At 46.1% G+C, this 144,179-nt stretch overlaps 1 protein-coding gene and 1 long non-coding RNA gene across 2 annotated transcripts; both read right to left on the bottom strand.

Moving 5' to 3' along the window:
* Positions 1 to 40,231: 40,231 nt before the first annotated feature.
* LOC116796522 lies at positions 40,232 to 41,036 on the bottom strand. Its single transcript, XR_004360393.1, has 3 exons — positions 40,882 to 41,036; positions 40,557 to 40,628; positions 40,232 to 40,310 (listed from the first exon to the last, which is right to left on the bottom strand). It is a non-coding gene; the product is annotated as an uncharacterized LOC116796522 (long non-coding RNA).
* Positions 41,037 to 48,494: 7,458 nt separating this feature from the next.
* Positions 48,495 to 124,202, bottom strand: AUTS2 (activator of transcription and developmental regulator AUTS2). The gene is made up of 15 exons (XM_032707851.1): positions 123,924 to 124,202; positions 119,743 to 119,791; positions 76,083 to 76,614; positions 74,329 to 74,582; positions 72,988 to 73,208; positions 72,526 to 72,570; positions 68,169 to 68,264; positions 66,819 to 66,890; positions 65,131 to 65,160; positions 63,568 to 63,639; positions 59,678 to 59,819; positions 59,039 to 59,116; positions 57,647 to 57,730; positions 56,540 to 56,762; positions 48,495 to 51,667 (listed from the first exon to the last, which is right to left on the bottom strand). The coding sequence occupies exons 1-15, from the start codon at positions 124,200 to 124,202 to the stop codon at positions 50,428 to 50,430; spliced, it is 3,417 nt and encodes a 1,138-aa protein (XP_032563742.1). The 3' UTR covers positions 48,495 to 50,427.
* Between the last annotated feature and the right edge of the window lie 19,977 nt (positions 124,203 to 144,179).

Genomic DNA, 144,179 nt, shown 5'->3' with positions numbered 1-144,179 from the left:
CCACTGGAGTGTTCCCATGGACACTGCCAGGGGCTGCACCAAGTCCTCCAGGAGCTGATCCCTTTGGAAAGCAACATCGTTCTGCTGCTGCTCCTCAGGGGTCTCACAAACCCCAGAGGAGGTTTATAGCAGGGCCTACAAACCACAGCTGTTCTTTTCACAGGCCTGTCATCTCTCCCAGCAGGATGTAGGGCTTTCAGGATTTATTACTCTCATCCTGAATAACACTAGAACCATTTGCCATAAGCACATACACTATTTACTTCTAATTTATGGCACCGATGCATTCTTTGATGCAATTTATTGCATCTCTTGCCACACCAAAAAAAATAAAAATCAATGTTTCATCCAATTTCAATTCAGTCATTGATCCAAAGAAATGCAAACTTCCTGTATTTATTCCTGCACTTACACTTCAAAACCACCATGACGTTTTCTGGGGTTTTTTTGAAAGGGAGGATTAACCCCCTGTCTGGTCCTCTCTTACGTGATATTGTCGCTTCACTTGCAAGAATCAGATCAGAAAAATATTCTGCATAAGAGGTGAAACAAAGTAGTGGAGGATGACTGAGGAGTAGGAAGAGTTACTGGCAGTGGAGATGAGAGATGAGAGGCAGGGCTGCATTTCAACACCAGAGTGGCAGACAGTGCTTGGGAGGTGAACACCACCTTTAATTAGAGATTTATCAGCCCCCACTGCTGCAGTCTGAAGGCATTATTATTATTATCATTATTAGCTCTCACACTTTCTTCAATCAGCCCTTCACTGGCTGCCTCACTCAAGCCAAGTATCAGTGCCCTGCTCTCCCCGAAGTTACAATTCATTATTTTTAGCATTAAAAAGGGGAATCATGTGGTGCACTTGACAGCTTACTCATTTATGTCAGTTTAAATGATTTACTAGAACCAGCCCCAAAAGCTAAGTTTTGTGGAAAAACGTATTTGTTTCCCTACATCTGCTCAGGAAAGCACTAACACGGGGATTGTTGTTGCTGTCAGCTCCTGGAAGGAATATTTCAGGAGACATGAAAGCAGCTGCCTTTCAGGACCCATCTCCTATTCAGCTGGCTCCTCCTTGGGATCTGTCAGCACCTCACTAAAATTAATTCCAAAGAGTGCACAGAGATCCGTTGCACTAATTGGCAATTAAACAGAGAAATAGGGTAGATTCTGCCAGACTATCAAATCCAGACCCACTCCAAAGCCAAGGCAGGTTAATAATGGCTCTTATTTCCAACTTTTCCTTATGGTCTCCAGTTTGCAAGTTGAACAGGAAAAAACTTCTCCCCACATCTTTACAAGAAAAGAAACAATCCAGTCAATCTTTTATCCTCGCTTCTCCCCTGACTTCCAAAATCCACCAGACAGCTCTGGGATTGTAGGGCAGTGCTCAGCAGCTGATGTCACATACCCAAAATAGCTCAACTCAAATTAAGAAAGCACAGAATGCTTTGAGCTGAAAAAGGCAGGCCATGTATAGCAGTGAGGGCTCTCCAGTGAAACCATGACAAACTGTACCTTTATTTACATTAAAAGGTGCCCCAGTGGTGCTCAGGTGATGCTTATTGGCACTGCTGGAGCTTTTTGAGTAGCAGAGCCCTCCCCAAGGCCGAGGAGGTAAAGAGGTTATTCCTGCAGTGCTGCACCATCTGCTTTGATGTGGGTTTGCACTGGCACTGAGAGCAGAGTTAAAAGTGTTGAACATTTCATAAATGTAACCAATGATGGGCTGCAGTGTCCTGGAGTTGGAGTATCCATGACAACTCTCCACCGTGCCAAGGGACTTTTAGTCAAATCCTGGGAAAGCCACTAAAAGCCTGCTTTTGTAAGATGCAGTAGGATCCTGGGGGGATTTTTCTCTCAGCCCCCTGAGACTTCACTGCCTCCAGATATAGTGGGAGACAACACCCACAGCTCTGGGGTTCCTCAGCCTCAGCTGCCCCCAAGAGTAGCTACAGCTTAAAGAAGATCTACCTGGAAATTTGTTCCCAGAAAGAAACCCAAATAACCCGCTTGGTTTCAAAAACAAACAAACAAACAAAGCCAAAAAAAAAAAAACCAAACCCACTTTGATCTGTTTCCGTTGTAACTAAAGAGTTCAACCAGAACAGAGCCCCAGGGGACATAAAAACTTCTATTATTCCCTGGCACATCCCACCCATCCACACCCCCCCAGTGCCTTTAGAAACCCTTATTGTTCCAGGCAGTGTGAGCCGAGGGGAGTGGCAGAGCTGCTGGGTTTCACTCATCCTCTCCCTGAAGGATTCCTCTTCATTCTGTCTCATTAGACGACGAGCATTTAGAGGCACATTTGAAAGCACTTCCCTTGCAAACCCTCGGTGACACAACCACAGGTCAGATCACAACTTTGATCCATTAATCCATTACTAATTCTGTTTTCCAGAGTGATCTCACAGCACAAGCCTCTGCCCCAGCCAACTCCAGCTGCTGTTGCTGCTTGTTCCTCTCGAAGAATGAACAGAAGTGGCCTCTTCCCCTCCTACTTCCCGAGAGGGAAGATGAAAGTGGAGCACACACAGCCCGATTCTCTTTCTGTGATTAACTGATTTGACCACATACATTATTCATGAGTGTTTCACTTTCTAATTGTAAAAAAACAACCCTTCTGGGGTTTGGGATTGTCAGCTGTCTTGGGGGCTGTCTTGCTGTTCAAGATTCCCACTTTCCAAGCCCCTAACTCATCACTGAAGTTCTAAATCCAACACCCACAAGTGCTGGTGAAGCCTGTGGGTGGAACCAAGTACTCACATCCCTAAATTTAGACATTGCTCAGGTGCTCTGAGATTGGGGCAGGCTATTCAGTGCATTAGAAATTCAGGTTTTCAAGGGTGTTTTTAAAAGGCTCCTGACAGCTCCAGGTGCCACTGGCCCAGTCCTCACTGTGAGCCTTGCACACAAAAGGCCACCCAGCTCTGAAGAGGGGACAGTTGGGAGAGTGTCCAAAGGGCAGGGACTGATCTCCAGGTGATTTATTGCCTCTTTTATGTTTATTTTGCCAGTGAAGTTATCAGATTTGCAGTGTCCATGGCCAGTACAAATCCAACCCAACCAACCCAAACCCATCCAACAAAGAAGTTTCCCAAAAGCTCCACAGTTGCCATTATTTGCAGTCCTGATGTTCTGCAGTTCAGCAGCATCTTTTGACAACAACAGAAATGCATTAGAGAATCTGGTTCACAGCTAGACAGTGGACAAAACCCCCTGTATTCTTACCAGACCTAATTTAATTAGCAGTTATATAAAGAGCTCTCAATATTTTGGACAAAATACTGCAAAAAATAAGTTGATAGGCTTTTCCCTGCCTAAAACCCAAACTATAGGCTTGGGAATGTTTGAAAAGTTCTCTTTATTGAGAAAGAAGCTTTCCACACTTCTCAAGTTACAGATTCATAAAAAAAGCAAACAAAAATTAATGAAAAACAGAAGCAAAAGTACTTTTAAAAACATTAATTCCTTCTATGAAGTTGAAGATTATCTTGGAACAGCTTTTAACTAATAAGCTCTTAGAGCCCAAATGATACTTTTAAATAAACCTCCTAATTTGAAATTGTTACGACTTCAGGGAATTTTCTAACTGGGAGCCAGGTGTTTTTAAACTGAAGTAAAGAGGCAAGGAAAACGATAGCAGAAATTAATTAATGGAATTAAACAGAGTCAATTGATTGCTTTCATGTTCAAAGTAATGCGAGGTCTGTATTCAACAAATGGGAAGGTAAATCAGAAAATTTCCTCTATGTACACTCCTTAAATCTGTACCTAATTCATTTCATGCATTTTGCATCTTTATTAGCTTACAGTTAACAACATGTTAATATAAATAAAAGACATGACTCCAGTAATGGCTTCACTAGAAGTCAAATACAATGAGAGCACTGTGATTCTTTGTTGCTGACAATATTGAATTTATACTAAATCCTGGAGACAGTTCTATAGATCTACTGGGATGTGCTCCTGCTGAGGATTTTGGACAACTGAGAATCATTGTAACATGAAGACATATCACAGAGACATGAGTTTCTCCATTTCATTTTGTGTTGCCTGATTGCACAGAACTAACTCAGAGGAAGTGGCTGAGGGAGGGAAGAGCAGAGATGTGGCTCTCCAGGAGCCTGGCTGGTTGGAGACCTTCCCCACCCAGGAGTGGAGAAGCCTGAAGAGAAGTTCCACACTGCCAGGTAACTGTTGCAGTCCTCCTGGTTTGCAGGTTGAGGTGGTTTGAGTGGCTTTAGAAAGGTGTTTTCCATTAAGTGTGCTGAGCAGTCAGCAAGTGGTTGTCGGTCCTACCCTGAGACCCACGAGCACAGGGTTCCTCCTACAGTGTGGTTTGGGGACTTCTCACACACCTCTGTGGGCAACTGTGAGCAACTGGGACAGTTCTAACACACACTCACAGCTAACACACAATTCCAAATCCATTTTATGTCACAAAAGCACATTCTTTTAATTCAAGATGAAATCAGAAGCTGTACTTTTCCCGAAATCTCAGGATTGGCATTTTCCAGCTGTTCCCTTCCACAGGGTCTAAACTGCTCAACTCTCTTGTTCCCATTTGCACACCCACCTGATGCCTCAACTTCAAAACAGCAGAGCCATGTTATCAGTGCTGCATCCTGCCAGGAATGGCTAAGTCACTCCTCATCTCTTGCCTCCCCACAAAGAGTTGCCTGCTGGAGGTGTCACTCCTTGTCTCCTTGGTTCAGTTTTAAGATGTGCCACTGGCCAGGTGTCCCTCTGAGGTGCTGCACATACAGCCTGAAACATCTCACTGTCAGGAACCTGCCTCCTTCTTGCATTTATTTCATACCTCTCTGTTTTACTTTGCTTCTGTCTTGAGTATTGTTCTTCAAATATTTATAGTGGATTATATTCCATCTCTCCCTCCATCACTCTCTGCACCTTCTAGTGATTTTCCTTATTAATCAAATCCTCCAAGCTCCTGGTAATTTCCTACCTGCCCTTCTCTGACCATCTTCTCAATTACAATAACTTGAAGTGATCAGAATGTAATTTATTTTGAGTGAACTTCTGTAAATACTTTCTAGAGCAGCACAGCCAAGTGGAGCAAGTTGTGTTCAGGTCTGGCACTCAGACACCTCCCACCAGGCCCTAGAGGTTTGCATGTGATTTACCAACCAGCCACAGGGAAGCTTCTCTGGACAGAAGGTGATGGGGGTGGTTATCTGATGAGCTCAACAACACAACCAACTGACCCCTCCAGTTTGTGTCTGAAGCTCCCTCGCTCCCCTCTGGGTAACAAACACCCAGGGCAGGGTTTGCTTTGGCTGTCAGGTGCCATCAGCTGCACGTGCAGGAGCTCCTGGAGACTTCAGGCATCAGGAGAAGAGAAAAGGTGAGTCAACAGGAAAGAAGTGAATTATAGGATCACAGAATATCCTGTGTTGGAAGGGACCCCCAAGGATCAACAAGTCCAGCTCAGGCCCTACACAGGTCCATCCCCAAGAGTCACACCATGTTCCTGAGAGCGTTGTCCAAACCCTCCCCGAGCTCTGGCAGCCTTGGGGCTGTGCCCACTGCCCTGGGGAGCCTGGGCAGTGCCCAACCAGCCTCTGGGGGAAGAACCTATTCTTGAGATCCAACCTGACACAGCTCCAGCTGCTTTCTAAAGTCCTGTCACTGGTCAGAAGAGTGAAGAGATGGGTACCTGCCCCTCTGCTGCAGGATGTTGCAGACCCCAGTGAGGTCTCCCCTCAGTCTCCTCTTCTCCAGCTGAACACACCAAGTGCCCTCAGTGTCCTCACACGGCTTGAAATCAAGGCCCTTCCCCATCCTCGTGGCCTCCTTTGGACACTCTCTAATGGCTCAATCCCTTCCCTACATTGTGTCCCCCCAAACTGCCCCAATGTTGCAGGTGAGGCCGCCCCAGGGCAGAGCAGAGCAGGACAATCCCCTCCCTGGTGCCCCCAGGACAGGGTTGGCCCTCCTGGCTGCCAGGGCACTGCTGACTCAGGGCCAGCTGGCACCACCAGGACCCCCAGGGCCCTTTCCTGGCACTGCTTTCCAGCCCCTCATTCCCAGTCCATAACACAGCCAGGGCTGCCTCAAACCAGGTACAGAATCTGCCCCTTGCCCTTGTTAAACTCACACACTTGGTGATGGCTCATCTCTCTGGTTTGTTGAGGTCTCTGCAGGGCCTCTCTGCCCTCCAGGGAATCAACAGCTCCTCCCAATTCAGTGTTATCAGCAAACTCAGCATTCCTGTGTCCAGGTCCTGGAAGTCATCCTGCCTGTTCTGTCCCCTGCAGCTCCTCTGCAGATAGAAGGGAGCCTGGGATTAAATAATAACAATTACATAACATAATTAAATATAAAATATATTACATATTTTATAATTATATAATTATATGTAATAATTATCTAATAATAACCAATGGAATCCCGTTCCTTTCGCTCTCAGAGTGGATTTGTGACCCTGGGCTCACAGACTCCTCACATTCCATCTGCACTCCAGCTTTCAGCACCTTGTTTACACTTGCAGTGGCTCCAGCCAGGATGTGTTTCAAAGGCAATAAGCTGGAATTCTGCATGCACAATAAAATCCAAATGCACTTACAGATCATGAACAAGAACAAATGAATGAGTCACTGTCAGTAAGGAAGACAAAAATCCAGGTGATAATGGAAGGGAAAAACAGCAGCAAACTCAAACTAAGGGAACTTTATGAATGTTTTTATGTTCAAACTAATGCAAAGCCTAAATTCAATGACTTCATAGGCAAATCTAATTTCATATATGTACATTTCTTTGTTTCACTGTTACCTACACATTGAAGCATCTTGCTTCAAGAAATAAATTCCTTTTAAAAAGAGATATTTCTCAGTGTTACTGTAAAAAGAGTTTTCCTCAAGTTTGTAGTATTTTTGGTAGATGCCTCTTATTCTCAGTAAGACCAATCATGCTTAGAAGAAGATTAGAACAGATAAGAGCCCTGTGTACAAGCTCTCAGATGGGCCCAGACCAGGCTGCCCTGCTGTACCCTCAAAGCCAATGGCTTTGCTTTGGCTTTTCACTGCCTAAATCAGTTCTCTGATTTCTCCCCTCTGTTTTCTCCTCAGTGTCCCTGCACACGTTTGGTTCTCTTGCACTGTGCACAGGACACGTGAAAAGCATCTTGTGGCACTAGGAAAGTATCTCCTCTGTGCAGAAGTTCACCAAGTTCTCCTCTTGACCCACAGATCCTGGAGCTATTTCAATTGCCAGTTCTCATGAGCTGAAATTCTGCATTCTTCTTCATGTACTTTTCTTAAGCTGTTTAAAAAAAATAGCACATCACATGCACCAAAATACTCTCCCTTTCACATACCCATCCCACGACCTCTGGAATGCAGCTTTCTCCAGAACAGATGGGAAGAGCCTGCCAGATTTCTTTTACCATATGAATTCATTCAAAATGTTCTTGCTAAATGATAAAGAAAACAGTTTGACACTTGGAAAGTAAAGGTAAGTGAGAGATGGTGGCAAAAAGCAGGAGTGTGAAAAATCACATTCAGCAGTGTCCTCAGGGGGTTTGGAAAGCAAATTTGGCAACAAGAGCAACACTGAAAGGACTGGCATCACTCAATAGCTGACTGCAATAAATGTTGGTTTCTGCTACTCTGAACCAGCTGGGTTTATCCTTGTCAGGAATATCAGGCCCACGGTGAGTTCCAGAGGGGTAATGATTCAAACCAGGGATCTCAGGAGCCCATGTCATCTCTAAGTGTCATATAGTAAGGGTTGCTCTGCAGATGTGTAGTTAACATGAGAAATTAGTTTTCCAACAAAATGCCACTGTTAAAACTTCTCTGGTTCTTTCTCCTTAAGTAAATAGGGAGTTCTGCTTTCAGGGCAACAGAATGTTCTCCTCCAAAGTCCATCTCCTCCCCTCCCTTCAGAAACAAATAGCTCAGCCCTCAATGTGTCTCCTCCCATCATGATTTCAATTCCTCCTTTCCAGAGATACGAGTGTCGATTCCTTCCAGTTATTATACCGAGATCTCCTGACCAGGGGCCTCCTACAGCCCTTGGCCTTGCCCTCCTTGCAATTGCCTCACAATATTGCCAAGCATAAACCCAACCTGGAAAACCCATTTTCACTGAAACTACCCCCTATGTCCCTGCCCCAGCCTCTCCCAGGTTCATGGTTTGGGCATCACCTCCAATCTGACCCTCCAGAAAGCAACCCCTTGCAATGCTTCCTGAGCCACACCCCAGAACACCACCATGGAGACAGACCAGGGAGGTTAAACTCTGGTCAAGCCACCAACCATCTCCACTACTGCAATTCCCATTTCCCAACTTTGCCTAAGGTTCCTGCACCCTTTCACAAAGCTGCTACAAGGTCAGTCTTGTAGACACTTAACAGGAGTGTCCCCTCACTCCCATGGGAGATTTAACTGAAACAAGCACAAAGAGGAATAAATTCCAGGAACAGAGATGATGTTATACCAACCTGCAACAAAACAACAACCTGGAAACTAGGGTGTAGAAGAAAAGGAAAATTTCAATGCAACCTTCCAAATTCCAAGTTTTTCCTCCCCGAAGTATTGTGGTATTTTGATCTCAACTGTTGTTTTGGATGAACAAATATTTTATTATTGTTATGGTTATTTTGCAATGTTTTCAGTATGGAAAAGTGGTTTCTCTTCCAATTCCTTTTTAAAGCCATGAAGTGCCACCCTTCTGTTTACTGCATTTTTAGTGTTATTTTTTTTAAGTATGGAAGAAGTAACAGCAAAGCAACCAAGACACTTCTAAAATAAACACAGACATACCACGAAGTACCTACAGTCATAAGCACCGTGTCCTCTGCAACATTATTTCCACCTTCACAACACCTACCAGACTTCATTTATTATTGTAGTTTCTTTTCCTCCTGGAAGAACCAAGTTTATACACAGTGAGTTGCCTAAAGTCAAAGAAACAGAAATAGGAAAAAGAAGGATGGCCAGGAGAAGTGAGATCAGCAGCTTTGAGTATTAAAAGGGCAAGAAATATGAAAGCAGAGAAAAAATTGATAGTGCTGACACTCTTTTCCAGATTAAGCATATCTGGTACATCTGACTCTTGTTGTCAACTGGAATAAGAAGATATAAAAGGAAAGCAGATATGACACACATTTGTGTTACTGCACATACCCAGGGTGAGGTTTTATCTGCCTCTTGGGTGAAGACAGAAAACCCACTTCTTCAGATTACTGGGAGGATTTGGAGTTGCCTAAATCCACTGATAATATCAGAACCTGTTTGGGGGACTCAGAAATGCTTTACTTACAGGTGAGTAATTGGATCCAGGAGACAAGAGGAGCTAATCAGCCTGCAGTCCTTGGAACATGAGCTCAGGTATTGAAATCCCTTGTTTTTAACTGGCTTCTGACTGTCACATTCTATTGCTTCAAAAACAACCAGCCCACGCTTCAGACACACAGGAGGAGCTACAAGGGCTCCCTTACAGATCTCCTGAGTAAATTTAGGACCTAGAAGAGGAATTCAACTTATAACAACGGATTTAGGAGGCTAAAAAAAATTAATAAAATAAAGCCACCCTAGATTTTTCCACTCCACACCCTTGCAAAGCAATAACCCTACTGAGACAATCATTTCCAGGCTGCCTGGCTTTCCCAAGGCACTCAGTACAGCTGCAAGAAAGCTAAAGGCTTGTTGTACAAAACCTGCCTTCCTCACTTTTTGGCCAGTTCAAAATAAATAAGGAAACTGGTGAAAAGCTGCAGAGCTGATGTGCTGCCTTGTGTTCCCTGTCAGTGCACGGAGTGAGAACAGCAGGAATGGCACCTGCTGTAGACACACCAGCTCTCCAGTGGTCTGTGATCCCGGGAACAGGCTGAGGTTCCAGCAACACCAGCTCAGTGCCAAACCCACATCCCAGTCAGGAGTTGCCTCTCCCCAGCCTGGCAAAGCCCCTGGCACCAGTGTTTCCCCAGACTGCCAGCCCAGCCCTCCAGTTCAAGCTCTAAGTCAGCTATTAGGTGACGACGGGCTAATTGGGAAAATTTATACCAATTTCTTTCTAAGTGCTTTTAGATTCACAGAGATGTAAAAGGTAAGAAATTACTATCACTAGAAGAGATGGATGATCTTTGAATTGCACTGCTTTCTGCCTCAGTCTGTGTCCTCATAAAACTTCCCATATGCTAAAAGAAAGTCTTGGCATTCCTGAGCTCAGAGAAGGCACAGTTTGCCTGCTCAGATGTCTGTGTCTTACCCTCCTCTTTAATTCTCCTTCCAAACTTGTCACTAAAACACTCCAGCCTTATCTCAGCAAATTTACTTAAGTAACTTCATCCTACATTTAAATTTTTAGCAAATGTTTTATTTTTCCTGTAAAAGAACTGCCATGGAACAGTAGCCTGGAGAGATGCCAGACAGGCTCTGATAACCTCAGCTGCTCCAGCAAAGTAGCCACACTTCAGATTCTTACTTGTAATCACCTTTGAGGAGGTGACTGAAAGATAAACAGGTTATCTTGAGCAGTAAGAAAAATGGTAATTAGATATTCTTGTCCTCCCCTTCTTTAGTTGTATCACCCCCCAAAAAAATAGCAAACAGGTCATGTATGATTCTCTGGGAGACAAATACAGCAAACAGGACATGTGTGTCATTCTTTGGGAGACCTGCTTGAAAACTACAAAGTAACTGAAATCAGGCAGCTCCTCATGCCCACCAAAGGCAGGGAAAGGAGGACACAGCAGGGAACAGAAGCCAGGTTTGTGCAGATCACTGGAACATTCCTGCAGCAGCAGAGGAGAACATTTGGAAAGTCGGTGATACTAAAAGTGTTGGTTGCCATCTGCATCGCATGTGTGGCACAGTGAGCTGGAGGAGGGAGGATTTCTGAGGCACATCCAGTGCTTCATCCTTTCAGTCTTAGTTGGAAAGATCTCTCTTCTTGAGGACATCTAGTACTTTGTGTGAACTCACTCTCAACATTCCTGGAGCTGGATGAAGAACAAGGTTTTGGGTGTAGGAAATTCGAAATCCTCAGTGCACACCCACTGCCTCATCATGCAGACACTGCACAAGGAGCTGGGCAGAGCCTTGTCCCAGCTGCCTCTTCTCAGCACAAACTCTTGCACAGCAGAACCATCTTCGAGGCCTTGAAAAGAGAAATACAAGAAAACAGATTTATGTTACCAACTGCCTGTTGCTGCAGCAGCTGTGACTGGTGTGCTCAGAGAGACCAGAAACAGAGCATCAAAAATGCAGCTGGAAAGGGAGAATCCAATACCCTCATGTGTGTCAAGGAAATGTCATACTCAGGCACAATGCCAAGACTAATTTTTCGACTGTTTATTAATTAGTTAATTAGGGAACCGCAGGAAAAGCAACTCTTGACACAGCCCTGGCCAGCATTGAGGATCCAGTTCTTCATACAGATCCCCCTGGTGTTTAAATTCAAGGTCCATCTTGACTGGAAAAGTGAGAGACTCTTCTTGCAATCAAGAACAACTTGAACTAAGCTCAGAAAAAAACTCTGCACCTCAGAAGTGCGAAGAGCAAGATCCTTGCAGATGGCAGAGGGTGACACAAAGACACTACACTGAGGCTTCAAGAGGGTGAAGTTGTAACCCAAATACAAAGCACCTCGTACCACTCCAGCAGGGTGACTGTACAAACCACATCAAAATACTTCAGAGGAACAGCTTGCAAAAGCTGTAACATCTAATAATAAATCCCTTATAACAAGTGGCCCAGGTAGTAGCCTGCTGGAGAGTCTGCAGGGCCCGTGGATGATCAAGGTAGAAAAGGATCTTTCACAGAAGATCAGGCCACAATGAAAAAGATTATTTTTTATTTCTTTTCAGTTGGAAGGTGTCAGTGCTCGAAGTCTTTTTTCCTCCTCAAGACAGTGGGAGCCAGTGGCCCTGGAAGACCCACCTGAATTTGAAGTGCCAGTGGAAGAGCTTTAGGGAAGGCAGAAAGCACTGAGTGCCAACTCATGAGCAGAATTCGATCAAGAGTTTAAAATTCACTCAAAGGAAAGAGCTGAATTTCTATCTTCTTACTATTTGTTTAATATCTGATTTTGACCCCCTGTTTAATCTTGCAAGAGTGTTTTTAAGCTGACCCTTCTGGTAGGGCATAAATATAACCTCCAAATGACTGTTCACAAGGAAACACCTCTCTAAAGTGTTTTGCTCTGTGCACTAAGGGAAGCAATGCATGAAATGACAGAGGCACAGGACTTTCTCCATGTAATTTGCACAGGTCTTCATTACAGAATAGTTACAGCTACCAGGATTGTCAAAGGAGGCTAAAGAAGTCAGACATGCAAATCCCTCCAAAAAGGTTAATTGGCTATCTGATAACTCTGTGGGCACCTCTGAAAATCTAATGTTCCTTACAAGTGTTTATCAATTCCAAATCTATCGTTTTCTGTAACAAAACTGAAGAGGTTCACAGAGGTGCAGAGCTGGACATGGATACATTGGATTTCTCTCTCTGACTCTCATTCACCCAAATTTTGGCACTTCCTAAAATAGTTTGGGTGAACCATCCCACTATAACTCTCCTCTCCCCACTAAGTACAGACTGGATTTAGTGACCTGGCTTAGAGCAGAGATTTAACTGGAGCTCTGAATGAGTTTGGTTGGGAGTTCTCTATCCATGTCCCTCTCAACACCTTCAATCTCAGCAGAATAGTGTGGCCTTAGAAGATTGTGTGTGAGCTGCTCCTTTGCTCCAATTTTGTTCCTGCCCTCTTCAATTGCAGCCAAATCTTGGACCTGATTCTCTTTGTCAAGTGGTTGTAAAAGCACAAGTAACCATTTAACCAGCAAAAAGTTACAGCTACCAGTGCCAGTGTAACATAAATTAACTACATTATCTCAGGCTGTATTATAAACAGCTACATACTGTGACACTCAGGCTGTATTAATAAGGAGATATTTAATTATCTTACTCAGAGCTGTGAAGATAAATTCCTGCCTGGAATTAACATCACACCACCTGACTGCAAACAGAGCCTGTCCCTCCCAGCACATCCCCCCAGGGAGGCTGAGAGGGGAGAGCAGAGAGGAACCAATTAACAAGGATCAGGATTGCAGTCCAAGGCATCATGGAATAGTTTGGTGGGGAGGGACCTAAAGATGCCCCAGTTCCACCCCTGCCATGGGCAGGGACACCTTCCACTAGCCCAGGTTGCTCCAACCTGGCCTTGGACACTCCCAGGGATCCAGGGGCAGCCACAGCTTCTCTGGGCAACCTGTGCCAGGGCCTCCCCACCCTCCCAGCCAAGAATCCCTTCCCAATATCCCATCCAACCCTGCCCTCTCAGTTTGATGCCACTCTCCTTGCCCCTTTACACCCTTTTTAAAAGTCCCTCTCCAGCTCCCTTAGAGCCCCTTCAGGTACTGAAAGGCCAGAATTAGGTCCCCCCAGAGCCTTCTCTTGTCCAGGAGTCCCTGTTCCCTCAGCCTGTCTCCAGAGCAGAGCTGCTCCAGCCTCTGATCATCTTCGTGGCTCCTCTGGGATCACTCCATCTTGTGCACATTCCTTCTTGTTTTGAACTAAACAAGTTGCTTCTCAGTTCACATGAACTGGATACAAGTGAATTTGCTCTCTCTTACATTTTGATATTAGTGTGTCCTACAACCCTGGACATTTGAAGCAACAAATCTGTATTTTGGGGACTAGACTTCTCTGATAAAACTTCCTTGAGCTACCTGTAACTCAAACCTAAGTTTTCAAATGATTTTCAGATGATACAGCTGAGAGCAAGAAATGTTCATCCCGACCTGGTGTACTTGGAGATTGTCAAACAGAGCAGCACGGACACACTTCCCTTCCACACACAAGGACTCTGCTCACAATTAGAATTCATTTCCCAGTAAAATACATAAAAGCAAAGTTACTTCAATAAAATACTTTCAGATCTCTAAAAGGCTGGAAGGCAGTTGAAATTCTCATGATGCAAGTGCACTTGAACTCAGTCCTTTCCATCTGACTCTGATCTATTTGCCTTTTTGCATTTCCCACAGGACACCACTATGATTTTCCCTTGATGTCTGCCAGTCCTGAAAGCCCAGAGGAAATTATAAGAATAGCCTCATACAGATGAAAAATGAAGCAATCAATAGGCACTAAAATGGAAAATTGCATACATGTATATTACATTAACTACACAGAAATACATCTTCCAGGAGACTTTACAGTAATTGTTGCACAAATAAATCACACCCAAAAAGGGCTTATTAATGTTATGGGAAATAATGTTGCTTTTAATGTAATTTTTACTGATGGGCTGCTAATTTATTTTTGAGTAGGCTATAATTAGTAGCCTCCGCAACAATTTAGGTTAAAAAAAGAAAACTCAGGGGCTATGTAGGTCAACACCAACATTGTTTATGATTTTAAGAAGGAAAACAAATCCTAAGGGATTCTAAAGGCTGCTTTCCCAACAATTGCAGACTCTCAGCTGTGCAAACCCTTAATTATGAGAGGAAGGCAGAACTGGAGATGCTAATTAATATTTCAGTGTGGTATTGGGAAAGAGGGCAGAAAACCCAAGGCAGCCTCAACGTTTACTGAAGGCATTTTGAGCACTTCTTAATTCAGGGGTGACAAATAACAGAGCACAAGACAGAGGTTGTGGCTGTCCCTGTTATTTGGTCATAGACAGAGGCATAAATCTGGGCATTCATCCTAATTTCACATCCTCAGTTTAGAGAAGGGAAAGCTGATGATGATCCACGAAGCCAAGGAGCCCCTCATCCCTCATTAGCAAATGAACAGACACATCCTGCTTTTCCCATCCACGGCCTCAGAGCAGGAGCTGCACCTCAGGATGATTCTCAAAGACAGACAAATTCATACAACAGGCTTTATGAGCAATAGATGCAGCTGCCTTCAGTCAAAACCACAACTGCCTGATTGGTACTTTTAAGCAGGGCCCAAAGTGACAGTTTGAAGCATTGCAGCAAACATGCTCCTGCTCTTCACTAATGAAGTAATAGATTTTTAAGTTTCTATACAGGTATATTATGCTAATGGCAGATAGAAATGTATCATTATGACTAATATTATGCTCTGTTCACTTGATATGCCCTCAAACAGGATATAATAATCTCTCAAGCTTCCCCTCATCTATATATCCTATTAAGAAGGAGATTAATTTTCATGCTCATTCCTAAGCAAGTCACAGAGTCTGTGTAACAAACGTTATCCAAACACAGCCTAAGAACAGCTCGTTTTTAACCCAGGAAACATCCTCTCCAGAGGCCAAGGAATCCCTTGTGAACAAGAAAAAACACGTTTAACTTCCTTAGCTGTGCCTCCTAAAATATTTCTTCATCCAGACTCCAGAATATGGATATGATGTGTTATAGTAAGTTATTATGTGCACTGTGGATACGGGTCATTGATGTTTCTCCCTGGGGACTAAAGAGGAAGCAAAAGAAAGTGATACAAAGTTCTTACTCTTCAGTAGCACATAAACAGCAGTAGAATCATGGAATATCCAGAGCTGGAAGGGACCCACAGGGATCATCCAGTCCAGCCCTCAGCCCTGCACAAACACCCCAACAATCCCACCCTGTCTCTGAGAGTGTTGTGCAAACCCTCCCTGAGCTCTGGCAGCCTTGGGGCTGTGCCCACTGCCCTGGGGAGCCTGGGCAGTGCCCAACCAGCCTCTGGGGGAAGAACCTTTGCCTGAGATCCAACCTGAGCCTGCCCTGACACAGCTCCAGCCATTCCCTGGCTGCTGTCCCTGGTCACAGAGAGCAGAGGTGGGGCTGCCCCTCGGGAGGAAGCTGCAGACCATAAATGGGCTCTGCTGTGTCTCTGTACACTACTGACATTTCAGTAAATTACTGAAGACATCAGGGGGTCATCACACTTGCTCTGCCCCCCTTGCCTGACATAACTGTAGGTATCTCACTACAGAATGTGATGCATTTTAGCACACATTTGTCCTCCTCTCTCTGCCTACCTGTGTATGAGGATCTGGGTTCATGAGAAGCTCTAACACAAAGCACACAGAGCCCTCTGACATTACTCATCACAGTCTACAATGTCCTGGGCAGGGGCAGAGGAGGGGCAGGGACTGAGCTCTGCTCTGGGGGGACCAGGGACAGCAGCCAGGGAATGGCTGGAGCTGTGTCAGGGCAGGCTCAGGTTGGATCTCAGCCAAAGGTTCTTCCCCCAGAGGCTGGTTGGGCACTGCCCAGGCTCCCCAGGGCAGTGGGCACAGCCCCAAGGCTGCCAGAGCTCAGGGAGGGTTTGGCTGATCCTCTGGGGCACAGGGGGTGACTCTTGGGGCTGGGCCTGTGCAGGGCTGAGGGTTGGACTGATGATCCTTGGGGGTCCCCTCCAGCTCAGCACGTTCTAGGATTCTGTGATTCCTCTGAGCTTGTTCTCGGAGGTGCCGCTCAGGTCAGACCCAGATGCTGGTGCAGGCAGACCCACCCCCAGCAGCCCCCCAGCCCTTTCTACTTTCTGAACTCCACAGCCCCCACCCGTTTGCTCTGCCCTTCTCCCCAGGGTGCTGAGAGCAGCCCTATCTAAAGCAAACAGGGAGCTGAAGGCCCTGTGGAGGAGCCCTGAGCTCTATCGCAGGAACTCGATCCACGCCCGCCCTGTGTGTGCCTGGGGACAAAGAGAGCCACTGGTGCAAGCCAGAGGAATTCCCTGTAATCTGAAAGCAGATAAGAGAATACAGATGTTAGCCCCATTATTTAATTTACTACTGGGAACTGTTCAAAGTTACTAAAATCCCATTCAGCAATTAAAGAATCCTATCTCCCTCTCTGCTCACAGTCATTGTGCTCTTTGTTCTATTCATTCCTGAACAGATGTTGGAGCTGGAGGCTCCCAGCCAGTTTCTGAGTTTTAACCAATATATTTTATATGCTTCAGCAAGGACTTCTAAAACCAGAAGCCTCTCTAATCCACTGTGGAAAGCCCTCTTTGATTTTTAACAGAAAAATGAATACTTGGGCTTCCAAATAACAAGATGTCCCATTTAAAAAGGCAAGTGGAATTAGCAAAATGCTCTCTAGCATTTTTCCAATATTCTTTTATGAATACATAAATAAAATTTTTAGGCTTGAAGATATTCTTTAGTTTCCCACATTTAGAAGGTTTTTAACAGGAAATAATTTCATCATCTAGTATTAAAACACTGTACCAGGCAATATGCTCATACCAATTGTCCATTTAAGACCCTGTCTAGAAACTAAAGCAATTTAATTGACTAGTAACACCTCTCTTTCACTATCATGGCGAACTCAGTTTGTCAAGAGAGATTAAACTCATGAATCCTATTAAACTTATCACCCTATTAAACTTATCACCAGCTTGTTTTAATTTCAGAACACACCTCCTTGCTGGAATGCAGACTGCATTGGGTGCATGGCTGAATGGAAAGGGAAAGGTTCTGCTGCCCTGTGAGCACTCACTAGTCCCACTGTGGGTTATGGGTTTGGGGATTCAGCATCTGTATCCCCTTGGGGCAGCCCCACGTGCTCCCAGCCAGCACAGCAGGGACTCTGGGGGCTGCTTTATACAGGGCAGCACCAGCACCTTCTCAAGGCTCTAGGAGAGATCCTGCTACTGAGCACCAAGGTGGAAACCCAGCACAGATATTCAGGGTGTGGGAACAAGGAAAAGAGGGGAACGAGCTGGGTTCAGCAGCTTGAGAGCTGGTTTGGCAGCAGGGCCGGGGCCAAACTTGGAAGAAGAACAGAAAAACTCGAGAGCATTTCCAGTTTGCAGCCTCTCACTCTTCCTTTCTGTTAAGTGCAGCCTCAGGAGATGGGGATTAAAGTGCTCAGCACACCCTTCCCAACCTGCATCCCCTGCTGTCTGCAGAGCAGCACCCTCTCCTTGCACACCAGTGTGCACAAACCAGGTTGGGCCCCTTCATTTTAATCCACATCACCCGCCCTGCAAAGACCGAGGCAGAGCCACGTTCCTTCCGGGTTACTGAGGAATCACTAGTTCAGGATTCTTCAAGCTCTTGGACTGGGTAAAAACCTGCTGCTGTCTGAGGTGCCACTGAGCAGGAATAACGCTCTTGTAAGAAGGGTCACTCACTTCTTTTCTGGTGGAACATCTTTGAAAGGGGGCAATTGCTGCAGATAAAAGCTTTGGAAGCTTTCCCACTACAAAAAGCCAGTCTTCCATGGGTGGTGTTTACTAATAAAACCTGAAGTGAAACTTCTTACAGAAACAAACCTGGAAAACATAATCCATAGAATCAGACCTCCAAGATCTTCAGACTGATCCCCACCTTGTCCCCCAGCCCAGAGCACTGAGTGCTACGTCCAGTCCTTCCTTGGATACCTCCAGGGCTGGGGACTCCACCACCTCCCTGAGCAGCCCCTTCCAGTGCCTGACCACCCTTTCAGTGAAGAAACTCTTCCTGATGTCCAACTTGAACCTCCCCTGGTGCATTTTGGGGCTATTTTCTCTTGTTCTGTCAATTCTGTTGGAAGATCAAAAATAGGAGTAAAGAAATGTCAAGGCAAGGATTTCTGACGTGAAGGAGAAATTGCGAAATGTGACAGCCCTGACAAGAGAATACTTAATAAAACAGTCCTTTCAGAATAACCCTCTAAATAGCACCTTTTTTTGCTGTATCACTCAGCACAGAGTCAGGACTCCTTTCTTGCTGAACAGATACAACCTGAGGCCCTTTGTACCAGGCATGAACAACTCTCCAGGTTCAATTCCCATAGAGCTGCCTTCGTGTTACACTGCACTCAACACTCCTGGAGCACCAGGAGATAAGGAAAGGGAATTACTGCCCTAAACCTTTGTCCAGCACACAGTGGCTATTTCTTTGCCTCTACTCACAAATCTACAGCCAACACCTTTCTTCATTTTATGCTGGAAACATTTAGTTTCTTTTACAACAAAGTCATTTTCTTTGGGCAAGTAACAACAGAACTGGTACCAGTTTTTCCAAACAGTAAAAAGCCATGTTTTGCAGGGATCTTACAAGCCTCTGAAAGGTGCAGGAGGAGGGAACAGTCACTGTTTGAGCAGATAGTTGTTGTCATTTCCCTGCTAGTTCCCCTGCTTACAGCCCTGCAAGAAAATGATCCTGCCATCTGCATTATTACCCTGCACAAACCAGTGAAGACCTCTCCAGTTCTTGATATTATTCTAGCTCACAACTCCAATGTACTGGATGCCTCTTTCAGGCAGAGTTAGGAGAAGAGTGAACACAGGTTTTACACTGGTAGCAGTAATTACAATACAGAATCTGTGCTTTGACATTATGACACAGCACCTGTATCTCAGAACCAAACCCAAGCCAAGGCAAAGGCTGGCAGTGCCAATTCTGGAAAACCAAAAGCTGAACCATTCACTACAATTACAACCTATCAGCATTCCTACATATCCCAGAGTTTCACAGAACATCCTTTCACTTCCCCCCCCCTCCCAGTGTCTGCGTTTCAGAAGAGACACCAACATTTGGCTGTAACTGTGATTAGAAAAACCTTGAAAATGTTATCAGGTTCCTGCTCAGGAATTCAAATACAATTTGCAAACAGAATTCTGTTTCCATAATTTCCTCAGGCTCTGCATCTGAGCAGAGATGTGAGGTCGTTTCCTTCTACAGAGAGAGGGAAATTAAAGGCCCAGGGTAGTGAAACCATGTGCTCAGAAACAACACGGAGCAGGGATGAGTCGTTTGCAGCTTGTTTTGGTTTTGGGGCCCTGATCAGTGAAATGTGACACTTTCTGAACCACAAGGTAAAGGGAGGCTAAGGAGAGAGAGAGGAGGAGGAGGAAGGAACCCATTTCTCTACCATGTATCTTCCCATAGTTTCCTTGTAGAAAAATATTAACAATTCATGTTTATCAACTTCCAATTTCCTCCTCCACTTGTCATACTAAGTGACAACTCGCTGTTTTGCTTCAAATGTATGTTAATTGTTATGCATTATCAGTTGCCTTGATTCCATTCTCTCCTCCTCCTAAAGAAAAGGAAGGAATGCTGCAGGGAGACAGAGCACTGTGTGTTCTGGGTGAGGGAAGAGGTGAGAAATTGCTACCTTTTAAATAACAATCTCAAACAAGCAAGTCAGAACCTCTCAGCAAACAGCCCTGCAGATGCTGAGCAGCTCTGTTGAAAATCATCTCTGTTGGTGAAGTTCTGGGCAGGCACCAAGTTTTCATTTTTCCACAGAACTGGGAACACCTGCAGTTCTCATGAGTCATTTTGCAAAACGATCCCAAGGTCAGAGGAGTTGTGTGAGGTTGCAGACAGATCCCTCCTTGAGCCCAAACAACAGGAAGTGAGGGAAGGCTCTCATCAGTCTTCTCACTGCTTGTGGCAACAAACCTGCCCACAAAGCCTGAAGGAGTTAAACAAGAGGCAGCTTTTCCAACACCAGGTGTTCTCCTTTGATGTGCAAGTCTCCCTCTCTCCTGACTGACCTGTACAAACTGACAGGACCCACATGAGGCACCAGAGTTTGAACCTTAACCCCAGTCCTGTCTTCTTCAAACAGGATGACCCAGAGCTTTGCCCAGGTCAAAGATGCATCTGTAGAGCTTCTCATCTTTCCACGCAGGGAAGAGAAGCCACGAGATGAGAGAGACACGTTTCTTACTTGCTCTGTAGAATTTCTCACGTAGAAACTTCACCCTCCAGGGGTCTTTCAACATCAGATGCTCCCACTTCCAAAAAGCTCTCAGCTTTGAGAGCAGAGCCTCAGCTCACAGGGTTGTTTTTCTCCTTACTCCTGTAGCCAGGCTCACTCTCTCTAAGTGGTAAATTATTCATTCTATGTGTTCTCAATCTTAGGCCCTGATATCCCATATAGTGTTTAATGTGGCAAAATCAATATATTCTGAAAGCTGTGGTAGTCTGTGGCAAGCTGGAGAATTTTGAATGCTTTCTCCAGTTATGTACCTTAGCCAGTTTTGTTCCATTTCAATTAGAAGTAATTTCTGAACAACACCCACAAGTGTTCAGTAAATTCTGAACACCACCACAATAGAACCTCCTGCACTAGATAGTAAGTGCCCTGCAGGAAGGACTGAAGGTATCTTGTAGTAAGTCTACTTAACACTGTAAAGCCAAATACAAATTACTGTTTTATTTGCTAATGTTGTCTAGGTTTTATAGGGGTACACAAACCAAAACATCAAATCAACCGTGTTTCCATCGTTTTGAAAACAATTGGAAATGCTCAATAAAATGTTTAGCAACTGACTGGCATTAAACACTGGAAAGAGAATGAAAGCCTCTCTCCCTCAGAAATTAAGTTTTAGAAAAGTAAGTTGGCTTGTCCCAGCCATGGTGTGGCAGCAGGACCAGGGCAGGGACTGTCCCCCTGTGCTGGCCCTGCTGGGGCACCTCCAACCCTGGGGACAGTTCTGGGCCCCTCAGGATAAGAAAGACACTGAGGGGCTGGAGCGTGTGCAGGGAAGGGAATGGAGCTGGGAAGGGGCTGGAGCAGCAGGAGCAGCTGAGGGAGCTGGGGGGGCTCAGCCTGGAGAAAAGGAGGCTCAGGGGGGACCTTCTGGCTCTGCAACCCCCTGACAGGAGGGGGGAGCTGGGGGGGGGTCGGGCTCTGCTCCCAGGGAACAAGGGGCAGGAGGAGAGGGAACGGCCTCAAGCTGTGTCAGGTTGGATATGGGGAAAATTTCTTCATGGAAAGGGTTGTCCAGCCCTGGCCCAGCTGCCCAGGGCAGAGGTGGAGTCCCCATCCCTGGAGGGGTTTAACAGACACATGGATGTGGCACTTGGTGACATGGGTTAGTGGTGGCCTTGGCAGTGCTGGGGGAATGGTTGGACTTGATGAGCTTAAAGGTCTTTTCCAACCTAAGTGATTCTATTCTATGATTTCCCCTACTTTGACTGTGACTACACATGTACTGAGAGGTATTTGTGGAATGTGGACTTTGTACAGACAACTGAGCCCTTCAGCTTCTGGAAGGTGCTTTCTCCAAACAAGGGATAAGATAAGAAATGTCCATTTCTATCCATTTCTACATTCACATAGAAGACTTTTTTTTTTTTTGGTAACCAGGTTATTAAACTCTATCAGGTTTTAAAATTTGGCAACAGAATATCCACACAATAGCCTGCCCAAGACCTCTAATACTTCCCTTCTGGAAGTATTCTTTCTCTTAATTTAAAACAACTGGTGTTCCTGAACACTGAGCTAGGAGCAAGGACAAACCCAAATGCTAATAAACCAGCCTCCACCTCATCACCAGGAGAGCCCTGGGTTGCTTCACTGAATGTGAATTCTGTTCCCTTGCACAGGTCACTCACAGCACTGACTCTTCCCTGTGACCCCCAGGAGCAGCTGTTCCCCTTCCAGTCTGCAGCTCTATTATTTAAGGGAAGGAAAGGAATGAAATTATGTGTTAGTCAGTCCTGTGCTGTACTTCTGCCTGAGATTGATTAACACAAAATTCAATTTCATGCTAATCATCCCCAGTCCTTGCTACATGTGTAGGAACAGGTCCTACAGTGCACGGAGAGCTGCAAAAGCCACTCTCTTTTGGAAATTATTGTGGAATTATTCACTGCAAGACTCTACTCATTCTCACCTGCACTGCTCTGCTGCAGCCAGAGGAGAAAGTCAATCCCCTCCCTGTAACAGATGTTGAATAGAGGATGGATAACTCACCACCAGGAACAGCCTGTCATTCAACATACAGACAGACAGGTTGGATGCCTAAATTCTGCAAAAGCAAAATCCAGGGACATCCTCCTGGGTGACAAGCACAGCAGAGGCAGCCAGTGGGAAAACTCTGTCAGCTGAAAGAGCTGGGAACTCCCAGGGGTTAGTTGAGTTTGGGCAGGGGGGATGGCTGGGTTTATTGCCAGACAAGCACTGTGTCAGCTGGGTGGCAGCACACACTGCAAGGAACCGGCTCTGGGGGGAAATGTCTGGGGCAGAAGAGATCTGAAGTTCAACAGGGCTGAAGGAGGTTGTCAAAAAGACTTTAAAAAGTAAGCACAGCACCCTCCAAGCCTGGTTACACTTGGGCCCAGGGACAGTTGTGAGGTTACTGGGAAGTTCAGAGGTGGAGAGGGAGTGTTGCTCTTCACAGGCCTGGCTGGGGGAGGAAAGGAGGGAACAGAACACACAGCACATGGCAGGTTGTGGCTGCTGTGCACTGGCCAAGCAAAACCTGCCTCCCTGCAGCCCCTGGCTGCTCCCTGTTCTCCCTCCTCAGAGGTTCTTGCAGGTGGTTCACACTTTTCCTTGCCTTGACTTCTCTTCTTTCAGCCAAGGGTTTGCAAGAGGGGACAGCACCATCCAGCTCCCAGCACCAAAACAACCTGGTCTGCCCAAGACCCTCCTCCTCCTCTCCCCTTTCAGCAGGAAAGGAACCTCCCACCCATCCCTGAAGGACACCAACCTCTGTCTGGGCATTCTGAGGAGGAGAAGCTGCCCTTCCATATCTGTTCTCTGGTCGGGCTCTGCTCCCAGGGAACAAGGGACAGGATGAGGGGGAACGGCCTCAAGCTGTGCCAGGGGAGGTTTACGTTGGATATCAGGAAAATTTCTTCATGGAAAGGGAAGAAGGACCATAAAAAAAGTTCAGGACTCTTCCATGGCTGGCACTCAACGTTCCCTCAGCAAGCCTTGGAATTGTGGGACTTCAGTCTCAGCCAAGGAAAAACCCAGAATACCTCTAAAGCTTTCTGCAAGTTGTCTTTAACTAGAGGTACTTTTAAATTAGAGTCTGACAGATTATTCTAATTGTTCCTCTAGAAATACAAAATTAAACATGTGACACATTTTTGGACAGGCAAAAGCATTCAAGAAATTATGAGCATGAATTCATTTGAAGATGATAATAAACAAAGAGATTTGCTTCACAGACAGCTGGTGAAAGCAAAATGCTCCTGAGAGGTCCCAGCAGCTGCTTTGTGCTGGGCCACCAGCATTCTTAGGAGAAGGCCTGACCATGGGAGTGTTTAAATCCTGTTTGTCACACTGCACCAAGAGCCATCCCGTGCTCTACTTCTGCCCTGCCCATCCCTGCACCCCAGTGAACAGTGAAGGATGATCCTTCAACGATTTATTCAATAAAGATCACTCAATTAATCAGATAAATCATTCAAGATGTTGTTTGCCAAGTTTTGCTGCTCACATTGCAAGAAAGGAGTCAAGCTGCTGAGAATGTTACAGACAAAAAGGTTGTGCTACAGAACAGCTTTGCCACATCTTAAGCAGACTATTATTTAGCAATTCCCACACCCAAACAGCTCCAACTGCCCAGAGAAAGGCCAGTACCAGAGACAAAATAGAGGTTTGCTCTCCAGCATCAAAATGGGGAGAAAATACATATATTTATCTTAAAGGTCGGTTCAGTCATTGAGTAGTTGCTTAGCAACACTTCCTAGCAACACCACTGCAGGAAAACCACGGAGCACTCTCCTCCAAGTCAATTAGAAATGGTAATTTGGATGGGAAGATCCCACAGCCTTCCAATTACAAACAACAATTCTTTCCTCATCACTATCCTTTTTTATTAGAAGCTTTGTAAATTCACCCCTTGCTCCATTTTGCTCTGCTTTCCTTTCCTTCTCCTTCCCAGGTGACAAAACTTTACATCAGCAGCAGGTCAAGGCTGACAGGATTAGGAGCAACACCTAAAAGGATAATACAATCCATTCATCTCCATCTCCAAATCAACCAGGGGCTTCTTCCCCTCTGCAAAAGAAGCTCAAGAGACACAGCTGGCTCTTCAGTCTCCTCAGATGTGGGGCACTGCCAAAGGAAGAATCCTACAGCAACCTGGAGTTCTGGCACTGGGGGTGTCATTGAGCTTCCCAGTGCAGTAGCTGGGGAACTTCTCTTCATCCCTTGAAGCACAAAACACTCAGGGAATGTGGTATTGCATCAGCAAACTACTCCACTTTCCTCCATAGTCTGTAAGCAATAGCAGTAGATAAGAATGGCTGGGTTAAAAAAAAAAAAAAAAGTAATTAAAGTGCTTGGTAATTTCGGGTAATTTAATGCAATGTGTTCCAAAATGAGATTTGAAAACTAAGAAGCCAGGCAAATCCTTGAGATGGGAATGATCACCTATTGAAAGCCTTTCATACTTGAATCTGTCAATCTCAGCAATGCAATGAAATGAAGAGAAAGAGCAAAGAAGAACGTGATCCTGCGTGGGCTGGTGACTGAGCAAGGCTTAAACAGTCTCATTCACTGATGCCTCCAATATACAGTAATGACAAAAAATAGATTTCCTGCTGTCAAATGACCATAATTTTCTAGTTGTTTACTCTCTCTGGAGCCAAAAAGCCATCTCCTACTGAACTGCTTGCAAAAACTATTACATGCTTTCATTAGGGTTTTTCCTACACACCCCCTCCTTTACATAACTTGCCATTAATTTGAGGGAGGCAGATCATAGAATCCCAGAATGGTTTGGGATGAAAGGGACCTTAAAGCTCATTTCATTCCAACACCCCTGCCTGGGCAGGGACACCTTCCACTAGACCAGGTTGCTCAGGGATGCTTCCTTCAAAGTTTGAGGGAGATAAGGTTCAATACAACACACACAGACTTCCCCCATAAGCAACCTGAAGTCCTAGCAAAGCCACAAACTCACAAGGTAAGGCAAGAGGGCAGGAAGAGAATAAGTTTTCCTAATCTGTGCCCCTGCCTTGGACAGGATCATCTGGAAGCCCCATCATTCCCAAAAGGTGTTTACCCAATGTGCCCTTAGCAGCCACCAGACATGAAGATGCTGCTCCCTCTGAAGATGAATCACTTCAGTGCCTCATTAACAGAAAAGCTTTGTCATATTTTAAGTCATTTGACATTGCTCAAGACTCCCTTAAAAAAGTTAAAACCTAATTCTTTGAAAAGATTTTGCATGGCCCACAGGACACCTGCCAAAACTTAGTTTCATTTCAAAAGGAATGCCTGCTTTTCCCAGTTTCCAAATCCCAGTGCATGTGTGCAATTGTGACCTGTCTCTTCCCCTTGGGGTACACGTTGGGCCAGTGCTCAGGGCTATTTTCTGGCCATCCTCCTCCAAAAGACACCCTCAGTTACCACCAACATGAAGGTAGGGCTGCTTTGCAGGGGCTAATTTAGCTGGGAAAACACGGCAGGCACGTCTGGAAGGATCCCACTTCCAGTTGAGAAATAACATTACAACTCCAGCAGCATCAGCTTTATAGACACCATTAAGGAAAAGCTTATTAGCCTGTGAAGTTGCTGGGGTGGATGTGCAGCCCTCTGGCTGACTACAACTAAACTGCTTATTTCATAAAGCCCACAGCAAAATTCTTAATAGTAACACAAAGGGGGGAGCCACAACTGTGTGGTTTAATGTACAGCTTGTCACAGGTATTTGAATGGTCTCCACAGCCTTTAGCAAGGAAAAGGTTCCCCCCACTTGCCTGAGAGCAATATATTTGGTAATAAGGCAGATAATCAAAAAGCAGACCTGCCTCCATAGCAGACATGTTTGGATGGCTGATTTATGTCACAGTATCCTGGGAGCTGAGAGATGGATCTGCTTCTCCTGCCCTTTCAAGGAAGAATCCCAGGAGCACACTGAACCTCCAGAGCTGGCTTAGGAGAAACCAAACCAGAGCAGGTTAAATTCTGCAACAGCAAAACCAAAAATGCCCCAGGTGTGACAGATCCAAATAAAAGGGTTGGAAACAACTACTGCCATTCCTGGGTGGACACACAAGGAGGGAGGCAGGGATAAAGCAAGGGGCTTCTCTCTCCTTATCCCCCTCTCAGCCTCTCCAGGACTCTGGGGCTGGGCTGTGGGTCTGCTCCCTACTCCTCCCTTGCTGCTCATGGGGGGCTGCCCTGCACCTCAGTGTTTCCAGCTCTCCATGAAGGAAGCAGCCCTTTTCCATAGGATCCATCCAAGGATGAACTGACACAGAGGGTTCCTTGCTCTATTTTACCCAACCAAATATAAAGCAAACCTCACCATGAAGGGTGAACAAGCAAACCATGTCCCTCCAGAACCACCAACACTCCCTGGACATGGATCCCACTTCACCAGAATCCAGCCCAGTTCAGTTACTCCTCAATGCCATGATTTGGGATTATGCAAATTCTGTGTTAGGAGTGAAGGGAGCGATTTACAGCCTTTTAGCAACACACTGCACTACTGAAACTGTCTTTGCTCATCCCTCAAAAGGCCAGAGAAGACTTTTACAAAAGAAATGCAAAGGTAAGATTTGAAAGGTAATTTTAGAATTTAAATAAGAAAGTCGTGATTATGCCTTCAGCCCTTCAGGACCGAGAGAAAAGCTTTAGTATAAAGCTAGGTTGGAACCAGCCTAATTTAACTATCTGAAAAAAATAGAAAGGAAAGAGGAAAAAACCCAAAACAAACAACTTCTCTGCATTAAAAGCATCATCATGTTAACAGCCCAAAAATCCAAGACACCCTCCCTCACTGGAACAGGAGGGCAAGTGAAAAGGTCACTGGAGAGCCTCTTTTAATCCTGAAAAATTTCAAAGCAGCCAGAAAGGATCCTGTAGGGTAAAGCAGTGGCAAGATGAAAGACATCACAGGCTGTGCATCCCAAATTCCTTCATGCTCTTCAGACGCTCTCAGCCATGGCAGGAGCCAACTGCTCCTCTCCTCAGAGGAGTTCCTGCTCCAGCCCGACCCTGCTGCAGTCCCAGAGCAGCTTTATCCATGCTCATTTGACATGGATCAACAAGGAAAATGAGAGGACAGAGCCAGAGGCTCCCTGAAGCCACAGCTCGAGAGGGCTCCCAAAGTCCCCCCGGGCACCGCCTCAGCTCCCTCGGGAGAAAGCACTCGATCCTGTGTTGTTTTAGCGAGGAATCCTCCCTGTGCCCAGCAGGGAGAAGAGGCACAGCATAAAACACCAGCTCAAAGCCTGCCTTTGGTACGAAGGGAAAAAAACCGCGTGGGAAGAACATTGGGGGGGCAATTCTGAACTAAGCCCAGGTCAGTGACAAAATGTGGGAGCCTCCGGGCACAACCCGAGCTCTCCCGGAGACATCGATCCCGAGTATCGCCTCCAGTCTCCTTTGAAGTTCCTTGGCTGAGAACCCCGAGTGCCCGAAGGGGGATTTGTGGAGTAGCAGTGGCCGCAGTCTGCAATGGAAATGAAGCCGCGCTGCAGCACAAACCACGCGGGCGATCCTTGCTGGAAGTCAAGAGGGCACGGATGGGATGCGAGCTGCTAAATGTCAAACGGCAGAGCTGTGGCAACCCCCCAGCATTTTATCTGAGCACACTGCCACTGTGAAAAGGACCTTTGTAAACAACCTACAAATTCCCAGCTAAGCTCCCCAAAGCTCCCTCATTCCACACGAGTTCACTGGTATATCGCTGGTCACATCTTCATTGACAATAGAAATTTAGTATCATCACCTTGACACGGAGTCAAAGGAAAGAGGGGATGGGGAGAGAGGAAAAGAAACATCTTTGAAATCCTTTTTTTTTTTAAATATGTACTACTCAAAGCCCCTGAATCATCCAGTAACCTGGGGATGAAGGGGAGTGGGTGGAATTTGTCCCTTCTGTAGATCAAAGACTTCAGTTTCTAAAAAGTTGCTTTGTTGAAGAGGGCTGCACTTTTGTCAGGTCCCCTCTTGCCAAAGGAACCAAAAGTTCTTGGCAGAAAACAGTCTGCCACGATGGTACATACAGAAAGATGGAAAACAGAGTTGTAAAAGGAACTTGTTCTCTTCAGCAGATGGCTCGTTCACCAGCAGGTATTTTGAGAAGCTGCTGCCTTGACATCTTCCTCGAGAGAGAAGGAACAGTTTAGCACTGGAGAGAGGGAAATCTAAATGCACTTGCAAGTGATTCTCTGACTCTTCAGTAGCTCTCACTAAATGAATGTGACTGTAACTGCTTGGGTTCCCAAACTACAGCAGGATTTTCCTTATGAGTGAAGCGTGTCCCTCTCTCACTTTCCCTGTCCGTTCCTTGTAAAGGATAAAAGAAATAAAAGCAGTGAGTGGGGACCTCCCAGGTCCAGGTGGAGCAATACTTCCACTTGCTCTGAGTCCTTTCTCCAGGCAGCTTCCCTTCACACAAACTTCAGTGACAGAACACGACGTGCCAGGTGATGGCACGTGCGGGGTTTGGGTGGATTCCCTGCCTGTGACACCACTCCCCAGCAAGCCCAGGGAGTTTGGCCTGTCCTGCCCCATTCTCTTGGGGAGGGGAGAAGGAGCAAAACCTTCCCCTGCTCTCAGATTCACCAATTTACACATTTTTCCATAGAGAAAGGAGAACAAAGGGAAGAAGTTTTGCAGAGAACTGTTTTTTGCCTCCTCTGATTGCAGCCTCATTGTCTGTCAGGGTTCAGTGCCGTTCAGTCAGTATCTTCCCAAAATAACTCCTGAGCACAAGGTAAGGTTAAGGCAAGTTAAAGTCTCCTCCAAAATTTTTCAACATTCAACTGCAGCATCATCCACAGGAACACAGCTCAGCTGAAACAGTGGCAAAGAGCCAGGATGTTCAGCAAGCCTGAAGCAGAGGGCACAGCCACCCAAAGATGAAAAGCATCTGGGAGGTGACATCCTGCAGATGGCTCCAGGAAAGCACTGCAGCTCTAAAAGGCAGAGGAGAAACCACATTTCCAAACTGCAAACCTCGAGGTGTTCAAACCTACCCACACCACAACCATCCACTCCTCCCATGGAAGGGCTGGGGGAACACCAAGCTGGTTCACACAGACACAACGTGCTGATTACACTGATCTGCACCACTTTGCACTGGCAGATAGGAGAGGAGACCCACGGTCCAGCAGAGCATCCTGCACCACCAGCTCCCATTCCTGAGTGGAAAGTTCAGTGACTTTTCTTGAATATCTTTCCCTACCTCCTCAAAAACCCCACAAACCCCAGGATTCAGCCTGTAGCACCCTTTCCTCCTGAAACCAGAGGCTTCAGCAGGAGTGGAGGGATTTTGCCACCAGTTATGCAAAACTTTCCCAGGTACTGGATCACCCAAATATTTGCCTAAAAGGCATGGGAAGAAAAAAGGCACATTGAGCTGTGATGTGCTGGCAAATGGTCTTAAGCAATAAAACAAACCACAGGTAGGTGCTTTCCTCACAAGAACCCATTTCCATCTGCCCTACTTTGGATGTGGTAAATGTGCTGAAGGTGACTACAAACCCTTAGGCACCATTGCAATGGGCTGGGGTGCCCCAGCACTGGAACACCAGAGCCTTCACTGACAAGGACAGGGCACCTTATCTGCAGCTCTTGCTGTTGTGCAAGAGAAAAGGGAGTTAGTGACTGTAGGGAATGTATTTCTTCCCTAAAGTATCTCCTTGGAACACCTGAGAGTGGCTTAAAGCACAGGTCAAGAAGTCCAAGTGGTTATTACCTTGAAGGGATGAGCCTTGAAAGGCTCCAAGGATGAGAAATGCCAACTATTGTGATTACCACAAACTGATCTTAAAACAGATACCACGAGAGAGAGAAAAGGATGGGCACAGCCTTCAAAGGACAGTCATTTTTCACTGCCTATCAGCAACAGTTCAATTACAGCACTGTCTCCCTGTGTGCTATAATTACACTTTCAGCTGGGCTCACAGGCAAGTATTGCTCAAAACTAGTTTCCATTGGAGTGGAAGTGAGTGACTCCCACGCTGCCAGTCAGACGTGGCACTGGATGGGGACACCTGGGTCATGCTGTGGGGGCAGGGAACTCCATGATCCTGAAGGTGCCTTCCAACCCAAACCATTCTATGACCTTCTAAATCAAATAAATTAAAACCATAAAATTATACACTTGCATGCACATCTTGAACACTTCTTTTAGTGTCAGCCTTGATGCAAGGCCTGGATCCAGTGGCAATTACTTTACCAATCTGAGCACTCAGGTTGCCCAGATATGAAATTATCCTTCACATTCAGGAATTAATAATGTGCTTCTGAAGAAGCAGCAAGGGAAAGGCCTGGGGCAGAAGGCTGGCCAGCCCACAGAGCACATACGTGGAGGTTGTGAGTCAGTCTGGTAACAAACACGAAGTACCTCAGTGACATTGCAGAGGAAGGACCACAACACCCACCCCAGCACACTTTGTTCTGCTGAACAGAAACAACCACAAACAGCTGCTGTTTCTTACCAAGATGGCCAGCAGATCTGCAGAGCCTTAAAAAGGCAACCCATGCTGATAAACATCCCCTTACCACCCTTCTGGCTGCAGGAGCTCCACAAGTGCCAACCTGCTTCCCAAACAACCCAAACACTCCAGAGAAGGAGACAATTTATTCATGGAAACGGGGCACCTAGGAAATGACAGGACATCTCTTCAACTCTGGTGATTGCACCAAAGTTCAGTGATTTTACCCAAGTCATCCCTAAACTACCATGTTTGCAGCAGAACAAATGCTTGTTTCCCACTGTACTGCTCTCTTCCCACAGACCCTTCCCCACACTGCTCCTCGCTGCCTCCCCATGCAATACTTGGCATTCCCTGACAATTTTGGTGCTCTTTCAAGCTCAGGATTTCACTAATTCATTTCCATGCTTTATTTCTTCTAAGAATTCCTTTGTGAAGTCTGCTCAGCCTTGGGAAGCAACACTGCACTAGTGTGTGACTTTGAAGGGGGAGCTGAAGCGTGAAATGGGAGAAAGGCTGCCCACAGGTGTGGTCACCCCAGAGCAAAAAGGAGCTGGAGAACAGAGCTCAGCGAGAGATGGGGAACAACCTCCTGGCCTAGAAGCTGCTTTCCACTCAGGAAGATGACAACTAATTTCTCCACTCTGGTTCAATTAATCACTATCACACTCCCCATGGGATTAAGTAGAGTTGGTGCTTTAGACCAAGAGGTTTTCTGCCAGGAGCTCAGCAGTAGGTGGGGTGGGGGCTGCAGTGCCACAGCCAGGCTGTGTCCCTGGGCTCCCCATGTCACAGAATCCCAGGATGGGTCAGGCTGGAAGGGACCCCAGTGGGTCACTGGTGCCACCTCCCTGCTCAGGTAGGGCCAGCCCAGAGCACAGGGCACAGGATTGTGTCCAGAGGGTTCTGGAATATCCCCAGGGAGGAGACTCCAGCCCCTCCCTGGGCAGCCTGTTCAGAGCTGGGGCACTGCCCAGGGAAGAAGTTCTTCCTCCTGTCCAGCTGGAGCTTCCTGGGCATCAGTTCCTGCCCGTTCCTGCTGGGCCATTGCTGGGCCCCCCGAGCAGAGCCTGCTCCATCCTCTGCCCCCTCCCTGCAGCCCCTGACACACAGTGGGAGGGCCCCTCTCAGGGTCTCTTCTCTGACATTTTCCTCCATCTTCAAGGAACTCACCAACCCCTTCCACACCCATCTCCCCAGCAAGCCATCCTTCACCCAGGATGTCACATCCCCACGTGCCTGCTGCCCTGCCACCCCCTCTGGGACTCTTTTCCTTGCTGCTCCTAAAACCCAACTGCAAACAGTTTTGAGCCTGGGATATCTTTATTATGCACTGTGACCACCATGCAAGTTCTCCAGAGCATCCTCCTCTAGTCCATGGGAGTCTTCTCTTCTGGGGCAAAGACAACACTTTCTGCAGGTGCTTGGCACGACCTTGGGAACAGGCCAGGCTGGGACTCAGCTCAATCAATCCAATATAAAAATAACATCTGCACCCATCCTCCACAGATTTTGTAACAGAGCTTCCAACCCTTGCATCCCAGACCACATCCCTTTCACATTCTTTAGCCAGGACACACACACACATTTCTGTTACAAGGAGCAGCCTCAGATTCTCAAAGCCAAGTATTCTATTAATTTGAATTGGGACTAGTTGAGTTAAATTGATTTTTTTAATGCGTTTATCCTCTACAGAGACTTTTTTTTCTTCTTAAATGCTGATTTGCTGAAACTGTGCCTATCCAATACTCATTACTGAAATGCATGGAAAGCTGCCAGAAGAAGCAATGCCTTCTGGACTAAACAAGGGATTTATTACTGAGAAACCACAGCACAGGGTAAAAATCCATCACAAACTTATTGATTTAAACTGATTGTAAGTAATCACACACAATTTATATTAAGTGAAACATACTGCCATCTAATTCAGAGTAAGTGAATGGAATGTTACTGCTCTGAATTCTCTTTAAACCCAAACTCTAATTGATATCCAAATAGAAATAATTGAGACTTTCAGAAAACATGAATAAAATATTTTGTTATCTCGGTTTATTATGTATTGATAGGTCATTTTTACCTATTTAAGAACAGTTAGACAGTAATTATAGTATTATATTTCACCAGAGATTTACATGTAAGCCTGAGGGCAAGTTAAATAGAATTGGACAAGTACTGTGCCTACAGTGTGGAGAAAAGGATTGGATGTGTGGGATGCAGTTTAAATATCTTTATCTTGCTCCTAATACAGAAGCCTCAAACTTTGCCTCCCTTCCACCCCACATATGATGAAATAAAGTTGTGCATTTCACTAAAATATGCTTGTCTCACCTCCAGAAGCAGCATTTTAAGATAAAAATTATCACTGTGGCATCAAATCTTCCCTCCAAGATCCCATTCAGAGAATTGTCAGTCTCCTCTGGTATGTCACAGAATGGGATCCCAGCCCTCAGCAGTACCAGTCAGCCCTGTAGCCAATTTTATTTCTAAATAAATGTTTGAAGGTATTTGCTGTTCTTTTAAACTGTCCGTGTGTAAACACTGACAGGAACTGAAAAAGTCAAAAATTCAATCTTGATCAGAATGTTCTCTGCTATACTCAGAAATTCAGCTATTAATATTTAAGGATGTTAAGAACATATTACTTTTTATTAATAAAATCAATTACTTGCAGGAGCACAGAGTGTGCCACCATTTCAGCAGCCCATTGGCTCCTTGAAGCTGTTGGAGAGCAGGAGCCCACCTCAAACCTCTCCCTGTGGAACCTCCTCTCAGGTCATTTTTAGTTACAGACTGACACACCATTTCTCAACAGGAGCATTTCTGAGCCAGATCATAACATGATCAACATCCAGGACCGACTGGGAACATTTCTGGTGCAGGTTGGGTTCAGCCACCCATTTGCAGGAAGGTGCATTTCAAGGTAACGTGATGTTAAAAAGCATAAATAAGGATTATTTATGCTTTATTTATTTATTGCTGATTTTTGTTGCTTTAGTTCTGATGGCCTTCTGATACTGCAATGTTTTAAGCACTGCTCTAATCCACGTTGCACTCATGAGTTTGAATCCAATCATGTAAAGAGCTGGTCTAAGTGAACAGTTGCCCATAACCAGCCTCATTACAACTCAATTAAGTCCATTTGCAGAGTGCATTGCAGAACTGGCCCCTCAGGAATTTCTTATGTTCCTGGAGCTTATTAAATTGCTAGATATCTTCAACAAGGCAACAGCTCTGCATCCAAATCATCATTTATTCCTATTTGCCTGGTTAGCACTAGCCACCTGTTAGCTCTTATTTTTGCACAACTGGACACTTTCATTCCTATAAAACTTTCCCCATTTTAATAATAATCTGGCTTTTAACACCAATCCCCTGACCAAACACTGCAAAACTCTGTTTTTCAGCTGCTCTGACATGAAGTAATAGCCCACTGTCATGGACAATGCTAAGTTGTACCAGAGGACATTCATGCTCCTCAGGTAATTGCCAAGCATGACTTCAGTTCTACAGAAGCTATTATGAGAAATAAAACCTAATTTGCAAGCTCTGTTTTTTAAAACAAATTTATTCACTGCACAGCAACCTGTTTAGCAGAGCCTTTTTCCTGTCCTGTGATGTGGGTGCTGCCAGGCCTGTTTCTACACAATTCAGAAACACCTGCCTGACCTCTCCACCCAAAAGTAGATCCACTGGCTCCAGGTGGCAGAGATGGTCTGATGGGCTTGTTTGTCTTGCAAAGCATTTACATCATAAAGTCAGAAGAATGGTATGTTACTGAATCACAGAATGCCTCCAGTTTTAAGGAACCCACAAGGATCCACAGGTCCAATTCCCCTTTCCTTGCAGGACTACCAAAAACTAAGCCTTGTGACAAACAGTGTCCTTGAGATGCTCCTTGAACTGTCACACTTGGTGCCATGAGCACTGCTCTGGGGAGCCTGTTCCAGGGACCAACCACCCTCCCAGAGAAGAGCCTTGTCCTAATGTCCAACCTGAACTTCCTCTGGCAGCTTCACTCCATTCCCTCATGTCCTGTCCTGGTCAGAGGGAGGAGATCAGCACCTCCCCTCAAGGAAGGTGCAGCTGCCAGGAGACCCCCTCAGCCTCCTCTTGTCCAGGCTGAACAAGACAAGGCACCTCAGCCACTCCTTGTAAGTCTTGCCCTAAATTAACTTACACTCCCATTCCAGGAGCCTTGCTGCTGTTTGGAGACAGAATCCCAGACTGAACACACATTTGCTTGCAGTCCCAGGGCTGGGCCTCCCAGAAACTGCTGTCAGCTACTGCACTGTTCCTTCAGAGAAGTGAGAAGAATTAGCAAGTCAGTGATAAGTAATTCTTTTCTCTGAGGGGGAAATGCATTTCTTTATTAATAAATAGAAGTAAAACTTCAGTCAGAGATAACCTGTCACAACAGAAAGAAGTGAAAAAGGTTTATTTTCTCAAGGAATAGCTAAGGTTGAGCAGGTACTGTGTCAGAAAGATTTTAGGTGTTGGCAAGGTACAACCAGCAATTTTTCTGCTGTGTTTCCCCCTCCCCTCTCAGCAGTGGTTCTGAAGCACATAACCAAATTCTCAGTCAATGTAATGTCAAATAGCTCAAAAAACCCCACTCCCTCACAATCACATCTTCCTTTGGTATCCCTGTGACAGCATTCCCACCCCTCGTGTTTACAGCCCATTACTTCCTGATGGTTGTCCTCTCCTTGCTTTGGATCTCAGAAAAGCGAAATGTTGATACTGAAAGAGAAATTCATCTGTGTGATGAGTAGTTATCTGGCATAGAAGCTGTCAAACCGTGGAAGTGTCTTACAACTGCCATAGAATAATGAAAATATTCTTTAAAACTGTGACAACTGCAAAGTGAGACAGAAAATGAAGCTGCTTACACCTGGAGACTGCTCTCCCCTGTGTGAGCACATCAGCCTCTGCTCTGGACTGCACAGCAGGTTTCATGGAATCACAGAATGGAATCCTCTGAGTTGGAAGGGACCCACGAGGATCATTGAGTCCAACTCTTCCATGCCTGGCCTGGACAGGGATCAAACCCACAGCCTTGGTGTTATTATCACCCTGCTGTAACCAAGGGACAGACAGACCATTTTGCTTCCCATTTCCCCTCTGCCAAAACAAGGCACTGTTGCAGTCCTGTTTTGGAGGAGATGGGAGAACTGCCAGGATCCCAAGGGCAAGCAGCTCCTTGCAAGGATCAGCCTTGGTGTGGGGCAGGATGGCTGATGGAGCCTCACCATGGTCAGGGGCACCCACAGACAAGCAAAGGCAGCTCAGGCTGGAGGAGGTCTCAGCTCACTTGAGGAGAAGCTGAGGAAAAGCCCTGGCCAGTGCAGAGCACAATTCCAGCCTTTCAGAGAATGCAGTCTACATAATGAATGTGGTTTTTCAGGAGTCAAAATAAAGATGGACGTGAAGCTTCAAACCATGCAGAGTCCATAGTACCTGAACCTGCACCCTGACTGTCACACAGCAAAGCACTTGCTTTACACAGAGGATCACAAAGATTCTGTTTGCCACAGTTCCTGAAAAGCTGCTCATTTCAGTGAATCAGACTTTGTCTTATTGAAAACATTTCTTGACTCTATGAAAAGCTGAAGATTTATATGCTTTAGACACTTAGGCAGAGATTTCCACAGGTCACCAGGGAACTGAAATGTTGAGCTCTTGCCAGAAGTCTGAACACTGAAGAGTGAGCACAGGCAAGCAAATATTCGAGGTATTTAACCTCCTCCAAAGGTACCAAGGCTAAGCACCCAGCTGACTAACCACCTGCAGAAACACAAGCCCCAGATTTTGGGAGGTCATTTCTGTCAGCATGGAGCAGCCTTTAGGAGATGTGGGAGATCCAACACCTTTGCCTCAGCCTTCAGTGCTCCTGAAGCCAACAAGGAGCCTGCAGGGCAGAGGCTTCAGGGCTGTTAATCACTGCTGTGGTTTTATATGAAGTCCAAGTGCAAAGGTGGGGCAGGGGGTCATTTAGCAGGGCTGCTTTGAGGGCAGAGAAAATATGAGATTACCGTTAAGAGTGGAAGATTGGTATTATCAAATCAATACCCTACAATAAATATAATGTGTTGATCCAATTAGCTGAGTGGAGCAAGATGAATCTGGGGGCTATTGGTGAAACAGGAAAATTGCAAGAAGCTAAAATTAAATGTACCCAAAAGAGAGGGGTAATGGAAATAATACTCTAAAATAATGAGCTTGGGTGACTCTGTGCAGTTTGAAAACTTAAGCTGAGCACAGAGGTCATCATGGAATTTTTGGAGCTTTTATTCCAGAGGCTGAACAGAGACAAGTTCTTCCACAAGTGAAAACACAACAATGCCAAAATTCTGCAGATGAAGCTTGTTAAACTGTTTGCTAAATACCTTTGCACTGTAACACATTGAAAAGAAAGAGAAGTATCACTGTAATGATGTAGCTGCTTGCAGAGCTCGTTAACTCGTCCCACAGCCCCCTGTCCTCAGTGAACTCAGCAGCCAGATTTAGCAGGAGCTGTGGAAATAACGGGGAGGAGGCAGGAGCTATGGAAATATCAGGGAGGAGGCAGCAGTCAGGCTAAGAAAAGAACTGACAGCCGAGGAAGGAGAGGTATTTCAGACAGTTCCCAACACTTAAAGAACTCAGCTCTCAGTCTGTGGGTGTGTTTGCTCAGCATCTCGACTCAGTGGCCATTCCACACAACAGCAAAGCAATAATTCCAACTAAGCACACCAGGAAAAGGAAAACTTCTCTCTCTGAATGTTTAAGGAGCAGCTAATGAAGACTGACTTATGTATGCATTTATTAAAATTCTCTCAGCACCGAGCAGTTCAGCTTTTAAGTTTCATGTGCAGCTTGAAAGCCAGGCAGAAGCCAAACCGTTTGGAAGAACAGCATCTCTTCAGAGGATTAGGAATTAAGTAAACTGCACATTAGAGATAAAATAGGGGAGTGCTTGTCTTTATTCTTAATAATAAACCACAAGGCATTGAGCTACACAGCATGATTAGCTCCTTTCAACTCCTCACTACTACTGCTGAGACAGCAATGTGGCAGTTTCACTGAAACATTAAAGAATACAGAGCGATTAAGTTAAAATTAAGTGAATTTAGGGCAGGCAGAAATGCTACATTGCAACCCAGAAGGGATAAGTCTTTTGTTTGGGTAAAGAGCAGCTTAAGCCCTAGTAGTGTTAGAATGGATTCCTGGAAAACAGGAGTTATTCATGGTTTGAAGTGACCAGCTCTGGGGCTGGACATGTTACTCTGCATCTCTCCTCTCCTTCCTGAGTTACCTGGGGACTTGGTCTCTAAAACATCAGCCCTGCAGTGGTGCCTGCCAGGCTGGGGAAAAGGATGAACTTGGGGAACCACAGCTGAGGGTTCATCCCCTCCTCCTTCAGCAGCTCCATACAGTCTTGAACTTCAGGTTTCTGTGCCTGGATTCCTCATTTATAAACTGCTCTTACAAACATGACAAAAATACAAAACAACCCCAGACAACTGAAGAACAGTTAAGTCTGTGAGATACAGAGATACTAAACAACCAGGGGCCATAAACAATCAGCTCAACACATACAAGACATCAGCAAAACCCATGACTGAGCAGACTCCTGGGAATGAAAACATTCTCCACAGGATGGACAGAGGTCTGTCTTCACTGTGGACCTGCAAGTATTCAACTCCTCTCTATGGTTTAGTGAGATACTAAATTTATCCTGCTGTACCCTGACCTCGTTTAGGATGGCTGGAGTAAGAGAAGGAACAGATCAAACCTCCCAGCCCTGCTCCCTCCAAACTTCAGCTCTAGCCTATGAACCTGCACACTTTGTCCCTTACTGTCACCTTCCACCTGTGGGAGAAGCTCACCCAAAACCTCTTGGTTTGAGTATCTACCAAATCCCACCCTGAAGTGCTTCTTCACAGTCTGAAAAAACTGGGCAACACATAAACCACTAAAAACACTTTGGCACCAAAGCTCATCCCGTTAAGGCAAAGCTGTTTCCTTGTCTTTGCACAGTCTTGGTTGGGCCATCCCTGGTTAGGGAGCCACCTTTTCCTGCGTTACAGAGCCTGGCACAGGTGACTGGGACCCAAAACTAAGCAAATCTAAACAAGCAAACAGACATGCCTTAGCCCAGTGAGCAGTTGGAGCTCTGTGGTGGCCTTTAGGCACTGCCCAAACCAGGGCTGAGTGCCACGAGCACACATTCAGTGTGCCAGGATGGGCCCTGGGGTGGCTGCCACCACAAGGCAGAATTAGAGCTGCTGAAAGTCTTCCAGGAAAACACTGGAAAAAGGCAATGAATCAAAATGAAAATGCCTCCTGCAATGGACTCTCTTCCAACAACAGGGGCCGGCTCCCCACGGACTCTCTTAAGCTGCAGGGATTTCACAACATCTCAGGCAGAGCAGACACATAAATCACCTGAAAGGGCTTTGGGTTTGACTCTACAGCACCAGCAGTGTTTGGAAACTTGTGTCTACCAAAGTTGGCAGAGCTTCCAGATTTGTGGATTCTGCTCCCCTCAGGGAAATTATGAGAAGGGAGCCTTTGGTCAGATTTCAAAGGAAAATATCTTCAGTCTTTGGGTTCCTCTGGACTGATACGTGTCAGCATTTTGGGAACCTGAAAGTCTGATTACTGCAAAGACCCAGTTATTGGCTTGGCTTGCTCTGGAATATGCCCTGGGATTCACAGAGAGCCTGAACTCTGCTTCCTGAAGCTGGCATGGTCCCAGGTCCCTGTCTGCCCTGTGGCAAACCACCCCAGGCTGTGGCTGTGCTGGGGCATTAGAAACCATTACTTCATCCTGGGTAAACATTTTAAAACAACACTTCCTGTTTTGTCTTTTAAAGTTATCAGGAGAGTTTCATTCTCCACCCAGAAGAATGACTTCTCTTGTTTACTGTTCTCATGGATCTACAGGATGGAGATATAATACAATGGATAATATACACAGAGAAGTTTGGAATATTAGGCTCATTTTGATCTTGGGTAAACTATGTAAACCTGAGAGTCTCTTACTGAGCTGCAGAGGCAACAAGACCCCCACAACCCCAACCTGGTGTCTGTTCACCTTTACTAAACCAACCAAAATAGGTGATTTTGCCCTAACTCTTCCAGTAGCATCTCTAGTAAATGTTTTCATACCTGTGAGAAATTCAGGAACTCTTGGGATTTCTCTGATGCTCAGCAGTGAGAGAGTTTATTACCTTCAACAGGTCTTCAGTTACCTACAGGAAGAAAAGATTCACAAGTATCATCACAAGTATCATCAGCCTCTGTCTTTCCAACACTTGCAGACTCAGAAATGCACAAAAAACCCTGTTTTATTTTGCAACTGAGTTTCCATTAATTTCCATTTAGACCTCCTGTTTATCTCCCAGTTAGACCATCCTCTGTCCCTTGCTCCAAAGCAGAAATATCCCCCCACAACATCCTCCCCCAGGCTAATGTTCAGGCACTGGTTTTATACCCACCAGATATTTCAGAGGTGTTGACTCTGTATTTGCCTTCCAGATAATCCATCTGAACTTCCTGAAGTCAACCACCTGCCAAAAAACCACAAGATAACAGCAAACTAATCTTCCTTTATAGAGCCAAAACTCTAATCTGGTATTCTAGACAAAAGAAAATCCTACTATTTTACTCTTAATCATCACATTTTGTCTTTTGTCCCCCACAATATACATATATTTGTGAGGGTCTTTTGCTGTCTTGATGAGTTAAGTGGGAGATTTCACTGATGGGATGCAATTTCACTGATGGGATGCATTTAAAAAGAAAATCAAAAGCAAGAATCACCAACAGGTGTGGTGTTGCAGAGCTATCTTCTTATTTTTCAGCTGGATTCCCAGGTTTAGGAAAGTGCTGAGTTCACACACCAACATGCAGCAGGTATTTTAGAAGCCAAAGTCAAGGACATTCATGGTTTAGCCCTTCAGTGACGGGCAAATTCAGTCCTGCACATTTGGGGAGAAACTTGTCAAAGGTACAGGCACAAAAACAAGGTCCAGTTTGATCCCACAGTAGTCTAGATTCCAGAATTTCATAGAAACTCATGTAGATTATCAATTAGTCAGAGATCCACCCACTCTATGCTAGATTTGCTGGAAATAGATGTTCTCTGTTTCATCAAACAGTCATGGTGCCATTCAGAGCAAAGTTTGCTCAGCCAAAGCTGTGGAGACAGGGAACAGGTTCATGGAGTTCAGAATTAGCAGTGATATAAAGCTATTGCAGTCATTATAGAACAATTCTTAAAATCCAATGCCCACATCGATTGTAGTCTCTCCAAATTCAAGCCAACCTAAAGATAAAACTAAATAATCTGCCAGAATAGACTTACTGCATTGCTAATGGGTATTAGAAAATGTAACTGCAGGAAAAAAAAAGGAATAAAACAAAAAGACCACGATGAAACCTCTCTTATAGAATTCCTAATAAAAGATATAAAAGTTCTTTACAAGAGACAAGGCAGGAGGGAAGGGCAGGGAGAAAAGCATCACTTATCACAGTGAAAAAACAAAGGCACAGATTCTTAATATTCATTTTAAGACTCCCCAGCAGGCTGGAACAGAAATCAAACCTGAAGCCTCTAGTCCTTTGCTTTGAAATACAATTGTAAAACGTGCAGTCGTCTGAAGAAACATGCAACAGAACAACACACACTTAATTTACCTCCACACAACTGGAGTGAGAGCAAATTTTATGTCTAATTGCACACAGTCTGGCTTCATCCTCACATGACCAGAGCTCAGGAGTCCCCCTGTCACACTAAACCCATACGATGCTGCTGTGAGCACAATTTCCCCTTCAAAATCCTCGAGATCCTCGTTCTCACACCCGAAGTGCAGGACACAGCCCATCCTGAGTGTCCAGCTGTCTGCCCCCACTGTCCTGCTGTCCACCCATCCCAGCCAGGCCGTGCCAGGACGGTGTTCAGGGAAAACAACTTCTCCCACCCAAACTTGTCTAATGAAACTCAACTTTGGCGAAGAAAAGAAACTACTAAAGGGTTTCTCTTGCTCCCCAGCATCCTGCCTTCTTTTGAAGTTCACAGTGAGAAATTACACAGGCTGTTGGGGAAGAAGCAGCAAGGTGAATATGGGTGGCAAAAATCTGAAAAGAGAGGAGTTGTTGGGCGTTTCTTTCCCCTCCCTAAACAGGCTTTTATTTCCCTTTAATTCTTAATTTTAACCGGGTTGATGTGGAGCTGCAGGTCACCACATTGACCTTCCCTGGCATTTCTGCTGCTGCTGCCAGTCTGTCCTCCCGAGGGCTGAGGGCACCAAGGACCACGTTCCGAGGAGCTGGCGGAGAAAGCAAAGCGTTTGCTGCCTGTTTTTATGACAAGTAAATGAACACATGCGAACCGCAGTCTGTCGCACCTGCTCCTTTTCCCACTTCATTTTTCCATCACCTCAGGCGACACATGAACTTACAAACAGTATGGGTTTTTTTCCTCAGCCTTTACTTCCAACTTGCTGCGTTCCTCAAGATGTTTCTCAAGATGCCTTTATCAAAATAACTCCCGACCAGACTCTCCCCCCAGCCCCTCACAGCTCTAAAATAAGTAGCGGGAGCTGCTGAGATCTGTGCAGAGCTCGAGGCGCGGCCGCCCGAGGGGCGCCGGCTGCCGCCTCTCTGCAGCCCGGCACAAGAGCTGCGGGCAGGGAGGGTCCATTTGGGGGTTAAAAACCCAAACAGCCCCCCAAAGTCGTATTTTTGGCTTTGTGAGAGCTGCTCGAGCCGCAGCCCGCCATCTCCCTCTAGTGCCCGAGCGCGCCGGCCCCTCCGCCATCTTGGCCGGGCTTTCCCTCTCCCACACTGCCCTCTGCAGCTCCATCCCCGGCCGTGCCTCCCGCTGAGGAGAGAAAACATAAAAAACCCATAATAAATATAATATAAAAAGTCCTTCCTTATGTTAGAGAGGGGGTCCTTCCAGTCAGGATGATCAGAGAAGAGCCACCCGAGACGTGAACACCTCACAGGCCCGGCCGCCTCAGCGCCAGCGCAGGGTCTCATGCGTCTTGACAAGAATCTCTCATTTTTTCCGCACTAAAATCACCAAATTGAGGCGTCATCAGATGGCACTAAAGATGCTCGATCAGTTTGCAAAAACAGGTCACCATCAGCCGTGTTTCTACCCCTTTCTGGTGCAGGACAGGTGCCCTGGAGAGCTGGGCTGGCCAGCACAGGCGCAGACACACCTGCCCGCCCAGGTTGCATTGTGCTAAAATAGATTCTTCAAAGCAATAGATTAGTACATTGCTGTAGCATTCAGTGATGTATTTACTGCTGCAAAGCTCCAGATGCTCTGTAAGCCACAATAATACAGTTAAGTGGAAAATGAGTCATTTAAAACCATAATGACTCTCATAGCACGACTCCGCTGACAACAAGCCCCGGCGGTAACGCTGCGAGGTGGATGAGACGCGATCGTCAGGGCTGTGAGGCACGTCAGGCTCTGCCTTCAGGGCAGGGCCTGCAGCCCCCCAGCCCTGGTGCTGCCAGGGGAGCCCCCCTGGTTTTGGGGTGGGGATGGCCGGGGTGCTGAGGTGCTCCTGTGAGCCCCCATCTCCTCAGCACCGCGCTCCACCTCACTGCCGGGATCATGAAAACGCTGTTCTGGTTCCCAGGTGAGAAGAGCTGGGCACCTGGTTTTCTGCTGTGAGGAGGCAGAGCTCAGTTCTCCTCACCAGCATTCCCAGGTGCCCTGGGAGCAGGTGGTGAGGGGCTGCCACCCTTCCCAAAGGCTCCTGGTCAGACACCCCAGGCTGTGCCCATGGGGATGGATGTGTTTCCAGGGGCTTGCCATGGCCAGTCTGGGGACAGGCAATATGAGGAGGGACATGAAGGCTCCTCCAGCCCTGCTGTGGTCCTCAGCCAGGCCAGACAGCAGTGGGGCCATGTGGGGCCATGCCTTGCTGCTCCTCAGGCAGCCCCTCGGGAGAGTCAGGAGAGCGAGCGCAGCCTCAGGGAAATCACAGGATCCCAGAACATGCCGAGCTAGGAAGGGACCCACATTGAGTCCAATCCTTAGCCCTGCACAGGCCCCTCTGTGCCCCAGAGGATCATCCAAACACTCCTTGAGCTCTGGCAGCCTTGGTGCTGTGCCCACTGCCCTGGGGAGCCCATTCCACGTTGGCTCTCCGCTGATGTGATAAAGGCAAATAGCGTAGAAAAGGTAAAAGCAGGGCCAAGCTTTCTGCTGGTATTAAGCAGACGGCTCCGGTGATGGTAAATAAACCATTTTAATTTGTCTTCTTAGGAAATTTGGCATAGTTTTTTTCCCCCATCTCCAAAGAAAGAAATTCTCTTGCTTAGACCTTGACTAATTGTTTCAAAAGCCAGGTAATGGAAAAATCAGATGGATGTGCTCACTAAAGGCAGAGACTTTAAGGAGCTCGTAGAATGGAATCATAGTATATCCTGAGGGAAGGGACCCACAAGGATCACTGAGTCCAACACACACTCACACTTACATACAATTTGCTATAGAGAAGCATCTTTTATTCCCTTAACACAAGCAATGTGCTTTGTTGCTGGAGTGTAGCACTGTGCAATTTAAGCCTAACTCTCCAAAATACAATTGCCTTTATCGAGCTGAATGCTCTGGGTATGGACCACTTCCAGTGCCTTGTATTAAATGTGATAAAGCAAGGTCACTCCTTAATCAACCTGACCAGTGCCTGCCACAGCACCGCTGGGATTACTCTCATTTATGCAGGGGACCAGGAGAACTCCTCACAGATCAGACTCTCATAAAAATAATTTACTGCTACATTCACCTTGCCCAAAACAGCAGAGCCATCCCGTCAGCCTGCACACATTTCAGGCTCTCTTGAACTACCCTCTTGTGGTACGGCTGCAGAACGACATCTTCTTCTAACAGCTTAAAATACATCCAGTTCTGCTTCACTTTCTAGGATTATCTGAGACAAAGCTTTCCTTTTGGAGTGCAATAACACCCTTTTTTTTATCAACGAGCTCCAAATGCATCATGTTTCCACCAAATACACCGAGCCCCCAAAAATAGGGATGACTGAAAATCCCAGGAAGTTTATAGTTCCATTTTTAGTTGTCTGTAAAAGAAAAGAAAACAAATTTCCAAGCTTTTAATGCAGTTTCTGCTGCATAAAGCACCCCCCTGCCCCCTCAACAGTGATTCAACAGAAACTAGTTAAGGGCTTTGAAGATGCGAAGCAAAAGATACATTTCATAATCATATTGTATATTTGATAGGTAAAGGCTCTATGTAATGAGCTGATTAAGTTCTTGCTTAACTATGTTCTTGTATTGAAACAAAGATAATTGTACCAGGGGTGGGTGGTTCAGTTCCTAGGGCTAAATGCAAGCTTTTTCAGTAGAGAAACATATAAATTCCACCAAGAAAAATGCTGCACTCGAAGTGAGTTTCAATGTTGAGCAATAATGATGATTAAACAAGCCACATTAAGTGCTAAAATACAGCATATCTGCCCTCAGTAATCAGAATGACCACAGGCCTTATCAGCTTGGGTCAATACTCGAGGTACTTGAATTATCAATAAATAAGTAAACCCATTCTTTCCTGGATAAGTTTAACAAATCTAGGGTGCCAGAAGTTGTTAACATGGGTGAGGGTTGAAAGTGCTTTCTAAAAAAAGAAATTCCTCATCTCCTACCACCACTGACTCTGCAATTCACCTGATCCAGGCTCTTTTTTTTGTTCTCAAGTGGCCGGGACAGTAACCTCGTTGCCCTGGGTGACTCCTGGGCTGTCTCAGGCACCTGGTATTCCACTGGTGACTCTGAGTTTTGTGTTCTCAGCAGCATTTTTCCCATGTATAAAACAGGGATTACCAGCCCAGTAGAAGAAACACCAAATGGCAGCAGAAAGGACGTGGGAGATTGTAGGGTGGCACCGTGATTTCATACCCTGCTCCTTGCTGGATTGAGCTTCATCCCTGATATTGTGCCTGACAGCATGGGAGCATTTTGACAGCTATCAGTACCTGTGTTTCCATATGCAGGCAGTGCAGGAATGAGAAGGGGGATATTCCTTATCATCTGGAAATACCTTTTACTAACATGAGTTCAGTTGCAAGACACCTGTGGAAAAGAGAAGGTGTGTGTCCCCAACACATTGCCAGCTGGGAACTTCCACCTTGCCCACGGCCACAAGCAGTCCCAGCCCCTCCAGCTGGAGACAGGACACTGGGAGAACAGTGTGCCCTCACCTGCAGCTCTGGTTCTCCTCAGCTGGCACAAATCTGGAGTCTTTCGTAGAGGTTACCATGGCTAATTCACTGAGACCTTCAGTTTTAATACTACTGAGGGAGTTTTTTGTACTACAGCAGCACTGGGCAATGCCCCAGCCAGGGCAGCAAGCACAGTGCAATCACAGAGTGAGAGACGGACTGTCCCCCAAAGAGCTTCACTTAAGGAATGGCCAGGATTGGTACTTACAGTGGGAACAAGGAAGCTCTGACAGAGTGTAAACCAGCAGGGGAGGAGGAAGCCCCACCACTCCTTTGCACACACTTCTCTCAACCAGCAAAGTTAGAGGTTTGTCTTCATCCAGAGTAAAGGCAGAGTCACCTTTAAAAGGCAATTCAGCCCGTTTCAGTTGGGATCCTGCTCCAAATCACCTTCTGAAGGTAAGTACAGGTATGCTCAAAGCTGGCAGGTGGAGTCCAAAGAAGGAAGTTGGTTTATCCAGGTGGGACTTAACGGAGTCACTGTGGGAGTAACAAAACCCCGTGTGATCTGAGCCTTTGGCCACTGTTTGAACCACAGCTCACTCTTCTTCCTTGCCAGAACCAGAGCAGCAAGCCAGGGAGCTCCTCTGGAAAACAACATGACCACTGGTGTGTTACCTTATTCCAGGGGGCTTTCAGCAGGGTCACCTGCACATGTGAAGCAGCAATTAAGAGTTCAGAGCAGCAAGAATTGTGCTAAAGAATTACTTAACAAGGCACAGCCACAGCAAACGAAAATTTACTTCCAGTAAAATCCTCCCCTATCTTCCAGTCCAGCAAGGACTACAGTTTTCATGAGCTCATACAGGCAAAGGTAAAAAGGAACAAAAATATGTCTGTGACTTTGGGGAAAATATTCTGCAGTGTCTATTGCTGCCTGTGATAGATTTAGCTGTCATAGGCCATGAGAGAGAAAAGGACTGCAAAGATTGCAGCAGTAAGGTCTGCATAGATGAAAACCAGGCTAGAGCAAGGTATTAGTAAGGAAAAGCAAAGACAATATAGAAAGTTAAAAAAGAAGGGTCAAAGTATGGCATAAAATGAACATTGTATTGGGAAACAAACGTTAGGAGTGCTTTCAAAGATTCCTCTCCTGTACACCATGGTTGGCATCTCAACTGGTGGTAGGAAGATGCTAAGTTAAGTGGAAAAATAGTTGGAGTGTGGGAAGGTGGGACTTTAAAGCCTAAAGCAAAGTCCTGGGTGCTGTAAGCACAGTAGCTGAGGGCTTTCTAGGATCTAAATCTCACACAACCTACAGAATCAATACCTTTACCACTCATTTCATTCCCACAGATGGTACTTGGTGTGGTCTTTAAATGAACTTCATTTCTTAAACACTAGTGAATTCAAAAATAGAAGATTTAAGACAAATGTCCTGAAGAGAAAACCCTGCAAAAAAGATCAAATTGTCTATACCTGCAAGCTAACATCCCTGTATCAAACCTCTGAAAAACAAGGAAGGCACCTGAAAGAGTTTAAAAGCATTAAAAAATCTGGTTTCATCTCTTTCTATACCTCTCAGGCATATTCCTCTGAGTATCACCAGCAGTAGAAGACTTGACACACGGATCTTAAATTGGATTGAAATCAAAGGGAGTGAAAGCCTCAATGCTTCCTGGGACTCTGGGAGTGAGGGCTCATTGGCTTAATTGGGAATTAAGGACCAGCAGCAAGAGTTTGCTCAGCACCTGGGAGGACAAAGATCACAGTCTGGACAATGAAGAGCACGTTTCTTCCCCCTGAAGACACCGACAGAGCTGTCAGGGCTCCTCTGAGCCTGGAAGACGATGCTTTCATCAGAACCTCTCTCGTGGGGACCCTCACACTCGCTCCAGTACTTCCATCCTTCTGTGGCCACCTAGAACTGGTTTCAGTCAGAAACCCAGAAGGCTTTTAATGATGTGCATCCAGAAGACTGAGATTATGGTCTAATTAAAATCTAATCCAAGTAGGGTAGTACTATATTTTAAAGAAGCCAAGGATGTGGTCTCCTTTTTGTTCCTTTTTCTCCGATTACTCTAATAATTTTAATAAGATGGCTTAGAAAAGCTTGCCGTTTCCCTTCCATTTTTAACAGCTATTCCTTCTGAACAAAACCCCACTGTTGGGAAAAAGGATTTCTTCCCCATGGCAACGCTGGGGTACTCCACACAAAGAAGCACCTAGCAGTTTAGTTCACATTTTTTAATAACATGGCACAATTTACATTACACAAGTCTTCGCTGATGAGGAAACATGCTGAAGATTGAGAGCCGCTTCACTTTGCTTTTCACATAGGATCTAGAAAGGACTTTATTACATACAGGATAAACAGCAAAAAGGTTTGTATATAACAATCTCTTTACAATACTGAAAGCTACCACTACGGTTCCAGTGTACATATTCCTCAGGGTTGGGATTTTTTTTGGATTTTTCCTTTTGTTCTTAAAAAAAAAAAAAGAAAAAAAAAGAAAAAAAAAAAAGAAAAAAAAAAGAAAAGAAACCACCGCACAACATCTGGAGTTCACAAAATCTGAAGCTCACAACTAAACCTTCAGTTGACTACTAAAATAGATCTCTGATCATTAGAAACAACTGTCTGTAGTTAACTTTTTTCTTTTTTTTTTTCTTTTTTTTTTGCCAAAACAGGGTAACAACTTCAGATAGCACTTTAATACACTAGAAGACCAATGGAACTAATTTTATTTCATACATATATTTTACAGTCCAGTAGACAAGATATTGAATTCTCTCTGATAAAGTCATATTCTCTCCAAATATTTAGACAAGAAACTTAATGCATTATAAAAAAGTGTGCTATGAAAAGACAAGATTTCAGAAGATTGATGCATATTTGTAAAAAGGACCATGTTCTTCATGTTATTTCATGGCTTCTGTGATTAGGGAACAACAAGGCTGGCCTGTTAACTCTTCACAGACTTTATTACCAACTGAAATACAATAAATTGCATTATGAAATCTGCAATGGAGTTCATTAATTAAACACTGATCCACAGTGAAAACATATCCATCATTTAGAAAAGTATTCCTGTAGGATTTGTTTCAAGGTAGCTAAAAATCCCATAACACAAAAAAAAAAAAAAGCGTGTGTACAGATAAAAATGACAGACTGGCAATAAAACCAGACATGAATGGCTATAAGCAGATGCTCTTCCAGAAAGAAATTTGACATGTTCAGTGACAAAAGTTCTGGAAAAGATCCAGCATTTGATTATTCCTGTTTAACCCAGATGAATGTGACTGAAAACCAACTGGCCATGACTTCAGTACCGGTGCTTACAGAGCACTGACCCTGACGCCGTGGAAGCGACACACGAGCTCCAGTGACCTCAGCAGCCTCATGCAGGGCTTCAGACAGAAAACTGCACCTCTAGTGGGCTGTTTCTTCATCAAAACAAGCAAGAGAAATAGGCTCCTATTAAAAATGAGCTTGTTCAGGGAAAATATGACTTTAATTATGGTGTGTGTTGAAAAGGCTCCTTTGAGTTATAAAGGCTTTTGTGAAAAGCCTTAAATTCATTGCATAGTTGAAGGGGTTTAGCTGTCTATAACAATATATGTAACACAGCATAAGCAGACTGTGTTGATCAATATTAAGTTTGCAAATAGCACAGTTTAAGAAGTATTAATGTTACTTAATTTTATCTATTTACATTTGTACAAAGTAAAGCTTTCATCTTACCCTTTTTGCATATATGAACCATTAACCCATGAAGCAATCTTTTTACATAAATATCTACAATTGACTTCATTTCTGGTCTGAAAGAGCTTTGTAGGGTTGACATTGGTGGTGGCTTGTTTCTAGTCAAATCACTCAGATTGATGTCTTGTTCTTCAGTTCAAATATTGAAATTCTTAAACTAGAAATAAAATAGAGTAGGAGACACGAGAAACGTATGGACTTGGCTAAAAGATCTGGAAAATTTCAACATATAATATACAAAAAAAACCATTTCAAAATCTTTGCACTCGGGTCTATACATATTGTACAGTGGGTCACATCCCCAGTCTGTAGCAATGACTAGTAAGAAGGTCTTTATATTATGTTCATGTACAACGTTTTTGTCCCTCTTTCTGTGGTTTTTATTCAGTCTCACTCTGCTTATCGAGCTTCAATGTCCTTGAGGGTGTGAGAGGGGGGCCTCTCCCTCATCTCCGTGGACAGAGGGGTAGTCCTTCTGGGAGACCCGGGCCGAGGTCCCAGCGTGGAAATAAGAGGCGGGGGGGCACTGAGAGCTGCTGTGGGGGGAGTTTTGTTGAGGATGCCGTTCTGGTGTGCCGTGGGGGGGCTGACTCGGGGGTAGTGCATGCTGGGGAGTCCCGGGGTGATGAGGCTGGGGTGGGGCAGGTGCCCGTCCAGGGCGGCCGGGTGCACCGAGTGCAGGCGCGCGTGCTCGTAGTCCTCCCGCAGCATGTGCAGCCGCTCCCGCTCGTCCAGGTGGGTGCCCCGCTCGTGCTCACGCCGAGGGTCGACAGACAGAGGGTGGTGGTGATGGTGGTGGTGGTTGTAGTCGTGAGGCTCCCGATCCCTGAACGACCTGTCTGCTTCGTACAGTCTTGGCGTGGAAAGACGGTGAAGGGGGTCATTCCTTAGCAAAAAGTCTCTGCCCAGGGGGTCTCTCCGATGAATATCCAGCTCTCTGTACGGATCTCTCAAGGGATCCCTCATCGGGTCCCAGTGGAAAGAAGGATAGGGGAAACGTTCTCCACCAGGAATTGGGCTAATTCCCATAAAAGGCGTCATCATGCGAGTCCTATCCAGGCCACTGATGCTGTTCATGTGATGTATTCCAGTTACACCTACAGTCATGGGCATAGACACTAGAGGACTTGGATGGACGTTGGATGTAGATATAGGCGGTGGTTGATCAGATGACCGATGAGTCTGAGGTCCCTCAGGTTGAACATCATGGTCTTCCTTTCGCTCTTCCTTCACTTTGACTTCGTTGCTTTTCTTGGGATTCTCGTACGCCGGCTCGTTCTTCCTCTCGGCCTCGCGGTTTGAGGTGCTGTTGGGCCTGGTGCTCTCCACAACGGGGGGCCTGGCATAGGGGGAAGGAACCCTGGGCATCTGCTTAGACTCTTCCACAACTCGGTTTTCATGGCTCAGGCCTTCTTTCTCTGAAATATAGTTGTCCTTCACCTTGTGCTCTTCAACATTAATTTCCTTCCGGGATTCGGAGTGATCCCTCTCTCGTTCTTTGGGTTTCTCTTTCTCTCGGACCTCGGGGTTCAGATGGCTCCTGATCTGCTCGTTTGAGCTGCGGTTATGTCCGAGGGAATTTACTGGATGGATTGGTGCTGGCGAAGGATGGCTGGAGTGTCTTTTCTCAATGCTCTCCCTACAAGAAAGAGAAGTGTGCAAATGAAGGCATGAGAAGCTCTGCAGATAAAACAAAGCATCAGGTGTCTGGCTCTCTGCTCGTGGCTTTGCAGAGAGTTGGTAACATGCACCACTAATGCACTGTGCCTTTGGCACACCCAAAACACCAGAAGAACATCCCATCTCTAAACTTGGCCTGTTCTATTATCTCATCCCAGGAGAAGAAGATCCCAAAGCTGCTTTATGAATAATCTGATTGAGATCTCAAACACTGAAGTCCACAGAAGGCTCCCATGGGAATCCAGGTCTAGGACACACATTTCTAAAACAACGGCCTTAAATGTTTGCAAAGAGAGAGAAAAGTAAAAACGTACTAATTTCATCCAAAAAAGTGAGATAATTAAATCCAAATTATGTGTTAGTAGTATTTTACCTGCTTCTTCTATTAGGAATACGTTTGGGAAAACAGATGACTTTCAACTGACTTTTAAGAACATTTCTAGACCTATATATGTTTACTCATTTCTCTCCTCTGTTCTCTACAAATGTGTAGCTTTTCAATTTATTTCTGACAGTTCAATTTACTTCTTCAAACTCAAACCAAAAGCCTCTCAAGAAACCAGTACTGCTGGTGACAACCCACCTCTCTGAACAGGTGGAGACTTCTCTAAGTGTGCAGTGGCCTCAGTGCAAGTGTTTTAACAGAGCTGGCACAGATTGTGTGACCACTTCCTCAGCAGGCAGGGACAGGGTCAATGCTAGGAAGTCTCAAAATACTGTGAATTCATCACTCTTTCAAACCTGTTTATGGTGTCCAAAAGATTAGAGAATTATTGCCTGGCAGTGGACAAAAACCTAAATATGGGAATGGGTTCCGTATCAATTATTTTCAGGAAGCGGTGTTGACCAGGAGTTGTTATGGGCAACACTAAGTGAAAAAGCTTTCCTATTTATAACTAATAAAATTCATAAGGTCAATCTAATCCCTCAGTTCCAATGATTTTAACCTCCTACTAATTTCAGTTGATCTCTAAGTTGGAGTCTCTCCATGAAGACAGCTCCAGATGCTCAGTGTTGGACACATGCTGTTTGCTGAGCATGGAAATTCTGTTCCATGTGAGATGGACAATGAGCTGTTAGAGGCAACAAGTATTATGGCCATAAACTAAACCACAAGAAGTTCCACCTCAACATGAGAGAGACCTTCTCTGCATTGAGGGTGGCAGAGCACTGGAACAGCTGCCCAGGGAGGTCTCTCAGGAGACAAAACCCACCGGGATGTGTTCCTGTGTCACCTGCTCCAGATGTCCCTGCTAAGGGGGTTGGACTGGATGATCTCTAGAGGTCCCTCCCAACCCTAATGATTCTGTGACTCTGGGAAAAGTGAGAGGTAAGCAGTGAGGCCTCTCAAGTCCCCACCAGCTCCAGTTTCCATGGTTGCTCTTTGGATGCTGCTGAACGAGGTGTACCCTGAACAGGCTGGGCTGGGGACACAGGGTGACATCACTCTGGACAAGATCAGCAGTACTGGGATCAGCAGTACTGGCTGCCTGAAGGGCAGCTCAGAAGGAGAAGTGGACACTTGCTCCTTCACCTACACAATTTCTGCTGCCTACTTTTCTTGCTCAGCTGAAGTGCCCAAGATTTCTATCTCTAAGTACTTCTGGATGGTGACACTGCAGCAACTGCAGAAAAACTGTCTTTGAGGAGGAAATTCTCAGTATTATAATCTCATCAGAGGCATTTTTTGCTGTGTCTGGGCTGAATTGTTGAGACTGTCATTGAAACTGGGCCGTGTCTGAGAGACCTCCAAGAGTCCAGAATGTGACTGTTAGAAAACATTTGGAAGATGAAGCATTTGGTACCAGAGCTGCCAAGTCTGCACTGTCCAACAGATAACTCCTTGGTATCAGGTTCTGCCTTGACTGACTGTGACCTAAACAGTCTGGAAATCCCATCCTGGCCTAATTTCCCTCCTCTTGCTTTGAGGTGTTTGATTTAACAGCTGCCAGATCTGGACACACGGAGACCAAGTCAAGGCACTCCAGTGAAGGATTCTCAGGTTGATGACTCAATTCTTTTACTTTGCTGGGAAAGCACTGGCTTGTGGGCTCTGCAACACCTAATCTTTTATTTATTTTGCTCATGGGACTAGTTCAGAGGGCACCCTTAATTGTTTTATTTCACTAGGAAAGCCCATTGAGTCCTTTCACTGATATTTAATCAATTTTCCATGTAATTGATGTATTTTAAATGACACATAAAATTTAGAGAAAATAACAGGCATTTTCTGTAATTAAAGAAAAATATATGTGCAACCAAAATAACATATTCCTTTGCCAGTTGCATCCTACTTAATGATAGTGTTGTATCATCTCAAGAGCCTAATGATTAGACAGCTCATTTAAGTGAACTCCAAGTAATCCAGTGGTCAGAGAAGGAATTTTTATCCTCAGATACATCAAGGGCTCCTTAGGTTAAAAATATGGGAACAGCTCTAAGCCACTGCCTCCACAAAGAAGAAACTTAAAATGGTGTTCTCCAATGAACTTATTAGTACATAAAAGAAGTTCTGAGGCTGCACTGAAAAACACTGAATTTCTTATGCTGAGGACTTTGCCTTATTTTATGTTGATAAAAAGATCAAGAGATTCTTGGTTGGTGGTTTTTTTTTTTAATGCTCTAGGTTTACATGCATTTAAATGCCATTATTAGATTGGAAGTGCTCAGCGACATCTTTTAAAATACCACTGAGAAGGAACAAATCCTTTTTTTCACATTAGCTATTTTTACTGATTGGGTTTTTTTGTTTCCTAATGCTGGGCTGGCATAAGAGTCCTTAAAACAAACAAACAAAAAACCCCTCCACAACTGCAGGCAATCACAGAATATCCCGAGCTGGAAGGGACCCACAATAATTCCTGACACTGATCTCAGGGGCAGAGCCAGGCCCAGAGGTAGCTCTGAGATACCTTTCCACTGAAGGCAGAAGGAATTGAGATCAATGCTTTTGGCTTCATGGCCCATTTCAGGGCTGATAAAGTTAGACCCTTGACAGGATGATTTTGGGATTAAATCATCCCCCTGGGTGTGATTCCCAGTTCTTCCTGTTTGGGCAAATTAGCTTAAAAGAGGTAACAAAGACCAGGACCTCAACTCGACAGCAGAGCTCCACCCCCCCCTGCAGGTGCCACTGAATGTTACAGGGGTAGGAGAGTCTCACAAACTCTCCAGACTTTTTCTACACAGGGAACTCGACTCCAGGAAGGGATTCTCAGCTTTGTCTCAAACAGGCAAAGGTGGAAACATGGTGCAAAGTCCAACTCTCCAACCCCCACCCCAGCAAGGCAGCACTAGATGGGCAAAAACATCACTGCACTGGACTGGAAGCCAGAGTTGTGCACAGGTATGAGGTATGAATGATGCTTGCTGGGAAGCTCTCAAATTATTGCAAAGAAACATGTTCTGGGCTATGATATGGAGTTCAGCAATGTCAAAGCAGCTCGCAAGGAATGTGTTTTGGAAAGGGATTTTCTTCAGCAGGAACACTTCATAAGAAAACAACAAAACAGCAACCAAAATAATCACATAACTCTACAGGTTACCCAAATCAGTAGTAACTAAAATGCTTTGCCATTCAAGCCAGTAAAGTTACTCACATGCTTAAGCATTTTGCAGGGCAGAATCCCCAATTTGTAACAGTAATTTCTTTTGAAGCATTAACACCAGACATGAAAATAATGAAGCTATGCTACCAAACAGAAAATATTCCAAATGGAAAATGTAGGTGAAAAGATCTGTAGTTTGTCTTGCTTTTACAACAACACAGAAAAGCTCTTACATGTATTTTTAGAATATCTAATGTGTTAGCATAACTTCTTTTAGAAAAGGCTACTAATGCTTATATTTGGGTTAGTGACAGAGAAGTCAGAAAAGCACATCTCCTAAATATTCTTTAATGTTAAAAAATTAGAAACAAATAGCCATTATGTATTAAAGTAATGTGCAAACTTAACAGGAAAGCCATCAAGCCACAACTGAAAAAAGCTGAAATCAGCCTCTCTATATTTTTCAAGGAAGGCATGACACTTGCTGAATGGCAAATTCTTATAATTTGGTACTTCATTGTTAAGAGGAATTGTTAACTGTATAATGGGAACAGTCCTGACAAAAAATATATGACCAGGTTTTACTTTCCATTAACCCTTCCCAGCCTGGACATGTTAGTGTGCAAGTCCATGTCAAACACTGAAGAGAAACTGTGCTTGAAGGTGTGTAAAGGCAGTGGATGTGGGGGGCCTTTTGAGGGGGTTAAGGTGCATTTCATGAAGTGCATGCTCTGACCCTTCCTGTGGCACTGGCACATGACATCCCCTGTGCCCTTCAGTGTTAGCATCTCACACCTTTCTCACTGGTCCCTCTGCTCAGGCTGCTTTGGAAGAGGGAGGGAGCGTTACTTGTTTTGCAGACAAGGTCCAATTGACAAAGTTATTGAAGCATTTGAAGGTGCAGATATGTGTCTGATGGACTTCAGAATCCTTTTTTTCCATCCTGTCAGGCACTATCTACACATTAAATCTTCAAGAGGCCTATGACAATGTGACCCACAAGGTGACAGACAGGGTGTGTGAGTCTGGTTCTATTCCCACTTGCCACTGCCTGAGCTCTGCTCCAGCAGGGCTCCTCTGGATGAACTGCAGGGCAGGTGGGAAGAGAAACAGATGAAGTAGGAAACACCTGAGTTAGAAACTTCTTCCATGCTGTCACAGGCAGCTCCAGCTGTGCCTCTAGTGCAGCTCTGGGTTCCCAATGTGCCAGGCTGGGAAGGGTTAAAAGCGGAACGGAGCCCCAAGCTTCGAACTAGACAATTCTTGGAAGTTTTCTTTCGTACCTTTCTTTGTCATCTTTACTAACAGATGAGTCTCGTTTATCTACATCTCTATCTCTGTCATGAGCTGCAGCAGATGAACTGCGCTCCAGCTCTCCTGGCTTCAGCCAGGGCGGAGGGGTCGGGAACGAAGGAGGAGTTCGGTGCAGTCGGTTCCAGGGCTCGTGAGGGTTGCTAAAGCTCTGCATACTGGGGCCATCCTTGTGGCCGAACACTGAGTTGGGTGCTGAAATGGTGAAGTGGAAAACAAAAAGGTTTAAGAAAAAGGTATGCTCTAGTGAAGGTACTTACCAAAACAACTTTTACAGCACTCAGAGTTAAAATGAATACATATTATTGGGAGCTGGAAAAGGAAAGGAGATTAACAGAGATTCATTAGAGGGTCTCGTTCCTAAAAAATGGGCAGGCATCTGACAGCTCTTTTAATTGGAAAGGGGAATGCTGTGGATAAAATTGACTGGGGATGAAGGAGGAAGATAAAAGTGGCAATGATCATTATTCCACATATTTTGGAGACATCAGGAAATGACCATTACACAGACTATAAATAATGGAACTTGTTGCATTTGATCCTGAACCAAAACAAAATAATATGTGACCAAAACCATGTCAGATTTGAAGGATGGAGAAAGGGAGTGATTTTTACAAGGATGATCTTTTGTGACTGCCCAAATCTAGAGAAATGTTGATGATCCTGGACTAATAAATGCAGGTCAGTGATCTTTTCCAGGCACATGGCCTGGATTACTGGTGAGAAAGGGAAAAAATAAAATCTTTCCATCCCCAGCTGGGGATGCTGCACACATTAACTGCTTCTGAACATGCAACAAACCCCTGGGAAATTTCACAACCACTCACAGGTTCTCTATTTTTAAATTTTTTTTTAAATAAACAATGTAATGGTGACATTTAGCACTCCGTTGAACCCAAACCATTAAGTAATTAATGGAAAATGATTTACTGATGAGTGAAAAAGGTCGTTTTGCAAATTCCCACCTCTTAGTGGTACGTGGTCTAATCAACTGGTAAACCAGACAGCAAACAGCCCCCATCACTCCATATTCTCCTGAGTTTCACAGCACAAGAGGATTCAAAGCCAAAGGTACTCACTGACTGTGGGGTTCCCGAGCCCCCCGAAGGCGTTGCTGCCCACGGCGGTGAGGCCGCTGAAGGACGCCGGGCGGTTGAAGGGCTCTGCAAACCAACACAAACAGCTCAGGCTCCCTGCACGTTGGGAATTCTGCAAAGCATTCCTGTGTCATCCCACTGCATCCCAGTGCTGTGCCCAGCAGTGGTGGAACATGGTCCTCCCACAGCACAGCACTGATTGTGAGGGGCTGGCACAGAAACGACGGGGGTTTGTTCCTGTGTTCCTGTCCCCTACTACAAAACCCTCCTCTTCAAAGAAAACCAAGAGGTTATAATATACACAATACTGTATTTAAAACCTGTAAACATCTCCATTTTTACTTCCTTTTATTCCCTTCCAGTTCAATTCCACGGTTTTCTTCAGGAAACCTCCCTGGCTAGTAAGACTATTATTAACTCTGGCAACTGTGCTCCAAACACCCTCAGGCCATGTCTCCTAAACCAGAGCCAGGATATAAATAAAATGTCCCATTACACTGATGTGTTCTGCTGACCTGACAACTGTGGAATTCTCCTGGTATTTATTGCTAATAGTATATGAAAATCTAGTGTGGACTGAAAAATGCTGGAACAATTCTTTTAGTAGTTAACGCACACAGGCTACAGGAAAGTCATATAAGCAAATTCTCACTTTATTTTGGAGTAGTCTGACAATTTTGATGAAGCCACTTCTGATAAATAACAGCACAGAGAGAAGGAAGCCCAAACCCTTTTCTATAAGCAGCAGAGTGCAGAATGATGAAACTGCATTGTGTGTCTGCTTTGTCAATTTGTGATCCTCCCAAATCCTTCCTATGCAAAATAAAATGCCAATTTAGTGTCTTGATCTCAGATATTCCCATAAGGAGCAGAGCACCTTATTAAACAGCAGGGAGTTAGAAGGGAAATAACAACACCTGGTAACTTGGGTGGTTCTGGTTTTAAATGTGTATTAACCAATTTTCACTAACAGACACACCTGAGGCCAGATCACAAGATTTTAAGGATATATTTCCCACTCTAATGGAAAACCAGACATCTAAGTAAGAGATAGGAAAAGAAACACCTCTATGATCCAAAGCCTTGACCCTAAGGCATTTTTTTTGGCTGGTTATAACATAAATCCAGTGAAACCCAAGCAGCCCTGTCACTCTGCATCTCTAAGGTCCAGATGCTTTCAGAAGTATTTCAAAACATGCTGTCAGTGACACTAGGATGTGTATTTTGAACTGCTACCTGGTTAAAGGCTAAAATTAAATGGCTAAAATGTGCAGTTTGTAAAGGTTGAGCAGGATACTCCACAGAGGGAATCTGGAGTGGTCTCAGTGGCCAATGTCTGAGTCGAATTCAGCAGTAGTTACAGAGAGAACCTACCTAAGTGAGCAGCTGGGTTGAGGAAGTTGCTGTGGTGAGGTGGTGGGCCAAAAGGGGTGCCAGCTGGATGCCCCCCACCTGCCAAAACAAAGCAAAAGGGGTGAATTCCCAGCAAAAGCTCAGAAAGGGACTTGCTGTGCTCTGGGTTTGACCTTTATTTCTTAATTCTCTCAGGTGAGCCCATAGTGCTGTGATTGTGGGGGCTCTCAGTCAGGATCTCATGCAGATAGCAGCTGCTTTTCCAAACATAAATTCCCAGTTAAAGGGGTGGGAAGGAATGAATGTTTCAGTAAAGAAAAAAAAAAAAAAAGAAAATACACGTGAAATACAATTTATTTCCAGCATCTCATCTCCAGGATGCACTGAACACCACTCTGTGAAGAAATGTTTCTCCATTTACTACCTGTAAATACCCCTGACATTTCAACAGGTTGGGCCTTTGTTTTAAAGGCATGCAGAATAATTCTGAAATATTTATCAATGGACGAGAATAATTTTAAAATATTTATCAAATAGACTAATAGCCCCTGGCATGTCTCGCAGAGAGTTCATAAGCCAAAGCATATGGGAAATTCCTGGCAAGGATTAGCATTTTAATGAGCACGGAGCAAGGAGGGGATTTCACTGCTCAGGACTCACTGGCTGTGGAGAAGAGAGTCGAGGGCCGGGCCAGGTCATGGGGGTGGTGGATGGCTCCAAAAAGGCTGGGGCCTGGTGGCCTGCTCAGAAATTCTGGTTTCAGGCCAAAGTCCAGCTTGTGTGGATCCGACTGCATCTGTTTCTGAAAGGGAAAAACAGCATTTGCAAGAGACTGTTGGAAAACATAACAGCAAAAGGCACTTTTCTGAATGATGTGGGTGCAGCAGTTCATTCACACTGATGTTTTAACAGGAACATCAGTTTTTGGGACCCTCAGCATGGGTGCACAGCTGTTTTCCTGGAAGGCAGGTCTAAGGCAAAGAGCTCCTGCATATTTCCTGCAAAGTTCACCCGTGTTTTCACATCTGCTCACATCCACCCTCCAGGGTGCTCAGCACAGACCTGCCTTCAACAGGAAACACAAAACTCTCTGAGGAGGCCTCAGACACTTGCTGAGCTGAAAGAATAGGTGAGTCTTATAAAATAAATCAAGATGTTAGTTTGGCCCTGACCCAGGTGGGCAGGAGTGTTAAAAGCTGGGTGATAGCCCAAGCTGTGCCAGGCAGAGCTGCCCCTCTGCCCAGGGGTCACACAGGGATGGCACAGACCAGCCAAGGGACACCAGAACCTTTAATTTAACTGTGAAGCTGCCACCAAGAAACACAGTGTATCCCTCAGTGCCCCTCAGGCTGCAATTAGGGGCTAAAATGACCCAGGTGACAGATGAAGAGCATTTGATCTAAGGAACTGCAGCCCCTTTTGGCTGCTCACACTCCAATTCCAAATGCTGCATGTCCCTGTCTTTATTTCCTTGTATGAGAATCAGCAGCCTCCATTCTGTGAGGAGAATTTGCTGAGGCAGATGGATTGTGAAGGATAAGTGGGTGAAGGATGGGCTCTTCTTTGTGCCACATCCTCATTTCAGTGGTGCCAACTCCAGTAGTTTTATAGAAGGAAGGAAGAGAAAAACTAAATTCCCAATGACCTGTGCTGCCAGAATTCCCTAAACACAGGTTGCTGATTAATTGTACAGGTCAGCTGAAAGGATTTACAAATGGGTAACACTGAACCAGGAGATCTTAACAGTAATTCTGGAACAAGCTATGCTTTATAAATCAGTATTTAATACTGTGCCAGCCCAGAGTATAGACTATTACAATGATATAAATATGCATATTAAAAAGTTATGGTCAAGTTAATGTGCATGCCTAGGAGCTGTTTTTCAAGTGCTACTAACATGTCTATGTAGTTATGAGAACAAAAAAAAAAAAAGAAAGAAGAAAGAGAAACAAAGGCATTATCTATGTTTGGAGATAAGGGCCTGCAAGGACACTGAAATGGCAAAGATGGCCAAATTAAGGTCATTTCTTTTAAGCAAGTACCACTGAAGTGCTTTAATAGTTAAAAGAAGTTCAGCAAATGCCTCAGCTGAAGCCTGCGTGCCAGATTTTTATGCTGTGAACTCTTTTTATTCTTCTTTTTAACAACCGAGTTATAAACCCCTGACAGGCATTACTCAGAATAGCAAAAGCTTTAATTGCAGCCATATGAACGGTGCTGTTCTAAATAATGAACAAATCCCTGTCTGAACAGGAACAGGAGTATCATGGATGTGTTAAAAGATTTTTGAACGTGTTGGGTTACCTTAAAATAGCACCAGAAAAAACAGTCAGGTTTCTTTTATCCCCAGCTGCCGTTCAGGAGAGCACCCCCCTGGCTGCCAATCCTTACAGTGCACTTCAAGGCCAGAGAAGGTGTAACACCTTCACTTGGTGCCCACTAAAATCAATGTAATTGTCTGCCCTGATGTGAGCTCGGGCCATAAGGCCTTTCCTAGAAGAGAGAGGGCCAATTATGGAGCACAAATCCTCTCCTGAGCAGTGGTCAGTCTGAGGAGCAGTGTAAATGTGCCTTGTGCAGCCCTGGCTTTGCCTGTGGAACTCCCCGGGCGTGCACAAAGGTTACCCAGGTCTTGCTGCAGAGGCAAAGGCAGGCAAACAGCATCCACAGCTGCATGCAATTTTTCCTGAGGTCAGGAAGGTTGTGTTTTAAAGTTTCCCATCTTGCCTGCTCCTCCAGTGCCTGCTGCTGCCCTCTGCAAGCAATTACTGGGCCAGGTAGTTAGCGAGCCTTCCACACTTCTCAGCAGTCTGGTGGCACTGCAGCCAACAGGAAATCTCTGAGCAGGTCTGGTTTATTCCCTGCTCTGTGGTCAGGCAGCACCTTCAGCTTGTGCAGGACAAAAGGCACCTTCACAACCATGGGCTGGAAGGAGAAATTGCCCTCTGTGAGCCTTCAGCCAGAGGTTCCCCCCTCGTGGTCACACAGAGGGAGGACGTGGCTCCCCTGTCCCCCAGGAACACAAACCAACCTCCCTCACTTATTCTAGACCAGACCTCATTTTTTTTGACTGAACTGAGATAGTGAAAGACATTTCTCAATTATTCTTGAAATGTTCATCATGCACAGCCTCAAAAAGCCAAGTAACATCCTGTCCTGTGCTTCTGGGCTTTATTCCTGGGTTTTTTTAACATGCAAGGTAGAAAAGGATTAGGCAAAAGAAATGGCTGCATGAAAATGGCATTTACTGTGAGTTATAAATACAGTGGTATGACCTCTCTCTGAATATCAAATCAAGAAAGATTCAAAGGACATAGACAGCATGGGAATAATAATTTCATTTCAAGAAAATACCTTTTCAATAAAATAGAAAAAAAGGACATATAACTCTCTAGGTCTATAATCTTGTCTTTTTTGATAATGGGAAGATGAATGAAGATCACTAGCAGGGGAAACATAAGGAAGCAGAGAAGAGAGATATGTCTACTGCAGCAAATTAACCTGTCAACCTTGTTTAAAAGGGTTATTTTTAAACTCTATTAGCTGCAGGTTTTTGTAGCTGTTCAACATCTTCATATTCTTGTAGCAATACCTTACACACCTCAATTGCACACACAGACTGCAAAGTGCTCTGAGTTCCCTAGTAATTTTAGTTTCTAACACAAGTTATTGACTCCTGAAGCATGAGCAGTGAAGAACAACCTTTCCTTACTTAGTGAAAAACCTCAGGAGCAACACAGGATTTTTCTGTGACAAGTAGAGTGAAAATACTATAAAGGGAAAGAAACTTCACAGAGTCTATGTGCAATGAAAATACAGTTGTAGTAGGAATAGAAATACCCTCACTTATCACATGAATACATTGCTTTTCTCTGACTTTTGTTTCAGGAGAGCCCAAACTGCCCATGGCCCTTACCCTTGAAATCTCAAGGTTGAAAAATAACTAAGGAAATACTTCCTTCCCTTAAGTTTCAGTGCAATGAGAGTGTCTGACAACACATCACCTGAGGGGCTGTGTCTGCCTGAGCAGCCTGGACTCATCCAGGTCCAACCTCCAGCCAGGAGATGGGCTGTGAAGGAAGAGTGATGGGAGCTGTGCAGCCACACTGGGTAAAGCATCCCAGGGACAGGAGAAATCTCCCTGTGCCCCCTGCTGACCAGGAACAGGACTAAGAGGAACGGGATACACATGCTTTGCTTCTCCAGACTTAAAAAAATTCCATCTCACATTTGTGTCCTCAGCCACAAATAAAAGCACTGTTTTAGCTCTCAGGCACACCCATCCATCTCACCCTTCCCAGCTACAAACTGGTGGTTATTGCCCCAGATCTGGTGTCCTGGCTCCGGAGCATCCCAGACATTCGTACTTCAGGTTTTCATTCTGATACAGCAGCTCTCTGAATGGGAGGGTTGTGCTATAATGCTGTGCATGGTGGATTTAACAAAGCATGGGCCATGCCACAGAACTGCTCAAGTGAGAGGCAAACCCTTCCTCTCACAGGTTTGCTCTGTGCCCTTCATCCAAAATTCAGGTGTGCCCCACCACTGACCTTGACTTTCTGTTGGTGGTGGTAGATCTGCCAGGCGATGTGGACGTGCATGGCACACCACTTCCCAGGTTTCTGGAAAAACAAAACACATGAATCAGTAACTTCCAGAAACCTGTGGTGCTTTATCCTAGTTCTAGAACCGTTACCAACCCTTAGCCCAGCCTGGTTTGGTCCAGGGGATCCCCCCCAAAGGGCTCCCTTCAATCCTCTTGGGAACCTAGAAATGAAAAACCTTTGTCCCTTGCTAAGAAGTTTTTCTTGGATATCCAGGAATGCTCCTGTTTTACACACTCCTGTAATCCTCTGATGCCACTGGCTGAGAATGCAGCTTGTGCTGCTGAGATCAGTGAAGCTGTGTCCCAGCCAGCAGCTGCTGCACAGCTGGATTGCTCACAACTGCACACTGAGGTCATTCCCACAAGTGCAGCTATGCCAGGACTGGCATTTCCACAGAAAGATGAAAATTAAAGCAGCTTAAAAGGTCACTCTGGTTTTCAAAATAAATCTGACTCCCTCATATGATTACTGGTCTGCACCTCCAAGACTTGAGCATGTAAATGTACTGAAAACACTGGAGATCAGTCCATTCACTCTGTTTGGGAGGGTCTTTGCATCCCTCCTGTCACCATGGCTTTGAATCCCGGGGAGGAGAGAGGGAGGGAAGAACCAGAGTGTTTATTATGTTTCCTTCTTGATTTTGAACTCCATTTCCAGCACAGCTGGAAACTTTGACTGAAAAAGACTCATCGAGGATACACTTTTCCCAGTTTTGTTACTTCGAGGTCTGTAGTAACTAATGATTCCTGCAGGTTTAAAAATTATCACAGGAATTCAAGAAGCTCCTTGAGCTACTTGTAAATGAAATGTTTCACAAACTATGGCACATGGTCTGCCTTCTATTTTTAGGAGTGTATCAACCAATAATTAAATCACAAAAAAATTAAACCCTCTCTCACACACATGCTCCCCCTAAGCTCAAGCCTTTTGCTAATTCAAAACAACTGGCTGTGCCAGTGATTTCATAAGTTCACTTGGTTGGTTTGATCAAAATCTAAATCTTCTTCTTGACTACACTGAAAAATTAACAAGAAACCCTTTTTGACTGATAGATGGATCTTTAGATCCTTATTTCTAAAATATTTTGTCTTTGAAGCAGACTGTCTGTCCATAATGGACAGACCTGGGTGGGATGTACCATACTGAATAACACTGACAACACCCAATAAATAATAAAATGCAAAATCCTTCAGTGTGCAGTGAAAGACAGGGGATCACTGCCAGGATCTCTAGGATTTGGCTCAGGAAATGATGATAGAGGGATTATCAATATTTAACCTCGAGTGTTCGTGTGAGGGGCTGCATGAGAAGCAGAAAACTTCCAACTTTGAAACTCTGCATTGTCCTTGAGTGATCACAAGCTGAAGGACTGACCATCCTGCTCCCAAATGAGGGGTAAAACACCCCAGATGACACATGGCAGCACTGATTTGCAATTATTCTGCTGCTTCAACCCGGTGGGACCGAGCCAAGCTTGACAAACTGTCGTACAAGAAGATTTCTTACCCTCAACATGGGCCTGAACGGATCTGTCAACTGTGAAGAAGAAATGACAGCTTGGTTACATGCCTGTCACTCAAACAATTGCTCTAATTAACAAATTTGTATTGCTTCATTAAGAGACAAAATTAAAATGTTATCATTTTACTTTCAAATGAAGCCCTTTTGGATAATAATTAGTCCTTGGCCCCCGTCCCCGAGCGTGGCCCTCCCCCCTGGGCTGTTGTACCTGAGTGTTGACAAGCAACTCAACAAGGCTCACAGAGAGCTCTGTCCTCTGGCATCAGCTTTAATTTGTTGATTTAATGCTACAAAAATGGCTGGTTAACTCTGCTGAAGAAAGCACAGATCTCTCCTTTGGGCAAACTTCTGTCGTCTTTCAAAGCTGCTCGGCTCATGACCAGGCTGGAGAGTGGACAAGCCCCTTTTCCACAGGCTTGATCCCACAGATTGGGTGGGAAGGGGCTGGAATGGGGTGTCAGCCCCCGCACAGCAGTGTGTCCATCACCAGCCATGGCATCAGCTCCTTGCCTTGTGCCTCCAAACAGCCACCACTGACAGACTGCCCGAGGTGTTCTCTGCCACAAATGGCCTTTGCCTTAATTATTTTCTCACACTGCAACAGATGTTGGTAAACAGGGGCTGGGTTAAAACCCAGTTTTCTCATTACTACTTTTTATGTGGCCTGTTGGTTTATTTGGTTTGGTTTTTTTTAGCAGGTTATCTTCTTATTCCCCTTTTTTTTGCTCATATTTCATCAGTTAATGCTGGAAAATAAATTCAATTTATTGGGTATTGCTCATTTGTTTTGGATTTTCTGTTTTGAAATGCAATCCTAAAGGAGATTTATAGGTGTAAAAGGTACTTAGCAGACACAGTGATGGCACAATGAATCATCTTGAAATAACCGAAACTCAAGTTGAAAGGGAACATAAAGCTAAATGACTTCAGGATGGGAGGCTCTAGTTATCTCTGCAATTAGATACATAAACAAAAATGTGGCTCTTTTTGGTATAAAGCTCAACTACAGCACCAATTCTGAGCAAACCAACGTACTGGAATTTGGCATAACCCAATGAAAATAGCTCTGCTGCACTTTAAAGTGAAGCCATAGCACAACATGGAATTTTAAGGAGAGCTCCTCATTGCTTTTGTCAGAGAGTTCTGCTGAAAATGTGTCTGTGTGATGTTTCTCATGGCAAACAACGTCCATGAATTCTCACACACAAACAACCCACGGGCAGAGAACAGAAGGAGGCGAAGAGCCCAAGTGCTGAGGCAATAAATGCTGTTCACATCCCCTGGAACGCAGGAACCCAGAGGCACCAAGTGATCAATAAACTGCATCTGTATTTCACTGGTGCAATCAATGCTACAGTAACCCAGGGAATAACTGCCATTACCCACATTAAAAACAATTACAGAGTACAAACACAAATCTTGGAGAGGTTTGTACAATTCTGCGCTGAATTGGGCTTTTATGCCTCGACCCCTGGGGCTGTGGGGGGAGAGCTGAGCGAGGAGAGAGCTCTGCCACTGCACAGGATCTGTTTAACATTCTTCCCATACAACCTCTCCAGCCCTCACTGACTGAAACGGCTCAGACAGCTTTAGTTTTAGGATATTAATTTGGACACTCAAGGTTTTCAGGAGGAATAGCTTTACTTGAGGAAAACAAAACATTTTTTACAGACCCGTGGATCTTTCTGGAGAAGGGTATGTGGGACCGTCCCAGGTCTGGCTGCAACATCAATAGGATTGGAAGTCTAGAAACACCACAGGGAGAGAGCATTAATGAGTGACACAATGCTTGAAAGCAACAGAACGTGAAAAATAATAGTTCTTTATCATTAGCACTGTCTAAGCAGCAGAGATAAACTTCTTAAAGAGGAAAGAAGAACCATTATAATCCACTTAATAGTATCTGTATTATCATCTCAATTTCCAAAGTTCCATTGTCCACCAACTTCCCATTATTTTAATCCAAAACACTGAGGGAACAGTGACTGTTTACACTGGAAAATCTTTCTAATATGGAAAACCTGATTAGGAACACATTTCTGACATGGAATCTAAAGCAGTGTTTGGAGGAGCTCGTGCTGTGCTGCTCATCACCAGTGCACTGAGCACACAGAGCATCTCCTCAGTCACTGCCCAAGGGCCTCAGCTCCTTCCACAGGCACTGGCACCACACAGACACCAGGAAAAGTAACATCCAGTTGAAAAAACATGAAAGCTTTTCCCATGATTTGAATGTAAATAGTCAGTTAATAAAACAAAATGCAGCTTTGTGGAGAAAAAAAACCCCAAAACAAAAAAAAAATCAACCCAGCCCCCCTACATTTAGACAGAGCTTCTTCCTAGGTTAAATGAAGAAAATAGAAATCAGCTACAGCATAACTAACAATTAAGAACCAGAGTTGTTAACAGTCTGATTACCATACAGAGGAAGAATCCCACTAATGAACTGCAATTTACATATTCAGTCATTAGAGTGGATGGGCCAATTTAAGGGAGAAGGTGTCTCCTCTGCAGACATTCCAAACCTGATTTCAGGCTTTAGTTGCAAAGGCCACAGACTGTGGTTTCCTCCCACTGATAAACAAAGAGTGACTCCATGAAAACAAAAGAAATCCCCCCTGAACTCCTCACATTTCTCTCTCCCAGCTACAACACGAGGAGAGACAAATCAGTGTTCTTCACTGTGGTGGAGCTGGGAGCTAATTATGGAAATGAGTAAACAATAATGATCACCATTTCTAAAAATCCTGATTATTACATGACCTTTCATTAATGCACACTATCTCAGAACTAATTATATTGCTTCTAAAGTGAACTATGCCATTATATATATATAATTTTTTTAAAAAATGTTTGTATGTGTCTGAACCTAATGAGAAATAACTTCTCTTCAAAGTAAATTTGGAAAAAGCCTGTTGTCCCCCGTGGAATTAGGCTGTAACTCAGACCTCATTGCTCCAGAATAGGAACACATCCAACCCCTGACCTGCATCACACAGTGTAAGAGGTAATTCCTGTCTTACCTTGGGTTGAAAAGCTCCTTGTAGGGATCCAAAGGGGCCAGTTGGAGGAATCATGGGAGGAATACCTGATACAGCTGGAGGATAGGAGTGAAACAGCTGGAACAGAAAGAGAAAAACATCAATGCCAGCACAGGACAGGCAGAGGAGCAACACAGAGAAAACATTCCTGTGGAACAGCAGGAAAATGGTACATGGAGAAAAACTGAGGAGCATCAAAGTGATCTCGTTGCAACAATGTTAGTTAAAGCATCAATGAGATGTTCACAGATGTCATGATGTTTAGAGCTTAAAAGCAGTTCCAAAATCAGGCAGCCAGAGCCTGTCCCTGCATTAGCCCAGCAGAGCGTGAGACAGACTTTGTTCCTTCAGTTATTCATTATTAAATTGGAGAGAGGTTTTAAATGGTTTCAGTCTGTGAGTCATTTCAAGAGAAAAGGCAGAATCCTGAGTTGAATAAGACTTAGAAATCTACTGTTTAAGTGGAAAAAATCCTTATGAGTTCTACGATATTGTATCATTAAAACTCCATTAGTACCTTGGGATTTTAATGGTATCTGTAGGAAATGAGCAAAATATGCACAATTCTTACTTCATTAGCCTGTCTGAGAGGACATCCTGCCACATCTAATATTAGCAGACAGACAATCTGATTTGTTAAAAATTAGTATTTAAACAAAATGTTAAGGCAGAACCCTCCAAAAATGTAGGGTAATTTTTTATAAGGAGAGTGTGCTAAAAATGTGCACATCTCCACTGACCTCCCTGCCCCCAGTGAGCAGAGAATTTAGGCAAAAAACACAAAAGGCTGCTCTGTAGTAGTGCAGACAAACCCAAGGGAAACAAGCAGGTAAACTAAATAAATAAATTCTTGGCTGTGAGGGTGGGGAGGCCCTGGCACAGGCTGCCCAGAGAAGCTGTGGCTGCCCCAGCCCTGGAAGTGTCCCAGGCCAGGCTGGACAGGGCTTGGAGCAACCTGGGCTAGTGGGAGGTGTCCCTGCCCATGGCAGGGGGTGGGACTAGATGGGCTTTTAGGTCCCTTCCAACCCAAACCATCCTGTGATAAACCACGACATCCCAATGGGATCTTGTCTCCGTGCTCTGGCTGTGACCCTTTGCCTCATTGCTGTAACACAGAACTCGTCCAATTCCATGGAAATGCTGGGATCACCCACCAAATTGCCTTCTGGTGGGAGTCAGGGATTCCAAGCATCACACTCCAAATACATTCTCCCAGTGAAAGCTCTGGATCTAACGGGATGGCTCCCAGCTCCACAGGGACTGGCACCCAAAAACCCACTGGGGTTCTCTGGCTGAGACAAACCCCTCCGAACACACCAGATCAAAGTCAAGCACTGTTTGCTACTTTTAAGATCAAATAAATGAGTTAATGGCCAATTGAACAGAAGCAGGACTGGGCAAAGTAAAAGACTGGACATGAAGGGCAGGAAAACACTGAGAAAATCCCATCCCAGAGTGAATCAGTATCACAAACTTTTGATGGATTTGGTTATGCCAGGCATACACATGTGCTTTGCTTCATCCTTTTTCCTTCCAGTAGCTCATCTTGCAAGGTCATTTATTCATATTATATTCACTGATCACTGAGAAAATATTTCAGTATTTCAGAGGTATCAGAAGATTTTCTCAGTTCAAAAGCATGGTATCAAACTTCTATTCAAGAGTGTTGCTGTTGTTGTTTTTAATTCTATTTAATTTGGACCTGCTCCATGCAGTGGTGCAGCAAACACTTTGAGATTTAGTTGATAGTGAATGGTAGGCATTTGAGAAATCATTAAGAGACACTTGTCCTCATTTACAATAACTTTTAATGAGTAAAATGTGCTTTAAATCCTCAAGTGTCTTCTGCATTTAATTCTCTGTGTAATGGACTAATTCCAAATGATGGGGAAAGACGTAATACTATGTATTCTATTGGCTATGACTGATAATAAGGAATTATTTCCTTAGAGTTTTATAACAACCGGTAAGTTAATTAAATGTGACCTTTCCTCAAGGGCAGAACTATTAATAAAATATAAATATTATAACTCCATGATCTCTTTGCATCAGTTAAATTCCTCCAGCTTTCAGGATCTATCTTTCATAGTCAGTGCTCCCTTTTTCCCCAGTATCCCTTCTCTTTTGAGCAGCATTTCCCCTTTCCACAGCTCTCCTTGGCTGGGTGTGTGCAATGCTAAACTAGACCTGGCTGGAGGTAAAAATGATGCCTCACTGTGCTAAAAGTGACTGTAAAATCAAAGATGCCCAGAAAGAAAACTGATTTCAACCTCAACATGAGTTTCTATGTGAGCTGTATTCCCTGTTCTCCAGGAGATGGATTCTAACCCTCAAACAGACCTTGTTCTCCTGCAAAGTTCACCTGCACTCCCTGCCAGCTTTTTTAAGGTATTCGAATTCCTGATGTGGATCTACAGTGGAAACTCTTGTCTACAGGAAGAAGGTCTGTGCAAGTGCCACAGCTGGACACTATTCCTATTTCTCCTGCCCTATGGGGTGTGCTCTCACACCACTCAGGGGCTGCTTTTTGGAGCTGCAGCTGCTGAGGGAGCCGAGGGAGCAGTTCCTGTCCCATGGGGGGATCACAAGGAGCAGTTCCTGTCCCATGGGGGGATCACAAGGAGCAGTTCCTGTCCCATGGGGGGATCACAAGGAGCAGTTCCTGTCCCATGGGGGATCACAAGGAGCAGTTCCTGTCCCATGGGGGATCACAAGGAGCAGTTCCTGTCCCATGGGGGGATCACAAGGAGCAGTTCCTGTCCCATGGGGGATCACAGGGGTCAGGCCTTGCCGGGGTTACACACAGATCATTCATCCAGTGTAACCTGGAACCACGGGATCTCCTGCTATCAGCTTGCCAAATATCCCACGGTGATCACTGTGCAACCCCTTCCCAAGGACAAACCTTTCCTGAAGGGAAGGCAGGGGAGGCACAAGGGAACAGATCTGGGCCAAGGTCCACAGCACAGCTCTCTGGCTAATGGAGAACAGCCTTTCCTGACATCAGAGGGGGTGATGCCATGACCTTTACAATCCAGGTCGATAAGGTATTATGGCACTGAATTTGAAAAGGAGATACAGCTGGAGACTTCTACAATGTTTCCTGTATTACATGTGGACTTCTGTGCTTTATTTCTAAAATTCTTCTACCTATCTCCCAGGTCCATGTTCCTGCTTGGATCAACACTGACGACAATATATCTTCTGAATCCATGTAAAGCTCAGCAAATCTGAGGGCAATTTTGCAAACAGCAATGCAAATGAGCAGCATCACCCTTTATTAGGACAGGCTTAAATGTTTGCCCAATACTCCTCGAGCTCTGAGCCTGCAAACACTCTCTTACAGTTCAAGTTACTCAGATGAAGTGCCAGAAATTCCAGGACTGTTCAGGTGTAGGCCAGGCTGTGAGCAGGGACTGTGGTTAATCAGGACAGCAGAAAGCACCACATCATGGTCTTAAGTCTTAACCAGTTTTTTTTGCCCAGTTCCACTTCTAAGCAAAACCAACACATAAAGCCAAGTGCTTTGCAGATTTCTGAGTGCTGATGCAGTACTCCTTCTCTCATCAAAATATCACTGTTGGATTTAGAAACTCTTGCCATATTCAATCAGGTACCTGCCTCTGCCAATAGGACGAAGGAAATGCAACCCAGATTTCAGCAGCAAATGAATCAATAGACTCAAACCCTTAGTAGCAGAAGGTTTACACTTAACTGGAATATTAAAAATCGGTTCATCTCAATAAATAACATTTTTGGTAGCTTAGATAAACACATCTAGTGTATAGCTGGATTCATGTTGCTGTCATCAAACAGAGCTTTCAAAACATAACAAGCCCAGTGGATCAGCTGTGCCTTTGAAATCTGAAGAATAAGACAGGTTTTCAGATTTTATCAAACAAAATATGATAGATTAGGAAAACTATTAGATTACCTATCCCTGGAGGGTTTGTATGATAGTTTGTCAGTTCATTTCAAGTTTCTTAGGAAAAATATCAGCCTAAGGGTTTGTGGCACAACTGAAACACCGTGATGGAATCACTGCTCCCTCCTGCTCCATGGAACAGTCAGCTCTTCTGTCTCATCTTTTCACATCAAACCTCTCCAAATGGTGTATGAGCAAGAGATCTTTTGATTGGAAAAGCTGATACTGCATCTTGATCAGAAACAAGCACCACGAGCGCAAGCCTTCAAAAGCCAAAGCAACCAAGGACGATAATGGTAAATCCTGGAGTGATGATTAGGGAGAGATTGGACACTGTGCCGTTGATTGAGTGGTGATCCCAACCCACCACAGAAAAGCAGTGAAGTCAGTTTGAAACAGAGCAATAAAACTCACACTGTGACGGTAGAAGGGGTCAACTTTTGTAGGGTATTTGTCAAACTGCAAAGGGATCAAAGCACAAACTAGTTATTTGATATTTCCTTGCTTTACTTCTGTTGGCAAAATAGAAGACAAACTTCTCTATTGTTTGGCAACCAACAGAGAGGAAAAAATACATAGAAAATTAAGTTTCCAATGAAACTGTTTGGGATTTTTCTTTCTTCAAAGTAAATCAAGAGACAGGAAAAGGGAAGAGGCACCAGAGTGCACACTCCTCGTCCCTCAGCTCCCATCCTTCACCTGAACCTACCGCTCACGGGCCTGTCACGAGGGAGGGACAGCCCTGCCTGTCCTGCCCAGCCACACCTGGGCAGCACAGGCCTCCTGCCCCACACCCTGGCAAATTCTTAACACTTTTTGTAATAAAGAATAGAGTTGTGCTCTACTTATCCTCACATTTCTGCCTGGGGTACGCACCATGGGCGGTGCTGGCGTCGGCATGATGGCAGTGGGTGGGATGGCGTGGGGGAAAGGCGTGAAGGTGTGCTGGTGTGTGTGTTGGTGTGTGTGCTGGTGCTGGTGCTGGTGCTGGTGGAACTCGGTCCTCAGGTAGGGCGGGGGGCCCAGGGAGGCCCCGCGATCCGCGCTCTGCGAGGCCAAAAACCGCGTGTTTAGTTCCTGACGGAGGAGATCTTGTTCTGAAACACAAACAACAAAAGAACCCCCCGTGAGCTCTGGGGCTTTTCCATACTTTGTGCCACTTGTTCTGAAACACAAACAACAAAACAACCCCCCGTGAGCTCTGGGGCTTTTCCATACTTTGTGCCACTTCGCTGTCTGTGGCATCAGTGCTGTACTTAAAACCCCGTACAGGGTGAGAAAGCTCCCTCAGGTCTTCCCCAAAGGCCTGAGACATTTGAAAGTCTCCATTTCCCCTTCCTCACCAAGCCTGCTTTCACATTCCTCTGAGCATTAGCCTGAAGGTTCTCCCTGAATTTGTATGGACATGAACACAGCCCTAAATAGGTGAGGAGGTACGAGTAGGCTGGAGGAGATAACGAGTGGCTGCTGCTCATGTGAGTACCCTGATGTACAAACTGATGTTACTCAAATGTTGATATTCCTCCATTTTCTTCCCCCACATCCTTCTCAGTGACCTGGTGAGGCCCTGGCACAGGTTGCCCAGAGAAGCTGTGGTTGCTCCATCCCTGGAAGTGTCCAAGGTCAGGCTGGACAGGGCTTGGAGCAACCTGGGCTAGTGGAAGGTGTCCCTGCCCATGGCAGGGTGGTGGATCCAGATTAACATCCTTCCAAGCCAAACCATTCTGTGATTCCATGATCTCCCCACAGGCGAGGTATAAAAGAGCACAGTTTTCTCCAGTGATAAGAATCTCTACATCTCACCCTCCCACACCATCTTGCACAAACACAGGCTCAGCACCACTGTGTTCACAGCCACTGCAGACCCTCTCCCCAGCCAGGGAAGCAACTCTGGGCTCAGACCACAACTGCAGTGAAGACCTTCAGCAAAGGGGTCACAGATTCTGTGGGGGCACATGGTGGTTGTACCATGGGTTGAACAAAAGAGAAAGGAAAAAAGCACAGCCTTCCGAAAATAGTCATTCCCAGGGCAGAGGAAAAGTCATTGGGTATGTCTGGGTGTTTTGGGGCTTTGATATCACTTAGAATCATCCAGCGGCAAGTACAGCCTCTCCCCACCCAACAGTGCACCTAAAACAGTTACTGGGACTAAAACCAGAGAACCGGTGTCCTACACCGCACGAGACCCTCTGGGGCCACGACCCCTCTGGCTCTTACCTGAGTAAGTGCTACCAGCGGGGTGTCCTGGAACCTGCAGTGTCCCTGACGTCAGTGGAGGTGGAGGGGGCAGAGCCGTGGGAGGGGCAAACATATTGGGGTGGTGGGGGTGTGCTGGGGGCTGCAGGGTGGGTGTGAAGGTGTGCAGGGGGCTGTGGCTGGGCAGGGACAGCGGGAACGGGGAGGCCGAGGGGTGGTGGGATATGTGGGGAGGAGGGGCCTGAGTCTTGGCAGGAGTGCTGCTTCTGCTGCTGCTGTTAACAAGAAGAAAAGCAATTAGGCTTTGCATGGAGGGGAGGAAAGCTCTGAACACAGACCCCCCCCAACCCACACACAGCTCACATTAAACACAGCACGGATGGAACTCAAGGATTACAGATGCAGGTTACTATTCCCAGCCCCACCACCGTGATACTCCTTCCTCCCACCACCTGCTGGACCTTCTCTGATATCTTTTACTTCTTTTGGTCTCTCCACACCAGCACTTGACACATATTCTCTCTCTCTGTAGGAGGCTGGTATTCTGTCCCCCGACAACACAGGGATGACACACAAAGGAGTAATCAGCCCTGTGCATTCATTACTTAATTATCAGGTCCTTTCTACATGACTGCTTCTGATTCATGTTTTCAGGCAAATGGAGCTCAAAATCAGTGATCACTGCATTAGTAAAAGTTTAATTTTTTTTGCTATGAATTAGTAAAATGAAAGACTGCAGAACATGTGAAATGAAGTCGAGAAGGCAACAAAAGATATGTGTTTATTGTATAGATAATGCCTCTCTCTACCCCCACAATATAAAGAGATAAGACGAGTCAACAAAATAACTATTTGTGATTACACTGGTTGCAATTTCTCAGGTTTCTTGTCCTAGTGATGAGTATTTAAAATATATTCATGTAGGGCTGAATTCTACTTGTCTTTATTTCATGTAACAACATGTTCCTATTGCAGTGACTTTTAAAGACAAGCAATACCAGCTTGGTTAAAAATAAATCCAAGTCTTAAACACCTCCATAGTGAAAACATGAAGCAACCATAGTGCTGGTTCATCAGGTCCTGAAGGTCACCAACTGCCTCAGATTTGGGGAATGACAACCTTGCTTAGAGCAGGGGAAACCTGAGGGTCCTGACTCCGAGAGACATCACGGGTTTCTGTGAATGTGTTGTTTAATCTCACTGCTCATCTTTAGAGGGGGATAACAAAAGGTGAGGCCGATCTCACTGTGGCCAGGTGAGAGAAAAGCACTGCAGACTGCCAGGTGTCAGCAGTGCAGGAAACACGGAGCAGTGCAGTCCCTGGTGTGTGACTGGTGGTGCTGGGCTGTGTGCAGCTGCACCACACTCCCTGCTCTAGGGCACGGCAGTGTCTGGAGAATCAGATGTTTACAGGGATGGCAGGGTTAAAGAGTTACCCTTCAGAGAGCAGCCCAGCCTGCAGGAACTGCCATTTTCTTCCCCTCATATATACTGTGTAAAATCCCCTCCAAAAACCCAAGTATGACAGGCAGGAAAAGGAAAAGCTAATTTAAAAATACCCGGGGTTTTTGGGATCGCCAGGTCAGACACAGAGTGATCCTGGCTCATCTCAGGGTAGGAGCTGAGGTTAAATGCACTAAGTCTCCTTTACTTCCCAGTGATGGGATGGGATGTGCTGCCACTCATCTCCTTTAGTTAATTCCCCTCCACTCCATCCAGGCTCAGCCCAGGTCCCACCCCAGCACGGCTGCAGTGACCCAGACCCATCCTCCTACCTCAAGCTGTTGAGGCTCAAGCTGCTGCTGTTGTAGGCGGAGAGGGGCTGGGAGAGGCTCTGTGCGGCGGGATGGGGCTGCACGGCGGGCAGGGCCGCCTGGGCCGGCGGCAGCGGCGACTGCGGCCGCGGCGGGTGCTGCCCGGGGGGGTGCTGCCCGGGGGGGTGCTGTGCCGAGGGGTGCTGTGCCGAGGGGTGCTGTCCAGGGGGGTGCTGGGGAGCAGGGGCCCGGGAGGGCTCCTCGGGGGCCGGGGGCAGCGGCGCGGGCGGGGGCGGCGGGACGGGCAGCTCCGGGCGCGGGGCGAGCGCGGGGCTGGGGCAGCGGGCCTCGGGCGGCTCGGGGTGAGGCTGGGCCAGCGGCTGCGCCACCTGAGGGCAAGGGTCTTTAGGCACCACGGGCTCAAGGACGGGGTCTTTGCTGCTGTCCTGGCTCTTCTCTTGGCTCCTTTCTAATCCTGATATTTTGGGGACAGCCGGGCCCCGAGCACCAGGGTCGTCATTGTCAGCGGGCGGACCGACTCCTAACTCCTTATCTGCAACAACACAGAGACACAGAGGGTTAAAACCAAGCTAGCAAAACCAGTCACACTCTGGGCAGTTCCATTTTGTTTTCATCAAGAACCACCCATGCCAACGCGAAACCAAATCAAACCCCTCTTCCTGTCCTCTCTCTCCGATAACCCTCCTCAGAACAAACCCCCTGGCAGAGAAGAGAGACCCTGTTTAGTGCTGCTGTTCTCTCTCATTGTCACTCATCATCACTGACCCGCTGAGGGAACCAATGCCACCCGAGCTCTGGGCCTTAGCTCAGAAACATTAGGGTTGGAAAAGACCTATAAGATCATCAACCACCAACCCAGCACCAACACCATGTTCACCACTAACCATGTCCTCAAAGGGCCACATCCACGTGTTTCTTGAACACTTCCAGGGATGACGACTCCACCACTGCCCTGGGCAGCCTGTGCCAGTAATGCCTGACCACTCTTTTAGTGAAGGAATTTTTCCCAATATCCAACCTAAATCTCCCCTGGCACAACTTGAGGCTGTTTCCTCTCTTGTCCATTCTTACCTGGGAGCAGAGCCCGACCCCCACCTGACTCCACCCTCCTGTCAAGGAGTTGGAGAGAGTGAAAAAGTCCCCCCTGAGCCTCCTTTTCTCCAGGCTGAGCCTCCCCAGTTCCCTGAGACACTCAGACCCTTCAACATGACACAAGATCTAAACATTAAAACCCTGGCTCTTTTTGGTTGGCTGGTCATGGAATGACTTACTTCTATTTTCCAACTCTTTAATAATATTAATTAATTAATATTATTATAATTTTAACACTTGCTACAGTGGAGTTTTGCTCACTGGGGCTCTACAGTAATTTCCTACTGGAATCACTCCCCAAACCTTCTGCCAAAGCGTATCCGGTCCATGGCACCCCTTGGAATAAATTGAGGGAATGCTGCTGACCCAAGACTGGAAAAGGTGATGCCTGAAGGAGGGGGGATCAGGAGCACCATTTAGGGCTGTATCTCACAATAATTTGGAACAGCTGAACTTACACCTTCAGCAAAGATGGAAGTGCAGCATATGGAAAACACAGAAGGTTTGAAGGGAGTTGGGACAAACTTATAATTAAAAAAGGATCCAGTGTTCTAAATAACCTTAAGATAGGAAAACTTTACTCCTTCTTCTGCCAGTTTTAAGGGGTAAAACAGCTAAATGTGTAATAAAATAATACATATCCAGAGAAAATTGTTGACAGCTCCATTGTCCAAACCCCGAAGTAAAGGAGTGAAATAAAGAGGGAGGGGAGTGAACTCGCCCAGCCCATAGCCCAGGTACACATGTTCTCCAACCATCACATCACTGGAGACAGCCTGGCAGATATGTGTCACAAACACAGCATCATCTGGGTTTCATTTAGTTAAGACATCAAAACAAACCATGTCAGGCACCGTTACTGGTGCTTTACAGGCCCTGTGCAAAGGTAGCAGCAGAGGTTTTTCATAGTTTGTAGACAGGAGATGGGGAAAAGAGGGTAAAGAGAGGCAAAAGGGAGGTAAAGAGGATAAGAAGGAAGAAGGAAAGGGGAAAAAAGTAAGCAGACTTATTTGATGAGGACCTACTTTAATCACTTCTGGAATATGTAACCTGTAACAGGCACAAATTTGGATCAGAAGACTATGGAGGCAAGAGTGGGACTCCAGAGGGATAAAAATAATTACTGTGCCGTATGCTCAGGGTCTATCTCACTGCAATTAAAGTGCAGGTTCTAAATAAAGGGACTTCCCTTGCATTAATTGTTTGGATCAATCCTGTTTGATCAAACAATTTTAGAAATTAGACAGAGAGTGATCTGCACAGGTGTAAAGGCAGGTCCCCAAGGAGGAAAGAAGTGAGCACGTTTGTTCAGGAATAGGTGGATCTATGTTCTCAGTCCTTACAGGTGTAAAAGTTTTTATTTTGTTTTGTTTTTTTAACACAATGGCATAATAATTAGGGCTTTGAGGGCTTAGCCTTGTCATTAGAAATCCCCCACTAGATGAATGAAGTAGGTGGTCTGGAAACCCTGCACAGGTGATACTTCCAAATCTACAGGGAACACCTTGCACTCAGTGCCTTCATTAAATCCTTCCACTTGGTATTTTTAGCCCCTCTCATGTGTGGAACATTTATTCAGCACAGCTCTGTGCTGAGGATCTGCTCCTCATGCTCCTCCTCCCCAGGAGAAAAGGGTTGGGAATGCCACTGTCTCCTGGGGATCTTTTGCTGCTGCTCACATCTTCATTACACAGCACCCAAGTACCATTCCTGGGAGTCTGCACTTGGGAGATGCTCTTTGTAGTCAGATAATGTTGTTCCAAATGTCTCACACCAAATGTGCCCACGGTTTCTCCCTCTCCCTGTCTAACTCCCCTGCCCCCACACAGTCCCCCAACACAGGGTCAGCTGTCCAGGAGTCTCTCTAACCCCAGTAACCCAGTGTACACGTCCCTGCATGGGTGATAATTATGATGTATAAATCAGAAATTTCTCATGCCACAGTATCTCTTTGGGGAGCTGAAATCTGCCCTCAGTGATGAACATTACCAGTTACAGGTACTTGGACTCCCAGTTCTCCCAGCACTCGCTGATGGAGCACATTTTGTCTAAATGAGTGGCATCCTCAACCTCACCAGGGCTGCCCATGGCACTGATCAGGTTCCCCAGGGCCGTGGGCACAGCCCAAAACCTGCCAGAGCTCCAGGAGTGTTTGGAATGCCCTCTGGAACAGGGTGGGATTGTTGGGGTGTCTGTGCAGGGCCAGGAGCTGGACTGGATGATCCCTGTGGGCCCCTCCCAGCTCAGGATATTCTGTGATTCTGTGTTTCATAAGGAGGGTTTGAGTCTTCATCAACAGCACTTCAGGGTCACACAGACAAGATTAGGCTTTTTCTACCAGTACATGCTGACTGAGAGGCTCAGTGTGAGAACTATGGGGAAAAAAAACCCTTTATGTCACTGTGACACAGACAAGCCAAACTTCTGAGTTTGTTTATCATCACAGGAAAGTTCACAAGTGAATTTTCTTTGCTGGCAGCCTCCACACTCTGTTTTGGATGAAGTGGAATCACTGCATCGTTATTCAGGAGAGCAGGAACTGTGATGTAACTTCCATGGCCTCCCCTTCCCCACTGGGTTGAACCTGCATGCAGCAGCAGTCAGCCTTTTATTGAAAAAGGAATAAAGCCATAATTTGATGCTGAGGACTGAGGAACATGGGCTTAGCTTGTCCCACCCACACAGGAGATGCAGCTTCTATTATCTTCCTTTCCTGTGCCATTTGATGTGTCTTAAATTTCAAATTCCTCTATTTTTCACTTAGCACAGACAAACTGGGGATGTCTCAAGAGGAAGGACTCCCAGCAGCCTCCATGACACCCTGCAGTGTGTGTGATTCTACTGCACTGGCTCCATTACACTTCCCTCCAGAGCCATGGATTTGTATAATAAGCACACATCATATGCAGTTTTCCTCTCTTCCTAATGTGCAAACCAGTAAAATTTGCCCCAAACTCCATGTTCTGGCTCCTTTGGACCAGCTAGGTGGTCCCAAAGAGCCAGAGGAAGGCCAGGGGTGGCCAGTTGAGACCATCACAGCCACAGATGATGCCCAGCTGTGCTTCTGCTGGCAGAAAGGCCCCATCAGAATTCGCCAAATTTGAAAATCCCAGAGATTCACCAATACAGAACACTCTCAGTTTGCCTGGTCAAGTGTTGCTTACAGTGGGTTCACCGTGCCTGGTTGCACAGGAGATGCCAAGAGCCAGCACAGGGCATTCCATGATAAGAGCTGAGGCCCCTGGGCAGCCCCAGTGGCAGCCAAGGACGTGTGACCTGGGCATCCCTGCCCTGCCCTGCCAGGACCTGGGGAATGAAACCTCCTCAGGCAATGATGCTGTCAACTTACAGTGGCCAAGCTTGCTTTCTGAACAGAAAATCATCCAACTTTTCCATGCCCAGGTCTGGAGTGTCATCCAGAAACTAGGCTGTATCATATCCTGTCCCTCCTCCCTCTGCCTGCATCAGGATTCAGCCTCTCCATATCTGGCCTGGGAGCCTTCAGGCATCATCAGAGAGCTTTTCAGAGACAGCACTAAATTTTCACTTTCCCGAGAGGAAAGTTTTGAATTAAGCTCAAAGACCTTATTGCACAAGTAAGAAAATTACAGGAATTTTCAGTGTTTTGCAGCATTATCTCTGGGACTGAGCATTCAGCCTACCAAAGAAAGATTTTATGGCATTATTTAATTTAAAAATAGTATTAATTTTCTTTTTCTACTTTGCTAAGCTGAACTCTTCTCTTGAGAACACTCCCTCTGCCTAACTCAAGTTTTCTGCAAACTTCTTAATGCAAGATTAAAAACACAGATCTTTCAAAAATAGAAAAACTCTTTTTCTCCAGCTTTACCACGGATAAGTGTGGAGTTGGTGCAAACTGTCACAGCAAATACAAGCCCCAAGAAGATCTCTGGAGTCATGGAGTGCAGGAAAGATCTACCCCACAGACCACCAGCCCTAGGAGGTTCACCTCAGCAAGCATTTTACAAGGCTTGAAACAATTAATCAGGTTGAAGATTGATTAGAAGGTTTGATATTGATTAGACATTGGTCAGTGCAACACTGGGATGAACAGGGGCAGGTGGCAGGAGCTGTTGGGTGCACCAGCCAACAGGGACCACATGGGCCCCAGAGGGATTCAGCTGCTCCACTGGATACACATAATTTGCTAAAAACAATTTCTCATTTTTAGCGCACAGTCATCTTTCATCCTAATTTCCAAGGACACTAACAAAGCATTTGATTATGCAAATGAAGAAGATGCCTTGGAAAGCACGGTTACTGCAGCTCTGTCATCTGCTGATAGCAATTACTCCCCAGTAAGCAGGTATTTAGTACAAGAGAACAGCAAGGCTGGTGACACACTTTGCACTTAATTATAAAACAAAGGAAATCATTCAGGACAAAAGATTTTGCTACCTCCTGTTAAATGTTTATCTTCTGTGTTCAAACTGATTTAATTGTCAACAATGAAGTTGCAGATCAGTGAAAAGAAGCACTTAGTGGCATTGCACAAGATGTTGACAATTCTTCAGCCATTGAGCTGCTTCTGGCCTTGATTTGAGAGCGCAGAGTCCTCCAATACTGCACATGAAATAATTTATTTCATCCAGCTCTTAAACAGAACATACTCCATAAATGTAAGTCCTATAGCCCTGTACACTGGGAGTGTAATACTAACAGCCCTTATTTTTAAAAAAGCACTTTTTACTTAGTAAAAAGGAATGAAATAAAGCTTTCCAGAGGAAAGCAAAGAACAGAACATCCCAACACCCCCTGTCTCAGAAATCCTGGCATTTTGGTGAATAGGAAGGAGCTGTAGGCTCAGCATGACAGATCCTGGGAGAGAGAAACACTGGGAGAACTCAATCCTGCTTCAGTGCAGGGACACGATATGCACAGCCAAAGATCTATTTCCAATAGGGAAAATCTCCTGACTTCCTAACCCTTCCAGTTCAGAATCAATAAATTACATCATTAACTACACAACCCTGAAGTATTCCATGGCCAGCTCAGGTGCTGACTGAAGGGGACTTCTCTCAAACGTCAGGAAAACTTCCCACATGGCAACTGCTGCTGACCAAGTCACTGGGGGATATTGTTTGATAATAATGGGTTTGAGCTTAAAGAGTTTTACCTTCCTGTTTCAAGTCTGCATTTTTAATTAAAGAATTCGAGGTCTTGTCTTCACAATATTTCTAAAGCACACCCAGATTCACACAAATGAAGGCAACACCTTGTTAAGCCAGGCTGGTTGTCTGTGCTTCCCACCACCCACTGCACCAGCACGAGGCTTTTCCAAGTCAGGTGTACAGCCCTTGGAGCCAGTGTATGAAAAGCCACCTGCCCAGCCCATGGGTTCTCATGCTGATCTCTGCTCAAAGACTGGCTTATACCCAAAAGCTTGTTATGTACCTAAATCTCAAGAGTCGTAGAATCCCAGAATGGTTTGGGTTGGAAGAGACCTGAAAGCTCATCTCATTCCACCCCCTGCCATGGGCAGGGACACCTTCCACTAGCCCAGGTTGCTCCTAGCTCCGTCCAACCTGGCCTTGGACACTTCCAGGGATGGGGCAGCCACAGCTTCTCTGGGCAACCTGTGCCAGGGCCTCCCCACCCTCACAGGGAAGAATTCCTTCCCATCTAACCCTGCCCTCTGGCAGTGGGAAGCTGTTCCCTCTTGTTCTGTCACTCCAGACCTTCGTCCAAAGTCCTTCTCTGCCTTCTGCAATCCTCTTTGGGCTATTCCAGAAACACCCTGTGACCTACCCAGCGGTGAGAGCATTTCAAACCTGCCCAGAGCAAATAACGTGGCTGTACAAGACAATAATCAATTAAAAAAGAAAGCACAGGAAGGCTTGATAATTTTCTCCAATTATCAACAGGGACATCACCTCAGCACAAGGTTAACCCCATCACAGGGCGAGGGAAGGCAAATATAGTGGGCTTATCCAATGTATTTGCCTTGGCCACGTAGCCACAATATTCCCTCAAATGCCCATGACATCTGCTCAGCCCGCTCAAATGTGACAGGATTACTTGAATGAGCCTGAACAAAACCAGCTTTCAAAAGCAGCTTGAAAAGTATCACTGACTGAATTTAGCCTGACAGCTCAGTTTAATATACCAAGGACAAAAAAGATCTGTGTGATATGTTTATACAGCAAAATAACACATCTATTCCCCGTGAGAGGTGTCATACCCTCAACTCACCAGCCACATACCCCTGCTTCCTTTGGGAATTTGTTCTTTAGAGCCAGGAATTTCTATTCTGATTTTAAAGGCATGATGCCAATATAAGCAGAGAGCTTAAAAACTCTTGCTATGAAGCTCAGCCTGACCAAGACAATTCCTACTTTTAACTACAACCATTTCAGCTCATTGGTGTTTACAGGGAAACTTCGCTGAGCTTACACATCCCAGCTCCCCCAGCAGGGTCACTATTCTCATGCTCAGCACGATTTTGCTCCTGTTTCCAGTGCTGCAGAGAAAAATCTGGGTATTATGGAATCACAGAATCACAGCACCATTAGGGCTGGAAAAGCCCTCTGAGATCCTCGAGTCCAACCGTTCCCCCAGCATCGCCAAGGCCAGACTGACCCACGTCCCCAAGTGCCACATCCACATGTCTGCTGAATCCCTCCAGGGGTGGTGATTCCACCACTGCCCTGGGCAGCTGTGCCAGGGCTTATCCAGCCATCTGCTCTAACACAGCACTGCTGAGGAAGAATTCTTCTGGTCTGGGTCATATCAGTAAATGCAGATTTCACTGCTTCTGGCCAACAAAGTGTCTCATTAAATGTGTCAATTATAAGTGTCCAGTGATGCCCATCTCTCTGTAAATTGAATTTCTGGGCTAAAACACATCTCATGAATTTGGTTTGTTTTAAAAGGGGGGAAAAAAGAAGCTAATTTACTGAATTGGTTAAAATGTGTAACTGAAGATCTACCCATCATTGGTGTTTCATTCCTTTGACAACACAGTCACTAAAAGCTTTTCTTTGTATGTAAACATGACTCTGCACACCAAATTCTTCCTGTAAGGGACAGCAGTATAGGACTTAAATGACTTTATAGAAATTAAAATAGAAAAGAATACAAAACTGAGAAAAAGAAATGGCAACAACAAGGACTCTTTGGCATGTTTTGTTCTTGCATCATTCTACAGCATTTTATACACAGGAGTGGGATATTCCACTGTATGGCAAGTCAGAAATGGAGAACTTTCTAGCTTTGAATGACAGCCATCCCTATGGGACCATTGCTGTCTCCTGGATAATTCACTGTAGGTATTGGGGCCTCTTCTGGTCCAAAGATCTCCTGGTGCCCTCTCTCCCCTCCATCATGGCTACAACAGGTATCCTTGGTCTTGGTAACTTGTGCTCTTGACCATCTCTCCAAACCTGCTCTCCACAGACATCAATCAAACCTACAGAAACAGCTGAAGTCTGACTAATTGCCCAAGTCACACCCATGTTCAGACAGGAGGTGGGGAGCTGTGGAACCTGGCAGGCCACACAGAGATGCTGTTTTCCATGTTCATGGCAACTGGAAAGGCTGTGCTGCCAACCAGCTCTGCTTTCACATGTGTCAGGTCAGCTGGTGGTTCCTGGCAGAGTAAATTTTGGTACAGCAAAGGGTCCTTTTTATCCTAAGTGCTTCACACAACGTGACACGTTTTACTCCAATCAGCTGAACTACTTTCACTACGTTTATCTGTGACCCGAGGGGGTCACAGATTTATTCCTTATAAATACATACAGCAGGACTCTGTGAAATAGGATTTCTGACAGGACTATTGACTCATTGAGCACTGTGCTTGCCCTCCAACAGACCTGGAGGAATAACACATGTCATGCCAACCAGGCACCTCCATGTGACCAAGAAAGTATTTTCCTTAAGCCCTCTGGATGATCACTTACTGTGAACACAGGTTGGGCAGTGCCCATCATCTCAGGGCACCACTTTTACCACTGTTTCATCATTTTGCTGGAAGATTGACTCCAATGTCAGTGAGCACTGGCCATGGCAGTTTGTAGAAAATGCAATTTGGGGCACTGTGGTTTTTTATTACCAACCTGAAAGCAAAATCCAAGTGAAGGTGCAAAGTCAGGGTGAAGGCACTTGTGAACTACCTGTTCACTGCTGAGGCAGATGTTGTCTTCAAGGAAGCTCTGACTCAAATGTTTCTTCCCAGAGGTGTGGATAATCTCTGCACTGTCCATACAGATCACTAAAAAGACACTGAGTTGCTGTGAAAGTGCCTTTGCACATCAGCAGCAGCAGTGCTCACCTTAGTGTTTACTGACTGACCTGGCTGTAACGAAAACAGCAGAGCAGCAGGTCAGCAGCATTCCTGTTATGACAGAGCAGCTGTCTGAGAAGCTGCCACGTGAACACATCCTAAACCACCCCAGCAGGAATGAACACAAACACCCCCAGCTCAGTGTCAGCTCAGCACCACACTCAAAAATCTAAATAAACATCCTCGGTGCCAAAATAAATGGTGAGCAATGAAGGCCAGATTAACATCAGATCTGCCCCAAACAAACCTCCACTGTCACTGTGGTGTGGTTAATGAGCTGGCAGGTCACAGGGCTGACACAACAGTGTCCTACAAGCAGAAAGGACACCAACACTGGGACAGCCCTGCCTGCTGCAGGGTGCTTTTGCAGCCCCAAACACAGGGATTTTCTACACAAACCAGAATCATTAGCCTGTGTATGATTCATAATACCATTTGTGCTCCTCACTTTTATTTTGTTTCATGTTGTGCCTTGCTGCTGAGGCTAATTATTATCCAGCACTGGTACATTCAAAGACTTCAGCCTCACACGCAGGATTTTGTGGTGTTGCCTCCGTGTCACAAGGAACTGTAATTCTAAAAGGATTAAAAGTTTACCAGCACAGTCATGTAAAGTAGAAAATGAATTGTTCACTCTTCTCATCTCTGTTTGGAAATTAGATTACGGGCTCCAAGTGAGCTGAAATACAGAATGAGGCAAATCTATGTGATTAGCTCACAGGTGGCCAGTGAGCCTTTCTGGGCTTCAAAGCCTGGCAGATTCCCATTAGCTGCAATAACAAAAGAATGTGTACTTATCCCTCAGCCCCAGCCCTGCCCTGTGCCAACACGGCTACCTGCTGTGCTAATCCTCAGAGCCAATATCATCATCCCCAATTGTTGGTTCATGAGTTTGCTCAGCTGTCGGTCGGGACACACGGTCTGTGTGGCACAGCAGAGCTCAGTCCTGCTTCCCCAGCACAGCCCACAGCCACTTCCCAGCAGCGGGAGGGAACTGGGGTGCTCACCCCAGCCAGCCCCACGCTGTCAGCAGCTGTTTCCCAGCACTAAGAACAGCGTTGGTACCATTAATCACGAGTGTTTCCTCTAAACAAACAAACACGGCTTCACCTTCATCTTCTCTCTGTGGAAGGCACCCCTGTGAGTGTGTCAGTGCAGCAGAACCCATCACACACCAGGGCAGAAACCAGCACAGACAGCAAATCCAGGGGTGGGCAGAAGGTCACAAGTGATGCAGAACATCAATGGCCCATTTCATGTGGGATTTGCTCCTGACTCATCCCAGGTGCAGATGTGGTGGCACAATGGGAGCCCCACGCTCAGTCACAAGGGAAAACTCTCCAAGTCCTCCTGGCAAGAGGCTGGTTAATACAATGACCCTTGAGGGTTCCTTCCTCTAGCAAACTCACATCCTACCTGGTACCAGTGTGATAACTTTATTATTATTTCTATAAACGTCTAATAATCCTCTGAACCCCCCCCTAAGCTCTTCACTGTAATATTATCTTGCCTCAGGGAGCTCTACAACTCAACTTACAATTTCCTTTTCTTCCTTTCATAGAATCACAAAATCATTAAGGTTGGAAAAGCTCTCCAACATCATCAAGTCCAATGTTCAACCAAATACCCCCATGAGCACTAAACCACATCACAAAGTGCTCCTCTACTAATTTCTGGAACCCTTCCAGGGACAGTGACTCCACCATTGCCCTGGGCAGCCTGTGCCAGTGCTTGTCCACTCTTTCAGTGATGAAATATTTTCCTAACATCCAACCCGAACCTTCCCTGGAATGTGTTAGGCCGGGAAATGAGAAAACGTCTCCCTATTCCCACATCACAAACTCACCAGGATATTTCATACTAACTTTATAATTTATACATCAAAAATTAAAAAATCCTGTTGAACAGTGGTGCTGTGGACAGGGGGCAACTAGTGCTTCAGGTATCCACCCTCCCACCCTGCCCTTCCCTGGCATGTTTTATAAACCAGTCTGGGGAAGCAACTGGAATTCAAAGTAACCTATTCCCTTTTCATTTCCCTTTTACTAAAAGCCTGAACCACCAAAGCTTGCTTCAAACAGCCCTGCTGCTGGAATAAATGCTTGGAAAACTGCCCCTGTCCCTGAGCTGCAGGTCCCTAAAGCACCAAGAGGCTCAGTGCTGGAACTCTCAGCCTCCCCCCAGTTGTGCACACATTTAACTGGACGTGAAGAGAGTCAGTTCCTGATTAAGAACAGCTGATGATTTGATTTGTGGATGAACACCACACACACCTGGGCTCACAGGCACCAGCTGCTGCAGGGCTGGTGACGTGGCACTCGGGCTGTACCTGCTCGGGATCCTCACGTCAGGTAATCAAGGGTGGCACTGAACTCCCCTGCTCGGTGTTACAGCCTCACACAGCCCAGGTTCTCCTTGTGTCACCCCAGTGTCCTAGAGCTGGAAGTCATGGTGACCACCCTCCCCAGGGCAGGATTGCACATGCTGCCAGTTACATCATAGAATCCCAGGGTGGGTCAGGCTGGAAGGGACCCCAGTGGGTCACTGGTGCCACCTCCCTGCTCAGGCAGGGCCAGCCCAGAGCACAGGGCACAGGATTGTGTCCAGAGGGCTCTGGAATATCCCCAGGGAGGAGACTCCAGCCCCTCCCTGGGCAGCCTGTTCAGAGCTGGGGCACTGCCCAGGGAAGAAGTTCTTCCTCCTGTCCAGCTGGAGCTTCCTGGGCATCAGTTCCTGCCCGTTCCTGCTGGGCCATTGCTGGGCCCCCCGAGCAGAGCCTGCTCCATCCTCTGCCCCCTCCCTGCAGCCCCTGACACACAGTGGGAGGGCCCCTCTCAGGGTCTGCTCTGGAGGCTGAACAGCCCCAGCTCCCTCAGCCTTTGCTGCTCAGGGAGATGCTCCAGTGCCCACAGCTCTACAAAGTGCCAGTAGGAGCTCGTGCTCCAAACCTTTCCAGCAAGGAACCAGACAACCTTCAGAAAAATGGCAGCCTGAAGTCTGCAAAACTACACACCAGGAATTCCCACTTTGTCTGACTAACTGCTGTGGAGATAGAAGAAAAAAGCCCATTCCAGAGCCAGCCTGGAATGCAACACCCAAACCTCTTCCACCCAGCACAGGTGGAGCACACTGAGAAAGGAGGTTTCATTGTTCAACTTTCATTTTTATCTCAACAGTTGAACAACTCACATTTTACTTTATTTTATTTTCCCCTCTCTGTTCCTCCTCTCCAAGGCCTTTGATCAGGGAAAACATCCCTCTAAGGGCACACTACAGCACCCACTGAACTCCGAGCACATGCCTGGGACACATTTACCCAGCCATTTACTGACACTGCACCCACGCATCAGGGGCAGAGGGGGGAGGTTGGCAGAGCTGTGGGCAAAGGGGGTTGGTTTCTGTCCTCCCAACACTCCTACTGGCAGCCTGAGTCCTCTCCCAGTGCTCAGCTTTGGGTCATAGAATGATGGAATGGTTTGGGTTGGAAGGGACCTTGTTCCACCCCCTGCCATGGGCAGGGACACCTTCCACTGTCCCAGGTTGCTCCAAGGCCCGTCCAACCTGGCCTTGGACACTTCCAGGGATGGGGCAAACACAGCTTCTCTGGGCAACCTGTGCCAGGGCCTCCCCACCCTCACAGGGAACAATTTCTTCCTAATATCTTATCTAAACCTATTCTCTTCCAGCTTAAAAGCAAGAGAAAAGGCCATTTTCATAACTGGTTTGGTTTCCAAGAAGCAGAGCTTGGCTCCAGAAGCAGCCTGATGGAGACAGGTCTGATCCAACATCCTAAAATCCATGGGGCTGCAGATGGCAGTGTCCAACAGAAATCTCAGTTGCTTATAAATTAAGGATAGGCCCCACCTGTGGCATGAAATATCCATCTTGGAGCAAGAGGAACCTTTACAAATAACATTTACTTATGTTTAAGAAAAATACTTTAAAATAGAAAAAAAACCAACCCAAACCACATTCAGTTTTATAGTATTTTCAATTCTTTTCACAAAGGGAGGTAAAACTGAAACCAAACATTTACTGGGTGCTGGAAGACCAAACCAAGCACATATGATGTTTCAAGAGCAGCCCAGTGAAATAATCAATAACCTCCAATTCAGGTTATTGACTTTTGCACACCCTTGCAGGCATGAGACTCCAGACGAAGGCATCAGAATCACCAGATTGTTCAATTTGCTCTCCTTCAGATATTTCACACTGACATTTTTTATGATGGTGTGTGGAAGCTTGTTCGAGAGAAGCTCTTGAAAGTCAAAGTGGACTTTTAACTCCCCAGATTCCCTCTTTTGCTTCACTTAGGGATCCAGGGCTGCTTTGCGCAAAGACTAAGAGAAATAGGAAATACTCCCTTCTCTGTGTTTTGTCCTCTCTTACAATTTAAGGGGGCTTTAGGAAGAAAACCACCTTCTGCTACTCCCTCTGTTTAATCATATCAGAATTACAAAAGATTACACATCTAGAAATGGCATTAAAATGGGTTGTCTTTGTGTGCCCCACATTTGCTCCCCCAAAACCCCATCTTGTCTTTCCATGAGCCTGTTTGGATAATATAATTCTGCACTCTCTAACAGCCACAATAACAAGTTGTTTGGACCACTGTGAACCAGCAAGAGCTCATTAAGTCCTGGAGAATGTTTGCAGCTATTTTAGCACGGGCGTGATTTGTTGTGACACGGCAGAACTCCATCATTTCGCCAGGTTTAATGGGTAATAGATGTGCCCCAGCACAGGCTTCTTGCAAGGCTACAAGGAGCTTTCAGCAATAACCCTTGAGGATGTATTGGGCAAACTCATCTTGCAACATCTCCAAATCTGCAGAGAAAATGATGTGAACTATGGCAAATCACCGTGATTCAGGGACGGTGCACCAGACTAGAAGATTAAAGTTCTGCTCCAGCTCCCTCAAGACACAGTTGGGTCAGTGCCTGGCCCTGTTCCTTTTCCAAGGATTTAGATGATGAGCTTTCCAGGGCAGGGGCTGATGTAAAACAAGAATAAGCTCTTGCTTAAGTCCTCTCTGTATTCATTTCATGAGAATAATCATAAGGTTTAAAAAAAAAAAAAAAAAAAAGGTCAGACTCAAGCCTGGCAGAATGCCAGCTCTCTTCACCCTGGTTCAACAGATGCATTTGAGTAAGGAAATTTAAGATACAACAATTTATTTCCTTGTACTACTCCTTGTTGTGCATCTGCATGTTTGAGAAGCACCTCGCTGGGGTTTTTCCCCTTTTCAGAGAGGGAAGCCTTGAGCATTTGAAAATCGTGTCCTGAGCTCATGTGCCTGGTTTTCCATGAGGCCCTGACAGCCACCAATACTTATAAACATACAATCAAATATAATCCTTACAGAACATGCAGAAGGCTGAAACTGCACCGATCTCCAGTGCAACACAGAAAATACACAGCAGATCAGCTGGGCCTATTAAGACTGAGAAAGAAACTATTACGAGCTCCATTCAACAGATCAACCCAGTGTGGTACAAATGGGGAGGATTTCTTTTAATTATCATCAAATCAGAGCTGTCAAATTGACTCTGAGGGAAGGAGGGAGAGCAGCACATGCAAATGGTTCTGGCTGCAGGTTGGGACCAACACTTGCTCCTCACCCTCCACGTCTGGAGGGATCCAACCCCTCCTGCTCCCGGGAGATGCCAAGCCTGCCATTTGTGTTGGAAGGTCTCCAGTGCTCACTTTGAGCTTCCTTGGGGTTTGTTTCTGACTAGCAGGGGAAAAAAAAAGGCAGTTTAACGTTTATCAGCTACACCAGTTTTACTGGAAACTGTTGAAAACGTTTAACAACTTGTCCTCGGGAGGAGGGAGGTGGTGCCACATGAGCACATCAAGTGTTTTTTCTAAGTTACTGTTCTTCAGGCAAGGCTGAAAAATGAGCTCTAGATACAAAGTGAGTTTAGAGAGACAGAAGGTTTTAGGAGACACAAAACTCTGTGGCCCAGGAAGTCAGTACAGGAAGAGATGACAGAATCACAGAATGGTTTGGTTTGGTTTGGAAGAGACCTGAAGCCCATCCAGTACCACCCCCTGCCATGGGCAGGGACACCTTCCACTAGCCCAGGTTGATCCAAGTCCTGTCCAACCTGGCCTTGGACACTTCCAGGGATCCAGGGGCAGCCACAGCTTCTCTGGGCAACCTGTGCCAGGGCCTCCCCACCCTCCCAGGGAAGAATTTATTTACAATATCCCATCTAACCCTGCCCTTTGGCAGTGGGAAGCCATTCCCCTTGTCCTGTTACTCCAGGCTCTTGTGAATAGTCTCTCTCCATCTTGTTTGTGGGCTCCCTGTGAGGGAGGACAACACTGACTGGGATTGGGGCTCACACATGACTCCAAAAAAGCCCAGAGTGAGGCAGGGGTAGAGACCTGCCCCTTCCTCTTCCACACAATTCCATCCCTGCTCTCCCTTCTTCCTTAATGAACAGTCACTCAGAACAGACCAATGGTCACATCACAACTCATCCATGGATTCAAAACCTTTCTCCTTCCCTCCTCCAGCTCCACGCTCCACCAGGCTGCAGCTCCCCTCTCTGCAGTGCTCTGTTCATCGGTGCCATCGTGGCACAAACCTGCCAGGCACGTAGAACTTAATGATCTAATCCTCCCACTTTCACAAAGACCAGATTAGCTTTAAGTTAAATACTCTTGTTCCTTAAATTTCCTCCTTGTCAGGATGCCATGGGAAGCTCTTAATCTTACGAAAAAGGGCCTGAGGACATTCTGATGCTTCTGCATGAAGAGAGAAAGCAGTCCACAGTGCCAAGATAAAGCTGAGCTATTAAACTAATCCCCCAGGCCGGGGGTGTGCAGGCAGGAGGGGTGGCTGTGCAGGCAGGAGGAGTAGCTGTGCAGGCAGGAGGGGTGGCTGTGCAGGCAGGAGGGGTAGTTGTGCAGGCAGGAGGGGTGGCTGTGCAGGCAGGAGGGGTGGCTGTGCAGGCAGGAGGGGTGGCTGTGCAGGCAGGAGGGGTAGTTGTGCAGGCAGGAGGGGTAGTTGTGCAGGCAGGAGGGGTGGCTGTGCAGGCAGGAGGGGTGGCTGTGCAGGCAGGAGGGGTGGCTGCTGCTCATCGATCCCGCGGCTGCAACCGGGACCCTGCCGGGAGCATCCCCCGCTCCATGAACAGCACACCCAGCACACCCGGGCTCGGGATACACTTGTGCAACTCCTCAGCTGCAAAGAAATCCAATAAACCTGTGAATTAGCCCCAGAAGCCCAGGGGCTGATGAATCCAGCCAGCCTGCCCACACTTGCCACATCGGGGCCCTTTGCCGGCGCGGCCCAGGGCCAGCGGAGCAGCTCCACTGAGGGGACGCTGTGCAGGGAGAGAGGGAGCATCCCAAACCACCACACTGCTCCATGGCAACCAAGCCTGCAAGTGCTCTCCAGTTGGATGGTTGGAAAGGTGAATTTTCCCTTGCTAGGTGTGACACCAAAGGGTCTCTGGACTGGCAGGGCCCGACCCACTGGGAGCTCCTGCAGCCAAGCTTCCACCTCCTCACCAAGCTGCTTGGATTGAAGCCTGGTCTTAGACAACAGAAAGGAAAAATCTTCCTAAACTTGAAAAAAACCAGCAGAGCCTTTGCCCCCAGGTAAAGACCAGAGCACATTTATGAAGCAACTAATCTTCTTTTCACCCTTCTCATCCACAGGCTTCGAGAGACCACAGGCATTTTACCTAACACCATAAACCCCAGTGTGGCACCTCCAGCTTGGCTCACCACTCCTCACTGCTCCATACAGCCAGCAACACAATGGAAGGGACCTAATTCCTGTACAACTTCCCGTGGGCAGCACAGCCTTCTGGAGACCCATCCCTGGATCACGGGAACCAGTGGGATCTGCTGGAGGAGGGAAGTTCACCTCACTCACTGCCCAGCAAACTGTGTCTGTATCAGCTAAACACAACTCAAAGGCAAGTTTGCAAAAGCAGGCTAAATATCAGTGTATGATATCAAGCACTGGCTTCTACAGTTTCATATTTTTAAGATCAGATAAAAAAGGAAAGAAAGGTTTTTCCCTGCACATCTCTTTATAGACTTTCCAACAGCTTACACACAAAGCATTTAGACACTTTAATTTCCACTCTAATATGAATACTCTAACCCCAAATGAAACCTATTAAAAATTAAATTCTTATATTAAGTTTAGGATGCGTCTCTTTTCTCCCCAGGTCCCATTAAACACTCTCCCTACACACAGTTTAGAAGACAGAAGAGATCCTAGAGAATATTTACAAAGAGAACAAAACCCCCTGAGGGTTTTTATGTTACTACAACATTAATCTATTTTAATCACACAACAGATTAAAACCAAACAACATTAAATGGTTCTGCAAAGTACCCAGTGAAAGTCTATCTTTGTTGTACAAAAAAAACCTCAGGAAAAAATTAAAGTGCTTGGAAATAGGGTTATTATGTTGTTCCACAGAGACGGAGCACAGCAAAATCAAGACTGGGCCACAGAGCCCCTGGTGGGAAGAAGATCACAGAATCATGGAATACCAGCCTGGTTTGGGTTGGAAGGGACCTTAAAAATCATCTTGTTCACCCCCTACCATGGGCAGGGACACCTTCCACTATCCCAGGCTGGTCCAAGCCCCATCCAACCTGGCCTTGGACACTTCCAGGGATGGGGCAGCCACAGCTTCTCTGGACAAACCATTCCAGGATTCTGTGATTACTTCAGCAATCATTTCTACCATAAATCTTGGTAACTCTGACATCTTCTCTATTTCCCTCACACCCTGTCCCAGCCCCTCCAGCCTGTTCTCACACAGTGCCCTTTGCTGTGTGAGCATCTCCTCTGCCCACCTACAACCCCCACCCTCAGCTCTGTTTTGGGGGGATGGAGCCCAATGAGCAGAGCCTGTTCCTCAGAAGTTGCCTTGAGCAGGTGCTGTGAACAACAGCCCTGCTTTCCATCCCAAGCTCTAAGATTTTATTCACCCTTTAATTATTTACATCTTTTTTAACAGTTTCAGTGCAGTGAAATAAAATATCTATTGAGCTGACCACAGGTGATTTCCTTGAATAACCCCAGCTAATTTAGAGGCTGGGGCTGCTTTTGAGTAGTTCATTCTTCCAGTAGCCCCCATCTCAGAGTTGCTAACACAGAATCTCCTCTGCTGCTGCTGCTGCTCAGTGGCCTGGTTATCTCACCCTGATGCTCAAGGTTGTTTTTTCTCATCTTGAATAACCCAAATAATTGTGCTTCTCTAATTGAGTTTGCCATCTCACTGCCCAACAGACTCTTGATGAAGAACTGCAGCATTCTCCAGGATGGGTTTTGCTGCATCCCAGATCAGATCCATACATTGCTGCAAAGCTGAGCCTTTCCAACAGTCACAAGCCAATGTGTTCCACCACAGTTTTATAACCACCTTTGCCCAGCAGACATTGGATGGGAGCAGTTACATTGGAGCTTGAAATTATCTCAAGAAACTACAAAGAAAAATACCTGCTCTTGTTCAAAGCTGTTAGATTTACTGAAATGAGTGGAAGCATTTCACAGGGATGCTTGGATAATATGGGGTGCTCTAGGCAGCCCTTTTATCTCAACATGTACCAACTGAGCTGCCAAAGCAAACCAAAACCTTCAAGGGAATGATTTGTGTGATTACTCCAGATTTACCAGGAGATATAGGTGGGAGTAGCTGTGGTGAACTTGTTTCTGGCAGCATCACTACTGCTGTGGAGGGATAAAATCCAGGGGATTCTGTACAACAGTTGCATTAAAACCTTCCACTTTGTTTACTCAGTGGATTTACTACCAATGTGGTGCAATCCCTGACAGGATTTGACTACTTCATCTCAACATTCTTTCTCCCCAAACCAGCTGCTGCAATGGATAATCCATATTCAACCGTGGAGGACAAAGAGGAGGAATGAACAAACCCTGATCCCCTTCTTCTACTGTTTGGGTCTCTCTTTCTAGGCTAAGAGCCAGTGAAGGAGGGCTGCTGACCTCCTCTGAGGGCAGGACATGCACTGCAATCCCACTTCCCTGCCAGTGATCAGGGAGAGAGATCCACTTCCCTCACTCTCCAGGACTAAGCACTGAAACAGGGATCAAGCAGATTCTACTAATGCAAGTCAGAACAACTCCAGCACACAGAGATGCCTGGAAATGTTTTCATGGCAGAGACATTGTGTCTCTTCTAGCTGGCACAGTGTGCTGCTCCCACAGGGCACCCGGGGTGACACTGGAGAGACAGCCCAGGACCTGCTGGGCTGGAGGAGTTTGGAGGCTTTGGGAGGAGGAACAAACCCATTGTGGCCACAGCAGCAACACACAGGAACAGTCCATAGGACACATGGACAGAACATAAAGGATGCCACCCATGGCACAAGGACTCCACTTACCTAGTGGCAAAAATGCACAAGGTATAAAACTATGCCTAGGTGAGATCACAGAATCATGGAATGGTTTGGGTTGGAAGGGACCTTAAAGCTCCTCTCATTCAAGCCCCTGCCACAAGGCCTCCCCATCCTCACAGGGAAGAATTTCTTCCCATTTAACCCTGCCCTCTGTCAGTTTGAAGCCATTCCCCCTTGTCCTGTCACTCCAGGCCACTGTAAATAGTCTCTCTCCATCTTTCTTGTAGGTTCCCTTCAGGAGGAGGCAATTAGGAGATGTTTCACTGCTCCTCACAGCTTCACAAAACTTTCTAGTATTTCCAGTCTCAAGCAAGAAGCCCCCCACAAGTCAGTGTCCCCCCTCCCAGGAACCTGCTCTAAAAACCATGGCATGTATACCCAGGGCTTTCTTATTTACATTGCAATTTTTAGCCTCATGAAAGAGAATGCCTTTCACATAATGATATTACTTAAGGATCTAAGATAACAACAAAAAAAAGATGATGAGCCCTGTGATAAAATCATGAAAGGCAGTAATGCTGCACCTTATTACCACTCCATGGTAATTCAGCTTCTCTTAGTAGTGGTAAGGGCCTCTCCAAGAGCAGACAAGAGCCTGTTGTTGAGCTCTGCTAATGATGCAGAAGATGTAACTCTAATGCAGCTGAGGTGCCAACTCCTTCCAGGGCCACACACTGGGCAGGTAACATTATCCTCTGCATTTTACAGGTTTTCACAGTAAAAAGTCACTTCTCAAAATCATATGAAATCACATTTTGAATGAACTTTAAGCTGCCTAAGTAACCATAAACTCAGGGAAGGCAGAAATAATGTGCCTATGCCATGGTGAATGGATGGTGTAAATGCACATCAGATGTTGGGGAAGTGCAACCATTCAGTGGGTGAATCACTGCAGGGTTTTTCTGCCTCAGACTGCAGGCACTGTACCCACAGCTGGTTTTGAACCAGCTGCTACACTGAGAAGATATCAGCTTTAAAAGATAACAGCAAATCCTTAAGGACAATAAATGCTCAGCTTCATGCTTATCCAAGCTCCTGGAGTGCCTCCTTTGGATCATTAAGATTGCAAAAGACCTCAAAGATCATTAAAAAATAAAAAGTGACTTTCAAAACATGCCCGGACATCCCTTCCCTCCCACCACAGTGTGAGAACAGGGTCTGCTTCCCATCTGGTCTCAATCATTCAAAATGTCAGACTGTCCACCCAGTGGGTTGTGCAGCTCCAAAGGATCCCCCAACACCACCTGTGAGTGTGCATTAAATACTGACTCCAAAGGAAAAGCACCACTGTCTGCAGCATCAACAGAAGGGTGAGATCCCAGCAGCTCTCACAGCCAAAGGGTTTGAGGCAAAGTGTGAAGAAACTTCTTAATATTTCTACTCCCAAAATAATCCTGGGTATCTGTCCTGGAACTCCAATTTTGGATATTAGGAATGACAACAGAGCAGCTTGTTCAAGTAAAAAGTGTTCATAAAGGAGTATTTCACCTAAATAGGGGTAATGATTTGTTATTATTGGTTGTAAGATCTGATACACAAGAAACACAGCAAAGAAAATTAGAATAAGAAAAGAATGCTTTCTCCATCTGTGCTATTTTCTTGAAATTAAATCTTCCTGATTTAATGTATCCTGATGCCAGCCCTTTCCCATACCAGTTTGCAGTCAGGAATCACTAAGCCTGGGAGTTTGGGTTGGTCTATTATGTCCAGCCTCCTCTTTGCTAAACAGCTCCTGTCCCAGAAAAATTAATAAAATTACTCACTAAATGAATTTTATTTTAAAAGGAAGAACACACTAACTCTTAGACCTTAAATTCCAATACAGCAAACTAAATTAAAACAAAGTATGCACTGCCAAATGTTTTTGTTAATAAGACTAAAAACACTCTAGAAATCGAACATCAGTTAATCTCCCAGCTAAGAATATCACGTAGAGAAGACTAGAGGATCTGCCAGTAATCTTAAAATGAAGCCTGATAAGGCAAAAAAATAATTCACAGCAGCTTGTGATCACTTAATGTTCTCGTTGCTGGTTAATCCATCCAGCATCAAGGGGTGCTCACTGATCCAGGGTCACAGGGCTTTTCCAAAATAATCCCCAGGAAGAAATAGTCCAAAAGGGTTATATTTAACACCGTATCACTTTCAGGCTAAAAAAGTGCTTTCAGCTACTTAATCCCTTTCTGAAAGAGGTGGCCTCGTGTTTGGTAATCAGTGACTGCTTCTGTTGTGTTGTTGCCATAACAGATGAGAGGAGCTTTGAGCGCTGCCCTTTCTCCTCTGCCCTGACACATCTCAGGTTGTTAATCCTGCCCTGGGATCAGACTTGGCCCATCTTTCATCTCCCCCCCTGGGGAGCAGCCAGGGCTCCTCGGGGGACGGGTCACGGAGAGCTCTGCTTTGGGAAGGGGCTGGCACAGGGAAAAGGTGATGGTTGGGCTTGGGATCCCGACAGCTGGTGCATATTCACGGCCACAGGGCTGAAGATGCAGGAGAGAATCCCTTCTCCCAGCTCCTTGGACAGCTCAGCATCTGAGCAACCAGAGCTGCCAGGAGAAAGGCTCCAGGTCAGAGCAGCAGAGACACTGCCATGGAAGGAGAGGGAAATGAGAAAGATCAGGAATGTGAACAGTTATGAGCCTTAACAACATCCTCCTGGAGGAGGAGGAGGAGGAGGATTTAGCTCTATGAGTCAGCAGTGCCCTGGCAGCCAGGAGGGCCAAGCCTGTCCTGGGGGCATCAGGGAGGGGATTGTCCCGCTCTGCTCTGCCCTGGGGCGGCCTCACCTCAACATTGGGGCAGTCTGGGGGGACACAATGTAGGGAAGGGATTGAGCCATTAGAGAGTGTCCAAAGGAGGCCACGAGGATGGGGAAGGGCCTTGATTTGAAGCCGTGTGAGGACACTGAGGGCACTTGGTGTGTTCAGCTGGAGAAGAGGAGACCGAGGGGAGACCTCAGTGCAGTTCCAACTGCCTGGGCAGGGGCAGAGGAGGGGCAGGGACTGAGCTCTGCTCTGGGGGGACCAGGGACAGCAGCCAGGGAATGGCTGGAGCTGTGTCAGGGCAGGCTCAGGTTGGATCTCAGGCAAAGGTTCTTCCCCCAGAGGCTGGTTGGGCACTGCCCAGGCTCCCCAGGGCAGTGGGCACAGCCCCAAGGCTGCCAGAGCTCAGGGAGGGTTTGGCTGATCCTCTGGGGCACAGGGGGTGACTCTTGGGGCTGGGCCTGTGCAGGGCTGAGGGTTGCACTCCATGATCCTTGGGGGTCCCTTCCAGCTCAGCACATCCTGTCACTCTGTGATTCTTGGTCTGCTCCCTCCAGTGAGGCCACCACAGGCCATGGACAACTGATGGGCAGCCCCAGGGATGACAGGAACCTTGGCACAATCCAGCTGCCATGACCAGTCCCCAGGCATTTTCCATAGTGGGCCTCTTATCCCAGAGAAGACACTAATCACTGAACTGTGATGACACTGATTAAATTAAAACATCTCAACCAACCTCACCAATAAGACCAAAACTAAAATGAGTTTCAGCAGCTCTTCCCTTGGGAGTGCAGGGATGTTGTCAGTCAAGCCCAAACATGAACAGGATCTAAAGAAAAGCTGAAAAGCAGGAGGAATTCCAACCCCGCCTCTCGGCTGCCTCTTGGAAATCCATTTCTTAGATAACTGAAAGGCAGATAAATAATAAAAAAGAAAGATCTGCACTAACTAGATCATTTGTTTTCAGAGATGTAAGTGGCAAATGCTGAATTTCTTTTTCATCTCGCCTTGAGTTGCAGCAAACTGTCACTCCTGTATGAGCAGCAAGGGAAAAACATACTTATTATTAGAAAACAATCACTGCCAGATCTGATAACAATCTGACATTAACAACTGTGGGGATTCTGCTGCCAAGGATGTCTTGTGTTATTTAGAAAACAAAAAAAGAAAAAATTCCTGAGGGGGGAAAGGAACAAACAAATAATTGTTTTACATCCTATTAATAAACCTCTACAGCTCGTGTCTCCCTCGGAAAACGCTCACAGTACTGCTATCACCTTCCAGAGCAAGCCACCAAATGACAATTAATATTCCTGAGGTTGAAGAAACAACCACAACTGTCTGAGAACCTGTCACGAACACGGAGGGGGGGTTGCTTTTATCCAACTGTTTTACAGTGGGACACAACCTTATGTCTCCTTTTTGTACTGGCTCCTGCTACTCATAACCCAGCCTGGAAGGATTTACTCCCTCCTTTATTTTCCCAGTCTTAACCCCTCTATCCTGCCTGAGCTCCAATGGCAGCACCATCCACACAACCAACCACATTACAAAAGTCAAGATCAGGTTTTAATAACTCAGGTTGGGTACAAAGCTCTTGGTTTCTCCCTTCCAGCTTCAACTAGTGGAAGATCTGTCAACCTACTGACACCCCATCCAAACCGAGCTAAAGCCTTTGGACAGCAAATATTTAGGATGTACATTTTGAGGAATCACCTAAATGGACCTCAGTGTGCACAGGCAGCAACAGTAGCAAGTGAGCTGGTAAAATACCAGAGTTTTTGGGTTTCACCAAAGGCTATGAGATTGTTTGACTTCTCTGCAAGGGCTTAAATAGTCACTAAAAAAACCTCCGACTTAATCACAGAATTGAAAGGGCCAGGAAACCATGTGCTTAACCAGAAACATCTAAATGGCTGAAGTAACAATGTATATGGTTTAAATTGAAGTAAATAGGATTTTATTTTAGTTTTTACATGGGACTTGAAGAACTCAGTGCCACCAGGCACTGCAGGTGATGCAGTGAGCACCTCACTGAAGTTACATTGTTCATGTTGGCTTCACAGCAGGGAAATTACAACATTTTGAGTTTGTTTGTTTGTTTGTTTTTTCACACAGTTGATACTGTAGTTTCTTACAGAGCTTGTATCTGTTCTTAGATTCTACAGCAAAAGGCTTTTTAGACAAATTCAGCTTCCTTGGGTGCAGACAACATAGGGTTTTGAGTAGGGTCTGTGGGAACAATTTTCACAATACACTCTCCCGTCTGGAAACAAAGTTTAGTTTCTTCACTGGTATTTCTGGAGCTCAAAATAAAGTTTTACGCTCAGCATCATTCAGCATCACTGCCCTCACCCCTCTGGAAGGACCTCCTGCAAGTCAACCCCTCCAGCTGCACCTGTCCCTGAGGCCCAGAGAAGTCACTCCAATACTAAAAATGGGGGAAAAGCAAGTCTGAAACACATGGAAATCTCTCAGTCTTTGCCCAGGTAACCCTCTGCATCCTCATGGCCATTTCTACACAAAAGCAGCCACCTGTGTAACAGGATAGGCATGTCCTGGGCTGCTCCACATTTACACAAGGCATTGGATTATCAAGTAAACCAAGACACAGCCCAGGGACTTTACAGCAGCACAAACAACCATGAACAGCCCCAAACAGCTTCAAGAGCCTGGGCAGGGCTGAACCAAGGGATAGCCCTGGGCTGGGGCACAGCCACAAACAGAATCATAGAGTCATAGAATGGCTTGGGTTGGAAGGGCCCTTAGAGATCACTTTTTTCCACCTCTCCACCATATACTGAACTTCATCCAGTTCCAACTCCTCCATCAAATATCAAACTTCTTGAAGACAGATGCCCAAATCTCACTGATGGGGCCTCCCCTGCCAGCTCCACTGCTTGTAAACTGCCTTTGCAAGACAAACCCTGCAAACAGGAGACTCCCTGGTTGGATTTCCCTCCCCCCTGCTCCGCTTTTTATTGACACTGTTTTGTTCTGGTTGTTTGGTTTGGGGGTTTTTTTTCTGCAGTGGTGGAATACAGGGCTTGCATTGTGCATAACACTGACAGCCCCTGAGCTGCCTCCTGTCCAAGGCCAGCCCTCAGCAGCACTGGGAGCTCTCTGCCTCACACTCACAAGTTAATGCCTTTCGAGGGTGACCTGGGACCGACTCTTCCCTGGTGTGAGTGCAAATCACTTGCCAAGTTTAGTTTCATTCTGACTGTGCCTACCAGGGAAGGGTCACTTACAGACTCCATCATCTCTTCCCTTGTCTCAAAAGATTATAATTTGTCCATTGCAATTCACATCAGGATGCAATTTGGCAGGTAAGTCAGAAGTCTGGAGGCAATTATTTTTCTTCCTTTGGAGAAATGGGTTATATTCATTCTGTTATTTTCAGTTATTTATTTTAGATTGAGCACAAGGGGGGGGGGGGAAGGAAGGAAAAGGAAAACAAGACGGGTTTAGATATTATGATAGGATTGACACTCGATGTTTTGACATCTAAGCAGGGCTGATCATACTGATATATGCAATCCATGCATCTAATTCTACCCAAGAGGAAAGGGCTGGAACACAAATGTCTCAGCTCTTACAGTCAGGTATTCATGTGCCAATGAAAACAACCATTATGACAAATCCTTAGGACTCACCCCCTCCCAAATTCTAGTTACAGCTATTATTAGCCAGTGTATATCACCTCATTTATAACAGCTGAAATTTATTCCTTTGAATCTGATGAGTGATATGCTGCTCTCAGCTTACCAGGAAACACCTTTCTTTATACCACTGTTTTTCCTTAGAAAGACAGCCAAAAACTACATTTAAACTACACCCAGGTTTTTGCAGCAGCACAAGGGACAGAGACCTTTCTGCCCAGTCCCTTCCCTTCACTCCTCCCCACGACCTGACACTGGTCTGACCTCTCTTGCCCAACACAACCCCCATGTTCACACCCTCATCCAGCCTTTCCTGTGCCTACATGTTACCTGGACACAACAAATTAAAGGGATAATGTCCAGATCTAAGGAATAACTTGGACTAAACAGAAAGGATTAAATATGGATGAGTGGCTTTCCCCCACCACAGCCTCCTCCCACAGCTTTAGTGGACTCAAGTGGAGGTCAAGAGAGTTTTCCAGTTGGATTTTTCCAGGTCCTACTGGAATTACCTGCCTTTTCACTATTATCTTTCTACCCCATAAAATATGGTTTCCACACGGCTGAAAGAATAATCACAGGAAGTCATTTGTGTTCATCAGATGTCTTTGGAAAGGCTTTTCACTGAGCCCAGATCTGTCAGCAGGACCCAGCACAGCCCAGCTGGGCTCCCTGTGGAGCTGTTTCACAGAACCATGGAATCATGGAATGGTTTGGGTTGGAAGGGACCTCAAAGATCATCTTGTTCCACCCCCTACCATGGGCCAGGTTGATCCAAGCCCCGTCCAGCCTGGCCTTGGACACTTCCAGGGATCCAGGGGCAGCCACAGCTTCTCTGGGCAACCTGTGCCAGGGCCTCCCCACCTTCACAGAGAAGAATTTATTCCTAATATCCAATCTCACTCTACTCTCTCTCTGTTTCCTTCCTATCAACCACTAAACCCACTCCCAAGCTCATTTCCATTTTAAAAGGCAAATTATTAGAAAAGAGTGGTTCCAAAACCACTCTTTATTGGAGCAAGTGATTACTTATTTCAACAGTTAAAAAGAAGGCACATTAAGTTCTGTTTTAGCTAATTAAAGAAGTTACACGTGAACGCCCTGTCAGCCCCAACTGGGTTCCACGTGAGCCCAAGCACAGCAATGTGCAGCAAAGCTGCCACTGAAACAGCTCAATGAGCCTTAGCCTAGAATAAATTTGCCAGATCAGATCTTTACTTTGAAAACTGAATTTTAGGAAACTGCAGCTTTTTTTTTTTGCAGATCTTTTCAGGCCCTGTGCCTTGTAAAAAACCAGCCAGGGTGATTCCTCCGACATTCCAGTGGAAGACCAAGTTTTACCAGAGACTATAAAGATTTAAAGTCACAATATAATCTCACCTCCAGGTTACTGGGCCCACTTCCCTTATCAATTAACCTGTCAGCCGACAGTCGGCTCTAATTAGTGAAATCCTTTTTTAATGAAAAGAATTTGCCTTGAGCACAGTCTGTCAGCTCCAGGACCATTCTCCACTCGGGAGCATGTCACAGCAAACCCCATTAAATACCTGCAGAGAACCCAAAACCAGCAGCAACTTCAAACTCCCTTTGGCTCCTGCAGACACATCCAATGTTATTTTTCCATGTCTGTATCCTGCTGTCACAAGAGACTATTTCCAATTGTTGTATGAAAACTGCACTTGCATTTGGCCCTGATGCACCTTTGTTCCAGTTGCCTGAAGAAGTTGTGTATCCATAATCCCAGAGCAGAGAGGCTCCCAGAGAAAACCCTGGCACCAGAGGCCTCTGAGAACACCTTTTTTGGGGAATACCCAGCATCCCACATGGGTGTTTCTCAAAATGCACCTTTCATAAACTGAAGGAGTCACCCAGAAAGCTGCCTTCAAGGAGGAGGAGAAGTTCTTAGACTGTTTCTTTTGAAATTATACAGTGATAGACCTCGTGGGCATTCAGCTTCCATGGACATTCAGACTTCACAGACACACCAGAGGCCACACTTCCACCCTCTGGAAAAGCCACAGTTTGGAAAGAACTCCCCACACCCCATCCCTGCTGTGTGCATTCCCCAGGTGGGAGGGGAGGGGCGGGAGGGAGCTTTTCCCAGAGCACCAGGTAAGAGTATTGCATTAGAAAAACACTCACTAATCCCTATGCTAATGATCCCCCTGCTCCCCTCGACTTCAAAGGGCCCCGGATCACACACATCTGTAATCTCCTGCAAGTGTTAGCAAACAAAATTACAAGTTTTAACACTACAGGTTTCAACAAATTCCCCTCGCCCTCAGCGCAGCAATGGACTTAAAAATAGATGTAATGAGCAGCTTTGGATCTGCATAAATCCCCCGTGGAGTTCATTAATGATTTCATTTTTGGCAAGACACCATGTCGAACGACGGAGTGTTATTAAAAACATACATACACATGTACCTGAAACTGCATTCCTGCAAATGCTGAGGGAAAAAAAAAAGGAGGCTGTGTAATTTTGGTTTACCTTTTAAGTAACATGATTGTAACGGTGTGTAACTGTAAACCCTTTTGTTCTCAAAACTAATTACAGCTCTCCAAGGGATGCCTGAATCTACAGTTATTTTTATATTTGAGAAAATGGGACCTGAAATTTCACCACAAAATCCCAGACTGGTTTGAGTAGGAAGGGACCTTCAAGATTATTTAGTTCCAACCCCCTGCCATGGGCAGGGACACCTCCCACTAGCCCAGGTTGCTCCAAGCCCCGTCCAACCTGGCTTTGGACACTTACAGGGATGGGGCAGTCACAGCTTCTCTGGGCAACCTGTGCCAGGGCCTCCCCACCCTCCCAGGGAACAATTCCTTCCCAATATCCCATCTAACCCTGCCCTCTGGCAGTGGGAAGCCATTCCCTCCAGGCCCTTGTCCAAAGTCCCTCTCCATCTCTCTTGGAGCTCCTTTAGGTACTCAACGGCTGCAATAAGGTCATCCTGGAGCCTTCTCTTGTCCAACACCCCAGCTCTCCCAGCCTTTCCTCACAGCACAGCTGCTCCAGCCCTTGGAGTGTCTTCATGGCCTCCTCTGGACTCATTTCAACCTTTAAAGTTCTGCACTTGGACACAAGCAGCTCAGCCCTTGCTGCTGTTTGTTCCTGATCTCCACAGCCCAACATGAGTTATTACTCTGTGAAGCTCCCATTTCACACCACACTTGCTATTGCATGAAATCCCAGGAATGTGCCTGTTGACAAGGCAAGGTTCAGCACGTTGCACCACCAAACCACCCCCAGGAAATTCGCTCCTGGCTGATGTGTTGCTGCAATGAAGGGAAAACTCAAATACAACATGTCAGAAAGTATGTGGTGCCTCCACCTCCCGTTTACTCCTCAGGGGAAAAGGTAAATAGAGTATAAGCAATTTCTTTCTTTTCAAAAAAAAGTCTAACCTGCCTGAGATGTAGGGAAATCAAACCTTCTGCCTGTCAGAGCAAGTTATCTACATGCTTTTTCCATATTAAAACCACAGCCTAAGAGAATGGACTCACTCTGTCTACAAAGGACAAAGTTTAAGTTGCAGAGAGAACATGAAAGCCCAGCAATAAAGTTCAGGTTTTAAGCAGTGCTCATGTTCCATGGTTAGCCAAAGGAAAGCACATAAACCCTAAATATTTAAATGCAGACTGCTAAAGTCTGTTTATCATTTTCTGAAGAATCAGCTCAGAGACAGAATCCTATTTCTTGCCTCCTGCGTGTTTGCTTTTGGAAATTACTTTATCCATAATATGATTACTAAAATAAGTAACATGGACACGTTAACTATAAAGGCAGACCTTTACCTACAAACTAGGCTGATCTTTAAGCTTTGAAGTTTTCCTAACTGCCCAGATTTTTCAGACCACTCCTAGTTCTAACTGCTGGCAGCAGCAGAATCATAAAACACTGCAGAAAAATGCTACAGATTCTTTGCCAAAACAAGTAAAATCCCTCCATAGCATCTTTTTGAACCACTTCTCGTATCACCCTAATGCTGCTTCTCCCTCTGCCTCACAGTCTGCTCCCCAACACGGGCTGTCTGAGCAGCAAGAACAAGCACTTGAGCAGGAACATCCTAATTCCTGGTGGTGTGACCTGGGCACACACACCTGTACTGATGTGGCTGAAAATCCCGACTTGCTACTCATTCACCAGCACAGAGAAGGGAACATCAGTGTTTAAAAAGGAGCAGTTCCAAGAAATGAAGAGTTACAGGGTCTCCCACACACTTGTGAATGCAGCCACTCTGTTTTATCACATCCACCAAGTCACACAGGATTAGTAATATCAGCTACTCATGGAATCATAGAAGGACAGCTGAGAGATCCAAAGGGCTGCAGGAGAGTGACCACGTCCCACTGGGGACACCTCACTTTTGGGGACCCTGGCACAGGCCATCTCAGGTCCTGCCTCCTCAGGACATATTAACAGGCTCCAAAGACAAGCAATTTCATGGCTTTTGTGTAAACTGCCAGAGCAGTAAAAAACATCATTAGAAACAAGTTACTGGCTAATCTAATTTTTAAGTATGCACAGCAATCAACTTTAAATTAATTACAATATCAGATTAAAAGAGGAAGATGGATCATTTGCTGGCACACTCACAAACTCTGTCAGGTGACAGTGTGTGTGTCATTGTTTTTAATTATTATTCTTTTTAATGGTTTTGTTAAGCCTTTATTCCAAGATGCAGGAAAATGACAGTGACTTGTCTTGGGCTGCTGAGGAGACCCCCCACACTGTGTGCATCCCCAGGACACCATGCCTAGGCTGTCACCCCGTGTCCCACTCTCTGCAGACCTGCTGTGACACCAAGGAGGTGGTCTGGGGACTGCTCTAATTAGGGGCTCTGCACACAGTGGTCTGTGGCAGCTTCACCCAATTATTTGTTTGTCATTGAGAGCAGATATTGTCAAGTTATTTTTGGCCCCTGATACAGTGGCAAAACATAATGAGGCCTTGAGGTGAACAACCATCTTGGCAGCAAGGAGCTAAGACGATGTGCTGTTGAAAGGCTGGAGAGCAATTAGGTTATTTGAATAGGAGGAGATGCTGGACAGGGCATGTGAAGACAGAGAAAAACAGCTTAACTATTAAAATGCCACCCCCACCCCCATTCAAGTTGTCAGCTAACTATTTAAGCAAGTGTTAATTTACTATGGGCTGGATTGCAGACAAACTTCATTTTCCTATTAATTCGAAAGATGCACAGGCTTGTCCCACATGCACATATCACCCAGTCCTTTGCAGACAAGTGGAACAGCTTGCCAGATGATTATTATCAGCATTTAATCATATTACAGTGATTCCCACAAGTCCTGGCCATGGGCCTAGTGTGCCCAGAGTGAGGGGCTCTGCAAACAGGGCCAAAGGTGGTCTGTAGAGTGATAACTTCGAAATAAGAGTCAGCATTAGGTACAGAGAGCAGATACAGAAGCAGATGGAAAACCAGCTCAGTCGAGATCCATCACCCCAACAACGCAACTCACACGGTGCCAAAGGCACAGGAGCGACCTGAGGAGAACGAGGGTAGGGCACAAGTCCTCTCTGCAGCTCTGTGGGCTTCACCTGGTGTCCAGGAGACTGGGCAGTGAGTTGGACTCACACCCACAGTGCCACAAACACTTCTAACGTCACACAGGACCGGGCTCTGCAGAGTTGACCTCGAGACACCGTCGTGCTGGTCACCACTGCACCCGCTGTGGGGAGCGGTTCAGACTTGTCTGACTGGTCAAATTGGGTTTTCCCTGCTCAGACTTTACATCCCATCCTGTCTGCACCACAGGAGGAGCACACAGCACCCGAGGGCCCGACAGAGTCTGGCCACCATCTTTTAAAGAATCACAGAATGGTCTGGGTTGGAAGGGACCTTAAAGATCATCTCATTCCAACCCCTCTACACCTCCCACTAGCCCTGGCTGCTCAGAGCCTCATCCAACCTGGCCTTGAACACTTCCAGAGGGTCACTTTAGGAAGATACTTATTTTTGTAAAATATTGATGCAGATGCACATAAAGGAAAACACTCTCCACGACAAGCACTGGTAACTCCACCAGGTTCAGCAGAGCTGGGCACTCCCGTCCCTTCTGCATCCAAGTGCAAATTCACAGGTTGCTAATTTGGGCACAAATTATCTTGAGAAACTACTGGGAAAACACAAGAGCAGGTACAACTGCCCAGTTTTAAGAAGGAAAACTGACCACAGCACAAAGAAAAGCTGTAAGACACGAAAAATGATCTTTGCAACACAGAAACAAATGAGAGTTTTCTAATTCAATCCACAGAGCCAGTTGGGTTTGCTTTAACCTTTCAAGTGTTCAAGTATGAGCTTCTTTACCCAAAGTTATGATTTTTCTTGGAGCTTGGACCAAACATGGTCCTGGGGACCTGTTTCTATGGCCATGGCTGTGGGTCTGGCTGTAGATGATGTGACATCTCTTTATGCACAGGGAGCAGCACAACAGGCACAGTGACATGAGCAGTGCCAGGGTGAGTTAAACCACCTGACCACATCCAAGCAATTCCTGGTGAATTCCAAGGGCTGTTCATCCAAGGGTTGTTCACCCACCTGCAATCAGACACGACTGTTCAAGTATGAACTGGGTTACAATGAGCCAGTCACTGAAGAACCACGGTCTGCAAAGCAATCTGGGTAGAGTGGTCTGCTCTAAATATGTCTGATGGAACCACGGGGTTTCTCTTGGCATGGGGAAGGAGGATGCATTTGGAGTTTCAGGATTGCTGGGATTGTTCCTGAGCAGGCTCTCATCCATGCATGTGTTCAGAGAACATGGTCAGCACGACCCTTCCACACTGCTCTTTCCAAAATCCTGACAACCTTTCCATTTCTCCATCCACATGGTAAATCTTTCCCAGATCCCAAGGACTCTGGAGGCTGTTTATTCACACAGCAGCAATCCTCAGCTTCAAATCAACACCCATTTCATAGGGAGTTAGAAACACAAGACTGAACTTCTGGCAATGAATGAAGACCAGAATGAAGACCAAGATCATTCCTCTGCCTTTTTGATGAAGAAGTGAGAGCCCATGAGTTCACCCTATTTCTCCCATAACTACATGAGACCTGTTTGGACCTCAGGAAGAGTGTCAGGAGCACCTAAAGCACAGTTTAGGTACCTCACCTGGATGCAATCAGATGGGAGAGGAAAAATTCCAGCACTTCTCTCTCAGAAGGGTCAGAAACTCAATATCCTTATCAGACTTTCCATCTGTCACGGCCTGAAGTCTCACTGCCCCCAATAACCAAAAAAACTGAAGATCAGCTGCCTTGGGACAGTAATTCCTTTAATGACAACACTCTCTCTATGCTACCCCAGGGTGCCAAGGAGAGCTGGTACTCCAAGTTCCAAAGCTGACCCACCCTTGAGGTTTTGATCTGCAGCAGGTGCTGTGCTGCCAGCACAGCTTCTCACCCCTCCTCGGGGGCAGCAGGTCCAAAGTCAGATTTTAATAGCCATTTATCTCAGCAACACAAGCAAGGAGAAAAGAAAAAAAAAACCCAACAGTTATTATCCCAGCACAGAACAAACTGGTGCTGAGGTCCCCGAGCAGCTCCCACACCTGCTGAAAGCTGCACAGGCTCCAGGCCTGTAACCCCCAGCAATAAAACCCAGCCAGCAGCAGTAAAACCAAGCCTTTGCTCATCTGCTTCTGATTTTTATAATGCTGTTTCTTTCAACAAATGAAGTTTCAGTGCTTGTGAGACTAACAACCTAGTAAATGAACTAAGTATTTATTTGTGGCTTTATTACTCAGCAGACCTATTTCCACGGAGTCGTTTTTCCTCAGGACTCAGCCTGCTCTGCAGCAGCTGTTTTCTATTACAAGCCACTCAAATTCCTTTGCCTCTAATTTCCAAAAGTGCCCACTAACTTGAAATATTTGGAAACAGCACCAAATGGCTGTGGTAGCTCAGCAGTGCTGCACCTCATCCCACTCCACAGGTTCTTCCTCCAAGGATTCTTCCCCACCTCCCTCGTCATGCACGTGGCCCAAGTCCTACAGATCCCCCTCCCCTCCTGACCCCAGAATGTTTGTGAAAACCCATGAAGGACCCACAGAGCACAGAGGGACCCAGTGCAAGGCTCCCAGGGGGGCTGAGGAAGGAAGTGGTTCAGCCCATGCTCCAAAGACTGTGAATGACTTTTGGATCACGACAGGTAAGTGGGTAAGAGGGGATTTTGGGGAGCTCCTCTGGCTGGGAACAGGAGGCAGGAATAAGCCAGGTGGCTCTGAAGAGGTCAGGACAAGCTGCAAGGATGCCTTAGGCCAGCATTGCAAGTGCCAGAGGAAACCCTGCTGCATAAACACAGACTCCAGCTCTGGTGGGGTTTGAGTCTTGTGCTCCCAGACTTGGAAAGTTCCCCCTGGTCCCACTCTGAACATCCTTTAGTGAGTGTAGGTCTTCAGCTCCAAAAAAAAAAAAAAAAAAAAAAAAAGAAAAGAAAAAGGTGTTTTTACAACAGTATTTTTGGCTTAGAAATTCTTGGCTGTGAGGGTGGGGAGGCCCTGGCACAGGTTGCCCAGAGAAGTTTTGGCTGCCCCATCCCTGGAAGTGTCCAAGGCCAGATTGGACAGGGCTTGGAGCAACCTGGGCTAGTGAAAGGTGTCCCTGCCCATGGCAGGGGGTGGAATGAGATGAGATTTAAGGTCCCATCCAACTCAAACTATTCTGGGATTCTACAATTCCGTGTTAATTATGGAAGGAGCCCTGCTCCCAGTTCCTGCTTTACTCTGCCAGCATATGTAAGTCAAGGCCATTAACTGCTCTAAAAGGCACTTAAATCAGTTTATCTGCTCCTCTGTTTGCCACTTTTTAACTATACATTGACACTGGCTTTTTCAAAGAGCTTGAACACTGTGCTTGAACACTTTCAGACACACACTTGAGGCCTCTCTCAGCCAGTCATACCTAGCTGGGAAAGGAGTTCTTGTTACACTGAATAACTGGATGCCTTGGACAAACTCCAGGAGAAGAGGTGATGGCAGGTGAAGCTGTGCTGTGACTGGGCTGATCCCCCAGCACCAAGGTGGGGGCAGCTCCTCTGCCCTTGCCCAGGCTGTCTCTACCCCCCTCTCCTCCTTTCACTCAAGCAACTCAGCTGAAAAATTATCCCCCCCCTTTTTTTTTTTTTTTGCTGTGTTTGGGTTTCTGGTGAGAAATCACCCACCTCATGCAGCCCAACTTTGCTGCCCAAAGCCAGGACAGCAGCCAGGTGGGGGAACACTGCAGGACCAGGCGGGCACAGGGACCAATAAAGGGGCTCGACCCTCCCTCAGTCACCAGGATCCATTAGGGACAGGAAAAAAGGAATTCTCAGTTATGCCTGGGTGGCTGAGAGTCTCCAGGGTGTCCCAGGACTTACTCCTGGGGCCCTCACCCAGCACAGCACTTCAGTAAATCTCAGTGTTAACAAGTGTTTGAAGTCAGTGGAGCAATGAAGGACAATACTGAGCTGAAGCCAAAACGAGGACAAATCAGGCTGTTTATTCCGCTCCCTGAGACTGGAAATGCCCCTCACAACTCCCTCCCTATCCTGAGAACCTCAGTGTCCCTTTGTGACAAGGCCTTGCCTTTCCTTTTGGATAATCTCCACTGAGCCACAAGAAAGTTAAAAATTCATCAGATTAAAGTATCATCCTTCACAAAGTCTTCTTTGCCACCAGAATGAACGTGGCAGCTCTTACTTGGAGGCTCCATTTCAGTTTTTCTGCCTACTCAGACAAATATTATTGCACTCAGGTCACACACACTGAAGAGTTTCTTCACATGTTCAGACTCTGTTTTTCTAGGAAAAAAAAAAAAAGCTGAGACTTTGGAAAGCAACAGCGAGATCTGCCTGTGGTTCTCTGCTCCTATTCCCACACTTTGGAAAACAACCACTAATTCATATGGACTTTTGTGGGTAGACTGCATGATAAAATAATATCTGACTTTGTGGGATCATTTTATGGAGACAAACACTTAAAATATGTCAGTGCAGTGATGACTCATAGAACAGTTTGGGTTGGAAGGGACCTTAAAGTTCATCTTGTTCCAATCCCTGCCCTGTGTAGGGACACTTTCCACTAGATCAGGTTGCTCCAAGCTCCAACCTCTTTGAAGACAAAAGACATTCTTGTTTGGGGGACAGTTGAGAACTGGAAGAAAAAAAAAAGCCTCTTTGCTTTGGTTTTAAGCAGCCATGAGACTTTATTTAAAAAAAAAGGAAAAAGAGAGCCCACAGTTCCTATAGACATCCCTGCAAAACTCCCACTGACATCCAGAGCGTCAAGACTGTAGGATGTGAGATACTTTGGAGTGCTTTTTTTTTTTTCTTTACATTAGGAGTAGCTGGATGTCTAACACCCCTTGCTCAGGCTGTGCAACTGTGCCAAGTGAGAAGACATCAGATCCTGCAGAAGAAGGGCCTCAGGGGGTGAACTGGTGGGTCAGAGGCACAGCTGGGTACTTGGGAAGCCTGGACACCCCCCGTGCACCGACCCCACACACCGAGCACTCCGTGCACAGCTCCACTGGCTTCAAACAGGCTTGAAAGCCAGCCTGGCAGCACAGCCTGGATGGTGGCTGGGAAAGAACCACTTCTTTCTGAAGGTAAAGTTAATTCATGGCCCATTCCTACTGGTTTTTTTCTAGTTTTTGAGCCCCACGGGCACAAATATCCAATATCCAGTGACCGGGTGCTGCTGCAGGCTCTGCTGCTCCCCGGGGTGGCTGTAGGTAACACTGATGGAAACCTCCCCGTTGAGGCTGCTCCCTCCCTTGAGCTGGGCCAGCCCAGGCCCTGTTTGCTGACACACCCTGGGGAGGAAGCCCTTTTGTCCTCCTACAACCCCAGCAAGGTGCTGTGGAGCCAGAGCCAATCCAGTCTCAACGTTAAAGACACGGATGGATAAACCCCATGGAGGAACCCATTCCCCTGGTTCAGTTTCATCTACAACCACGTCCCCGTTGCGTCAGCACCTTGGTGTCTGCGTGGTCCTTGGCTTAACGTGGGTTAAACCCACTCCCAGGTTAAGCCTGCTCACAGGATTAGCTTTGCTAAGGTGACAGAACTGCTGGTGTAAACCTGATGCAAAGGGCCTTGGCCAATGACACTGCTGTGCTTTTCCAGTGGAAATGAAGTGTATTTGATAAGATAACAAACGCCTGGCAAAGCACATTGAAGTTATGTAAGGGAAAGAATAGGAGGGGGAAAAAAACCCTTGTATAAACAGCAAAACAATACAGCTTTATCTAATCTCAGCAACTTATTGCTGCTTGTCTGCCTGTGTGTGTTTTACTGACAAAATAAAATAAATTGAATCAGCTCACACACGATAACATGCTCTTTCCTACCTCATACTAATTGCTTGGCTAATTGATGTTTGTTGAACTTTCTCCATTTCATTGAGTGATTAGGTACAAAGCTAACAGTTGACATCTGTAGGCGCTTAACTGGCGTCTGTAATTACTGTTAATGTTAAATAATTGTTAGTTAATTGGAGTGGTAACTGACTGAATGGAATCCAGATTGTGAAGCAAAAAGAGACCTAGTTAAATAAACATACATTTTCAGAGAAAATAACATTTTATTACAAGGGAGAGACTAACAGAAGGCCAGATATGGGAGGTCTGCAGGATGCTCTGCGTATGAAATCTCACACCAGCCTCCAGCCTGGACTCCTCTCACTGCAGGTATGGTGAGGCAGGATCTTTGTCACCAAAACACTCCTATCCCAAGAATTTCTCCACATTCTTTTGAACTGATTAACACAATTTTACAGTCCAACACTGATGTCTTTTTTGAGTAAACCAAATGTAGGCTAATCTACAAAACAAACATTCCCTCCAGAACAGATACAATTATGTGCTAGTAAATATTGCCATTTTGCTCCCTAAGACTGGAATAGTTTGACTCTGCTAAAATCAACAGCCTTAAATGAACTCCTGGGGAAATATAATCACCAAGTAATCCCAAAGGGGACTTGATACCAGCCCAAACGGGCAGGGATGCCCAGGACAACACTTCCAACTGCCTCCCTCTGCTATTTTGGTCAAGAAAAGCCAGTGCCTACAGGTGCTTGTACCATGCTGGCTGCTCTCTGCTCTTGTTTCGAGTTACTAACTTTAAAGTTATCAGTGAAGCCTTGAAAGGCTCCTGTTAGTAAGATCACAACTTTTAAGACTTAAGAATCCAAAAGGATGTGGAAGAGGTTATCTTGGACTTTCACCTGTCCCTGTGGGCACATTGGGCACATCACATTATCCAGCAACCTTCTCCTGCAGCTACAGAACAGCTTTGGGATCCCACAGCTCTGGACCTCCCAGCTTTGGGATCCCACACCTCTGGACCTCCCAGCTTTGGGATCCCACACCTCTGGAGTCTCCCAGCACTGGGATCCCAAAGCTCTGGCACCCCACACTCTACCTGACTGCCACAGCCCAGTCAAAAAGCCACTAGCACATAGAGAAGAAGGGGCACAGAAAGAGTAGGGATGGTGAGGAGGGGTTTGTGCTCTGGAGATGCCGCTGTCAGGGATGTTATGGAGCAAATTCCTTCCTCAGATAAAGCCTTCCTGGCACAGGAGTAACTGCCTCACTCCTTTGAGTACCAGAACAAAGCACCATCTCCAGACATTTATCGACCTTTCCGGAGTGAAGTGACACACCAGCTCTTCTGATTTAACTCACGGGTACCAGGAACACGGGCTCTCCAAACCAGAGGCTTTTTCCAGTGCTCAATCCCTCACTAATGAGACATTGAACTTTCACATGGAAAATACTGAAAAGCCATTTGAAACCCATGAAAACACAGGCAAATCAGTGATTCAAAGCCACCACTGGAAAGGCCAGGAGACACCACGGTCAGGGTGTCCCCTGGGGAGGGTGAGCCATCAGATCCACCACAGAGGGGGACAGCTGGTGTGATTCAGCAGTCCCTGAGGTTTGCTGGCCCATACCCGGTTCCCTGCACTGCTGGGATTGCTCCAGGGCTCCCAGAGCAAGTGAGGGAGAAGAGTTTCACTGAGAAGAAGCAGCAAGAAGAGCCAACATATGTGGACAGCAGCCACCCCACAAATCGAAAGCGATGCTGACAACACACCCCAAGTGAGTGAGGCTGTTCTGTGGGTTCCTACAGACCCCTAGAAAGGAGGGAGGCAGCCCTAGCCAGTCCTCAGGCCCACTGACCATGCTAATACTGCACACGTGCTGTTTGTGTAGCACTGGATCCACTTACATTCAGCATGAGATGCCGTGGGGATGGTTTACTTAAGAGTGAGAGCACCTCTCCACAGCCAAGGATCTCCTGTGAATGCATCAGCAGGGAGGAATTGCCAACTTCAGCTCCCTACTTGTTTACAGAAACAGATGTAGAGGATCCTCAAGAAACGCTTCACCACAGACAGACGGGGGAGAAACAACAACATGACTGTTTTTCCAGGGCAGGATATTGCTGTAGAACCACCTAAACAGCCAGAGCTTGATCCGACTGGTATTTCAGCCACCAGTGAAGCCTCCTAACCCAGACGCCTTGATCTACCTCCAGCTGAGAGTATAAATATTTCCCTGACAGCTGGTGGTGCCACACAGCAGAAGGATTCATAAAGTTTACATGAACATCCTGTAAACAATTTGAACATAAAAGGCTCTAACAGCCCAATTGTGTTTCTGATCAAAGGCAAACTTCAATATACGGCACAAACGAAAACTTCACCACTTTGGGACTCGTTTCTCCCTCCAGGAAAAGCTGTTTTCCAAGGGTATGTAGGAGGGAGTTAACATAAATGAACTACACAGTCATAGAATGAGCTGCCTGCTCTGCAGCTTCAGATGTGTCTATTTAAATTATTAAGAGAAAATGGAATTTAATTACACTGAGAAGTCACATTACAAAAATTCCTGAACAAACCCTGTACTCTGGCCGGGATTAGTGGTGCTGAGGTGACACTCCCAGAGGGTAAAGAGCAGTTCTGTTCCTTCAAAGACACACAGAGCACAAGCAGTAATTCCAAACTGGAAGGGCCAACCCGCAGGGAGGGAGGGAGGGAGCTGCAGGCGGGGGATGCACTTCTCTGCCAGCCCTTCTCCAACTCATTTATTCAGATGTTGACAGCTCCTTTGTCAAGCATTACCATGGGCCCAGACCCTTGGGTGCTCACCTCCCAGCACAGCCACCTGGATTCCCATGGGAACCATCTCCCTGGATAATTTCAGCATTTCAAGGTGAAGTGTTCCCTGCAGAGCGAGTGGAGTGCAGGGACAACTCACTTCAGTGGCAGCTGCAGCAATTCCTGCTCTGGGGACCAAACCATATCCCTCCCAAATTCCCAGCCTGCTGTAGACATGGCACAGGGCTGGGACCTCCGGGAGCAGTGGCAGCAGGGAGCTGAGGTGGGAACCCCACAGCCCTTTCCACCCCTCGGCTCTGACACGTGTCCCAGCCCTGAGGGGCCCCAACATCCACTTGCTGCCCCCAAAAACTCACAGGACCTTCCAGATTCAGGGATGCACCTTCCCGTTCAGCTCCAAGGGCACTAACTCCTAAATGGGAGCTGAGAGACTTCTCCTCAAGGGGTTTCACCAGCTCTTCAAGGGAGGTTTTGAGGTGATTTAATTTTGCTCTAGATTTCTTTAATTCTTAGTGTTTCTGAGGAAGGGACTGTCCCTTACACATCCACACCAATCCATCCCTCCTTGAGCTTATCTTCAGCCTTGAAGTCCACAACTAAATGACAGAAAGGGGACAAAATGTGTATACAAGAGCTGAAATGCTTCAGGATTTCTACAGGCTCCATAAATATGTTACTTGTGTAATTTCTGCTACCTCAGTTATAAATAATTCAGGGAGGGGGGGGAAATAAGTGGCAAGATGACAAAAAAACCAAACACTGTGTGAGCCATGAGTGGCTGTGGGACCTCTGAGAGGGCTGGCTGTGGACACTGCCAGCCTGCCCAGCCCTCCCAGCCTGGCAGCTCTGAAGGTTCCATCAGGATTTACCCAATGCAAATCTGACCTTTCTTACGAGTGACTTTTATTGCTTTTGGCAAAAGCGGCCGTGGACAACACACAGTGGGGAAGAACTGGCTTGGAAGCAAAACAGACTGAACTGCAGAAAGGGAACTTGAACTTGGAATATATCAAACTGACAGCCCCCGGGCAGCCACAGCATCCCCAGGGCACACACTTAGAGAAGGCAACAGCCTCCCCAGCATGGTGAGAGCCCTGCACCTGCCTGCCAGCAATTACTGACATTATCTCCAAACAGGGAAGCTTTTCTGAGGCTCTTTTTCCTGATATTTAGTAGTTTGAATGCTAATCCCTTTGACAAAACTGTCCCCTATGCTTTTTCTGTCCTCTTTCCCCTTAATCTCTTTCTCCCAGTGGAAAAAAGAAAAAAAAAGGGGAAAAAAAAAAAAGAAAAAAGAAAATACCAGCCAGCCTAGTTTGGCCGCACCTGGATTTGCATTGATTCCTCCCTTGTCATTCATGTTACCAACAGGAATTAGCATATGGCTTTAAGGGGAAACTCAGGAGGAGAAAAGAAAGATGCCATTTTGATGGAAATAAGGGGCAAAGGAATAATCTACCATCAACTAAAAAGCTTATTTGTGTATGGTTTCCCAAGCAAAGCTTCGAAAAGCCCATGTTGATTTTAGGCTACACAAAGAAACCCTAATCCTTTCAAGGGAACTAAATCACCAAAGAAAAGTACCTCGGAAGAAAAGGCTCCCTGTCAAGCATGGGTATTCACATCCAAAGGGATGCCACGAACCAAGCTCCGTAAGTAAACAGAAATAAGAATGTGGGAAATGTGTTTGAGGCAAAAAAAGAAAACCAAAGGAAGAGGAAGAGGGGCCTACTCTTCATCAGCCACCTCCTGGGGAGGAGAGGAGCCCCTCACCCTGGTTACAGGCCTGTGCCAGGAATGTGGATTCGCCGCCTCCTCGGCTTCTCCTGCCCTGGCCCAACCCCAAGAAAGGGCTGCTCAAATGCCAAAGCTTTCTACAGCAAATTAGCAATATAAAGATGCAGTCACATGTAGTTTGGGGGCCTGGGGTCACTCCAGACACGCAGCTCTTCCCTTCTAATGGCTCTGCCACCTATTCTCTGCCTCCGGAGGGGCCGGGAACCTGCAAATGCCATTAATCACAAAGGATAGATCAGCTTGCCAAGTGAGATAACCTCGTTAGACCTAAGAAATAATCCAGACTGTACTTCCAAAGGATGCTAATACATGAAAAACAGGACTATGGATCCGTAATGCAATTAAATCCAGGTATAATTCAATATGCAGCAGAAGACTTCAGAGGCAGCAGCGGATCAGCGTGGGAATCCCAAAGGTAACGGGGTCATGTTCTGTCCCCAGTTAAACCACTGCAGCTTCGTGGGATTAAAAGACACAGAAAAGCACCAGAATGACCCACTGGAGTAACAAACCAAACCCAGGGAGAAGCACACAGGGCAAATACCGAGCAAATCCACATCTGGCCAACAAAACAGACCCAAATTTCAAACCAGTCAAACCTGCCTCTTCTAATGCAAACGGACTCCGACCTTCCAAACCCCCAGTCAGTCAAAATCCCGGGTTTACAGCTGGAAGCTCAGCCCTTACTGAGTCCATTGAGGGGCAGGACAGTGGGGTAAAAACCTGGTACATTTTCCAGGCTTTGAATTACACTCATTTGCACAACTCCTGCCTGGAGCTGCACCCTCCACCCTCCTTGCAACAACACCAATGAAATCAAAAATAAGAATTAAAACCAAAGGATTCCCAAAGCCTTTCCAATAACGCTGCTCCAGGCCCAGCCCTGCAGGGCAGCTCATTGGTGCTGATTTAGGGCGAGTTTTCCCTTAATGTACTGTTATATCATTAGCCACTCTCTCTTTGGATTGCTGTTTGGAAGAAATTAATGGGATACTGAATATTTAAATGTGGCCCTCTATATCATTTATTAACTCTACAGAAAGCACACAGCACAGTAAGCCATGGTTTATGACTATTATCCTGTGAATACTAAACGTTGGCTGGTTATTACTGTCAGCAGTGCAAATTGGCTATTCATAATTCCACGTCTATCATGGAGCTGATGAGTAACAATCAAGTTAAAACATTTTGAAAACTCTTACAGTTATTTAAATGAGCTTAAATTAAAGCCATTTGTAAAATAAACTATTCCCTAATATTGTTATTTAAATTAATTCTGACCTGGCAGGCAATGCATTATTTAAAGCCTATATTTTATATTAAGCAAAGCAATTACCAAGCATACAGAACACGTCTGAAACCCAGAGAAACATAAAAAGCACTAACAAGCTGATTGCGACATTTCTGCAAGACAAGTTACATTTCATCTCCCATTGAAATTGCCATGAAAAGAAACGTGTGGGGAAAGAAAAAAAAAAAAATCTGTTTGGGATGTGAATTGCAGCCTTACCTTTATTTGTGACAGCGTTGAACAGTTTCTCAGAGCTGGCATCAGATGCCTGAAAGACCAATAAAAACAAAAAAAAAAAAGTTACGTTTTGCAGCAGTGATAGATTTCCAAAGGCACGGCGGTGTATTTATACACAGGCAGAGGAATGTATATTTTAGGGAAACAAATCAGGAGACAAAACCAGGAGCGCTGGAAGCGGCGGCTCCGGGGCCGTGTCCATGAGGTGGTGCTGTTTGGCTGTGCTTCGCCACCCTGCAGTGCAGAGATTTCCTTGGAAAGGTTCTATTTCAGAAAGAAATGGGGTTTTTCTTCCACACTAGCTGCACGGAAACTGGATCTTTGTGCTGCCGTTATCCAACCCGTTCTGACAGCGACACTGCGATGGAGGAGAGTCACGATTTGGAGTCACACAGCCCAGTTCCGGGAATTTCCAGAACTGCAGATTTCTAAATTAATTTTTAAAGTATTTTTGGGATCCCTACTGTGGCAACATTCGATTTTTACCACCTTCAAAACACTGCTGATAACTTAGGTTAGTAATTTCATCAACTGCTGCTACCAACTCTTTCAAAAATAAAGAGCATGTTCGTGTTTAGGATCAGAATTTCCATGCCGGATTCACCTTCCTCTGAACAACTGAATCTTCACACCAAGCTCTGTGTCAACTAATAAACCTTTTCTTTTTCAAGACACCTTTATCCACGGAGGCTTTTCCTCCTAATATTGTGTTAGCACCCCGCCTACTCCTGCTGTTTGTGTGCCAATGCGCCAGCTCAGCTCTTTACCTGCTATAAAAAGCCTGACCTGGGTTTCACAAAAAAACGTTGAAACTCGAACAGCACAAAAGCAGACGGGGAAGGTAACGCTGGAAATGTTCATTTGATGAACACCCTGAGCCCAGAAGCACAAACCCCTAAGTTTCTGCAGCTCTGTTTGGGCACACACACACAATACACGCATATATCCAGCTACAGCCTAAACTTCTCTCTCCTCTGCACCCACAGATGCTCTTTGATTCGGGACTGGAGCTTGGATCCAGCCCCGTGAGAGATAGGCTGCTTTTGGAAAATACATGGAAAATGTGCTCAGTAACAAAACACTGCAAAACCAGGGTTAAAACGCAACACTCAAGAAAAATTTTAGGTTTTTCCTAGAAACTGTTTTCGTGCTGGATTCAGGAAAAATAATTAAAAACACTCTTTGGAAAGCAGGCTGTGGGGGTTTTTTTATTAAAGGGAAGGAATTTCTCAATTCAGAACCAAATAAAAACCATCAGACAAGCAACATAGACGTTCACTATCTCGACTGCACTAAAAACTTCCCTGTGAAACTCCCGATAAATGAGCAGACACGGCTCAGACTGCGTCTTGCAGTGCAGCAATACACTGAAATAATTTGTTTGCCCTCAAGTTAGTGACAGACAAGATTTCTACGATTAATTGTTAAAAATAGCATTATTCTTTTTCAGACTTCTACACAGATTTTACTAGATTACTGCTTGGCTTATTTAAAAGCTGAGCTGGTGCATTTTGTCTTGATTAAATACCTTGTAAACACTGGATTTATTACCCAATGATGGATTTATTATGCAGTGACGACTTTCTCTAAATTAATGAAAATATGTGAATAATGCACAAATTGAAGAGATCAAGAAGGCCATGTGCTTTAAAGAGCAGCCCAGTATTAGTCCAACAAGAGGCTCAATGCTTTCCTACTCTTGCCAATCAGGCTGCTTAAAAATAATCTTTTCCAGTGAATTTCAGCTGTTGTTGTCTTTTCAAATGCAGCTTTTCTCTGAAGTCAAAACTCTCCGAATGAGTCTTTCTTTTCAGAAAGAAAATTCAGTATTATAAACCAAACAAACTTCTTACAGTTTCAGCTATTACTTTATTTTACTGTTTCAAAACAAAACAGCACAGGGAAGCTCTAAGTTGCCTATTTACTTGATTTTTCCAAGCACTACAGAGAGGAAAACATCTTGTTATGAAGTTTGCTAGAACACCAAGTGTAAACCAACAGATTGTCTTTAAGTCATGGTTTTTCAGGTGAAACCTTTTCCTGTGCTATCATATAAACCAGTCACAAACCATGCTGTGACACCGGGAAGTGGCACATCTTGGACATAACACGGTGCACAACACAGCCTGCCCGGGGATGATTATCCATACAATATAGATAAAAAAGGAGCAATTTTACAAAGACAAAGCTTGTCCACGAGCGAATCTCATTTTGCATTACTGACCACACACAACCTAATGGAAGAACAACTTGAAAGAACCCCTTTGCCTGCGTTACCATAAAAATAACCTGAACCCAAACACTGGCTCAAATGGTGAGATGGAACTTTGCCTGCCTGTTCCGTTATTTAAAAATTGGGTTTTAAATACAAAATAGCAATTAGGGCGATGAACCAGTGATACAGAGGCGAATACAATCTCTGCCAGCAGACAGACAGTGTATCAATTTCCGTGCAACTCTTATTTTTCCACAGTCAGGCAGCCACATCACGCAACAACGCTAAAGGAACAAAAAGCCAAATTAATTTAAAAATCCACAACGACTCAGCACTATCTCAGATGGATGAAATTCAGTGCCTATGCAGTGCTGACCTAAACCCTGCTCTGTACTGACAGGGATCTGCGGACACAACAAAGTGCCTTTATGTCCACGGCGGGTGCGATGTGGCCAAACGTGGATGTTTAAGCGGCGGAGGAGCTCGGCTATCCCTTCCCTTACACCGGCCAAGTGCAACTCTCTCTTCGTTCCCCTTTATCCTGATCTTTCCAGGTCTTCCTTGAGCAGCAGATGAGCAGACAGTGTCTGCTGGCACCGTGATATTTGGGGACAGCACCGGGTCGGGCGCCCCGGGCTATCCGGGGTGTTCTTGCCCTCCGAGCCCCCCCGGTTTCGGGGTCCTTCTCCCCGGCTCCTGCACAGACAGAGCCCGAGCTGGTGACACACAGTTCCCTTCCTCGCACTTCGGCCGTTTTCCCTTACAAATCCCCTTGTTACCAAGCGCAGCTTAATCCTTTTCACCGCGAAATGAAACAACTCAGCAATCCCTGGGCTAAAAAAAAAAAAAACAAACCAAAAAACAACCAAACAAAACAACAACCAAAACCCAACAAACCGCACAGAAAAAAAAAATGACCTAAAGAGTATTTTTTGCCTCACCAAGGAATGCGCTGCCATTCAAGGGGACGTATGACTAAAATATTTCCTGTGCAGACGGCGCAGCCTGACTCATTGCTGGCACGGCGCGGCACTTGCACCGGCCCCGCACCTGCCCGCGCAGCCAGCGCGGCCCCTCCGTGCCCCTCAGCCCGGCCGGGGGTGCCCGGGAGAGGCGGCCGCTCCCTCCATCCCTCCCTCCATCCACGGGGGGCCCGCACGGAGCCCCCCGCCCTCCCCCGCGTTACCTGCGCTCCGGGGGCTCCGCGGGGCTGCCGGCCCGCGGCTCATGGCGGTGCGGGAGGGGCGGGCGGTGTGCGGGAACTCCCGATCCCAGCGCGGCTCTCTCAGCGTCCCGCGGCCAAACCCCAACTAATCCTCCGCGGGGGGCGAACTCCGGGGGCCGGCCGGGCGGGCATCCTTCCCGGGCCGCCGACCCCTTCCCCCGCTCCCGCAAGATGGATCCCGGGAGGAGCGGGGCGTGCGGGGGTGTGCGGGGAGCGCGGCGGGCGCGGAGCGGGAGCGCTTAATGGAGCAGCAGCAGGACAAAGAAAACCATGTGCGGCGGCGGCCGGGGCAGCGGCGGCACCTCCGGGTGCGGGGCGGTGCGGGGCGGTGCGGCCGCGGCGCCTCCTCCCTCCCTCCGCGGGTCCAGCGCGTCCCTTCCTTCCTTCGGGCGGCTTTTTCGGTTTTTTGATTCCGCTGTCTTTTTTTTTTTTTTTTTTTTTTTTTTTTTTTTTTCCTAGGGGAGGGGGTGATTGTTTTTGTTTTGGTTAAAAAGTCATGCCCGTCCTCTCTCTCCCGAGCCGAAGCGAGCTCCCTCCGGGCGCCGTCCCTCTCCCGCCGCGGCCGCGCTCAGGTGAATTCCATGGGGGAGACGCAGCGGCCCCGGCTCCTCCGGAACAGCCTCGCAAGCCTGTAATCCCCGCGGGGGCGGCCGCTCCGCCGGGCCGGGATGGGGATGCGGTGCCCCCGGACCCCTCTCCGCCGAGCCCGGGCTCGCTCCGCACTGCGCGGCGCTCCCGGAGCCGCTTCCCAGCGCCCGCCGGCTCCGCCTTCTCCCACCGCCCCGCCCCGCTCTCCGACGGGTCCCCGCGGCGGGGGCGGCCCGGCCCGGGGCGGGGGAGGCTCCGCGGGAGCCGCGATCCCCGTCCGCAGCTTTGCCGGCCCGGAGGAGCCGCCGGGAGACGCAGGGATGCTCCTCGAGGGGTGCGAAGGGACCCGCGGCGGATGCGGAGCCGGACGGTCCCCGCTGCCCCCGGGATGACGGCACACACGCACACGAGCATCAGTCGCTAAAGCTCCGTGAGCATCAGTCGCTAAAGCTCCGCGGGAGGAAACGCTATCGAAAACATCGTATTGAATTTAGCAATTTTTGTTTGTTTGTTTTTAAACGGAATTTTTTTTTTTTTTATTGTAACTGGGAAAAAAAGCAATGTCCCCGGCTGCAGGTAGGGTGGCCTGACGGGGACCCTCAGGCTGCTCCCTGAGTTGTGGTGACTCCCCGAGTCTCCACGTGCAGAGGCTCGCCTGGCTGCTCCCAGTGCTGAACATCGTTGTGGACGGGCAGTGGATTTCCTACTCGCTGTAGGTTTTCCTTAAGCACAGCACAGCATTAGTAAGAGCCACCACGGAGCATAAACACACAGATACACGATGGTATAGATGATTATTCACTGGAGCGCGGCAGTCGGAGCCAAATGGTGTTTCCTGGGAAGACGAGAGGCAGTTATGGCATTGGCACAGTAGCCACATATGGTGAGATGTTTCCTGGGAAAGGGATAAGTGCAAAGAGAGGGCTTATGGGCTCATGAGGCCTTGCCCAGAGGGTGTTTTCAAGGTTTCAAATCTTGAAATGGGTTTCAAACCAATACTGGGCTAGAAGTGCTAATGGAATTAAACTTGTGCGGGTTACACTTGGATTTGAGCTAAATCCTCAGAAACAGGGTTGACAAGCCCAACTCACCCAACCCCTGTGGCAGACTCAGCCTGTAGAAGGTGACTCTCCTAAGGAAAAGACAGGAACTACCTACACCAGCCAGAAAACAAGAGCAGAGCAAGAGCTGTGGCTGCCTGGTCAGCCTCACCTGAGCCAGGAGAAGAGTTACACACCCAAAATCCAGTGGGAGCTTGGAAAGACACGTTTATGTCCTGGCCCACTCCAGGCTCACCTCGGGGACAGGGATGATGGGAGATGATGAGGGACTGCCCTTCTCCTGGCCCTGGGGCACCGAGGTGCGTGTGTGGCTCTGAGCTGTCCCCGAGCAGTGTCACAGTGACCAGGGTACGGCCACGCTGCAGTGGCTCTGGTGGCCCTGCCCACAGCAAACCCCACAGCATGTGAGGGAATGGGGAAAGCATGGTCTGAACTGTCCACACAAGCACAAGTGCCACACTTAAGGAAAAACTCATTAGAACACCTTCTGACCAACTACTGATGTAGAACTACAGGATTTTATGCAAATAATTTCCTATTAGTTCCTCATTCCACCACTGTATGATCCATTTAAGAACAGTTTTCCCTCTCAGCGACTTCTCCAAGGGTCTTTTCTGAGGTACAGTTCCACTGACTGTGGTGGTTTCTGCTGGGGCAGCTGCATGGGAAGATCAAATGACAACAAGAGGCAGAGGCACCCACCACAGCTCCACATTCAGCCTGCGGACACCACAGTGCTTTCCTGACATTGCTGATCCACAGTGGGAATGCTCGGGTAAAACTGTGGCAAATGGTCTCCACTGGAAAATGAAAGAATTGTGGCCAAAATGAAAGAACTGTGGCAAACCTCAGATCCTGGTTATAGCAATGGAAATGAGTTCTCCAGGGCTGTCCACCTCAGCAGGGTTATCCCTAGGTTTCCACAGCATAATTGAGCATGGATTTCAGCTGTTAAAATTGCACAAGTTTTTGCATTTAATAGATGTATATTTGCATCTAATAAATATATATTGCAAAGATAATCTTGTGCCATCAGAGAGGTGGTTTCCATCTCCTCCTCTAGGAACCCAACAGAGGTGTCTTCAGGTCTGGTCTCTGAAATCAACAGTGGACAGTGGCCAAAAGCCATTGCAGCCCATCAGCTATTTCAGAGCTCAGCAAAGGAAATGGATGAGTTGAGTGCAGATTCCAGTCTCCACCAAAAATAAATTAATAAAGGCAATAAACTGGCAGAGTGTTCTCTGTACAACAACTGGAGCTCTCTGGGACTGACAGTGAGGCCGTACCTGGACGAGGAATTAAATGCACAATACCAAGGTGTGGCAGCTCATACACTCTATGAGCACCTTGGTCAAGACTTTCCACATCCTGATATGGTAAGAACAGGTCTAATTAAAGCCTAGGCTCCTCACAAGACTTTAATTTGATAAATTTAGCCGGGATTAAACTACAGACTTGTCCGTACTGGATTTTTCCAGCGTTAACCACATGCCACACCTGAAATCTCAGCATACCCAGAATCAGAAATGCATTTACCTGCCCATCTCCCTGGGGCTGTGAGGGTTTATTGGCAGGGCTCTGGGCCTCATTATGTTCATTATTCGTGCCTTAGAGACAAGTTGAGGACCTCTGTTTTCCTGCTACAACATTATACATGCACAGAATGTGTTGTGTAATTCTGAATGAGAATTTGGAGTTTGGAAATTCACCCAAAGCCAAATTAAATCAAAGGGACCCCTTCTCCCCTCAGTGATTTCAATGGCCTTTGGATTAAGCTTCCCCTTTTCCTGACAGCAATATTTTCCTGTGTTTTAGGTTATGCCTGGATAGGCTTTTGAAACCTTCTGTCTCTTATCTGTGTGGGACTTTGCCAGGATTTATTTCATCTGTCTGTGGTCTCTGTCAGCGTCGACATTTGTTTCTGCCACGACAACAGCCAAATGAAGTGCACTGAACTCGGATCAAAAGTAATTTCAAGATCTTTCACTCTCTGGAAGAGGTTTTCAGATCCAAATATTTTATAAAAATGACCTAAAGCTGCCCAGACAGCAGGCAGGGAAGCAGACATTCGTTTCCAAGTCATAGAGTAATTCCAAAGAAGAATTACCCATCTCTTGGCACAAGGACCCCCAAACGAATATTGAAATTACAGCAGATTATATTGGATTAAATTATTCATGGCAAACCTCACCTCACCTGGAAGGTTCTGCAGCTTTTTTTCCTGGCAACATGAAAACTGGATATTCCAATTCTTTGGTATTCTGTCAAAGCCTGGAAACATTTATATTTCCATTAAGTTGCTAACCTTCCCAGAAGACAGCACGGTGTCTGAGTTTGGAGCGTGATTATTGTGCCTTATAAAGTCCTCCATAATGCTCTGGAAACATACACGATTTTGTCCATTACTGGGTAGGAGATGCAGGGTCTTTTCCTCAAGAAAACAATTTATGGAGCTATCAGGAGAGGTTTATGACTCTGAACACAAGCCATGGCACAATGTCCCAACCAGAAGGTACTTAAACTCAACACTTTAGGAGGTTCAAGAAAAGGACCTGTTCTCAACAGTGACCTCACCCCTGGGTTAGGCTGTAAAAAGGTCATGACAGATGCCAGTGAAAGTCCATGGTGGCGAGGGCGGGTTCTGCTGGGTTGGGCAGGGATGTTTGTGTGCAGCCCGGCCCTGGGGCGGGTGCTCCTGGTGCTCCTTCAACACCCCTTCCAGCAGGGACAGAGCACTCCTGTGGGGAAAGGGTGACACAAACAGCAAATACCCCTTTTAGAAGGAAACTGGCTGTAGAACATCCCTGGCTAAGTCTCCATGTAATAACGCTTTTCATCTGACAGAGCACAAAACTTTGGCGAGAGCATATTAATGACAGTGCAACTTTTTTTTTTTATTATTTTTATTTTTCTGCAGCATTCGCAAAACTAAACCCGTTTGTAATCCCTTCTTTTATGCAGAACAGATTGCAGTTTTAAGCAGAGGCCCATAAACTGCAGGTTCAAAGAAACCTGAAACTGAATTAGCATAAAAGCTGGAATTCTCATTTAGAGGAACAGCAAGGTAACTGCTCTGCAGGCAGTTTTATGATTAGGGTTTCAAATGGAAACAAAGATAAAAAGTGGGGCTCAGGGAACAATAGGGCTGCTCTCTCTTTCCTCTCCTTACAGCTTGGCCCTATAAAATACTAAGTGGTCTCCACTGCTTCAAGGACAGATTTAGCCCAGATTTGCACACGTGGAGAGGTTGGATAATTTTCTGAACCCATTTGCGGCAACGAAGAGAAATCCAACTGTCCTACTGTGTGAAGCCATTTTTCCCCACAGGCTCTTCCAGGTTCACTCCTGAGGTGACCCAGTGTCATCTTTTCCTTCCCATTGACAACCATGGAAGAGGCGAGAATCCCCAGACTGACTCCTGGCCGTATTTTTCAGTCAAAAAATACAATAATTTATATCTTCCTCTGTAATCCTTACTGTAGTTTGAGTTCCAGGTACTAATACATGGATGGAGCAGGGGTTAGCTCCTGGAGGCCTTGGTGGGCTTTGAGCTGCTTCCCACACTGCAGCCTAACCTGGAACATAAGATCCTATCACTGGGTAAGAAGATAAAATATAAATTCTTCCCCATCTACCAGCACTCCTGTAGTACACTTCATAAATGCACCACTTGAAAGCTGTGGCCATTATCCTCCCCTAATTTCTGCCTGCTAGCAGGTTCTGCAACTGAAGAAGTATTTCAAATTAATTTGTCTGTCAATACCTGGGTACTGAATCACCTAATAGAAGAAAATTTTTCATCTCTTCTTCTCAGTCAGCAGAAGAAGCGACTTTCTTATCACTAAATAAAGCATCCATTATTGCGTGCTGGAATCCCACTCTGTCATCCAGGTCATTTTTAGGCCCAGAAAATGCTGAATCAGCACCATAAACCAATCAAGTAATTTCTTTCATTTTGTAACATTCAAGCAAATAATGAAAATCACATCTTATTTGATGAGGAGAATATACGACAGAAATCTCTTCTTTCAAGGATAATTTTCAAAGAGGTATGCCAAGGCAAGAAATACTGTTGCAAAACCATGTAGCTAATGTAGGGGCTCTTCGCTGAACAGATAAATTCCATTTTTTGACTGTCAGCTCATATTTAGATAGCAGATTATGAACAATAAATCTGTACCTTTACCCAGCTTCTAAACTGTGCAAAGACGTTAACTTGGCAAAAGAATGACCATTACTTTGATGAATGAAACATTCACCTAAAATATTCATGTACAAGATGATAATGTCCAATTGATAACCAAAAAACACCCACCCCAGTGCAGATTTAAATAACTGAGATGTATATGAGAGAAAACTGAACTCACATACATGAGAGGAGTTATTATGGCACTGTTAGGAGAACCAACAAATGGAAAAAAAAAAGCTTGATAATATTTTTCCATAACAAAACACAATTGGTTTCAGTGGGATACAGCTCTGTTTCTCATTAGTTATCCTTCACTTGTCAGACAAGTTCCATATTTCACCGAAACCCGCTGAGTATTCTTTCTAGTTTGCTGGGGAAAAGTGGCATACATTTAGCACGTTCCCTTTATGCTGTGTGTTTTCACAGGTCTTTCTTTAAACACACTGTACATGCTTTTGCTTCTTTCCCTCAGGATAGTGGGTTTTCGGACATCCAAGGAGAGTTTAAAGCAGGTAACAAGTCATCACTTTTGAAGCTGAGAGCAGCTGAAGAGGTGCAATAGCCCCAGCAGCCATTATCAGTGCCTGCCAGGGTGCCACGCTATCAAGTTATATGATAAAGCACTCAGCTGACACCAGAAAATAATCATTCTCTCTCTCCTGCACCACCCCCTTTTCACAAGGAGGCTTTTTACACTCATTAAATGCAACCTTATCTCTGAAAGACTGCAATCCTCAGCAAATGACAAGTGTGCCTAATTCTCATTTTCTGACAAGCGATCTGCGCAGCACCTTCCTTTTGATTTCTAAGACACGTAGCTAGACATATATTAATCTGTCAGTCATCGCCCTAGGAAGGATGGAAAAAAGGAGAGACAGAGATGAACATTTGTGAATGTGAAGGGAACAAGGCAAGAAAGGACTAAGGGTCCTTTCCTGGCTATTTAAGCAGCTCAGTTGGGTTTCTCCACTCCTCCCACCCCAACATGGCACCCAAGTCACTCCGTGCAGCAGAGCTGCAACCCACCTGTCTGCAGAGGTGGGTTAACAGGCATTTTATTCAGCTTTCAGTGTGGCCCAGCAGCTGTGGACTAGCAGCCAGCTGTGGGTGTATTCTGGGATATTTCATGGTTTCCCTGGTGTCCAAGGCAGTTGGATTCTCATTTAATTTCTCTGTGCCTCAACTTCAGCACTGCAATAAAACCCAAGTTGTATTGTCACCACAGCGCCCTATTTTAGTTGCAAGACTGGACTTCCCAGTACTGGGTACTATAAAATGTAGAGCCTTAATTCCGAATTTACAGATTATGAAGTGTTCTGCAATAACACTCTTTTGCGCACCGAGAAATGCTTTTGTCATTGCAGCCACTGAAGCCCTGCTGGCTTTGGTCACCAGCCTGGCTGGCACGTGTTAGCAGGGACAGGCAAAGACAGGTTGGACAAAAGCATCAAGACTGAAAGCATCAATTGGTGTCAGATCTTCACAATTCTGTATGAACCACTCAAGGTGCTGTAAACGTTTCGTACAATCACAGCCTGGCTAGGTGCAAACTGGAGAGGCCTGAGCACGACTGAGTCCAGTTGCAAAAGCTTGGAAAAGGTAGGATTTCCAAGAACCCCTGGCTATAATATGAGAAGGTGCATTTAAACCCAAGTGTGTTATGGGGCCCTACAGTGAGTGGGAATCAGTGCAGCTCACGTGGATTTGCCACTCAGCAAGTGTGCAAAACCCAGGCACTTTATGCACATGATCAGGGGGAATGGCTTTAGTGAAAGGGGGGTAGATTAGGCTGGATATTAGGAAAGAAATTTTCCTTGTGGGGGTAGTGAGGCCCTGCACAGGTTGCCATGGAAGTTGTGGCTGCCCATCCTGGAAGTGTCCAAGGCCAGGCTGGATGGGGCTTGGAGCAACCTGGGCTGGTGGAAGGTGTCCCTGCCCATGGCAGGGGGTGGAACAGGAGGGCTTAAGGTCCTTTCCAACCAAACTGTTCTGTGATTCATGATATAGATTGGTGGGCACAGGGCTGTGGGTGGGTGGGAGGTAGCTGGTATGCAGCTACAAAACTGCAAAGGGGTGTAAAATTAAGTGAGATTCTACAAATGGGACCCAAAGGAGGAAGGAGATGAAATGAGGTGGGAGGCAGTGTACTTTATCGTGCACAGACCTATTAGTATGTTCCTCGGAAACACGCCTTCTCCCTCTCAGCATGTGAGTCATATTAATATTTCTACCCACCAAATGGTAAATTACAGTAAATTAGACAGATTTCCCATCTAACATTTGCTGGCTGACCCGCCTGCACTTGCAGAGACCTCCCCAGCTGGCAGCACATCCTCCTGCCTGGGGACGGCCCAGGCGCCGCAGCTCCAGCTTGGCCCAGTCCAGATCCCTCAACTCAGAGCTCCTCTCCACCTCCTCTCCCTCCTGATGTGCTATATCACGGTACAGGAGAAACTTTATTGTTCATAATGGGCTAAGAAGAAAAAAAAAAAATCAAACGAAAGCAAAGTACAAAGGGGCTCCTCTGCAGTGCTTTAAACCGATGCCATTTCATAGTAATATAGTCATTAAGTACTTGTTTGATGGTGCAAAAAGTAGGCCAAGATCTTGCTAATACATTTAATTAATCAATACCTGCACTAGAAGATGGAACAATAAAGTTTTCTCCTCAACTCAGACAAAGCAGCAGAAAGCTTGTGATCTACTTCAGGAGCCTGCCACTCAATGGGAAGATGAAAAGACTCCTTAGTTTACTTAAGAGCTGAAAATCATGTTAATACTCCAAGTGTTTAGGATGTGGCTCTCAGAAAGCCAGTAAATGAGCAGTGGCAGGAAAGCTGCCTGTTGTCCTCAGACTTGTGTTTCCACCCTGATGTCATCATAACAGGAAAAAATCACAAATGTATTCTGGAGTTCACTGAGCCTGAAAATAACACTGGGATATTTCCTTGCTGTGCAGAACACTTGGATAACTGGGCCTACCAGAAACACCCAGATACTCCTGATGGGCCTTGGAAGGGTAAATGGAAAACTGACCCTGCAGTTTACATTTCTGCTGGATTTTTATTAAAAAAAGGATTTTCTAGGTTGCATTTAAGTTTCAGGATGCAGAAATGAAGGTGTAGGTAGAAAAAGTTTTCTCCTGTGGGGAAAAAGTGGTGGGAGAAACTGGGCAGTTCACTGTGCAGACCTCGGGCTCAGGGAGGGAGAGACTTCTCATTGCACAATGAGGGTTGCTGTTATGGGCATCAAATACAAGAAAATTGCCCCAAATCAGCCCAAAACGCAGCTGTCCTCGGGGGACTCCAGCTCCTACCCCTGCAGTAGGGGCCACCATCACCTGAGGGACAACACTTACCTCTTTTCCACCTTTTGGGACCTCCAAAAACACACCTTGGCAATCATCCTGGTGGGCTAGTGTTGCCACATCTCCCCTGCACCCACTCCCTTGACTGGGAAAAACTTTGGGATAGGGGTCTCCTTTCAACCCAAGAGGCAGGACAGTGAACAGGTCACAAAGGATACGGTTGTTTCCCACTCCCCAAGGGAGTAACATCAAAGAAGACCAATGCAGGTAGTGCCAAAAACTGAATGCTGCCCAGGTTCATCTATTGTCATCTCTGACGAGAAGCAGAACCTCCCCAGGACCTCACAGCTTTTCTGCTATGGAACCAAAGGGTCCATCACGGACACATCCTGACCTTACACACGAGAGGAAAGTACAGACACAGTGCTGTGTTGAAAAACAACTACTTTTCATGCCATCATTAACAGAAATATAAATGCTAATGACCTTATAATTTGTATTATGAGAACTATCAAGATAATGTTGCAGCCAAACAAGGAAAACTTCTCCCTGGTCATCATTTGGGAAATGCTGGAGATGGACTCAAGTCATAGAGTTGATCTCTTGCTGTGAATTTGCTGCCTGGTTTCACTCACTATAAGTCTATCAGGCAATTTGCTGTTCTAACCCACTTGTCAAAATTATGCCAGAGCCTCACTAATACTTTCTTTGAGGCTCCCAATTGTCCTGTGCATCTTACCTGGGATTGCAGATTGCTCAGGTCACGGTACTCACAAACAGAAAGGTCGACAACAAAACAAGCAGATGGATTCTGCCCTAGTCCAGCCTCCATCCAGACATCCAAATCTCTCCAAAAGTCCTGATTTGAAGTCCTCGGAAAATAAAATCCCTCTAACACAAGAAACAATTTTCAGTAGCTCGCCAAGCGCTATTTTCTTTCATTTAGGATTCTAACAAAACCTAACTTCTTTGTCTCTCAAGCTCCCTTGATCTCCTTCACTTTAGCTGTCACATAGAGTCAATTGGCTGCACCTCTCTGCTTGATAAAGACAAGCCAACTGGTCTGATGTATCTTTAATGAGGAGGTAGGTAGACACACGTCCAACAAGGTGCTGCACACTTTGACCCTAAGCTAGCAAAGCACTTGAATAGCTGCTTAACTTCCTCAGCAAAAAAAAAAGCCCTTTTGAAGTTAATGGGGCTGCTCTGGCATTCAGACTTGAGCACCATTGTATAAATTTGGCTGGATTAGGGGCAGAGTCTTTGCAGGGCTGAACCAGTTACTGAGAGAGCAAAACCAGTCAGAAATACACAGGTAACCTGGTGAGAGCCTGGGCTGCTGAGTCACAGGGAAAACTGGGGAAAGTCCTCCCATTATTAATTAAAGCGTCAGCCTTGTTGCACACAACACTGTGTTGTGTTGTTTTGTGTTAGTGGGAGCAGCAGGATTATTTCTGTTCTAATGGAACACTTCATAAATGGGATGGAACACCTGAAGGATCTGCAGGGATGAAGGCTTGGCCTTTACTTCAAAATAAGTGTTCAATTCTACAAGAAGGAAGGGACAAATACAAAATAATACAAATACAAATTAATGATAGGGAGGTCATGGAGAGGAAGCCAAAAGAGTAAAATTTATATCAAAGCTGAGCTATTGTTCCTGAGACTCAGTTAATCAGCTGATCCATATCCAGCCTGGATTATTCCAGGCATTACTGGAGGAGGAGAGCTTTTAGAATCTAATATACATGAGAGACATGATAAAACTTCAACCTGTTGTGATAATATGTTCTACTCCACATGCACCTCTAAGAAAGGCTGCCAGATCTCATCACCATTACTTATTAATCCATTTGTTCCTAAAATCTTCTTATTTCCCCTCTTTTTTAGGAATTCACTTTTCTAAAGAGGAACTGATTTAATGTAGGGAAAAAGCTGCAGTGTATCAAAAAGGGAATGGAAAAATGGGTAGGGAGATAATGTTTGTTTAACTGGGAAGGAAGAGTTATTTTAGAAATATTTTACATCATTTAAAAAGCACTGAGTACTATTTTATGCCTCTATCTGAGGAATAAAAGTCATAGTTATGAGTCCAGCTGTACATATTTCAATAGCAAAGTGAGACCGTAACAGATACATAAAAATTTCTTTAAAAAGTAGCTCAGGTAGATTTTTCATGAGTAAAACACTGGCAACCTGAACTTTAAGATAATTTGCAGCATTCCAGTGGAGCATTTTGTTCATCTATAAAGTGCTACAGAAAACAGAGCATAGATCATTCCTCCTTAGCCCTGTGTCACCTCACTCGGCTGCCCGGGGCTGTGCTGTCCATCACAGCACAGGGGGCTGGATATGTTAGTGCTTCCAAGTTCTTTAAAATTTATGGAACGTGCCTGATGCTTGGGGTTATGGCCATTTATTTAGAAGAGTTTTAGCTGCTCTATAACTCGCTACTGTGCAAACAACAAAAGTAAGATGTTCACCAGGTTGAGCTTCTCTCTGTACAACATTACATAATATGAAAATTAAGTATTTTTGCTTACCAGCAGGTTGCAATATTCTATATTACATTGCCCAGGACATACACAGAGAAGGTTATAAAAAGCTGCCTGAGCTGGTTTTATTTGAAGAGGCCTTCAGACCAAAAGCCTCGTCTCCGCCTTGGACCTGGCAGGGAGGCTCCAAGAAGTCACCAGGGCTCCCCATTAAAATACTGTCAGCACATACAAGAGTTTTGGTCTCCTTTTTAGTTCAAACGTTGTCTGGGAGAGACAAAGAAACAAAGTGTTTGGGTCAGTGGAAATTTCTGACAAAGACTTTTCTTCCTGGCACACACAGGGACAACCCCACCAACTGTGTCGGGTTTGTCCCCCCCGAATGACAAGGCAAAGGTCCTGATTAAAGGCCCTCGGAGGGGGGGACACAAAAGATGGCCCAGGACTTCAAAGTCAGCACACTGCTGGCCAGCGGGGAGGTCCCTTTTTTCCCCCCTCTCTCCTTTTAACTTCAGCTCCTGCTGGCTGTGGAAGGGCTTCTAATTGCATTTCACAGGGGCTGAACAAAACGTGGTCTTGTCTTCCAGACAGCAGCGACCCCGGAGGATGTGGAGATGATGTGAGGCTTCAGAGCAGGAACAAAGAGAGATTTATCATGCCAGCAAGCCATGCAGAGGCAATGGTGAAGCGTTTGCAAGGTTATTTGCATGTTGCCACATTTCTAGAGGTGAACAAGCAGTGGGGGTTTTCCTAGAGGTGGTGTGGGGGATCCCTTCTCATGGCTTTGAATGTGGGGCACCTGCAACCCCAACAAGATTTGGGCCAGGGTTTGACCTTGTACATGGCACCAGCAGAAAGCCAGACACAGCTGAAGGTGGTTGCCTTGACCAGTGGAGTGGATTCCTCTTTTGTGCTGGAGAGGAAGAACCTCTGCCCACTGACCCCAGTCTGGAGGGGGAGACTTTGGCAAACTGTGATCTTGATCAAATGGCACCCAGGATGATCTAAGCAGCCTAATTAACATTCTCTAGTTGTGTCTAGAGTATGAAAGACAAGGTTGGCTGAAGCCTGGAAGTACAGGGAAGTGGTTTAGGGGATGTGGGATGAGAAGAAAGCCTCCAGCCAAATGTTACATAGGCATTGCCCCGCCAGTGCAGACATGGGACATGATTTCAATCAAACTGAAACTATACTGGAACTTTGCTATCTTACCCTCTATTCTTAGTCTTCATGTGTCACAAAAGGTCTGTATTAGTAGGGATGAACAAGAAACGCCCCTATGTCATCCCAAAAAAACACAAGTAACACTAGGCTATCCATTAATGCATGATGTCCTCTTTTCTCGCTTCTCCTAATGGAGTTGGCTTTCTCATTCTTCTTCTTTTGCATTACAAGTTCAATCTGCAATGAATTTTCCACATTACAGGATGAACCCTATATCTGTTTTCCCACACACCAACAAACTAGACCCAACACAATACATCAAAATCCAAGAAGTAGAGTTTATCCTGTGTTGCCTTTGCCAATGTCAGACAACGAGAGCCAGCGCTGCTGAGCCCTGAGCTTCCTCCATGGATGTCAGAGAGGAGAATTAGACCTGGAATGAGGTTAGTTAGTCACTGCTGATTCATCATGTGTTTGAGATCTGGATTAACAACACCATCGTCCCCCAGTCCTTGTATGCAGGCCCATGTTTCTAACAGGAGTAAGGGTTTTTTATTTTACTAACTGACAATGGTGGAAAGCCTCATATTCACATCCGAATTATAATAAATGCATATAAATGAGTAAGTAGGAAACAGTAAGGAAATGATGTTTTACTTTTAAATGCTATTATGAAGCCCTGGTGCCAGTTAAATGTGTAGGGTGTTCTGTCAATTTTTAATGTTTATGCCAAGTGTAGTCTTCAATTTAACATGAGCTTTAATCCTTTGAGTACTAAATTGCCTTTAATGCTTGCAGCACAACATTGTGTTGCACAAAGTCAGGACTGAAAAATGAATTTACTACAAGATATGTGCATGTATGACAGCGGGGGGGAGGAAGTACAAAGGACAAGACTCTTTTTAATGATGTTGTTGGAACCATACAAGAGGAAGGAACTGCTTTCAGGATGTACCTGGCAATTGTTTGCAGTGGCAAAGGGCTGCTGCTGATTTAGTATCTCTGTTGAAGCTTTTCAGAGAGGGCTCTTTCAGGCTCCAATAATTATCCACACGACTATACCAAAAATTCTAGGTGGCACCCAAAAACGAAAATTGAAGAAAAACAAAATGAAAGGAATTACCACAGAGAGGATCTGCATGTCAGTAGGACAAAAGCACCCATGAAGAGAGAGGGAGTTTTTCAGCTGACAGTACTTAAAAGAAATGCAGAGTAAGGCTGTTCTGGAAAAGATAAGTGTAGTTTTCTGGGTTGGGCTGGTTTGGTTTGCCTTTTCAGTGGTTCCTAGTTCTCAGGCTGCTGTCCAGTAGGTGGCTACAGCACAACCCCCTGGGCTGAGGATGCTCATCCCAGCCCAACACAGCTTTCTTCCCAGTCTGCCCTCCTGTCAGCAGCAGACTCGAGGGAAATGGCCAGGAAGCGTCCACCTTCACAGCCAACAGCACAACTCCAGCACCCTGCACACACTCTCGGGGTTTCCTGCCAGGGGACCACATCCTCACTTGCTCCCACGGCAGCACTGCTGGGATTTGGCCAACTGGACAAACCCCAGCCCACGTCCCCTCACTGCTGCTCTCTCCCCTCCTGGCTGGCCTGGGTGATGTAGGACTTAGAGCAGCTTGTGAGGCTAATCCTATTTATCTCCCAGTGAACAGACGTTTTAAAATGACACTGTTCACATGCTTAAAGCTCCGAATTTGACTTTCCTTGACAGCAGCCATGTCAGGAATCCCAATGAGGGTTATTTTTGGCAGTGGAGCCTTCACAGAATAGGCTTTGCTGTGTGTACAGTTTTCAGCACACCAGTACAGTTCTGCAGAGGAATAAAACTGGGGGCCTGAGGATTTTGTACATCCTGATGATGTACCCTCAGCTTTGCTGCCAGGTTAGACCCAGAAAGGTAAAGCTAATCAATTAAAAACTCTCTCCTTTTTTTTCTTCCCCCACACCTCCAAAATCTGTAAGATTTTTAGGAGATCACAGGATGGTTTGGGTTGGAAGGGACCTTAAAGCTCATCTCATTCCACCCCCTCCCATGGGCAGGGACACCTTCCACTAGCCCAGGTTGCTCCAAGCCCCATCCAACCTGGCCTTGGACACTTCCAGGGATCCAGGGGCAGCCACAGCTTCTCTGGGCAACCTGTGCCAGGGCCTCCCCACCCTCACAGGGAAGGATCTCTTCCTAATATCCAATCTAAACCTCTTCTTCTTCAGCTTAAAGCCATTCCTTCTTGTCCTGTCATTGCAGAGCCTTGTAAAAAGTCCCTCTCCAGCCGTCCTGTAGACTGGTATCTGGAAACATTTTTCCTTCTCCCTCATCCTAGAACCCCACATGTGCTAACATACAGTTTATGTTGCCCACTCCAATAATTTGGTGTTATGGGAAGAAGGATCTCTACTTTTTGGTGATTAGCCAGTCAGAGGGAACAGCAGCCAAGAAGAGTCAGAAATACAAATAGGGTCAATTGTTTTATGATTAAATAATACAACTTTAAAAAGTGGCTGTAAAGAGAAACATAGGTGGAGTTTGAGCTGACAAATACAACTGTCACAGGTAGACAAGTAATGTTTAAACATTACCTTTGAAAAAAACTGCAGCTGAAATTAGTCTATGGGCCTTGTGCTAGAAACTCATACGCTGAGTTTAAGCATAGAAAAGGTCTTGCCCATAAAACCACCAAAATACAGAATCACAGGATCACAAAGGTTGGAAAAGACCACCAAGATCAGTCTTGGACCGAGTACCAACATGCCCATTAAACCACACCAGAAAGGGCCACACCTACTCGTTTCCTGAAGCCTTACAGGGATGGGGACACCCCCCCGCCCCCTCCCATGCCAGGGCCTGACCACCCTTTCAGTGGAGAAATCTTCCCAATATCCAACCTGACCCTCCCCTGGCACAGCTTGAGGCCGTTCCCTCTCCTTCTGTCCCTTGTTCCCTGGAGGAGAGCCCGACCCCCCCCAGCTCCCCCCTCCTGTCAGGGAGTTGCAGAGCCAGAAGGTCCCCCCTGAGCCTCCTTTTCTCCAGGCTGAGCCCCCCCAGCTCCCTCAGCTGTTCCTGCTGCTCCAGCCCCTTCCCCAGCTCCGTTCCGTTCTCTGGATATGCTCCAAAGTCTTTCTTGTTGTGAGGGGGCCAAAACTGACCCCCAGGATTCGAGGTGGTGCCTCCACAGTGCCAGCACAGGGGGACAGTCACTGCCCTGGTCCTGTGGCCACACCATGGCTGGTACAGGCCTGGTGTCCTTGCCCTTCTGGGCCACATGTGGCACAAAGCACGTGGATCACTGCCTGTGGAACACAAAGCCGAAGTAAAGGAGGCTGAGATGTTCAAAGTAAAGCACTGTGCCTGCTAAGCCTTGGCTGTGTCACCCTACACCCAACCAAACCCTCCCTGCTCCCTCAAGACTTTCTGCTCTCATGTACCATTTTGTATCTGCTGGAAGGCAGGAGGGCTCTGCAGAGGGACCTGGTCAAGCTGGAGAGTTGGGCTGATTCCAAGGGGATGAGGTTCAACCAGGCCAAGTGCCGGGTCCTGCACTTTGGTCACAACAAGCCCCGGCAGCCCCCCCGTGTTGGGTCAAAGGTTGGACTTGATGTCTTTTCCAGCCTGGCTGATTCTATGATTCGATGTTTGTTAAGGTTCCCCCTGTCCACACTGAGGAGAACCTGGCCATGGCACTGTCCCCACTCACATCCCAAGGTTGCTGCTGGCAGCGAGGGGTGACCAGTCCTGGTGAACCCCCAGCCCCTCAGCCCAGCTCAGCTCCTGGCACCTGCCCTGCACAGTTGAGGAAGGACTTCTCTGAAGGTGCCTTGGGAGGTAATTACACCCTGGGAGGTAATTACACCCATTTGCAGAAGTACCAACACTGCAGAGCAGAGGTTGGAAAACACTTGTTTGGGAATTCTCCCGTCTCTTCATTTGGCCCAATGCCTCACTAATGGCATCCAGCTAAACATCCTGGCTTGGAAAATGGGGAGGACCAGGAAACCAGGCAGTGTTGGCCTCTATTTTTTTCTTGTGATTGCATCATTTTTTCAGGACAACCACTTAAAGCTTGGTGCTCAAGGCAGGCTCTTAGGCCCATCCCACTGAGATGCTGAACCCCCTGGCCCCAGTCTAACACTGAGGTTTTTCTGCTCTGCAGGGAAGTGACAAATACCAAAACACCCATACTTGAAAGACCAATAAAGGATAATCCATAATTTAAAGAATCAAATATATGTCCCTATTTTCTCTGGCTTTGATCTGGAGTTTTAATTTATGGAGATAAAACTGAATTAGACACCAGTTTTAAAAGCTTGGTCTTCGAATACTGGACTTACATTTTGAGAAGGGTATTAAAGCAGAACCCACAGACAGGGAAGGCACATTCCACCCTGCAGCACCACCCTTTGGAGCTTCACTGCTTTCATGGCTCCAGAAGGACATGGCTGCACAGGAGTGCTAAAGGCATATGTTCCACATATGTAAATATTATTCCTACATGAGGCTTAGATCTCCAATAGGAGGACTGGAGAAATAAACCCATCTTTTTGAATGGGATGGATGCAAGAGCAGGGCTGAGGTCTGTCTGGTGGGCAGGACAGGCTGGAGTGATGGTGGCAGTGGGGATGGGGACCTGCAGATGCCCTGGCTGGGGTCAGATCTCAGCCCTGGCACACAGTTCTGCAGGGTTCTCTGAAGGCAGGAATCTCCCTGCCACAAACCACCTACCAATTTTAATGTATTTTAAAATAAGACAGGGGTGAGGTCTGTATTTGCGGTGTGTTTTGCTTTGCCTTACATTTCCAATCCTCTTTTCCAAGCCTCTTTCTTACTATTTTTTCTCCCCTCACCCAGTTTTTTTAATCTTCTCATTCAAGGCTGAATTTCTCTTTTCCTTTTCATGCCATTGAGGTGAACAGCCTCTATTTTAGATCTTGTTCATTAATGTATCGAGGCATCTTACTTTGTATTACTTCCATATCTTGATGTTATCTAAAGCTTTTTATATAGTAAGAGAGAAATTACAAGGTTCATAATTTCCCTCATACATGTAACAAAAATGATAAAGCATGAAATTGCAGAGCTGTGACTGATTTTTCTATAGAAGTTCAACAACTTCCAGCAGGCTACGGCAGAGATGGGGTTGGATTTGGGCTGTGCCTTTAGGTCTGTGCTGATATGAATCTGTGTGTGTACGTGTCTGGAATTAGAAACTTGTGCATGTCTTTTATATGTGTCAAATACGTGTCAGAGCAGGCCACAGAGATGTTCCAAGGGCTGGAGCCCCTCTGCTCTGGAGCCAGGCTGGAGAGAGGGGGGGTTCACCTGGAGCAGAGAAGGATCCAGGGAGACCTGAAAGCCCTTTCCAGGGCCTAAAGGGGCTCCAGGAGAGCTGGAGAGGGACTGGGGACAAGGGATGGAGGGACAGGACAAGAGGAAGGAGGAGAGGTTCACAGGGGATATTAGGGTGAAATCCCTCCCTGTGAGGGTGGTGAGGCCCTGGCATAGGTTGCCCAGAGAAGCTGTGGCTGCCCCATGATGTCATCCATCAACTTGCTTTAGTGACTCTCATAAGGGAACTTAAATCATGGAACAACAGATTTTGATTTCCTTAATTTTAGAGCAAACATGGAAATCAGGTGAGCTCAGGAAAGCTCCGTGGAAGTGTCCAAGGCCAGGTTGGATGGGGCTTGGAGCAACCTGGGCTGGTGGAAGGTGTCCCTGCCATGGCAGGGGGTGGGACTGGGTGAGCTTTACAGTCCCTTCCAACCCAAACATTCCATGACTCTGTTTCTATAAATACATCACACTTGGGTGAAAAGCAACATTAAAACACCAGATAAAACCCTTCTGAGAGGATGCAGCATGTCTGCAGCAGATTTGGAATTACACAGCAATTTTGTAAAACATCAGGCAGCTCTTTAATAGGTCCTGTTTGGACAAGCAGATGGAAGAAAGGATTCAGTTTACCCACATCTGCAAAATGCTTGGAGGAATAAACACTCAGCAAGAGACTTCTAATTCTTTGTGCACCTGCCTAGGGCAAAAGTACCATAGCACTGGCTTTACTCCTGGGCTTTTGAACACATCTTGCTTTTGACAGGGCTACAGACAGAGCAGCTGTAATTGTTGGCTGGACCTCCTTGGAGAGTATTTGAGCCCCACACTGTGCTCTTGGATTCATGGAAAGGAAGAAAGCTCAGCACCTCCCATGACCTGATGAGATCAGGGCGAAGTCAGTCAAAGAACAGCAACTCAGTTATCAGACAGAGAAGGCAAAACCAGCCTCTCCATGTGTCACTAAGGACAATGGAGCTGCACTCCTTCTGAGGTCCTACTGAATCCCAAGTGAAATTAAATCTTTCTATTTAATAATGATTCACCCAGTTTCTTCTACGATCCTGGTGCCAGACAACTACAAATGCTTCAGTGGTGCCAGGATCCCCATCCCAGATGTCCAGGACACCCTGGAGTCAGCACTGTGTCCATGGCAAGGTTACGCAGCCCAATGCCCTGTTCCTGGACTTGCCAGCAGTGTGGATGAGGCCTTGCAGCTCACCAAAGGCAGCGTGGAGTTGAGAGACCGTTCCCACTGTGGGTTTGTCCATGAAGCTGGATTCCTTTCTCTGGATTCCTCTCCCTCAGCTGGACTACACAGAATACCACCATATCACATTGCCTTGGCATACTTGTGACTGGCAAGCCCTGCTCTCCCCACTCCCTTACATATCCAAATTTCTGAGGTTAACTTTTTCTGTCACTCATCCCTACAGCACACTAGGCAATGGTGAGCCTTTAAAAGAATAAAATTTAAAAAATCAGTGTGAACTTAAAAGTATAAAGTCTTTGTGCCACGCTGCCTAATGTTTCACTGACATCTCATGCAGTGATGAAGGGAAATCTCTGTTTAAAACGTGAGGCAGGTTCTTTGTGGTGTTCTCTTTCCATCACTGGGGGAAGAAGCCATGGAGGGCTGGAATACCCATGGGAAGGCTGGAGAAGAGGGAAGCCCAGCACACACGACTTAAGTTCCACCGTGTCACAAATCCATCCTTATTTCAATAAATGTATGCATGTGCAAATATTTTGAGAAAGTTCAAGCACGTACTCTAGCATGGTAATATCTTCCAAAAGCTGTGGATTTCATAAATCACTTTTACTGCCCTAGTTTTGGAGGGAGTATAAATATTGCACGCACGGAATCCGGCGCGTTCCAAGGGCACCACTGCACGTGGGGCTGTGTGGGGCTGCACGGCCTGATGGGGGCCTGCTGGTACTGCTGGACACTTGCATCATCAACTTGCTTTAGTGACTCTCATAGGGAACACGGAATGACAGGTTTTTGATTTCCTTAATTTTAGAGCAAACGTGGAAATCAGGTGAGCTCGGGAAGGCCACGTGGTGTGCGAGCGTGGCAAGGAGCTGGCAAACCAAACTCCCCTCATGCAGTCTTGCATATAAACTGTAAGCCCATAAATTGCCTTTAAAAAGTTACTATTGAGAAATTCCAGTGTTGCTTTTTCATATTATTGCATTGCCTAAGAGCCTTAGCTGAACTTGGATTCTGGCTCTCTAAAATACACGTCCCTGTCTCAGAGTGTACATTACAGGCACTAAGACTACAGACACTAAGACATCATTGCCCAGCTGAATCCAGGCTAATGCATTGCATTTATTCCCTAAAAGCATTCAGAGGAGAAATGAAAGAGCAACAAAATAAACCCTAATGTTACACAGGAATTAAATATACCAGTCTTTACTACTTGATATTTCCTCCTTTGCTATTCATAAACAGGCAGCCAGAGAGCAGAAGTTTCTTTACTCGTAATGATGAGTGAAGGCTGGATTGGTAACTCCGTGATCCCTCAGAAATTGCCCGTGTCTGTGATATCTGGGAGTCAGCACCTCCGCCTGTTCAGTCACACTCTTGTTCAGGTCTCTCCTATGATAATCTCCCCTGCTCAGCTCCAGATAACACAATGCATTCTCTCTTCTACTTCCTGAGCTTATTTGCAGACGTAGCCAGCCATAAGAAGCTTTAAATGTGTATTACACTACAGGAAAAAACCCCTGTGGCCCACCAAGTAGTGGGCTGGAAAACCAGTTTAGATTCACAAAGAAGCTGGTATTAAAATCTGGAGGACTTAGCATTCCACCTGCCATGGGTTTTAAGCCCTGTGAAC

Source organism: Chiroxiphia lanceolata, chromosome 20, assembly GCF_009829145.1.
Source record: "Chiroxiphia lanceolata isolate bChiLan1 chromosome 20, bChiLan1.pri, whole genome shotgun sequence".
NCBI lineage: Eukaryota > Metazoa > Chordata > Aves > Passeriformes > Pipridae > Chiroxiphia > Chiroxiphia lanceolata.
The sequence above is the reverse complement of the archived record's forward strand: the minus strand, read 5'-3'. Positions and strand labels throughout refer to the sequence as shown.

Coding starts and splice junctions, on each gene's coding strand:
- AUTS2 (XM_032707851.1), bottom strand. CDS start 124,202: ATGCTCGTGTGCGTGTGTGCCGTCATCCCGGGGGCAGCGGGGACCGTC. Junction 72,571..72,987: donor CGACGCCAGCACCGCCCATG/GTGCGTACCCCA, acceptor ATCCCTTTGCAG/TTTGACAAATACCCTACAAA. Junction 59,117..59,677: donor GACTCTCTTCTCCACAGCCA/GTGAGTCCTGAG, acceptor TTGTTTTGGCAG/GTGGGGGGCATCCAGCTGGC.